Source organism: Pseudopipra pipra, chromosome 22, assembly GCF_036250125.1.
Source record: "Pseudopipra pipra isolate bDixPip1 chromosome 22, bDixPip1.hap1, whole genome shotgun sequence".
Taxonomy (NCBI): domain Eukaryota; kingdom Metazoa; phylum Chordata; class Aves; order Passeriformes; family Pipridae; genus Pseudopipra; species Pseudopipra pipra.
The window spans coordinates 2,567,662-2,710,337 of NC_087570.1; the positions used below are offsets into that span (position 1 = coordinate 2,567,662).

General features: G+C 43.4%; 4 protein-coding genes and 3 long non-coding RNA genes across 8 annotated transcripts; 4 read left to right on the plus strand and 3 right to left on the minus strand.

Annotated features, from left to right (window-relative positions):
* Nucleotides 1-27,283: 27,283 nt before the first annotated feature.
* B3GALT6 (beta-1,3-galactosyltransferase 6) lies at nucleotides 27,284-30,640 on the minus strand. The gene has a single exon (XM_064678438.1). The coding sequence runs from the start codon at nucleotides 30,429-30,431 to the stop codon at nucleotides 29,412-29,414; it is 1,020 nt and encodes a 339-aa protein (XP_064534508.1). The 5' UTR covers nucleotides 30,432-30,640; the 3' UTR covers nucleotides 27,284-29,411.
* Nucleotides 30,641-30,747: 107 nt separating this feature from the next.
* Nucleotides 30,748-42,710, plus strand: SDF4 (stromal cell derived factor 4). The gene is made up of 7 exons (XM_064678437.1): nucleotides 30,748-30,928; nucleotides 32,059-32,423; nucleotides 35,486-35,622; nucleotides 36,038-36,151; nucleotides 38,220-38,378; nucleotides 40,211-40,386; nucleotides 41,417-42,710. The coding sequence occupies exons 2-7, from the start codon at nucleotides 32,116-32,118 to the stop codon at nucleotides 41,591-41,593; spliced, it is 1,071 nt and encodes a 356-aa protein (XP_064534507.1). The 5' UTR covers nucleotides 30,748-30,928; nucleotides 32,059-32,115; the 3' UTR covers nucleotides 41,594-42,710.
* Nucleotides 42,711-44,547: 1,837 nt separating this feature from the next.
* TNFRSF4 (TNF receptor superfamily member 4) lies at nucleotides 44,548-52,993 on the plus strand. The gene is made up of 7 exons (XM_064678439.1): nucleotides 44,548-44,798; nucleotides 46,787-46,909; nucleotides 47,168-47,266; nucleotides 48,402-48,468; nucleotides 49,421-49,665; nucleotides 50,473-50,598; nucleotides 51,236-52,993. The coding sequence occupies exons 1-7, from the start codon at nucleotides 44,666-44,668 to the stop codon at nucleotides 51,304-51,306; spliced, it is 864 nt and encodes a 287-aa protein (XP_064534509.1). The 5' UTR covers nucleotides 44,548-44,665; the 3' UTR covers nucleotides 51,307-52,993.
* Nucleotides 52,994-62,173: 9,180 nt separating this feature from the next.
* TNFRSF18 (TNF receptor superfamily member 18) lies at nucleotides 62,174-72,239 on the plus strand. Of its 2 annotated transcripts, none has more exons than XM_064678466.1 (6): nucleotides 62,174-62,764; nucleotides 64,214-64,348; nucleotides 65,894-65,981; nucleotides 67,176-67,270; nucleotides 68,580-68,717; nucleotides 70,596-72,239. In XM_064678466.1, exons 1-6 carry the CDS (start codon nucleotides 62,605-62,607, stop codon nucleotides 70,742-70,744), a joined length of 765 nt encoding a protein of 254 aa, XP_064534536.1. In that variant the 5' UTR covers nucleotides 62,174-62,604; the 3' UTR covers nucleotides 70,745-72,239. The 2 variants fall into 2 exon arrangements, with proteins under 2 accessions (XP_064534536.1, XP_064534535.1); XM_064678465.1 differs by having other exon boundaries at nucleotides 62,181-62,764; nucleotides 70,574-72,239.
* An 18,482-nt stretch (nucleotides 72,240-90,721) lies between these two features.
* On the minus strand, nucleotides 90,722-91,132 carry LOC135425807 (uncharacterized). The gene is made up of 2 exons (XR_010435760.1): nucleotides 91,027-91,132; nucleotides 90,722-90,953 (listed from the first exon to the last, which is right to left on the minus strand). It is a non-coding gene; the product is annotated as an uncharacterized LOC135425807 (long non-coding RNA).
* LOC135425808 (uncharacterized) lies at nucleotides 90,815-91,338 on the plus strand. Its single transcript, XR_010435761.1, has 2 exons — nucleotides 90,815-90,910; nucleotides 91,004-91,338. It is a non-coding gene; the product is annotated as an uncharacterized LOC135425808 (long non-coding RNA).
* An 18,561-nt stretch (nucleotides 91,339-109,899) lies between these two features.
* LOC135425925 (uncharacterized) lies at nucleotides 109,900-112,737 on the minus strand. The gene is made up of 3 exons (XR_010435797.1): nucleotides 112,630-112,737; nucleotides 111,549-111,779; nucleotides 109,900-110,972 (listed from the first exon to the last, which is right to left on the minus strand). It is a non-coding gene; the product is annotated as an uncharacterized LOC135425925 (long non-coding RNA).
* Between the last annotated feature and the right edge of the window lie 29,939 nt (nucleotides 112,738-142,676).

Here is a 142,676-nt window from a genome sequence, read left to right on the forward strand (position 1 = left end):
CTGAAACCTCCTGATGAAAATGAAATGGAAATCGCCCTGGGAGAGGGGGGGGAGCATCTTCTCTGAAGGCTTTTTGGCTGGCACCCCCTCCCCTCCCTCTGTTGCACTGCCAGAGGTGTTCTGCAGGGCAGGGAGGAAATGCTGACCTCAGAAGATGATATTTCCAGTTTCAACCACAGGCAGGAGCCACTGGAAATACCATCCCTTTGAAGGTTGTGGTCTTGCTACGCAGTTTTCTGTGGATTGGATAAATCTGGGGAAGTGGATGGGCTACACTGGCAAAATCCGGGGGCCAAACAGGAGTTCTGGTCCCTCCAAACACTCAGGGATCACTTGTTGTGGTTCCCAACCTTGTCCTTACCTTTCCCTGCAGGGAATCTGGAGCTGGAATTTCAGACTTCTCCCTCTTTGATCTCGCCCAGGCCAGGATCCATTGGCCCTCTTGGCCACCTGGGCACACTCTGGCTCGTGTTCAGCTTCCTGCCCATCCCAAATCCCAGCTCCCTTCCTGCCTGGCTGCTCTCCAGCCCCTCTGGCCCAGGCTGGAGCTGCTGGGGGTTGTTGTGGCCAAAGAGCAGGACCCGGCAATTGGCCTTGTTGAATCTCATCCCGTTGGAATCAGCCCATGGATCCAACCCATCCAGGTCCCTCTGCGGAGCCCTCCTGCCTTCCAGCTGATCCACTCTCCCCCCCAGCTCGGTGTCATCTGCAAATTCGCTGATGGTAAGAGCGAGGGACAGGGGAGGGAGGGACAGGGGAGGGAGCTGCAGCCAGCCCGGCTCCTGCCCATCTGGAATCCGCGGAATTGCCCCGCGCTTAACATATTTACTCTTTCCCTGGCGTTCGTCTCAGAAGGGAAAAGAGGGGAAGGGAATGTCAGACGGCCCCGTGCGAGACATCTGAGCGGCGGATCTGCAGCCGCTGCCCCTCGCGGGGCTCAATGGGCCACATTCTTCTGCCTTTCCCCCCTCGGCTTAAACAAACAGGAGCTGGAGCCTCGGGGGATATTAGGGAGCGATAGGGATCTCCAGGGATAATGCCGGGGTTAGAGCGGGGAAGCCATTAGCTTAAAACTCCAGAAAGGATCTGATAACAGCCAGGAGGGTGCGGGGGAGAGGAAGAGTGTTGGCAGCAGTGCCAGGGAACTCTGCACAGCCCAGGGAAGGGAAGGGACGGGAAGGTTTGGGAAGGTTTGGGAAGGGAAAGGGAAAGGGAAAGCTCTCCCCAGGTGTGGGAGCTGCTGCAGGTGATGTGGGGTGTGGGAGAGGATGGAACAGCCCCACTAGATCCTCTCTGCCTGTCCAGAGCCTCCAGTCCTCCCGTTTTCCAAGCTCATTTTCCAAGCTGTCTTTAATGATGCTCAATCCATCGATGCCTGTTGTTAACATCACCTTTTATTGCTTGGAGGGGGAAACAGGAAGAGTTCAGGAGTCCTGCCCGTGGCCCGGTGAGAACGAGGTGCCATCCAAAGTCAACCCTCCCCGAGCCAAAAAAAGGTTTGAAAGGAACATTTCCCCCAGGAGCATTTGTACCCGAGTGGGAAAACACCAGAAAACCTCCTGACCCCATTTACTGCTGCTTTTTTAGTTGGGAGCTGCTTAACACAAACCCATAACAAAGCTGGAATAATCTTTGTTAGTGGGCTCATATTATTCAATAGGGTGGAATAATAATTCAGGGAAAGGAGCTGCCTTTTGTTGCCAGGTTTGCAGATTTATGTCCCATTCTTCAGCTGGCACAAAGGGGCCTCCATTCCTGCAAATCAGGAGCTGCCTGGCACTGCTCAGGGGCTGCAATTCCACACCTGGACAATTTGGCATTTGCCAAAATCAGCTCCTTGGAGAGGAGAGCCCGTAAAAACTCCATAAAATGTGTTGCTTTAAATAATCGGTTCAGTGGGATTTTTGTGTCGCTGCCCTCGTAAAGGTGAAGCCTTTCCCCTCTAAATGAGTATTCCCTAAAATTTCAGCCAGGCCTCAGAGCCTGGGCATGTTTGCTTTGGGTAGGAACTGCAGAGGGGCCAACGGGGAGTGTTTGGAAAACTGCAGTTCCTATAATTCCGGCCGCTTGTGGCTTCCATGGGCTCCAAGGAAAACAGGAGTCTGGTTGCTTTAAGCACCTTTTTAAAAGGTTTGTGCTCCTCAAAGAGCATCCCAGGTTGATGCTGTGAGGTTATGGGGCTGCCTGAGAGCTCTCTGGAGCTGGAAGAGCAAGACCTGCTCTTGGTTCAGCAGGGAGGGGGGAAGGCACAAAGCTCCTTTGGAAAATCAGGTCACTGGGGCTGCATCGAGTCAAATTTGAGGGTTTGTGTAAGACAGGGCACAGCTGAGCTGTGTCCAGGGGGTTCAGGTGCAGAAGGATGGGGAGACAAGGAGGAAAAGTGGTCAGAAGGAGCAGAGAAGCTGCAGGAGCATCTGAAATAGAGGCAGTGATATTAATATCAGTGATATTAATGTTATTATCTTTTATTGCATCACAGCCTAATGCTGGGTCATTAATTCCTGCTCCACAGTGGAGCTGGTGGGGCACTGGGCTATGGGTGGGAGAAAAGAGTGGATTTGGGATGCTCAGGCCCATGACTTGCCTGAGATTGAATGTGAAAGCTCAAGCCAAAGCCAGGCTGTACCCACTGCATTTATCAGGGACAGGGCACGTGGAATGAGTTGCTTAAGCCCTTCTTCAAAGTGGCTTCTCAAACCAGCTCTGTAAAGGTCCCAGCAACAACTCACAGTATAATGGGAGGGAAATTCAGGAGCAGAAAGTGCCCATTTCCCACCTCTCTGTTCCCTGGGAGCACCAAGAGGGCCGGGTTGGGACCAATAACCCTGCAAGAGTTGGTTGGTGCCCCTCCATCCCTGGGGCTGGGAAGGTGCTGATCTCCCTCCCTGAGGATCCTGAGGGCTCCAGGGATGAGATGGAGGAGGGAGGGAAGGGGGATCACAAGGATTTTGTGTCAAAAAAAAAAAGGAGGCTCTTTTCCAACCCAACATCATTAAGCATAAAAGCAAATCAGCGTCTGCAGAGAAGCCCTTGAGGACAGAGATGGGAACAGGGCTGGGCAAGGCAACAAATGGAGCATTTTTCATCACAATCTCATAATTACTGTCTTGTTCCCTCTGCAACACCCACTGGGGACTCTTCTAGGACACAGCACAGGAGCCAGAACCTCATTTTGGTGTTGGAGCAGGGAAACAGTGGGAGGGAAGCGGATCCAAAGTAACTTTTTTTTTTTTCTTCTTTTTAATTTTGGGTTGTTTTTATTTTTTTGGCTCCAGAAGCCCAGAGCAAGGAATGTAAATTGGCTTTTCAGAAGTGTGTCGCTCTCGGGTGCCAAAGTTTCCCCTGATATCATCTCTGTCTGGCACCTCCACGGCAGGTGCTTCCCGGGAACGACCCCGAGGCAGGCGAGGAGGAACAACGGGAATGCTCGGAGGAGCCTGGGATGCAGCTCTGCCCCTTTTGGGAGAAGCACATCCCTCTCTTCCGGGGCACCTCGCTGAAATCCCGGAGAATTCCCAGCTCCCCCCAGAGGTTTCGAGGTGAAAACTTCCTCCTTGATGGGTGAAACTCCCCCTTGAAGGTGAAAATCGTCTTCCTTAATAGGAGGTGTTCCTACCCTATCTTTTGGTGTGTTTGAGGGAGCAGATGGAATTGTTTCCATGATGGGACGAGGCTCCTCCATTCCTCCCACACTTCCAGGCTTGAACTTGGGACTAATATCCCATGAAAAGGTTGCAAAAGAATTCCTTGAAGGAAGAAACAGCCTTCTGGGAATTGAAGAGGCAGATCATGAGGGTGATTCCAGGCTCTCTGGGCTGATTCCTGCTGCCAGGAGACTGTTTGGATAATTCCAGGTGACAGGAGCTGATCTGGCCATAAAGGAGGTGTCCTCTCCCATCCCTGTGGGAATGGAGTGGAGAGAAGGCAGTTTAAACAAGAGGTGTCACGGTTAAGGCCCCTTATTTAAAGAGATTCTTGTTTAAGGCATTTTATTTAAAAATACCTCGTTTAAGGCACCTTTCTCCACCCTCAGCACTCTGCAGAGTGAAGCCCTGCCCAGTTTGCTTCCCTCTTCCATCTCCAAATCTGGATTATCCCCCATTTGTGGGATAACAGACTCTTCTTGCTCCAGGTTAACAAATCCCAACAGCACTGCCTTTGGTTTGATTCCTGGCAGGAGCAGCTCTATTCCATTCCCTAAATCCTGCCTGAACAACCTGACTGTGGGATTTATCCTGGGAGTTGTGGTGCTTTCCTGACCGGGATGAAGTGGAGCTGGGTGAGGTTTTCATCCTCCTTTGAGGATCTGGAGAGTTGGGCCAGCAAGGGAAAGCTGCTGCATTTCCACCTGAACTCATCCTTCCCATCCCAATCCCAGTGGAAATCCCTTCCCCCTTCCCCACCATCTGAATTCACGGGAAATCAGGATTATCCCACCTTCTTCCTACAGGTCCAGCCTTGGAACTGTGCTGGGAGAGGTGATGGAAGGGCTGGTGAGATCACCCCGAAGGAATGTTCCTTTTAGCCGGGAGCACTTTTCCCTTCTCCCTGTTTTTTTCTCACCAGCCACAGCCCCGGGGGGGGAGCCTTTCCTGTGGTGTGGGGCAGGAGATCAGGAGAATTAGCCCCTGGTATTAAAAAGCAGGAGCTTGGCAAGAAGGTGGGAGGATGGCAGGGCTGGAACCGAGGGATTGACAAGGAGACAGGTGAATTTTTGCACTGGGATAACGTTTGGCTGCAGGAATTTGCAGGGAAGCAGAGGGGCAGGGAAGCAGAGGGGCAGTGATCCCCGTGCTGCTGGTGGGGAGCAGAATAGAAATACCTCGCTTTAAATATCTCAGTTATCATGTTTTAGGTATAAATGCCTTTAGCCAAGCTCAGGGAAGATGTTTATGGAAGGTGCAAAGCCGGGAGTTGCAGGGATTAATTAAGGAGACAGAGGGCTCTGTGTTTAACCTGCAGCATTCCCGAGAAGGCAGGGAGAGGATTAGGGAAGGAGAGACTATTTGTTGCTTAACTTCTGCCTCTCTCTGTCTGCATCCCTCCCTTTTTCCCCCCAAGTGCTCAGCTCTTTTCCAGGGCACATCCTGCCACACGTCCCCTGGCTCGTCCTCCCTTCCCAGCCAGACAAATTATCCCTGTCAGGATCCTCCCCCGGCTGCCCGGGCGCCAGGGCTGACAGCTGGAGGGCGGGATGACAGGGAATGTGTGCCTTGTGCCGAGTGACAGCGCTGGGCCGCTGCCAGGAGGCACGACCGGGCTCTGCAGGGGCACAAACACCGCACGCATCTTGGGCAGCGGGTTGCCAGCGATGTGCCCGCTGCTCAGGAGTGCTCAGTGCCCGCTGCAGAACTGAGGCACAAGGGCTGTGAGGAGCTCCTGAGGGAGCTGGGGCTGTTCAGCCTGGAGAAAAAGAGGCTCAGGGGAGACCTTCTCGCTCTCTGCAACTCCCTGACAGGAGGGGGGAGCCAGGGGGGGATCGGGCTCTGCTCCCAGGAACCAGCAGTAGGACAAGAGGGCTCGGTCTTCAGCTGTGCCAGGGGAGGTTTAGGTTGGATATTAGGAAGAAATTCTTTCCAGAGAGAGTGATCAGCCATTGGAATGGGCTGCCCAGGGAAGTGGTGGATTCTCTATCCCTGGAGGTGTTTAAGCAGTGGCTGGATGTGGCATCAGTGCCATGGGCTGGGAACCACAGCAGGGTTGGGTCATGGTTTGGAGCACAAGGGCTGTGAGGAGCTCCTGAGGCAGCTAGGGGGGCTCAGCCTGGAGAAAAAGAGGCTCAGGGGGGACCTTCTCGCTCTCTGCAACTCCCTGACAGGAGGGGGAGCCGGGGGGGATCGGGCTCTGCTCCCAGGAACCAGCAGCAGGACAAGAGGGCTCGGTCTTCAGCTGTGCCAGGGGAGGTTTAGGTTGGATATTAGGGAGAAATTCTTTCCAGAGAGAGTGATCAACCATTGGAATGGGCTGCCCAGGGAGGTGGTGGATTCTCCATCCCTGGAGGTGTTTAACTGTGGCACCAGTGCCACGCTCTGGGTGACAAGGTGGGGTTGGGTCACGGGTTGGTCTCGGTGATCTCAGAGTTCCAACTCGATTGAGTCCCTGATTGATTCTGGAACGGCTGTGTTCCTTCTGGGAAGAGGCAGAAAATCCTCTGGAGTCCTGGCAAGTGGAATGGGCAGTTTGGAGAGCCTCAGGATTGTGATGACACAAAGCCTTTGCCCCGTGCAGAGACGCCCGGGGGGGCTGCTCTGTTATGGCTCATTGCTGGGACAGGGAGACGGGATAAAAGTACCCCAGGGATACCCCAGGGAGCTGCTGTAACAGGATATGGGATAGAACCATTGCAGGGGACTGCTGGAACAGGGATGTGGGATAGAACCATCCCAGGGGACTGCTGGAACAGGGATGTGGGATAGAACCATCCCAGGGGACTGCTGGAACAGGGATGTGGGATAGAACCATTTCAGGGACACCCCCGGGGGGCTGCTGGGACAGGGATATGGGATAGAACCATCCCAGGGACACCCTTGGGACTGCTGGAACAGGGATATGGGATAGAACCACCCCAGGGACACCCCAGGGGCTGCTCCAGGTCTCCTTGTGCTTGTCATCCAGAGGATTTTGGGCACTGCCCAGGCTCCCCAGGGTTTGGTCCCGGCCCCGAGGCTGCCAGAGCTCCAGGAGGGTTTGGACAACGCTCTGAGGGACAGGGGGGGATTGTTGGGGTGTCTGTGCAGGGCCAGGGGTTGGACTGGATGATCCTTGTGGGTCCTTTCTAGCTCGGGATATTCTGTGATTCTCATGCATTTATTTTCTCCTTTTTTTTGGTAATTTAGGCAATTCTCTCCCCTCCCCCAAAAAGATGAAAAATAATAAAGGCCTGAGCCATTTTCCTGGCAAAAACCACCCTTTCCATCACAGAAACTTCCCAGACGACCCCAAAAACTGTGCCTTGGTCACTCAGGGGTGTATTTGTCAGGGAACCAGGGACCAGAGCTGCAAGTGCAGGAATAGATATTGAATAGTTCTCTTTCTGAGGAGGATATTTCTCTTTCTGAGGAGGATATTTCTCTTTCTGAGGAGGATATTTCTCTCTCTCAGGAGGATATTTCTCTCTCTCAGGAGGTGTTTTCTGTTTCTCCAGCCTGTGTTGGTTTTCTCACTGTCACCAGCTTGGGCTGTTTTTCTCCCTTTGATCTTTGGGATCAAAGAGCCAGGAGAGGGTGGGAGGTGCTGGGGACAAGCTGGTCACGGAATATTGGATTTCTCCTCACAAAACAATCCTGGAGGGGAAAAAAAAGAGAAAAAAAAAAGGGAAAGGAAAAGTGAATAATGAAAAGAGAAGCAGAGGCAATACTATTGTTTTGTGAAGTATTATTAAAATATTATAGCATACCTATAATTTAAATTATGTAATGTGTAATTATATATATTATAAGTTAATAGAAATAAATTTCGATTGTAGAATTAAATATAGTTTATAATTATATAGAATGTATAATAGATGTAAAATATATAATGTATAAAATGTTATTTTGCAGTCTTAGATGGTTTCCACAGAAGGAAGTGGTAGAGCTGGGAAGAGCCTGGGAGTGAGGGTATTGAGGAGTGTCAGGGGGTCTGAAGCAGCTTTGTCTAGAAATGTTCTTGACTGAAGAGACAAGACTTGATTTTTAACACCCCTCAGCTCAGCCTGGCTCGGGGCCAGCAAGTTCCAGTCTAAGCCAGGGAGGAAGACATCCTTTGGGCTCTCATGTGTGGGAAGTGATCCACTGCAAGAAGCTTCTTTGGGGGCTGTGAGTGCTCAGCACCCAGTTTGGGGCTGGTTTACCTAATATTAGCCAAGTTATTTTGCAGTCTCAGATGGTTTCCACAGAACTAAGAGGGGTAGTTTGAAGTGGCAGAGCTGGGAAGAGTCTGAGAGTGAGGACTGGAGGTGCTGGAGCGGGTCCAGAGAAGAGCAACAAGGCTGGTGAAGGGACTGGAGCATAAGTCCTATGGGGAGAGGCTGAGGGAGCTGGGGTTGTTTAGCCTGGAGAAGAGGAGGCTCAGAGGTGACCTCATCACCGTCTATAACTACCTGAAGGGAAGTTCTAGCCAGGTGGGGGTTGGTCTCTTCTCTCAGGCACTCAGCAATAGGACAAGGGGACACGGGCTTAAGCTCTGCCAGGGGAAATTTAAGTTGGATATCAGGAGAAAATTCTTTACAGAGAGAGTGATCAGGCATTGGAATGGGCTGCCCAGAGAGGTGGTGGATTCACCATCCCTGGAGATTTTTAAACGCAGATTGGACGTGGCACTGAGTGCCATGATCTAGTAAATGGACTGGATTTGGACCAAGGGTTGGACTCGATGATCTCGGAGGTCTTTTCCAACCCAATCGATTCTATGATTCTATGATTCTATGACTTTAAGGGGTGTCAGGGGGTCTGGAGCAGCCTAATCTGGAAATATTCTCTGGGAAGAGTCTGAGTGAGGGTTTTGAGGGTTTTCAGGGGGTCTGGAGCATCCTAAGCTGGAAATGTTCCTGACTGAAGAGTGGATAAAAAGCTTCATTTTAAATGGTCAATACCAGGAATCAGCTCATCTGTTTTGGAAGGGGCTCACAAGGAGGATGGAGAGGAACTTGGGACAAGGGCCTGGAGTGACAGGGGGAGTGGATTCAAAGTGCCAGAGTGGAGGGATAGATTGAATGTTGGGATGTTGGGAAGGAATCCCTCCCTGGGAGGGTGGGAGACCCTGGCACAGGTGCCCAGAGAAGCTGTGGCTGCCCCAGCCCTGGGAGTGCCCAAGGCCAGGTTGGAGCAACCTGGCACAGTGGAAGGTGTCATCTGGATGAAACTAGATGATATTTAAGGTCCCTTCCAACTCAAACCCCTCAGGAAATTCAGGAATCTCCCACTTCTCCGTGTAGGAAGGGACAGACACGACTCTGGGAGACAAAGTCTGACGTTTCCCAGATTTTTGTCTGGCAGAAGAGGCTGATTATCCTGCAAATAATGCCCCTATTGTGGGTCACCCCGGAGGGCCAGGCAGTCGTGATTCATGGCTGGGGAACAACTGGAATTGGCCAAAGGGAATGAAATGGAGGGGAAAGGAAAACACATCAGACTGTCAGAGCAGCAGGATCAGGGCCAGTTCAGTCTGTGTGGTTTGGACAGCAAATTCCTAATTTGCCCTGGAATACAGAGGAGCTTGACAGGAATTCAGAGGTTTGTCACTCGAATCCCGTTTCAGGCTTCTGGAAAATGCCATAAAATGATATGAAGAGCAGGGAGAAAAATGGGGAGGATGTTTTTGCCCTGTGCCCAGGTCAGCAAGGGAAGTTTACAGTCAGGATATCCAGCAGGAGTGCTCAGCACTGCCCATGGAGTGGACTTTTCCATATGTATCTTTTAGTTTGAGCCTTTCACTAAAATGTTCTCAGGAGGGGGAAATAGAGACCCTAAATTGTGATGGATCCACACGGAATCCCAGACTGGTTTGGGTGGGAAGGGACCTTAAAATTCATCTCATTCCACCCCCTGCCAAGGGCAGGGACACCTTCCACTGTCCCAGGTTGCTCCAACCTGGCCTTGGACACTTCCAGGGATGGGGCAGCCACAGCTTCTCTGGGCAACCAGAGCCTCCCCACCCTCAAAAAATTAGGAATAACTTCCTAATATCCCATCTAAACCTACTCTCAGTGGTGAGGGGATCCCAGTCAACGCCTTGGCATGGCATGAGAGTGTTCTCCTCCACTTTCAACCCTTGGTCCCCACACCAGAAGCTCCCTGGTGGTCCTGGGAGAAGAGCAGATGATCTGTCTGCAGACACCAAACCAGCCAGGAGTGTTTGGGCCTGACATGTGAAAGGAGAAAGCACTGTGGGAACACTGCCTGGAGAGCTGGTGTGGAAGGGTGGCCAGCAAGGGAACCTTCAAGGGCCATTTAAGATTTTTTTTAAGATTTTTTAGTGGGGGGTTTTTTGGTGTTTTGTTTTGTTTTGTTTTTAAGGAGAGAAAAACCAGGAAAATCAGAATTTCACAACGTCTGTGCTGACAGGAACGAGAGAACCAGGTCAGCAAGTCCAAGCCCCTGACTGGAAATGCAGAGTTTCTGGTTTGCTGGGTAATGTGTCTGGAATTCCAGGAGGGAAAAGGCATTCACTGACCCATTCTGGGACTGCTGCTGGTCCTTGGGCCTGAGCAGGAAGGAAGTGAGAGCCCTTCTCCAGGGATCTCTCCTGGGGGCCAAGGCTGGGATCCAAACCACAACCACGTCTTCCTGATATCCCATCTAAGCCACTGCCCCTCGTCCTGTTCCTGAGGAAAAGTCCCTCTCTGGCTTCCTCTTATCTTTGGCAGGAACTGGAGATTCCCTATAAGGAAATTCCCATTTCCTGCTCCTCTTATCCCTGCTGGAGGTTGGATGTCACCTGTGTGACCCCCCCGTGCTGGGGAAGTGCAGGGACAGGAGGTGTCACTCCCGAAGAGTTTTGGCTTTAGGACATGAGCTTCCTGGGCTGGAAACACCTTCCCTCTGACTTCCCAGCATGTCCCAGTTCCCAGAAGAATTCCACCTATTGCCAAGAGGTGGAGGGTGAGGAGCAAAACACAGTGAGCTCAGCAAAAATCCTCTGATGGGGAAGAAAGTGCCAATTTTGGGCAACGACCAGCAGGGAAAGCCAAGGCTGCAGGTGAGTCTTTCAGGTGATCAGAATTGTGTGTTAAATATTAATTATTGTGTATTAATACACAAAGCTGTGTATTAAGCTGATGTTTATTAATGGCCTTGCTGGAGCCAAGTTTTTGGAGTTCCCAAGGCTGGCTCTGCCACGAAACTGTTAATTTTTGGGTGGCATCAGACAAGACATTTTCCTTCTACATTCATTTGTTTAACTGCTGGTTAAACAAGGAAGGGAAAAAAAAAAAAAAAAGCTTTATTTTTTTCCTAGAGGTGAAATCTTGGAGATAAACTGGCAAAAATTCCCAAAACCCCCCTCCCCAAACTCCCTTTTCTCTCACAGCCCCTTCTTCCTTTGGGAATCTGCTGCTGTGAGGAACCTTCGAGGCAATGGGGGGGGGGAAGAAAGCACAGCTCCTGCTCAGACTGCAAATCTTCCAGAGGATTAGGGTTTTTTACTTCAAATAGAGGAATGTAAATGTGTCTGGCTCCATAGTGGCTGGAAATTTCCCTCTGGAGCCAAAGCCGGGCCATACTTGGCGCTGCCGGGACGTTTGTTTGCCCACCCTGGTTGGAAAATGTTAAAGTGGGCTCTGTGTGCTTTTAGTGCCATAAAGAAGAGATTTTTTTGGGGGGGGATAGGGAGGAGGAACTGGGTGTAGGGCTGGCTACAGGTGATTATTCTCCCCTGCTCCCAGTTGGAAAGCTGGGAAGGCGCCGGGTTCGTTTATTTTGGGAGTTTGGGCTCATCCATCCCCCCCTTCTCTGATTTTTAGGCATCTCCCTTTCCTGGCATTTTGTCCCCTCGGAGCTTCCCAAAGGTATTTGGGGCTCTAAATCCCACTGAGGCCAGCGGGGATTTGGGATTTGAGTGCCTTTGTGGTTTCGGGTTCTCTGTAGAAACGTGGGAAGGGATCGAGCTCCTGGGCAGGCAGAGGGGAAATGTGGGCATGGGATGGAGGGGAGCATTCCTGCCTGGAAAAAACAGCATCCTGGGTGTGCTGGGAGTGGGTCCAGGGGAAGATTTGAGCACATATGAAATGCAGGGCATGGACCCTGAGGTCAGCAAACCAGCTTTTGGGAAGGGTGGTGATAACAAGGCCTGGAATCACAGGATATCCTGAGCTGGAAGGGACCAATTCCTGGCCCTGCACACCTCCAAAATCACCACTCAGGTGGCTGGACCTGCCAGGTGGGACCTGCTTTATCCTAAATGTCCCCTGGTGCTGCCATGGGGTGTGCCAGTCCCAGCTCCTCGGGCACAGCCCTGCATGGCACCACCTGTGCCACCTCTGCAGGGGTCCTGAGTCTCTTTTGGGGCTGAAATCAGTGGGAACTGCAGGGGAATTCCTTGGGGTTCAGTGCCTGGCATCCCTTTGGCACCTTGGATCTTCACATGGACCTCTTGGAGCTGGCTGGTGGCTGGAGCAGAAGGTCTGTCCCAAGGGAACCCAGCCAATACCCTGGAATGAATCCCGAGCTGTGTTTAATCATTCCCACCACCCAGCAGGCAGGACGAGCTGCCAGGACAAGGGGTTGGCACCACCACGTCCCCAAGCCAGCTCTGCCAGTTCAGCTGCCCCCTGGCACCAAACCCAGGCTGGCAGTGCCAGGGGAGAGAGGCTGGGCATCATTCCCGTCGGGAGAGAGGCCCTGCTGCCATTCCCCGTGGAATTTATAACTATAAAGTTCTATTTATGAAAAATCCAGTGTGCCCTGCCCACACGAACACACTGATGGCATGGCCTTAAAATCCTTGGGAAGGGGTTTGGGATAGGGAAGCCCAGGCTGGGCTGTTCGTGCCCAGACCACACATGTGCTGTATTTATGGAGCAAAGAAACAAACCCTAAATTGTCTCTGTTTTATAGGAACCCCCCACCTGCAGAGCAGAGCTGTGTGGTCTGGCAGTGCCTCCCTGCAGGAGCAAACACAACCTGCTCCATCACTCTGCTCAGGTTTCCCTCCCGTTGGGAATTTTGGGAGAAATCCTTGGAGTAAGTGTGCAAAAGAAGCTCTGCCTTGGGAATCAAAAGAAGCTCTGCCTTGGGAATCACAGAGTGGTGGAATGGTTTGGGTTGGAAGGGACCTTCAAAGTCAGGGAGTCCAACCCTCTGGATGGGCAAGGACACCTTCCCCTAATCCAGGTTGCTCCAAACTGGCCTTGGGAACCAGAATGGTGGAATGGTTTGGGTTGGAAGGGACCTTCAAAGCCAGGGAGTCCAACCCTCTGGATGGGCAGGGACACCTTCCCCTATCCCAGGTTGCTCCAACCTGGCCTTGGGCACTCCCAGGGATGGGGCAGCCACAGCACAACCTGTGCCAGGGTCTCCCCACCCTCCCAGCCAAGAATTCCTCCTGCAGCTGAGGGCAGGAATGTCCACCCTGGCTGATGGGTCTGGCTCAACTTCTCTGAGGGGGGGAAAAAAAAAGCCCAGCCCTGCTCCTTTTGGGTTTGACTTTTCCATGAGTGCCCTCAGGTGAGGCCTTGGGGACGAGAGTCTGTTCCAAAATCTCTTCCTCATCAATCTCTTGGCGGAGAGAGAGGCCCTGGGAGGTGAGTGACACGTCTCATTTTCAGCGTTTTTTTTTTAATTTATCTACTTGGTCCTACAGATTTAGTTTAAATTATGGCAAGAACAATAAAAATCCAGAAGCTAATTACAGCCCAGGCTAGTGCTGCTGGCCAAAGCTGTGTTACTGGTCACAGACTTCATGATATATATGGGAGGAACTAACAGCAGTTGTATTGCCAAAAATTCTCTATTTAAAAAAATTATGTATTTTGCAAATCATTTATTTTACTCTGTAAAACGCTCCCTTCTGCCTTATACCCAGATCCTTTCACCTCGTTGAGTCCCTATTTTTGTGTAGATGCAGTGCTCACTAATTACTCTTTGAGCAAATATATTTAAAAGTCTACAAGATCCATGTGGTTCATGTGGGTCCAGTGCAAAGCAGACACGCTGGGTGAGTGACGAGGGCAGGTTCTGTCTGCCCTCAATCACTTCCCCATCTCTCCACCGTCACCTCCCTCATCCCACCGGGAGATTTGGGAAGCAAACAGAGTCTGTGCCAGCACCTCACCTCCCCCCCACGGTTTTTGGGTCCCTGCCAGCACAGCTCTGGCAATTAATTGGGGTTTTTGGAAGCAGCTTGGCTGCTGCACGTGCCTCCCCTCCCAGTTTGTCCCAGCAGCATCCCTGCAAACCTGGGGGGGAATCTCTCCAGCTTCACCCCCAAGCTCAAAGGCATCAAAGCTCCTCCTCTGCCTCCTGCCAGGTCGTCTTTTCCCAGTATTAAACCAGTTTCCCCAGTTTGGTACTGGGAGGATTCATCCCTGAGCTCCAGAGGGACAGCTTGGAAAAGCCCCTTCAGATCAAGCCCAGCTTTATTTATAAAACGGGATTTTTCATAAATATTACTTTATATAGCTATAAATAAAATTTCTATTTATTTATCTAAGCGTATATTTATATATGTAAAATACATATTTATGAGCAAAACTTTATTTATATAACTTTATTTATGTAACTTTATTTATATAACTTTATTTATAAAAGCCAGCACTTTAATTAAAAAGCAGCTCTTTTGCAAGGGAGGTTTGAATGATTCCTGCCCAGCTCTTAAGCACCTGTCCAAAGCCTTTCTGGCTGTGGAAAAGGGAGTTAAATCCTTTGGGAAGGTCTGGGCATTGCCAGAAAGGAGCTGCCTGGGCCAGCACTGGCTCTTCTATAAAGAAAAGCCTTTGAGGCCCAGATCTATCTGCTTTTATCACTCTTGGATCCACCCCCTGGCACTCACTTCCAGGTGATTGATACTTCCCAAAAAAATTAATCTGAGCTCGAGAGAAGGGCAGGTCTTTTATTTATGTATTTATTTATTTATTTATTATTTTTATTTTTTTATTTTATTTTTTTATTTTTCCAGACCATTTGCAGACAAACAAATCCCAGACAGAGGAATCCCAGGACACCTCGAGCTGGAAGGGAGACCCACAAGGATCATCCAATCCAGCTCCTGGCCCTGCACAGGACACCCCAAGAAGATTGTGAAGTGTTCAGAACTTGGGGTTTGGAGCAACTCCCCCAACACCTGGAGGCTCTTTGACCTGGGCTGTGGCTGCAAAACTAAACCAGAAAGCTAAAAGGCTTCCTGCAACATATCTAATATTTCTCCTTTCATTCCAGCTGGTAAATCCCTTAGGAAAGGACATTTCCAGAGCTTCTGCTGGGAAGGTCTTACAGCAAACCCAGGGAAGCAGAAGAGGAAATTTAGGGTAGAAATCCAGAGGAAATCCTTCCCTGGGAGGGTGGGGAGGCCCTGGCACAGGTTTCCCTGAGAAGCTGTGGCTGCCCCACCCCTGGAAGTGTCCAAGGCCAGGTTGGAGAAACCTGGGATAGTGGGAGGTGTCCCTGCCTGTGGCAGGGGGTGGAACTGGAAGATCTTCAGTGTCCCTTCCAACCCAAACCATTCCATGATTCTGGCAAGTGGATCTTGGTGTACAAACCCAGGAGAAGAGTTTCCCACCTCACTGCATCCCCATGGATGGGGAGTTGCAGGGAAGGGATGAGCTCCAAGGTCGTCCTGCTGCTCCTGTGCTGGATGACAGAGGGCTCAGCAGGGCTGAACCCATTGCTTTCAAAGGCTCTGCACCCTCTTGGAATGGGAATTTTGGCCTTCAGAGAGACTAATTCCATTCAGTCCTTGTGCTCAATCCCTGTCCAGCACGAGGAGTGCACCCAAGGCACGGAATGATGTTCTGTGATGGGATAACACCCTGCTGACCTGTCCCAGGAGGGGAGCAGGTTGCTGAGCCTGCTGTGGTCACAGCCCGAGGAGACAGAGCTGGAAACAGGTAATTTTGTTAAATGGAAGAGGCCAAGGACACGTTCCCAGGGCAATCCTGAGCTGCTCTGAGTCCCTGCAGAGCCTCCAGCTGTCCCCACCTCCCCTGGCTCCTCTCCCCACGCCATGGGTGGCACGTCCAGCCCCGGCAGACTGTGCTTTCCTGTCCCTCCCGTTGTTCTTGGCAGCCTGCAGGTCCTTCAGAACCCGCTCTCTGAGGAGCTCAGAAAGATCAACACACACTGCCTGGGAGGCAGGGAGGCCGTGCAGGGTGGCAGGGTAAGAGAGGAGAGAGGGTGACCCGGGGAAAATGAAGCCTCACATCAGCCCTGCCTTGGGAAATATTTCCCCCAGAAGGGTTTGCTGAGGTTTAGAGCAGCCCAGCTGTGTGTGGGGTGGTGGAGGGAGGGATCAGCAGGGACATGGGATGGGTGGAAGGGCCCCCAGCGGGGTCATCTGCTGCCACCTCCCTGCTCCAGGGGGCTCCTGAGCATCTCAGCTGACAAATTTTATGTGGAAGATGCAACTGAAACAACACCTGAGACTCAAATCTGGTGTTTGAGCTGCAAGAAGGGGCCTGGAGTTGTCGCTGCAGCACCTGTGGAGCTGCTCAGATGAGGTGCTGCAGGTTGGAGCTGCTCTTTCCTCCCTCTTTCCAGCCTGTCTGACCCTGCCTGGAGCAGACACACAACCTGAGCCCTTGGCAGCACCAGGCCACCCATGAAATCAGCCTTTCACTGACAAATTCCCCAATATTTCATGGCATAATGAGGTTAATTGACACGGTGGCCCTGCAGCTTCACACGTAACAGCTCCCAGGTCGCTGAGCAAGCAGCAGGAATTAATTCAGGCAGTGCAAAGTGAGCTCATGTCCAGCCCGTTTCTAACACAGAATTTCTGTTCTGCACTGGCCTGACACAGAGGGCAAACCAGCCCACCTGCTTAGTGCCATTTTAGCAAAGACTTGGGAATAATCAGCCCTCAGTTTGCAAGTGAAATGTTTTCAAAAACTAAGACGAGAGGTTTGGTCCTAAAAACCAAACCCAAAAAAACCTGTGCAGCACAGTCAGAATTGTCCACAATGAATTAAAGTTGTGCTGGAGGTTAGACTGTGAGTGTTCTGCTTGGAAAAAAAGAGGTGAATGGAGACATGAAAAGGCTGTAAAATCATCTAAAGCAGAGAAAAGGAATAAACTGGACCCAGTTCCTGTGCAGAGCCCAGCACAGACCATTTCCCTGTGTTGTCATGGGGGGATAAGAAGATTTTAGAAATGGAGCCAGAGTGGGAGCAGCACATCAGCCTGGCTTGGCCCAAAGTGAATCAAGATGATCTTCATTGCAGGAAATTGGTTTTCATTCACTGCAGAATTTAATTAGCCATGGAAGGAACTCTAATTATGCTGAAGAAGAAAGTCTTGGGCTGCATGTGACTGAGGGCCAGTCCTTCCCTATTGTTTCCAAAGTAAACACTTGGAGGCCTGGGCAATTTTTAGATCATCTGGGTTACAATGAGAATGACAAAGATGGATGAAGTTGAGTCAGATTTTAAAAAAATAAAATAAAATAAAATAAAATAAAATAAAATAAAATAAAATAAAATAAAATAAAATAAAATAAAATAAAATAATAAAATAATAAAAAAATAAATAAAATAAAATAATAATAAAAAATGAAATAAAAAATGAAATAAAAAATAAAATAAAAAATGAAATAAAAAATAAAATTAAAAAATAAAATAAATAAAATAAAATTAAAATTAAAAAATAAAATTAAAAAAATAAAATAAAAAATAAAATTAAAAAAATAAAAAATAAAATAAAATAAAAATAAAAAAATAAAATAAAATTAAAAAAAATAAAAAAAATAAAAAATAAAAAATAAAATAAATAAAATAAAAAAATAAAAACTAATAAAATAAAATAATAAAATTAAAAAATAAAATAAAAAATAAAATAAAATAATAAAAAATAAAATAAATAAAATAAAAATAAAATTAAAAAATAAAATTAAAAAATAAAAAATAAAAAATAAAATAAATAAAATAAAAAATAAAAAATAAAAAAAATAAAATAAAAATAAAAAATAAAAAATAAAATAAAAGTAAAATAAAATTAAATTTAAAAAAAAAAAAGCAACAACCTCTCCCAGGAGTTTGGGGCCTTCATCTCCTGGCAGGACATGCTTGGTGGTCCCACTGCAACTTCACCATCTCTGGGAGAAACTGGGGTTGGATTGTGCACCAGGGATTTCCCTGGGATAGTTCTTTGGGAATGCAGGTCAAGCTTTCACTTCCTTTCTCCTTCTGTCTGCAAACAGCTCTTCCTTGGCTGGAAAAGGGGCCAGAGCCACGGCACAGTGGGGATGTGAGGCTGCTCCACAGGAAAATGCTTCTTGGGAGTCTTTAGAATGAGATTAGAATTTGCTTGAAAGGGAGAAATCCAAGCTTGGGTTCCTCATGTGCTTTCCTGGCCTCACAATGGACTTGTCTCGTTCCTACAACCCTTCAAAAATCAAGGCTTGGGACCTTTCAAAAATCAAGGCTTGGGATCCTTCAAAAATCAAAGCTTGGGACACTTCAAAAATCAAGGCTTGGGATCCTTCCAAAAATCAAGGCTTGGGACCCTTCAAAAATCAAGGCTTGGGACCTTTCAAAAATCAAGCCATGAGACCCCAATATTTTAGTTATTGCATTAATAATATATCAGGACATTCAAGGCTCAATTCCCTTTGCAAAGCCTCGGGGTTTCCTTCTGTAGCTGAGGCAGGAGAAACCCTCCCTGGCCTTCCAGATGTGCTTGTGAGCCTTGATTAATGTTATCAGAGCACCTGGAGATCTTGGAGAGGATAAGAAGCTTCCCAAATGCCCCACAGGGCTCTTTCCAGCTGGGTTAGGTCTCAATCCCTGGGAGAGCACACAGCTGGGATTTCCCTCGGTGACATCCTTGGATTTTTGGCTCTTGGAGTTGTGTAAGACAAACATCCTGAGGCTGGTGAGCATCTGGAGGGCTCTGATCAGTGGGAACAGCTGCTTTTGGGCTCTGGACACCAGATGGCAGAAAAAAAGGGTGGAAAACTGTCCAGGAAACCCGGGAGATCTGTGCTGGGAGGAGTTACAGCAATATTTGGGAGGAATTTGCTGCTCAGTGCAGGGCACAAGGTCCTGGGAGGGGCTTATTTCTTACATCCCCTTTCTTAGCAAATTATTTCTTATACCCCCTTTATTGGCAAATGATTTCTTATATTACCTTTGTTAGCAAATTATTTCTTATATCCCCTTTCTTAGCAAATTATTTCTTATACTCCCTTATTAACAAATTATTTCTTATGCTCCCTTATTATCAAACTTTTCCTTATATTCCCTTTATTAGCAAATTATTTTTTATATCCCCTTTGTTAGCAAATTATTTCTTATACCCCCTTTATCAGCAAATTATTTCTTACATCCCCTTTCTTGGCAAATTATTTCTTATGCTCCCTTATTATTAAACTTTTCCTTATATCCCCTTATTAGCAAATTATTTCTTACCCCCCCTTTCTTAGCAAATTGCTTCTTATCCCCCTTTCTTAGCCCATCATTTCCCCTCACAGCCCCCCCTGGGCTGGGCACTTCCAGCCTTGCCCAATCCAGTTTTTGCCCAGCCCATGGAGGGAGCAAACGCTTCTTCTTTTCCTCCTGCTTGGGAGGTTTCCCACATTTCCAGGGGCCTTTGGCACATCCCTCTCCTGGGATGTGATTCCCTGCTCCCTGAAGAAGGTCCCAGCCCTCCCTCGGTGGGTTGGGTTGGGCTGGGACGTCGCCTTTTGTTGGTTTAATTCTCTAATCACCCATTTCAGCCAGGCTGGAGCCACCACCCCGAGCAGCAGCTGGCATGAAAAACCCCACTGTGCTCCTCACACTGGGGCCTTTTGTAGCCAGGGCACGAGGGTTTCAGCACCAGGGCAATTGCCCCCGGGGATTAAATATCCCAATTAGTGCAATTCCCGGTTCTTGACAACTGTTTGCCTGCCAACATTCCCCAGGGACAAGGAACCGCCCCGGGGGGATCCGGAGGAAGAGGCAGGAGATGCTGCAGGGTCGATTATCTGCATTTCCAGGAGTCACAGCACCTCTGGAAATCCAGATTACAAACCCTGCAGCATCTCCTGAAGAGCCTTTTGCTCCCTCTGTGTTTTGCTGGGCAAAAAATTGATTTTCCAAGGCTGGCAGTGCCCAGCCCAGGGGGAGCTTGGATGAGAAATGATGTGCTGAGAAAGGGGGGATAAGAAGTAATTTACTAAGAAAGGAAATATAAGAAATACTTTGCTGAGAAAGGGGGTGTAAGAAATAATTTGCTGACAAAGGTAGTGTAAGAAATAATTTGCTGATAAAGGGGATATAAGAAATAATTTGCTAATAAAGGGGATATAAGAAATAGTTTGCTAATAAAGGTAATATAAGAAATCATTTGCTAATAAAGGGGATATAAGAAATAGTTTGCTAATAAAGGTAATATAAGAAATCATTTGCTAAAAAGGGAGTATAAGAAATAATTTGTTAAAAAAGGGGATATAAGAAATAATTTGCTAATAAAGGGGACATAAGAAATAATTTGCTAACAAAGGGCATATAAAAATAATTTGCTAATAAAGGGGACATAAGAAATCATTCATTAATAAAGGGGATTTAAGAAATAATTTGCTAATAAAGGGGATATAAGAAAAAATTTGCTAATAAGGGAGTACAAGAAATAATTTGCTAATAAATGGGATGTGTTTGTGGGCTCCAGTCCCTGCCAAAGCTGTGCCACCACGGGATAATTAAGGTTGGAAAAGCTCTCTAAGGTCACCAAGTCCAGCCAGGAACCACCTGGGCACTGCAGCTCCCCCCCTAAACCAGGTTTGTACCCACAGATTGTTCTAGATTTGCCCAAAAAAAAACAAAAAGGGGGAGAGTAAAAAAAATTCCTCCCATTCCTTCCCTCTCCCCTGGGCAGGATCCTCCAAGCTCCCACTGCCTGTGCCATGCAGGGTGACTCCCAAGGTTCAGTGGTTACTAAATGATGATTTAATCCCACTTCTATCTTTATTTTTTTGTCTTCTTTACCTCCGGTTTCTTGCCAGAGAGGGGGACAGCCCAGCTGTGGAAAGGTGTTGGATTTAAAGAGTTAAAAAATGACAGTAAAAAAGAAATAAATATCATAACTGTCTTGTAACTAAAGCTAGAGTGTTCCTGATCCAGTTGTTTATGAGGGGCTGTTCCAGCCCATTTCCCTGACAAAAGCCAAGGGAAATCAGTGGTTGAAGTCTGGGATGAAATGGGAAGCTCAGTGGGAAGGGAAGTGCTGGAATAAACACCCTGATTGCACGGCAGGGGCTGGGGGAGAAATCAGGGAATCCCACGTTGTTCTGGGGCAGGGGAAGAAAGGGAGAACACATTTGGGGTGATTCCATGGAATATCCTGAGTTGGAACCACCAGGAGCACCCAGGGCACCCCAACAATCCCACCCTGTCCCTCAGAGCGTTGTCCAAACGCTCCTGGAGCTCTGGCAGCCTTTTCCCAACATCCACAAACCTCCTGAGCAGAGATCCTGGGAGTGGAGGGGGAGTTCTCTGGGGATGGGAGCCCCATTTAGTGTCTGAACCAAGCAGGAGCAGCTCCCAGTGTTGGGGGAAGAACCGTCCTGGCCCTTCCCACCCTGCAGGGACAGACCCTTCCGAGCACTTTGTACCTGCTCAGTGATGCTGCTGAGGCTGCATTTCCCTTGGATCTGCAGAATCCTCCTCCCAGCTGCTGCAAACTCAGCCTCTGGCCATTCCCAACCCACTTCCAACCTGCTCCTGGGCCTGGGCCTGTCCTTCTGCTCGGGGTCCTTCAAACCCCACGGAGCAATCCCTCAAATCCCACGGAGCAATCCCTGCTCGGGGAGGACATGGAATGGGAATGCAGTGGGAGGGAAGGAAATGAGGGCCTTTGATCTCTCTTCTCATCTGGAAGGCATCAGAGAGCCAAATGTTTTTGGATAAACAAGCTGTCAGAGGTAGGGAGTGAGCAGATCCACATGGATTGGGTGGGATGGGATGATTCCCAAACATTCCCCTGCCTGCTGATGGAACTCCCGTGGGCCACGTGCCCGGGCTGGGGCTGATCCCTGCACGTGCCTGATCCCTGCTGTCAATCCTGGGATAATTAACCTTGGAAGAGACCTCTGGAGGTGCCTGCTCCAACCTCCTGCTCCCAGTGGGAGCACAGCAGGTTCCTCAGGGTTGGGAAACCTCCAGGGCTGGGGACTGCACAACCTCTCCAGTCAAGGTGATCCAACAACTGTTGGACTGTTCCCATGGGGAAAAAAATGCCTTTGAATCCAGTTCCAACCCCTCTCCTGTCAATGTGCCCATTGCCCCTTGTCCTCCTGCCATGGAGAGCCTGGCTCTGGCTCCTTCCCAACTTCTCCCAGCTTGGGAAATCCCCCCCAAATTTCTTATCCAGGCTTATCTGGTTTCACCCAGGTGAGGTTTGAGGTTTGGAACCACTGAATTCCCCCAGCATTTCCCACTTCCAGAGGCTCCCACAGCACTCCCTGGGCTGCCCATGGCTCTGGTGGGGCCCTGCCCCTTTTCCCAAAGGAAATGGAGCAGAGCTGCTGCTCCTCTAACGAGGAAAAAGCTCCTCTTGGCACAGCTGGAATTAAAAGCAAGGTCATTTTACCCTTCCATGTTCCTCATTTTCATCTCAGCCCTTCCTCTCTCCTCTTTAGTGACCCCAGTGCTCAGGACAACAGGGCTGGGAACCTCCTCCCTGCTGGCTGATTCCAGCCACTTGGAATATTGAAGCAGCAGGAAATCTTTGGGACCCTGCAGCTCCCCGAGTTTCGTTTGTCTCAGGTTTGGGGATTTATTTCGGGGACTCCAGCCCTGCTGTCTGAGCCTGGCTGAAAATAGCAACTGAGCCTGATCTTATCTGCAGCCACTGGAGCCCTCAATTATCTCCTCCCGGTACTCCTAAGAAATTAGATCTTGCTTATTGTTTTCTTACCCTTCTCCCTGTCCTCAGAAACCTTCCAGCTCCGGGCTTGGGCTTTGATGGAGCTTTTCAGGAGCCAGATTGGACTTTTTTTACAAATTTATTCCCTAAATCCAGCCATGGGTCCCAAAGCCTTTGAGAGCTCAGCTTGGCGGTGCTGGTGTTGTTGTCGCTGCACTGAGGGAGAGACTGAGGCGTGGAGGGGCTGTTATTTAATTTTCAGGGCTGCTCCCACTCGGTTCTGTGGGAATAATGGATGCACAGCACGTTTACGGCTCAGGGCTCATGGTTTGGGAGGTCTCCCCACAAATGAAAGAAAAAATAAAGATTATATATATATATATATATATATATATATATATATTTGGTACTGGTTTAACTTTCCCTACTAAAAATCCTTTTATTGCAGATGCAGCACTTGGATTTCAATCCCAAAAATTCCACAAATGAAAAAAAAATAAAGATTTTATATATATATATAATACATATAAATATATAAATATATATTTATATATATAAAATATTATATATATATATATATATATATATATCTATTTGGTACTGGTTTAACTTTTCCTGCTAAACATCCTTTTATTGGCAGATGCAGCACTTGGATTTCAATCCCCAAAATTCCACAAATGAAAAAAAAATAAAGATTTTATATATATATATATAAAATATATAAATATTATATATATATTTGGTACTGGTTGAACTTTTCCTACTTAAAATCCTCTTACTGGAGATGCAGCACTTGGATTTCAATCCCCAAAATTCCACAAATGAAAGAAAAAAAAAAAGATTTTATATATATATATATATATATATATATATAAATATATAAATATATATAAATATAAATATATTATTTATATATATATATATATATTATATATATATATAAATATATATTTATATATATTTATTTATAATCAGGGCTTGGGAATGGTGAGGAAAGCCAGGGCAAGGTGGGCTCCTGCATTCCTGGGATTTCAGCAAAACATGGATCAGTGTCTGGATTTTTCCACGTTTTTCCCATGTTTTTGTTGAAACTGATAATAAAAAAAAAAGAAGAGGAAGAGGGTAATAAATAAATAAATAAATAAATAAATAAATAAATAAATAAATAAATAAATAAATAAATAAATAGATAGATAAATAGATAGATAAATAAATAAATAAATAAATAGATAGATAAATAAATAAATAAATAAATAAATAAAAAATTAAATAAATAAATAAACAAACAAACAAGCAATAAAGATTGAGAAATTTAATTTAAACCGAATATTTATTCCCCATGATTATTGGTGACTCATCCCCTAACCCTGTTTTTTTCCCCGAATTCTTTAGCACTCCCCAAATTCCAGCATTTCAGGTGAATCTTTTAATTAAAGACGAGGAGTAATTAATTCCCTACACCAGGAAAAAAGCGAGTCCCTCCCTCCTGGAGTCCCTCAGTGTGGGAATAATTTTATATTTTAATAGAAATATTCCATATTTCAATATAAATATTCCATATTTTAATAGAAATATTTCATATTTTAATAGAAATATTCCATATTTTAATAGAAATATTCCATATTTCAATATAAATATTCCACATTTTAATATAAATATTTCCTATTTAATATAAATATTCCATATTTTAATATAAACATTCCATATTTTAATATAAATATCTCCTATTTTAATATAAATATTCCATATTTTAATATAAATGACTAAGTTTCATTTCTCCATGGTTTTTAATCCACCCCCAAGTTCAAGCAGGACTCGGACACAGATTTTTTTTCTTGGAATTCCGAATTCTTTGGAGCTTTCAGGGGAAGGTTTCCCTTCAGGAAAGGAAATTTCTCCCCTCAGATCACTCGAATTGTATTTTGAGCTGATGGAAAACCCCAAAAAATTAAAAGGATGGGGGGGTTGGGGTTGGTTGGTTATCAATCATTAATTCCACGCAGCAATATCGTAACAATTCCTTCCTAATTCCATTCGGGAATTGGAAAACTCTATAAAAGGCGGGCAGTGACATCTAGTGACGGAATTTTAGAGGGCACGGCAACAGGAAAATTTTATTTTATTCTATTTATTCTATTATTTTATTCTTTTTCTTTTATTCTATTTCTTTTCTTTTATTCTATTTATTCTATTTCTCTTATTTTATTCTATTTTTTAAATTTATTCTATTTATTTCCTCTATTTTATTTATTAATTTTATTTATTCCATTTATTTTAGTCGATTTATTTATTTCATTTTATTCATTTTTATTCTATTTATACTATTATTTTATTCTACTTCTTATATTTTATTCTATTTTTTAATTTATTCTATTTATCTTATTTCTTTTATTTTATTTATTCATTCTATTCATTCATTTTACTCAATTTATTTTATTTCTTCCATTTATTTTACTCGATTTATTTTTTTATTCTATTTATTCTATTATTTTATTCTATTTCTTTTATTCTATTTCTTTTATTCTATTTTTTAATTTATTCTATTTATTTTATTTCTTCCATTTATTTTACCCAATTTATTTTATTTTACTCAACTTATTTTATTTTATTCTATTTATTCTATTTCTTTTATTTTACTCGATTTTTTTAATTTCCTCAATTTATTTTATTTATTCATTCCATTTATTCAATTTATTTTAGTCAATTTATTTTACTTATTCCATTTACTCAATTTCTTTTATTCTATTTATTCTATTATTTTATTTTATTTCATTTATTCTATTTATTCTATTTTTTATTCTATTTTTTAATTTATTCTATTTCTTTTATTTCTTCAATTTATTTTATTTATTCATTCTATTCATTCCATTTATTTTTACTCAATTTATTTAATTTTATTCCATTATTTTATTTCTTTTATTCTCTTCATTCTATTTCTTATATTTTACTCTATTTTTTAATTTATTCTATTTATTTTATTTCTTCAATTTATTTTATTTATTCATTATTCATTCCATTCATTATGTGCCAGGGACAATAATTTATTGAAATTAATAACTAATAATTTATTGAAATTAATGCCATAAATTGATAATTAATTAACAATTAATTTATTGAAAGTAATATTTTATTGGAATTAATAATTTATTGAAATTAATAATTATTGAAATTAATAATTATTGACATTAATGGGATCACACACATTTTAAAGAGCTTAAACCACCTCCACTGGTGCTGTTTAAACTGCTGGAAATTATCTGAGCAGATGTTACAGTGCAAATATTTTTTATTATTTTATAATAAATATTTATAATTATAATGATATTTATCATTATTTTATTCTTTTTATTCAAACCAGAACCAAACCTGATGCCACTTATTAATGTTTAATTTTAAAACGATTTTTTTTACCTAGATGAGACAAGTTTTTGGTCTGAAAATCCCATTTTTTCTGACTTTGTCTCAGTAAAAATGTGGAATTGGGATGGGCAGGGTCAGGTGTTCGTGACATTAAAAATGCAAAGTATTGGAGGAAAAAAAGCTCAAAACCGAGCAGGAAATGTTATTTAAAGAAATAAATAAAAAGCCCAATGTATCACTAAGAAAGAGCTTTCATTTTAATGGTAAATATTCCATTTACAGTTGTTCCCAAAGTGCTTCGTGCTTTGCTCAGTGAAGAATTTAATTTCATTTAAAGGTTGAATTTCCACTCCCTCCTGTCCCACAGAAAGGTTTCTGGATGGCTGGAAATCACCTTCATAATCTGTCATTGGTCACACACAGGTTTGTTTGGGGAAAATAGAAATATATTTTAATTAATGGGGTTTTTGCTGTTGTTTTCCACACAGGTGGGATCATAAAACCACCCCAGCCTTTAAAATATTAATATATACATATATATAAAAAATCTTTATTTTTTTCTTTCATTTGTGGAATTTTTGGGGATTGAAATCCAAGTGTTGCATCTGCAATAAGAGGATTTTTAGCAGGAAAAGTTCAACCAGTACCAAATATATATAAAATATTTATATATATATATATTTATATATAAATAAATATATATTATATTTATAAATAAATATATATTTATATATTTTTATATATATATAAAATCTTTATTTTTTTCTTTCATTTGTGGAATTTTTGGGGATTGAAATCCAAGTGTTGCATCTGCAATAAGAGGATTTTAAGCAGGAAAAGTTAAACCAGTACCAAATATATATATACATATATATATACATATATATATATAAAAAAATCTTTATTTCTTTTTCTTTCATTTGTGGAATTTTTGGGATTGAAATCCAAGTGCTGCCTCTCCAATAAGAGGATTTTTAGTAGGAAAAGTTCAACCAGTACCAAATATATATATAATATTTATATATAGATATAGATATATATTTATATATAAATAAATATATATAATATTTATAAATATATATATATATAAAATCTTTATTTTTTTCTTTCATTTGTGGAATTTTGGGGATTGAAATCCAAGTGCTGCATCTCCAACAAGAGGATTTTTAGTAGGAAAAGTTCAACCAGGACCAAATATATATATAATATTTATATATATATATATAAAATCTTTATTTTTTTTTCTTTCATTTGTGGATTTTTGGGGATTGAAATCCAAGTGCTGCATCTGCAATAAGAGGATGTTTAGTAGGAAAAATTAAACCAGGACCAAATATAATCTTTTTTTTTTTTTTTTTTCATTTGTGGAATTTTTGGGATTGAAATCCAAGTGCTGCATCTTCAATAAGAGGATTTTTAGTAGGAAAAGTTAAACCAGGACCAAATACATATATATATAAAAATCTTTATTTTTTTTTCTTTCACTTGTGGAATTTTTGGGATTGAAATCCAAGTGCTGCATCTCCAACAAGAGGATTTTCAGTAGGAAAAGTTCAACCAGGACCAAGAGGTGAGAATCTCTCAAGCTGTTCCAGTCCCACCTGAAGTTTCAAATGTCATTTAAGTAGCTTATTTTTCCTGTACAGAACACATTTGGCAGGAATTATAAATAAATAACTCACATTACAGGCATTTAAGCACATATATACAGACAACACTGTGGCAAACAGACACTTAAAAAGAAAAATAAAAGTTAAAATGCAGGGAAATTCCCTCTAATCTGGTGAAATTCCTGGTTTGGAAGAGGATCCCTTGGGAAAAGCACATTGCCTGGCAGTACCTAAGCATGCATCAGGATGGCCACATGCTAAAATAAATTAAATTTTTCCTTAATTTCACTTTGTTTTTTGGAGGAAGTCAAAGATTCACCAGAATTTTCACTTCTCTTAATCCTCGATAATTTGATCAAAGTGAGAATTAAAAAAAAAACAAACAAAAAAAACCCCAATACTTGAGTCCTTTGGTATGAATTGCTAATTTTGTGGTGAAAATAAAGATATTGGCACCCTTTTTGTTGGTTTTTAATTTGTGTTTTGTCTCTTCCTGCAGAACAGAACCGGTGTGAAAGTGCAGAGTGCAACAAACAGTAAAACTGGTCCTTAAGGATGTCCCTCAGGAAAAAAAAGGACACTTCAAAGAGAAAGAAATGTAACATTTTTACAGAGAAAAGCAAAAAATTCTGCTTGCACTGAAAGAGCTGCAGCTGAGGGAGCTCACTGGGAGTTGGAAAAAAATCCCTGTGGGTGTTAGATATTATATATATAATTATATATTTTGAATTCCAGGTTCAACTAAAGGTCTGGAGAGGAATAATGCCATGGAATTGTTTGTGTGGCAGCACTGACTGGTAAAATCTGATGCTGGGCCAGGCCCAGGAATTCTCTCAGTGTAGCCACAGCTCAGGGACATAATCACATTTATGGATGTGGCACTTGAGCACTTAATTCAGACCTCCTGTACAATTATTTTGAGTTGGAGAGGAGGAGGGAATTCACCCAGGCCAGCTCTGGGCATCTAAATGTGACTTTTTACACTGAAAAGAGGGAGAAGGTTCTCAAACAGGAGTTTGCAGGGTGGAGGAACCTATTTCTCTTGAGCACATAGTTTATTTCTTTTAGCTGAGGGCAATGTTGTTTGGACTTCCACTGCTAATTTAGATGAGAACTAATGCAGAGCAATATAAATCTGAATTCTACAATGCCTTGCAGCAGTGTGAGATATTTCCTGCTGGAAGGGAAATGTTTCCTCACACACAGTGTGAGAACCAACCCCTGAAGGCTTTGCAGAACTGTCTGCCCCTCAAAAAAAAAAAAAGAAAATATATTCTCTACCTGCCCAATACCAAACTCACCCCCCTTTCTAAAAGCTCTGGAGCTGCCAGATTGAATTTAGAATAATTTATGTACATGTTGACTTTAAAACAGCAAAAAGCTTAGAGACAAGTTACACAGAAGGTCTAAGAACTCCCTTCCTTGCCAGGAACACTCTCCCTTCCCCCAGCACAGGTATCCCAGCTGGGACACCCAAACTGCTCCCTTTTCCTGCCCGTGCCAACAACCAGCCCTGTTCCCTCTGCAACAGCAGCTGATCTGCAGCTCTTTTATTCTTCCCAAAGTGACACTTCTTCCTCGCCAGGAAGCAGCAGCAGGCTCTGTTTTCACAACCTTATCAACGGCACAAAGGCCTGTTGTGATCTTTAGCAGATAAATCCTGGGAAAAATCTCCCAGCAACTTTTCTCTCCCCGTGTTTTCTCTGCTATCCATGTTTCGCCTTCAATCCTGTCACAGGAGCCTTTCCGTGCTTTCTGTCACCTATTCCTGTGTTTTCTTTTAAACATCTCTCCCTCCTGCCACGTCAGCAGCTCTGGGGGAGTTTCAGGGTTTCATTGACATAATGAGCCGTGCAAAATCTCTTTTTTTTTTTTTTTTAAGAGTAATTTGTAACCCCTGGTTACTGGGATTCTCCCCAGGTAACAGTAACCAAGCTGCGAGTCCATCAGCACCCTTCCCTCAGGCTTTTCAGGGGATGCCATCCTTCCTCTGGCAGCACTGCGAGGGGGGCACCCCCCAGTCGTACATGTAGGAAAGCCGGAGCTTCACCTCCTCCTTACAGAGCTTCCCTTCCTTAGCCAGGGTCTGGTGCTTCTCCAGCATGTCCTCGATGCTCTGCTTGTGAGTCACTATGTACTTATTGTTGCAGCCCCGCGACTTGTACTCGGTGTCGAAGCGGGGGTCGTGCACCCTCTTCACGTCGATGGGCGCCAGCCAGACCCCCAGGGACACGTCCTCGCTCTGCCACATGTTCAGGTAGTCGCTGCTGAGCCGCAGGTACCGCACCAGGTCGGCGGAGATGACATACCCGCCGCCCAGCGCGTAGGGCAGGTAATAGTCACACAGCACCCAGGCGCTCTCCTTCCACTTCCCCCCCGACTTCACCCGGCCCCGGCCCGAGAAGAAGCCCCAGTAGAGCCGCCGCGGCTCCTTGGCTTTCAGCTCCTCCACCAGCACGTCCAGGCGCACGAAGGTGTCGTCGTCAGCCTTGAGGGCGAACTGGAAGTCCAGGTGCAGGTCGAGCCACACGTAGGTGGCCAGCACCTTGGCCGTCAGGTTCTCGTAGGAGTCGCGCAGCTCCGGCAGCAGCAGCAGGTCGCGGTGCCGGCTCTGCTCCAGCTCCAGGCTCCGCAGCTCCTCCTGCCCGAGCCCGGCCGTGCCCACCACGAAGCGGCTCCACACGCGGCCGCGCTGGGAGCGCCCTCCCGCCGCCATCCAGGTGCTGCGGATGATGCTGCGCCGCTCGCTGTACTTGGGGCCGCTCATCACCACCACGGCCACCAGGGCGCTGCCCTCGGCGCGGGGGGCGGCGGGCGGGGCGCCGCCGCGGCCCGGCTGGCTGTGGGGCAGCGCGGCGGGGGGCGCGGGCAGCGGGCGCAGCCCCTCGGAGGTGCACTTGGCGAGGTAGAGCAGCACGGCGGCGCACAGGGACAGCCCGCCGAGCCCCAGCGCCGTGCGGTGCCGGCCCAGCCGCCGCAGCGCCTTCATGGCCGCCGCGGCCCCCTCACGGAGCGCGGCCACGCCCACGCGGTTTAGGCGGGAACGGGCGGGTGTGTATGTGGGGGGGTCCGTACGGCCGCCGCGAGGGGACAGGATTCTTTGCGGGATGCTCACCGCGCTGCGCCCCGCACAGGGGGATTCATGGCTGCTTCTCGCTTTCCGCCCTTTCTCACCAAGTGAGCCTTAGGAGAGGTTTCTTTCAAGAGCCGCTTTTAGGCGGTGCCGCCCCCTCTGAGGGGGGGGGGTGGCTCCTGCCCTCACCCAACATGGCGGCCGCCCTCATCGTGGCCTCACGCTGCGCGGTGACGTCGTTCCGCCATCTTCCTTCCTCCTCCTCTTCCTCCCCCTCCTCCTCTTCCCTCAGAGCGCCCGGGGGTCCGTGAGGGGCCGCGAGGGGCTGAGGGGCGGCTGGGCCCGCCCGGAGCCTCCCCGCGCCTCTCACGGCGCTCGGGGCCGCGTCCTCCTCCCTCCCGAGCGCTCCCCCGGTGAGTGCGGGCGGCCCCTCCCGCAGCCCCGCGGGGCTTGGGGCGTGTGGGGAGGTTGTGGCGGGAGGGGGTTCCGGCTCTCCCGCGGCCGCGCTGTTGGATTTGGGGCGTTTTCCCTGGATTATCCCACATATCCCACAAATCTGTGATTTCTGTGGTTCTGTGACAGGTCCGCCGCGGGGTTGCGCTTCCTGCCGCTGTTTCCTGCGTGTTTCCAGCTCCGCTTTCTCTTGGTATCAAATCGCTTTTCCCTCACTCATCCCTCTCCAAAAAGACCTTTAATCCCTTTCTAAGCAGCTGTCGTGTTGGGATCTCCGGGTTATTGCTGTGCTGCCGTGGCTATTTCTGCGTCTTGAAGGGTGTTCCCTTCCAAAGTCCTCTGCCGGCTGAAAACCAGCACCTTAATTCCATGTATTTGTTATTTAAAGGGCTCTTTTTTTACTCTCTCACAGCAAATACTTGTGTATTTGTGTGTAGGTTCTTCCTAATTTATACTTCCGTGTAGTTTTTACTACACATGGTATACATATTATACATACTGTATTATATATATTTATTTAGTGTATATATATTACATATATTTATATAGTGTATATATATTACATATATTATGATGTAGTATATTTGTGCCTCTGTGTAGTTTTTTTATACTTATGTATTTATATTCTGTGTAGTTTTTTTATACTTATATACTTATATTCTGTGTAGTTTTTTATAGTCATATATTTATGTTCTGTGTAGTTTTTTATAGTCATATATTTATGTTCTGTGTAGTTTTTTATAGTCATATATTTATATTCTGTGTAGTTTTTTTATACTTATATACTTATATTCTGTGTAGTTTTTTATAGTCATATATTTATATTCTGTGTAGTTTTTTATACTTATATACCTGTGTGTAGTTTTTTATACTTATATACCTGTGTGTAGTTTTTTATACTTATATACCTGTGTGTAGTTTTTTATACTTATATACCTGTGTGTAGTTTTTTATACTTGTATTTTTTATACTTTTATATATTTATAGTTGTGCGTAGGTTCTTCTGAATTTTAGGTGTTTATTATTTCTTATTATTTGTGTCCTCACGTTCCAGAATTTAATTTATATGTTTTCTCCTTTTTGTTTTTAGATCATTTAACCCGCAGTAATTTCGTCAGCCAGTATTTTAAATTAAAAAAAGGACAAAATGATGTCGAGACAAGCCTTCCTGTGCAGTTTGGGCTCCCTGTATTTATCCCTCCTGTTCATCTTCCTCCTCATGGATGTTTATGCCAGGCCTGCCAATAATTCGGTGCTCAAGGAGAAGGCAGCTGATGGGAAGGATGAGAACGAGATCCTGCCCCCAGACCACCTGAACGGGGTCAAAATGGAGATGGACGGGCACCTGAACAAGGAATTCCACCAGGAGGTTTTCCTGGGAAAAGAGATGGAGGAGTTTGAGGAGGATTCAGAGCCCAGAAGAAACAGGAAGAAGCTGATGGTCATTTTTTCAAAGTGAGTCGGGCGGTGCCAAGAGCAGGGAAAGAGTAAAAATTGGGGGGGTTTCCTGTGATATTGAAAAATTACAACGATGAGGGGGAAAAACCTCACCCTTTAAGTGCTGTAGTTGTGTTTGGAAGGTGTTAAAGGCTCAGGAATTCAGCAATGCACAGGACAGCCTAATGAAATAAATGTTAACAAAGGCAGTTCCTCACAATTCAGAAAAAGAGAAGGTGAAAAGATTAAAGTCTTCTTTTAGAGCTTTTTAAAGGAGTTCATCTATTTCTTTACTTGGTATAAAAATATTTACTTTAAGACCTTTCCTAAAGCACTTTTTGGGCTGGGTCAGATGTTTGGAGGTCAGTTATTGTGCTGGAGATCAAAGCCAGGGTGTGTTTTTAGACACAAGGTGGCACAATTGGCTTTATTTGCATTTTTGAATGAAGGATTAATTTCCTTAGAGCAGCTCAAGTTACACTGGTGCCCTTAATGGTGCTGATTCCACGAGTTTTATTTTAATTTAGGGTGGAATCCTTTATTATATTTGTTATTCACTCACTTCACTGGTAGGATATGTAAAAATATTAAGATTTTTTTGCTGGTTTACATTTATTGGAAACATTGTTAGTAATTTGGGAAGGACAATTTACTAACTCTTTAATTTCTGCCTGTTTGTTATGAAAGAGGTTTCTTAGGAAGCTTAAATTAATTGGATTTAAGATCAATTCCATTCAGATCCTTAAAATTACATTCCCTCAGATGATCAGATTAAAAATGTAGGGAATCATTGTGGGGGCTCTGATTGCTTTGTAAACATCCTCCTAAAGGCTAAAAGAGAAATCCTGGGAAACTTGTGTGAAAATCCAAAGTCCTGGGCTTCAAATGTTCTGGAATTGCTGTTGGAAGGCACAAAGACAACACACAGCAGGGTTTTAATCAATAAAATTTATACAATGAGATTCCTCAGTGGATAACACAGGGTAAAATAGTCAATTCAAAGCATAAATTATTAGATAATAAGATTAGTGAAAATAAAGTTGGGACATGAAAGAATTGCTCCCCAGCCTGTGATTTTTCCAGGCAGGTTCCATGTGACTGGAACAGTTGGTAATTCTGTGTTTTGCTTCCTGGTGTCCTCCCTGAAATCGTTCTTTGGATGAAACACAAACCAGCTCTGAAGTGATTTATGGGCTCAAAAAAAAAATTGGCATTTTTGGGGCTCTGGGTGGGACCTGGAAGTGGGTTCTTGACAATGGAGCTTCTGGAAGGTGGCCACAAAAATCTGCTTTTTTTCATGGCTTGTGGTTGAGAAACTGGGCTGCAAGTGGTTTATTTTTATTTTATCCCTATGTAATAGAACCCTCACTGTAGGAAAAAGTCAGTTATCCTCCAAAGTGCCCACTTGTTTCTTACTCAGAGGTGCCACCTGTGTGCTTTCAGGACCTGAATGAGCAATAAATGGGATGTTTGTTCCCTCCCTCGGCAGTTCTGGGGTGATTTAGGTGGAAAGTACAGCTTGGAAGTAGAAAGTTTGATAGCTTTGATCTAAGGAAACCAAATGTTAAATGTTGAGGGGGGAAATGCTCTGGTTTAGTCTCATTTTTATTGTACCTGGTGGGTGCAAAATCACCACCTTCTTGCTCTTGTCACCAACACTGCTATTTATATATTTAAATATAGCCCTGACAGGATATTTAAACCCCTCTCAGAACAGTTTTATTGTGTTTTATAGGACTGGGGTTGTTCTTTGGCTCAAGCTTTTAACATTTAGTTGACATTTAAGGGCAAATCACATATTTAAGAACCTGAGTTTCAGTGATAACACTTCAGTGATAGAGAGATAACAAAGCAAGAGTCGAGCTGGGGCTTTTTATTATGTTTGGGGTTTGTTTTTTCAATTGAACCAGGGTGGTTTTGGTGTGCCTTAAATAGATCCTTGCCTCTCAAATGTTGGTGGTGGCTTTTCAGTTGTAACTGTTTTGAGTAAATATTTAAAGGTGTGCTCAAAAAAAACCCCTCCAAAGTGGCAAATTAGTGAGTTTGTGTTTGTTCTTCATCTGTAGTTTTTATATTCTGAATGAAATCAGCATTAATGGAATTGGAAAGCAGTTATTGGTGGCACAGTAAGGAAAACAGGATTGTCAGCTTGGGTTTTTCCTGATTAATTTTAGTCAGAAAAAAGCACAAAGCAGAGCCAGACAACTTGGAAACCTCGTGGAGAACAAGTGTTAAATGTGTTAAGAATTAAAAACTCTCAGCTGTAACATGTTCCCAGAGCTGGAGGTGTAGCAGAGGAAACTTGCTTTAGTAGGGTTAATTCCACTTAAACTATTTTATAGTTTGTAGTATTTTTAAAGGCCAAGTTTATTCACGATGTATTTTCATTGTTTGGGATGAACATAGAGTTGATCTGGGGAGGCAGCTCAGCAATAAACCTCAGAGAGCTTGGAATATTAAAGGGAAAAAGGGCTTGGAAAGACAAATGGAGAGGGAATTCTTGGCTGAGAGAACTTTGGAGGAGAAGTGTTTGCAATTAGTGAAAGCCTGGAGCTGCTGGCAGCTGACAGCTCTGCACCAAAGGAAATGAGCCAATATTCCCTTTGTGATGAGCTGTGGTTTCCTCCCTGTGAAAAATTGCCTCAGAAACATAACTGGGAGTTGACTTGAGCAGAATGTGAGTTAACTTGACCAAAACATGAGTTAATTTAGAGGGAAGTGAAGGGTGGCTGGATGTGTTTCACTGAGGGGTAACCAAATGTTGCAGTTACTTTAATTAGGCAATAAATTGCTCACTTCCTGCTTGTTACTCCGGAGTTCCAACAATGTGCAGCTTCTCAGAGAGGGTTGTAAATGTTCTCAGCCTGCTGAATAGAGCAATTAATTTAGAATCTAAAAATAGAGTGCACCTTTCCCTCCTCAGTCCTTAAATCTTGGACAAAGTAGAGCCAGACAAGTTGGAAAGCTCGTGGAGAACAAGTGGATGTGCAGAGCCTTTAAATGTGTTCAGGATTCAAACCTCTCAGCTGTAACATGTTCCCAGGGTTGGAGGTGTAACAGAGGCTTTGCCCTTCCTCCAGGGTGGATATCAATGATGATAAAAAGATTGGAGCCAAGGAGATGCAGCGCTGGATCATGGAGAAGACGGATGAACATTTCCAGGAGGCCGTGGAGGAGAACAAAATGCACTTCCGAGCTGTGGACCCCGATGGGGACGGTAAGAGGAGCCCTTCCTGCCATCTCCTGGGCTCCAGAACTGCTCAGAGGTGCTGTGCCAACATCCCAAAGCCCTTTGGGCTGCCCACAATCCCAAGGTTTTCATTCCTGTACCAAGGAAGGGGCCGTGCCCCAGGCTCTGAGCTCACTGCTCTGCCGTGTCACTTGTGGGCAGAGGGCACTGGAACAAGAGGCTCTGTGGGGATGGGGTGACAACAGTGACATCACTGATTGTTTCCACAGAGCCCAGACAACAAGAAAAGTGAATCAGGTGAGAGTTTTCATCTTGCCATTCATAAATCTCAGTCTGCTGCTCGGGCTGGACCAGAAGGTTTGGAATGAGTTGGTTTTTTAGCCCCAAGTTGATCATTTTTAACCCTCTTGTGCCATGCCTGACATCTGTCTCCTCCTTACAGGCCACGTGTCCTGGGATGAATATAAAGTTAAATTCCTGGCAAGTAAAGGCTTCAATGAAAAAGAAATTGCTGAGAAGATCAAAAACAACGAAGAGCTGAAAATAGATGAAGAAAGTAAGTGCAGACTGGGGGGTGTTGGTTTTTCTGTTCTGTTCTTAAAACCTGAATGTCAAAACTGTTCCTAATAGGAGAGGAATGCTTTGGTTGTTCTGCTTGTACACAAATATAGGATGTGGGAGCCATAAAACAGAAATCCTACATTCTTTCCAGCTGGAACGTGCCATAAAAATGGCAAATTTTAGCAGGAATCTCCCTGCTCCCTAATTCAAGAAGTATTTAAATTTACCATTAATTAAAACACGAAGCTTTTGCCTTTCCCTGCAGGAATTAGTCACTGAAAATGGGGTTTATGTGACACTTTCCATTGATCAAAAGGCAACTGAGATGCAAATGGGAGCAGGGAAAACACCTGGGCAGTGTGGTTGGGGTGCATTTACAGGAATGCTCATCAGATAACACAGCTGCTGAGTCAGGCAAGTGGCTGCAGCAGCACTTCTCTACCTGTGCTACCCAGCCTTATTTGGGAAAATCAAATTACTGAGCTGCAGCTGCCTGGGCTGAGAGGCAAAGCTGAGGCTTGGGCTCTAAAGCAGCATAAAAGTGCTTTTTTTTGGAGGGTCTGTTCAATAAAAAACACCAGGATGTTCAGAGCTGAAGGCCTGTTCTGAGCCTCGAGCAGGAGCACGGGACAGTTTGGATGCCAGGCCAAAATTAAGGGCAGCACTTGAATTAATTGATGCAGACAACAACAATTTTAGCTGGTGATTGACAGTTTTAATTTAGTTTTAATTTCATTTAAGACTAAGGCAAAGGGAGTTGATTTAGGACTTCTCACATTTGGGGTTGACTACCTTGGAAAACCATCAATTATTCTGAGTTAACTGTGTCCTTGATAGAACTAAAACTTACCAGTTACAAACTTGATTTGTAAGATAATTAAGATTATTAAATATCTTCATATTAAGACTGAAGGATTTCTTTACTCTTCACAGGAATATTCACTGAAAACTTCACTCTAAGTTCCAACTCTCAGCTCAACAAATGTAGATGTTGGGGTGGTTTTGCCTCTTGTAACTCAGCAACCAAAAGCCTTCAGGAGTTATTGAAGCCAGTTTGTTAAAGTAAATTAAAAAATGATAATCTGAAGGTTTTTAAAGTTTTGAACTCATAAAGTTTTAAATTGTTAAAGCGTTCAGGAGTTCTTTAAGACTATTAAATGAAATAAAAAAAATTAAGTGAAAAAATTTATTAAGTGAAATTTAAAAATTTATTTTATTAAATAAAAATATTTATTAAATAAAAAATATTTATTAAATAGAAATATTTATTAAATAAAAATATTTATTAAATAGAAATATTTATTAAATAGAAATATTTATTAAATAGAAATATTTATTAAATAGAAATATTTATTAAATTGAAATATTTATTAAATTGAAATATTTATTAAATTGAAATATTTATTAAATTGAAATATTTATTAAATAAAAATATTTATTAAATAAAAATATTTATTAAATAAAAAATATTTAAAAAATATCTGAGTGATGAATAACACTCAGAGTGTTTGAAAACTTACTGAAAGCAAATACCTCAGCCTTGTGTTTCAGGGTATTTGCAGGTAGCAGGGAGTGCTACAGGCAGAGTTTTTTCCAGTGTGTCATTTAGAAAATGCCTACACGAGACAAAGAAGACTCTGGGCAGGTATTTCTCTTCCTGTGGCTCTGCTCAGGCCCAAATTCACAACGTGTGGGTTTGATTTCAAATCAGATGTGTGGTTTTAGCAGAAACCCAGGGGGTAAATTCTGCTTCTCAGTCGAGTCAGGAAAAAACTTCACTGCAGTGGTTGTGTGCACGGGGAGAGATGAAAGAGCTGGGATTGTGAAATGAAATAAATGAAAGGAGAGAGAAGTAAAAGGATTTTTTTGCTGCTGATTTCTCTGTTGATTCAAGGGAACTTCGACTTGAATTTGCTCTTTGCAGCAAAAATGTTTCCTTTGTGTTAAATGACTGAGACACGTGGGAGGTTTGGGCTCGTGGAGCATCCACTGAGTGTCAGGGCAAGGTGGATTTTAAATGAGATTGGACGTGACAACGACTTGAAATGTGGTTAAATTTGCAGCCCAGGAGGTTTTGGACAACCTGAAGGATCGGTGGTACCAGGCTGACAACCCCCCTCCTGACCTGCTGCTGAACGAGGAGGAGTTCCTGTCCTTCCTGCACCCCGAGCACAGCAGGGGGATGCTGAAGTTCATGGTGAAAGAAATCATCCGGGATCTGGGTATGGAATTTTCCAGGGGCTTCCTGGGAGCTGCTTCCCTGCACAAGTTCATTTCCCTGTCAATTAACTCACATTTCTGCTCAAGTTAAGTCACATTGTGCTCAAGTTAACTCCCATTGTGCTCAAGTTCAACTCCCATTCTGCTCAAGTTAAGTCCCATTCTGCTCAAGTTTAACTCCCATTCTGCTCAAGTTTAACTCCCATTCTGCTCAAGTTAATTAACTCCCATTCTGCTCAAGTTCAACTCCCATTCTGCTCAAGTTCAACTCCCATTCTGCTCAAGTTTAACTCCCATTCTGCTCAAGTTCAACTCCCATTCTGCTCAAGTTTAACTCCCATTCTGCTCAAGTTTAACTCCCATTCTGCTCAAGTTCAACTCCCATTCTGCTCAAGTTTAACTCCCATTCTGCTCAAGTTTAACTCCCATTCTGCTCAAGTTCAACTCCCATTCTGCTCAAGTTCAACTCCCATTCTGCTCAAGTTCAACTCCCATTCTGCTCAAGTTCAACTCCCATTCTGCTCAAGTTCAACTCCCATTCTGCTCAAGTTTAACTCCCATTCTGCTCAAGTTCAACTCCCATTCTGCTCAAGTTCAACTCCCATTCTGCTCAAGTTCAACTCCCATTCTGCTCAAGTTCAACTCCCATTCTGCTCAAGTTCAACTCCCATTCTGCTCAAGTTTAACTCCCATTCTGCTCAAGTTTAACTCCCATTCTGCTCAAGTTCAACTCCCATTCTGCTCAAGTTTAACTCCCATTCTGCTCAAGTTCAACTCCCATTCTGCTCAAGTTTAACTCCCATTCTGCTCAAGTTAATTAACTCCCATTCTGCTCAAGTTCAACTCCCATTCTGCTCAAGTTCAACTCCCATTCTGCTCAAGTTTAACTCCCATTCTGCTCAACTCCCATTCTGCTCAAGTTTAACTCCCATTCTGCTCAAGTTCACTCCCATTCTGCTCAAGTTAGTTAACCCCCATTATGTTTCTGAGGAAATTTTTCACAGGGAGGAAACCACAGCTCATCACAGATGGAATTTTGGGTGGTTCTTGCAGTGCCAGGGGTCAGGCTGGGATTCTGGCACGTCTGGTTTGCTCATCTTCTGATGTGATAAGTCAAAAAAACCCAAGCTGTTAACACAAATCCTGGAGTTGTCTCAAGGCTGAGTTGGGTCTCTGGTTGTTAAAAACCAGAATATTAGAAAGATGCTCTGAGTAGGAACCTTAAAGATGCTCTGAGTAGGAACCTTAAAGATGCTCTGAGTAGGAACCTTAAAGATGCTCTGAGTAGGAACCTTAAAGATGCTCTGAGTAGGAACCTTAAAGATGCTCTGAGTAGGAACCTTAAAGATGCTCTGAGTAGGAATCTTAAAGATGCTCTGAGTAGGAACCTTAAAGATGCTCTGAGTACTTCATACAAAGCAAAACAGCTTCTACTCCTTCAGCTTCTGCTTCTTCACTGCTTCCCACAAAGCTCTGCTGCTGCAGGGTCATTGGAGCAATAGTAGAAGAGGTTTGCTGAGCATTAAATACTATAAAAGACATTGATATGAAATGTTAAATATCATAAAACACCTTGATATGAAGGTTTCATGAGGAGGGCATGGACTGCTCTGTACTCCCCTAGTCCAGCAGCCCTGTCACATCGTGACTTCCACTCAGAAAAGGGGAAATAAATGGTTGAGTTTTCCCAGAAATTGTATTTTTTAATTCAGAAGTGTTGGTACCTGAGTGCAGTGAGGACTGCTCAGAGCAGGCAGCCTGTCCCAGGGAGATTTTATCATTTCTAATGGGCATTAAACAAACACTTCTGAGTTCTTTGGTGGTTCTTTTGCAGATCAGGATGGAGATAAGAAGCTCACCCTCTCCGAGTTCATCTCCTTGCCTGTTGGCACCGTGGAGAACCAGCAGGCTCAGGACATTGATGATGACTGGGTGAAGGACAGGAGGAAGGAGTTTGAGGAGGTCATTGATGCCAACCACGATGGCATTGTCACCATGGAAGAGCTGGAGGTGAGTTTGCTGATCATTTCAACCCCAACACTTTCAAAACACAGCGTTGAAACAGCTGCAGAGAACCCAAAATCCCAAAATATTCCAATTAATAGCACACCCCCCTGGGTTATAGTGCTCTGTGGGGCTTGCAGGGGCTGTTATGATTTTAGTTCAAGAGGAGGGGGAGTTTTCTTAACCAAACTTTGCTTTGAGGGTTTTTTTTTGTCACACCCAACACACTGGTGTGTGTTTTTTGCCCTGGATTTCCTCAGGTGAGCTGGGCACAGAGTCACTGTGACTCAGACTTTCAGTTGCAAAAGGAGTAACTGCCAACCTAGAGATTCTTTGGGGGGGGAAAAAAACCCCCAGCAAAATAAAAGAAAGCAAAAAAAAAAAAACCCAGTGCCCAACAAACACTGGGGCCCTTGGAAAGAGGGGGGTGTTTTTCTTCTTTAAAAACCCAAATGATTTTCAAGAGTGGAACAAACACAGCTTTGAAAAGAGCAGAGAGCTCTTGTCTTTAAGGCTGTTTTTCTTTTATGTACTTACACATCTGTCACATATTCTGGGGAGAAATGAATCTTGACTCTTCTAACTTTTAATTTACTGCCCCACCTGAGACCTTTGAATTTATTTTACATCAGGTGAAGGGGCAAAGTGCTTTCATTCTGAGCTTTCTGACCTCTGCAGTGTGGTTTAAAATGGCCCAAATTAAACATATCCTAAAAAAACATTGTCTCCAGAAACAGGAGAATTTAGACTTTTGAATTGGGGTGAATTCTGAATTTGAAGTTGCTGGTTTAGCCAAAATCTCAAAAATATTTTTATTGGCATAAGCTGAGAAAAATCTGGATTTCTACTGGATCAGCCAAGGGAGCAGTGAGAAGAAAAAGGGCTGGGACAAAGTTCTTGGCTCCTGGAGATCAGTGCCAGGAGCTTTTCCCAGGATTTGGGAAGGGCCGTGTCAGTGAAGTTCACACAGAGCCAAAATTCCTCATTCTGCTGTGTGGGAAAGCGAATTCCAACGCTGCTCCTCCCTGTTTTTTAGGAATACATGGATCCCATGAACGAGTACAACGCCCTCAACGAGGCCAAGCAGATGATTGCAGTGGCAGATGAGAATCAAAACCACCACCTGGAGCTGGAGGAGATCCTGAAATACAGCGAATATTTCACCGGCAGCAAACTCATGGACTACGCCCGCAATGTCCACGAGGAGTTCTGACCCTGCTCGCTCCTCCAGAGCCCTCAAGCACTTTCTGGCTTTCAAAACAAAAAAAGAGAGAGAGAGGGGGAAAAAAAGGAATAAATCCAAGCCCCCAAACCAGACAGAAAGTTCCTTTGCTGCTAATCTGTGTCCTTTGCCTCTGGTGTGTTGTCCCAGACTTCCAACCTTCCGTCCGTCCACGGGATCTTGCTGCCTTTGGGGTGAGGGGAAAGCAGGCCAGGAGGAGTGGGAAAGGTCCTGGAATACCTCAGTTCCCCCTGGATTGGGCAGGAATTCCAGCTGAAGTTGGGCAGATCGTGTTTGGGGGAGGCTTCTGAAATGTTTCACTCGTGGCCCTCGTAGCTGCTGATCCCTGGGAATCCCAGCTAACAGGGAGATGGGGGGTTTTTGGGAAGGGAGTGGCAGTTCCAAGGCATGTTCTGACCTCCTGGGAGGTGATATTCCACTGATCTCCCAGTGTTTTCTCAGCCTAGTTGGGAATTTAATCCAAGTTTTCCCCCCATCACTCAATTCTCCTTCAGGACCGTGGGGAGGAATTCATTTGAAAGCTTCCACAGAAGCTTTTTTGCATCTACCTAAAAATAAACCTGGTTGTAGCATGCCAGGCTTTGTGCTGGGGGGAGATGGGGGAGAATTCAAATTATGGCTGAAAAAAAAAATCAGATTTTTGCTCTAAAATGAAACCAAGGGGGGAAAGTTTCTATCTTGGTCAGAGAACTCCCTGCTCAGACTGGGAAAATCAGTTGTCTCTGTGCAAATTGGAGCTGAATTGGAGGTGCTGAAGGAATTCCAGGATTTGTTGTGGAACTGTGAATACTTGGGAAGCCCTTGGATCAGCCTGGCTCTGGGTAAATCTCAGAGAGCATCTTGGCTCACATCCACTCCTGCAAAAATAGAACAGTTATTTTTACTCTGGTTCCATCTTTACTGTAAAAAAAAAGAAAACCCCTCTTTCTGAAGGGTTCCTGCAAGTGAGATGTTATATTTGATTAAATTTATTCTCTTAATATAATGTAAATATAAGTGTTGCCGGTTCTGTTTCACTCTTCCTTCTCTTTATTCTTTATTTTTTTTTGTTTATTAAATGGCTTGTATAAGAGTCTTTTTATATCCATATATCTCTTTTTTCTCTTTTTTTTTCCCCATCAAATATTTTTCTCCCTTTGGAAACGGTGCTGGGTTCAGGTTTGTGGGGAAAAATGAAACCCTTGGGAAGAGAGAAATTAAAATACAATTTTAAAAATGGAAGAGAGGGATGAATTCCATTGATAACCTCTCATTAAAACGAGCTTAAAGACAGAAATTTTAGTAATATCAGTTGATAAATGTATGTCCTGAACTTTAGCTGTTAATATATGCCAAGATCATTAAAATTTGGGAATTAGGTGATGCTTAAACCACCTTAATTAACCTGACAACATGAGCAGGGAACCCCTTGGAAAAGGGATCCACCAGGTTATTTCTGGCTTGGAATTTTAAGTTCAAACTATTCCAGTTTGTCAGGAAACTTCTTTTTAAGAACTCAGGTATTTTATCTGTGTTTTTCTATCTTGTATTTGATATGAATAATTCCTGTTGGGCTCAGGATGATCCCCAAATGGGCAGAGGTTTGGCTGCTCCCTGCCTGCAGTGAGCAGGGAAAGGGGACTTTGGGAAAGAAAGATTTCAAGCTATAACTTCTTTTCCATAGAGATTGTCTTCCCAAATCCTTGGAAAACGGGAGAAGTAGTAAAACAGTTGCTGTTTTGCCTCTCCCAGAAATTTAGGAGAGAAGAGAGAAGCGGCAGCTCCGGATCAATCCCACCGTGACGTCGCCGTCCGGCCTTCCCAAACCCTGCAGGAAAATGCAATTCCAGGATTCCTGGCCTTCCAAGCAAGTCTCCTTTGCCCCTCTGGATGTGACTTGGGAAGCCTGGCTGGGGTTTTTAATCTAAATTAAGTCTAAATCAGAGATTTGCTCCCTGTGGGATGTCTTTGCTCCAGTCTCGGGAAGACCGAAAATTTCCTTCCAGCAGGAAAAGCAGGGATGGAAGAGGCTGAGCAGCCCCCTGGCATCGCAGCCGTGCCCCCACCTGACACCAACAGGCAGAAAAAGCAGGGAACACGTTAAGAATTATGAAATTTAATTGTTTGGTCTCTCAGAATTTGACTCATTTGGGCAAGGGATGAAATTTTCGGTCTTCCCGAGACTGGAGCGAAAAGCCCGAGCGAAGGATTTCATTCCTTGCCCAGGCGAGTCACATTTTGGAAAGAAAGATTTCAAGCTATAACTTCTTTTCCACAGGGATTGTCTTCCCAAATCCTTGGAAAACAGCAGAAGTAGTAAAACAGTTGCTGTTTTGCCTCTCCCAGAAATTTAGGAGAGAAGAGAGAAGCGGCAGCTCCGGATCAATCCCACCGTGACGTCGCCGTCCAGCCTTCCCAAACCCTGCAGGAAAATGCAATTCCAGAATTCCTGGGGCTCCAAGCAAGTCTCCTTTGCCCCTCTGGCTGTGACTTGGGAAGCCTGGCTGTGGTTTTTAATCTAAATTAAGCCTAAATCAGAGATTTGCTCCCTGTGGGATGTCTTCGCTCCAGTCACGGGAAGACCGAAAATTTCATTCCTTGCCCAATCGAGTCAAATTCTGAGAGACCAAACAATTAAATTTAATAATTCTTAACATGTTCCCTGCTTTTTCTGCCTGTTGGTGTCGGGTGGGGGCACAGCTGCGATGCCAGGGAGCTGCTCAGCCTCTTCCATCCCTGCTTTTCCTGCTTTTTCCTGGCATTCCCAGCCTGACCTTTGCCGCTCTTTTGGAGTCGCGGCGCGGAGAGCTAAGAATAGAAACCTCCTCAAACTGCAATTCAGCATCTTACCTTCCTGCCTGTGAAGCTTTCAGTGATGAACTTAACAAAAAAAAACCCTCCTCGGGGTGGTGTGGGAAGAAGGAAAGGGGAGGGTGGGAAGAAGGAAGGGGGCGTGGAAAACTCGCCGGGAATTTCCCAGCGCCCGAAATATCAATTTGTTCTGGTGGCCCCGGGGCTGCGAAATCGCTGCTCCCCGAGCACCCAAAGCGGGCTGGGACGGGGATGGCACATCCAGGGGGGAATTTTCCCGCTGTTTTCCTGCTCCTGCTGGTCGCTGTTCCCAATTCCCGGGGGTTGGAATGCAGGGAACACCAATATCCGTACCGGGATAAATGCTGCAGCGACTGTGCCCCGGGTAAGTCGGGTCCGGTGGGAAATCTATTTACTATATAAAATATATAAATGTATAAACCAGCTTTCTGGTTTATTTTATTTTATATAAAATATATAAATGTATAAACCAGGATATCAGGATATATTTCAATATATACAAGGATATATTTAAGGCTGGAGGAAGGATAACGTAGAGAAAATTTGGTGAGGAGCTTTTTTTCTTTCTATAGCATAAAATCAGATAAATCTTTCTGTGACATAAAAAATCTTTCAGATTTTTTTTCCTTTCTATGACATACAAAATTTAGGGATCTTCCTTTTATTCTGTAATTTCTGTGTGTCTAATGTGTCAGTCAAGTGCATTTTCACTTTGGGAGTGTTGTCAGGAAAAAAAAAGAGTGGTGGCATTTCTGTTGTCTTTTATCACATAAAGAACCTCAGAAGTCTCAGATAACAACAAAAATTATTAATTCTGTTGCTAAAGGTGGTTTTTGAAGCTTTTTCCTTTGTGGCAGAGTTTATATTACTCCTGTTACTGGTGGGTTTTTTAAGGGAAAAAAAATCAATGTTCTTGGATCATAGAGATCAGCAAAGTGTAACAAGGTGGGTTTTGGTTTTTTTAAGGAAAAATACTTTATTCCTGGATGAAGATGAGCAAAGTTACTTGACAGGGACTGTATTTGTTTCCTCCTTTCTTCTTGTAAAGATTGAACTAGTTTTTTCCCCCAATCCATGAGTCTCCAGGAGGGATTTCAGCCTTTTGTCAGGAAAAACCAGCTTGGTTTTCCCTCCTTACTTCTTATTTTCATCATTAAATCTATCCCCAAGATGGATGCAGGAGTTTTATCCTCCAGGATGCTAATTGGGCTAAAATCAGCCTTTAATCTTAAGTTTTGAGGCAGTTTGTGGCGTTATTCTCAAAATTCTTTAGAATCTGACTGTTTGTGAACTCAAGGCAGGTTTGTGGGCAGAGACAGATAAATAACACTTTATCTCTCACATTTTCTTCCCTCTTAAACTGAAAAAAACCCCTCTTATCAGGTTTTTGCATTGTTAGAAAATGTGCTGCTGTTGGGGAAACGTTTCTTCACAGTCTCTTCCTCGTCCAGATGGTAAAAATGGCATTTAGTGCACATATTATGCTCCCTAAGAATCCTAATTTTGCCACTCAGCCCTCAATAAAACAGAATTAGAGTGAGCAAGAGGCTTGATGCTCATTCACCTGCAGATGGGAAAATGGAGAAGCAAAATGAAGGAAACAACCATTTTTGTCCCTGTTTGGGGTTATTTGGGCTGAATTGCATTATTTATGTATAAATATATATATTTAACTCCTGAAGGAAGGCAGGTTCTGTTACAAAGCCGTTGTACTACACTGGAAGTCAAACTTATTGCTGTGCTGAAAACCTGCTTTTTTTCCTGCCACTCCCTGCAATCTGAGATGCCCAAACCCTGTGGAAAAGTGGTGTGGGGAAGGGATATTTGGGATCTGTTGGGAGAACCATTTGGGGAATGAAGTCTCAGCCTTTTTTCCTGCTGCTGGCTGCAAACTGAGATGCTTAAACTCTATGGAAAGGTGGTTTGGAGAAGGGATATTTGGGATCTGCTGGGAGAACAATTTGGGGAATGAAGCCTCAGCCTTTTTTTCTGGGCACTGGCTGCAAACTGAGATGCCCAAACCCTGTGGAAAGGTGGTCTGGAGAAGGGATATTTGGGATCTGCTGGGAGAATCATTGCCTCAGCTCTCAGGCCCTTTTTATCCCACTTCAGCTGCTCGTTCCCAGTGCTGTGGGTCGGAGTTTTTGGGATGCTGGGATGTCTAAACCTGCTGAGCGTTCTCAGGCAGAGCTGGAGGTGGGACCGTCACACTCAGGGTGTTGTTTTGTCCTAATGGGTGAAAATGCATTACCCTGTGAAAATGAAAAGCCTAATTCAGGGGGAAAAATGGGGGGAAAAAAGAGGATTTTGTGGTGATCCCAAGCAGTGTGTGCTCTGTGATCCCTGTTGTAGGGGAGAGGATGAGGAACCGCTGCACGGCCACGGCAGACACGGAGTGTATCCCCTGCCAGGATGAATATTTCAGCAGTGAGCACCACCACAGCTTCTGCAACAGCTGCACAGTCTGCAACACCAGTAAGGCACTGGCAGGGGGGCATTTCCTCCCACAAAGTCAGGAAGAATCAGTCTCTGTTTGCTTTCTCACTTCCCACCCAGAGTCTGGGTTGTGCCAATGTCTGATCTCTCCTGCTCGTGGTGGGGCCTGAAAACCCTGCAGGGTTCTTCTCTGTTCCCTGCAGGTGTTTCCACACAGGGTGGGGAATTAATGTGTGTTCTCTCTCAGTGTTATCTCTTGTCTTTCACTTGCTTTTTAATCCTTTTTTTTTTTTTTAGAGAGGGGGAGCGTGGAGGTGAAGAAGTGTGAGAAGACCTCGGACAGGGTGTGCGTGTGCCGGGCAGGGTTCATGCCAGCTGGGCTGCCCCTGGGGAGTGGTGAGTCAGGGATCAGAGAATCAGAGAATCGCAGAATCAGCTGGGTTGGAAGGGACCTCTGAGATCATCAAGTCCAACCCTTGTTCCAACCCCGCTGTGGTTCCCAGCCCATGGCACTGATGCCACATCCAGTCTCAGCTTAAAAACCTCCAGGGATGGAGAATCCACCCCTTCCCTGGGCAGCCCATTCCAATGGCTGAGCACCCTCTCTGCAAAGAAATTCTTCCCAATATCCCACCTAAACCTCCCCTGGCACAGCTGAAGACCCAGCCCTCTTGTCTTGCTGATGGGAAAAGAGACCAACCCCCCCTGGCTCCCTCCTCCTGTCAGGGAGTTGCAGAGAGTGAGGAGGTCTCCCCTGAGCCTCCTCTTCTCCAGGCTGAACAGCCCCAGCTCCCTCAGCCTCTCCTCACAGCACTTGTGCTCCAGTCCCTTCCCCAGCCTTGTTGCTCTTCTCTGGACCTGCTCCAGCCCCTCCATGTCCTTCCTGAGCTGAGGGCCCAGAACTGGACACAGCACTCCAGGGGTGGCCTCACCAGCGCTGAGTCCAGGGGCAGAATCACTTCCCTGGCCCTGTTGGCCACCCTGTTCCTGAGCCAGGCCAGGATCCATTGGCCTTCTTGTCCCCCTGGGCACACTCTGGCTCCTGTTCAGCTTCCTGTCCATCCAAACTCCCAGCTCTCTCCCTGCCTGGATGTGCCAGGCTCTCCCAGCTCTTGCCCCCACACCAGACTGAGGTGGTCATTTCCAGTGTAAAAAAAAAGCTATTGTCATTTGTCTCCTCTTATTTCCAGTGTAAAAGCTGCTGGAATTTCTCTCTTGGACATCTCCCCACGAGGGGAGTTGTTCAAACTTGTTGCTCTGTGATTCCTGTCAGAAACAGGAACGTTCTCCTTGGTAATATCCATCATTTCCCAGTGGCCAAAGCAGGAAATCCTGCCACTTGCAGATTAAAACCAACCACTGGCTGTGCTGTGTTACTTCTGCCCCAATATCTTGGATTTTTAGAGGCTTTTGGTGGGTCTGTTCTACAAGCCAGACCGTTCTAAATTATTATTTCATTTTTCTGTAGCTGTCACACAGTTGTGTTGCTCCCTGGGCTCACCCCCTGCCTGCTTTATTCCCTTTTTTCCAGTGTGTTCACCGTGTCCTGAGGGAACTTTCTCCCCAGGAAGGAACGAGAAGTGTCAGCCTTGGACCAAGTAGGTGTCACTGATCCAGAGGTGTCCATCTTTACATCTTGAGCAGTTGATGCCCCAAAAAATCAGGATGTGCAGAGCAAACCTGCAGTAGGGGCAGTGAAACCCGTGTTCCTGTGGCTCTCAGGAGCCTGGAGCAGCCTGTGCTGATTTGAAGCCTTTGGCCCTTTCTCTCCTCACCTCCCACAACAGAATTCTCAGCCTTTTTTTGTAAAGATTTGTAATTTTTGGTTCTATATTAAAGGTTCCCCTGGCCAGGTGCAGCTGTGCCTCAGGGCTGTCACCTGTCAGAAAATCCCAGTAGGATTGTTTTTCCACTAATAACTTTGATTGCCTCAGTTGTTCTCCACATCTCTGTGCACTCCAGGAAAAATAACCCCTGAGTTTGTGCTGCTCAGACAAGGGTTGTGGTGGATATAATTCAGAAAGCCACTGCAGCAAGTGCTTGAAAAATTCCCCTGATTTCTTCCCAGCTGCAGCAGCCTTGGGAAAACCCCCTTTGAGCAGGGACAGAGGCCCAGGATGCTTTGTTTGTGTCCAGAAGGTTCCTTGGCCAAATGCAGGGCTGTTACCTGTCAGAAAATCCCAGTGGGATTGTTTTGCCACTAATAAAACCCCTCAGTTGTTCTCCACATCTCTGTGCACTCCAGGAAAAATAACCCCCTGAGTTTGTGCTGCTCAGACCAGGATTGTGGTGGATATAACTCAGAAAGCCATTGCAGCAAATGCTTGAAAATTCCCACTGATTTTTGGTATTTTTATTTGGTATTTTTATTTGGTATTTTTATTTGGTATTTTTATTTGGTATTTTTATTTGGTATTTTTATTTGGTATTTTTATTTGGTATTTTTATTTGCTATTTTTTATTTGCTATTTTTTATTTGCTATTTTTTATTTGCTATTTTTATTTGCTATTTTTTATTTGCTATTTTTACTGAGTATTTCTTTTTCCCAGCTGCAGCAGCCTTGGGAAGAGCATCCTGAGAGCAGGGACAGAGGCCCAGGATGCTGTTTGCAGCAACCCTGTCCCCCTGCCAGAGGTCCCTGGGACTCCAACCCCTGCCTGGAGTGTCCTGAGCACTTTCCAGAGGGAAAACAGGGATAACAAGAGCTCCACTGCTGGGATCTCCTCCCCACCCAGAGCTGGGGAAGGTCCTTCCATCTGCCCCGACCCCACCGACCCCACAGACACCAGCTGGGGTAAGGAGGGCACTGGCCAAGGCTGGGCTGGGCTTGCAGGAGCTGGGCAGGGATTTGCACCCTCCAGCTGGTTTTCCAAGAGGGGAAATCCCACTGATTTTTCCTGGGAGGGGAAAGCAAACTGATTTTTCCAAGAGGGGAAATCAAACTGATTTTCCTGGACAGTGAAGATTTTTCTGGGGGGCTGAAATCAAACTGATTTTTTTCTAGAAGGGGAAATCAAACTGATTTTTCTGGGGGGTGAAGATTTTCCTGGGAGGGGAAATCCCACTGATTTTTTCTGTGGGGTGAAATCCCACTGATTTTTCCTTGGAGGGGAAATCAAACTGATTTTCCTGGGCAGTGAAGATTTTCCTGAGGGGAAATCAAACTGATTTTCCTGGGCAGTGAAGATTTTCCTGGGAGGGGAAATCCAACTGATTTTCCTGGAGGGATAAAATCAAACTGATTTTCCTGGGGGGTGAAGATCTTCCTGAGAGGGGAAATCAAACTGATTTTTCTGGGAGGAGAAATCCCACTGATTTTTTTCTGGGGGATAAAATCAAACTGATTTTTTCTGGGAGGGGAAATCAAACTTGATTTTCCTGGGAGGGGAAATCCCACTCTCTCTCAGAACCATATCTTTATTTTACACAGCTTTCCAGTGAGACCCAAGATCCCAGATTTGGGATTTTTAGGCTTTGTGGTTCAGGGGTACTTCCAGATCCCTCCTTTTGAAGCTGGAAAGCTCCAGCTGGAGCTTTTTTTTTAATCTTTGAATTTTTTGAATCTTTTTTTATTAATATCTCTTCCTGTATTGTTTCCCAGGCTCTCTCTCCCTCCTCCTGCTGTGTCTGATCCTGCTCCTGGTGAGTGGAATGTCCATCCTGCTGCTCATCATCCAAGCAGCCAGAAAAGAGACCAAGGGGAGGCCTCGTGGGAGCAACAACCAGAGTGAGCTTCTTTTTATGGCATAAAACATATGGGAAAAAAGAACAATCAGGGCCCTCCTGCTGGAAAATTGATAATTAATCCTAATGAAACCTGCAGTTCCAGAGGTTTAGCCCAGGTTTAGTCCTGCTGGCTGGAGGTCCCAGTTTTAAAGCCCAGTGTTTATTTTTATTTGGGGTTTATTTTTATTTGGGGTTTATTTTTATTTGGGGTTTATTTTTATTTGGGGTTTATTTTTATTTGGGGTTTATTTTTATTTGGGGTTTATTTCTATTTGGGGTTTATTTATTTAGTATTTGTTTTTAATATTTAATTTTTATTTTTGTTTTTGGTTTTATTTCGTTTTTATTTTTATTTCGTTTTTATTTTTATTATTTCGTTTTTATTTTTATTTCATTTTTATTTTTATTTCGTTTTTATTTTTATTTCGTTTTTATTTTTATTTCGTTTTTATTTTTATTTAGTTTTTATTTTTTATTTCGTATTTATTTTTTATCTAGTTTTTATTTATTTATTGTTTAATTTTTTAATTTAGTATTTATATTTTTTTAGTATTTATTTTTATTCAGTTTTTACTTTTATTTGGTATTTTTATTTGGTATTTTTATTGAGTATTTACTTTTATAATTCTCTCTTTCAGAGGATGGGAGCTGTCGAATTCCTATCCAGGAGGAACAGGTGGACTCCAATTCCAGCCTCATCAAGAACTGACTTCCCATTCTTTGCTGTCTCCTGCATTTCTGAGCCTGGGGGTTCTTCCAAGGGATGTACCTGTTCTGGGACTGTGTGGAGCTGTTTGACTGTGGAGCTGTTTAATTGTGGAGCTGTTTGATTGTGGAGCTGTTTGATTGTGGAGCTGTTTGATTGTGGAGCTGTTTGACTGTGGAGCTGTTTGATTGTGGAGCTGTTTAATTGTGGGACTGTTTAATTGTGGAGCTGTTTGATTGTGGAGCTGTTTAATTGTGGAGCTGTTTGACTGTGGAGCTGTTTGATTGTGGAGCTGTTTAATTGTGGAGCTGTTTAATTGTGGAGCTGTTTGATTGTGGAGCTGTTTGATTGTGGAGCTGTTTGATTGTGGAGCTGTTTGATTGTGGGACTGTTTAATTGTGGGACTGTTTAATTGTGGGACTGTTTAATTGTGGGACTGTTTAATTGTGGGACTGTTTAATTGTGGAGCTGTTTAATTGTGGGACTGTTTGATTGTGGGACTGTTTGATTGTGGGACTGTTTGATTGTGGGACTGTTTGATTGTGGGACTGTTTAATTGTGGGACTGTTTAATTGTGGGACTGTTTAATTGTGGGACTGTTTAATTGTGGGACTGTTTAATTGTGGGACTGTTTAATTGTGGGACTGTTTAATTGTGGGACTGTTTAATTGTGGGACTGTTTAATTGTGGGACTGTTTAATTGTGGGACTGTTTAATTGTGGAACTGTTTAATTGTGGAACTGTTCACTTGGGTCCCTCTGGGGCTCCTCGGTGCCCCTTTGGCCTCAGGGAGCAGCTGTTCCCGTTGGAATTTTGTGGTTCTCCCTCCCAGGCACATCCCGTGCTCACATCCTGGGCTGGGAGTGCTCCGTGCATTCCTGGGCACTGCCTTGGGATGGCAGGGAATGTTCAGGGGGCTGGAAGGGCTGATTGTTGCAAAAAACATGGCTTAGAAAAGACATCCATTCCCTGGCTGCTCCCTGGGAAGAGGCACGAGCTGATTTATTAACCCAGTGCTGAATATCTGGGCCTTTGGGGCAGCATTTGGGCAGAGATTTTGCTGCCTGAACTCTGCTCTGCCCTAAACTCTGATCCCCTCGAGCACACTGGGAGTGGAACCCCCACCCAGAACCTTCCATCCCTGCCATTAAAACCCCCACACACTATGTGTGTAACTTTACTTGTCTGATTTTTCCCACAAGTTCAGCGGCCTGGAGTGTTTTGAAAAGCATTCTGATTTATTTTTTTGGTTTTTTTAAGACAGTAAATTCGAAAATCTGGGAGGAACCTGAAGTGTTGTCGTGGGCAGCTTTTGATGTGTTTGAAATGCCTCAAGTTCAAGAGGCAGCAAACTTGAGAGTGACATAATTCAGAAGTGGTTTCCACTTCAAATGTACCTCCCCTGTAGGTAACCCCTCAGAAATGACACTTTGGATCCCACAGCACCGAAGCATATGAGAAAATATGCAGCTAAAAATGTATTCAAGAATACAAAGGGGTGTCTAAACCCATGTTTTTAAACATAAGTTTCCTTATATGTTATACATATGGGGGACTTAGCCAGGATTTTTCCTGTTTTCCAGGTGCATATATACGATGTATAGAAACATTTGTGTTGGATGGAAACATTTGTATTGTATACAAAGGGCTGAGAGGGACTTCTGCAAATAAAGGTGTGGTCGCAGCTCTGCCCGTGTGTGTGTGTGGTGTGTGGGATCGGGAGCAAAAATTCTGGAGTGTGAAATTCCTGCAGAAAGCAGGATTAACTCAGGGGAGGGGCAGGCACTGTGAGTCTAGCAAATAACATTTTGCAATGATTGCTGAAAGGCTTTTAATTGACCTCATAGTGCTGCAAGTCTCAGGACTTTTCTGGCTTGTCTTGTGAATTAATTTTAGGGGGTTTTTTAGTTCTTGTTGTTGCTTAAATTCAATTTAGTTTATAGAGATAACAAGTAATAATCAGCTTCTTTACATAAAAAGTAACATTATGCAGCAGCTGATTATTTAACTGCTTGTGTGACAGCTACTGTGGGAGGGATCTAATGGTTTGGTTAAATCATTTCATTTTGAACTGTGAATAATTTGGTGAGATAAACTATGCTTGGTTCTTAAAAGTTGTTTTAAAGGTAGAAGGCAGTGTGAGCAGCGACAGGACCCAAGGGAATGCCCTGAAGTTGTGCCAGAGCAGGGTTAGGTTGGATCTCAGGAAAAGGTTCTTCCCCCAGAGGGTTGTTGGGCACTGACCAGGCTCCCCAGGGTTTGGGCACAGCCCCAAGGCTGCCAGAGCTCCAGGAGGGTTTGGACAACGCTCTGAGGGACAGGGTGGGATTGTTGGGGTGTCTGTGCAGGGCCAGGGGTTGGACTGGATGACCTTTGTGGGTCCTTTCTAGCTCAGGACGTTCTGTGCTCACCAAATGCTCAGTCGTGGCTTTGAGTTCTGCCCCTGCCTTGCCCTTGGCTTCCTGTGGGACCTGAGAACTGTGGGTGCAGCATCTGCTCTGCAGACCCAGCCTGGAGCAGCTCTGACCACAGAGGTGATGGGGTGGCCATAGAATCATAGAATCAGCTGGGTTGGAAGGGACCTCCCAGATCATCAAGTCCAACCCTTGATCCAACCCCGCTGTGGTTCCCAGCCCATGGCACTGATGCCACATCCAGTCTCAGCTTAAAAACCTCCAGGGATGGAGAATCCACCCCTTCCCTGGGCAGCCCATTCCAATGGCTGAGCACCCTCTCTGCAAAGAAATTCTTCCTAATATCCAACCTAAACCTCCCCTGGCACAGTTTAAGACTGAGCCCTCTTGTCCTACTGCTGGTTCCTGGGAAAAGAGACCAACCCCCCCCTGGCTCCCCCCTCCTGTCAGGGAGTTGCAGAGAGTGAGGAGGTCTCCCCTGAGTCTCCTCTTCTCCAGGCTGAACAGCCCCAGCTCCCTCAGCCTCTCCTCACAGCACTTGTGCTCCAGTCCCTTCCCCAGCCTTGTTGCTCTTCTCTGGACCTGCTCCAGCCCCTCCATGTCCTTCCTGAGCTGAGGGCCCAGAACTGGACACAGCACTCCAGGGGTGGCCTCACCAGTGCTGAGTCCAGGGGAAGAATCACTTCCCTGGCCCTGTTGGCCACCCTGTTCCTGAGCCAGGCCAGGATCCATTGGCCCTCTTGTCCCCCTGGGCACACTCTGGCTCCTGTTCAGCTCCCTGTCCATCCCCACTCCCAGCTCCCTCCCTGCCTGGCTGCTCTCCAGCCCCTCTGTCCCCAGCCTGTAGCACTGCAGGGGGTTGTTGTGGCCAAAGGGCAGGACCTGGCACATGATAAGGCTCAGCCCCTCCAGAAGAGCTCTTTGAACCTCAAGGTTCACTCCTCCTGGGGGGTGGGTGGATGACTCTGAGCAGGGATTCCAGGGAACACCCGGCAGGTTCTCGGAAGAGGAGCAGCATCAGCCCGTGGGCAGCAGCAGCTCGGGGGCCACGGGGCAGGAACCACGTTTCCCTGTAAGTGAGAGAGGTGCTGAGAACTCCTGGGCCCTGTGAGGCTGCTGTGGGTTGTGATAAGGGCAGCCCACAGGAACAGATGAGCTGGTGGCGTGTCACAAGTCTTAGCCCCTCTGTCCCGTGGGCTCATCAGCTGCTTCCAGGAATCTCCCTCGTTTCCTGCCTCAGCTGAACAGGAATGAACCCGATGCTGAGTGTTCTTGTTCCTTCCTGCAGCTTCCCCAGCTGGAGATTTCCTCAAAAAACAGGGCTGGAGAAGGAACATCTCCTGGCCCTGCTGGGGGAGCTGAGGACAAGTGGCATTTGCTCAATCCTGCCCTAGAGTTGGATCCCACCCCTGTGCTGGGTGATCCCATCCCTGTGCTGGGTGATCCCACCCCTGTGCTGGATAATCCCATCCCTGTGCTGGGTGATCCCATCCCTGTGCTGGATAATCCCACTCCTACACTGGGTGATCCCATCCCTGTGCTGGGTGATCCCATCCCTGTGCTGGGTGATCCCATCCCTGTGCTGGGTGATCCCATCCCTGTGCTGGGTGATCCCATCCCTGTGCTGGGTGATCCCATTTCTGTGCTGGGTGATCCCATTCCTGTGCTGGGTGATCCCATTCCTGTGCTGGGTGATCCCATTCCTACACTGGGTGATCCCATCCCTGTGCTGGGTGATCCCATTCCTACACTGGGTGATCCCATCCCTGTGCTGGGTGATCCCATTTCTGTACTGGGTGATCCCATTTCTGTGCTGGGTGATCCCATCCCTGTGCTGGGTGATCCCATTCCTACACTGGGTGATCCCATCCCTGTGCTGGATAATCCCCTTCCTACACTGGGTGATCCCATCCCCGTGCTGGGTGATCCCACCCCTGTGCTGGGTGATCCCATCCCTGTGCTGGATAATTCCATCAAAAAACTCAATATTTGATAGGATTGAAGGCGTTTACTGGGAATCCTGCCCATGGCAGGAGGTTTGGATGAGCTTTTCTTTAAGATCCTTTCCAACCCAAAGCAGTTTGTGATTTGTGATTGGATTTGCTGAGGATTTGGGTGTTGGTTGGTGAGTTGCCAGTTTAAATAAACCAGCACAAATATTTCCCTGGAAATGAAGGAATAGCAATTTTTTATTTTTAATTGCCGTTGTCACTTTTCTGTGAAAAACTCGCTTGGAATTTTTTTTTTTTTGGTCCAGTCCTCCCTAAAATGCCAGGAAGTTGCTGAACACAGGCTGAGAGTGGTGAATGATTTGGTGCTGCCTCTGCCCACGCTCGTCTTCCTACTGCCAGAAATGAAACTTTCCCTTCTCAGAGGTGCAGGCCTTGTCACCAAGTGAGTTCCTGTTTTTCAACCTTTCAGATTTCCCCTCTTTTTCAGGCACTTGAGAGACACTTCAGCTTTTATTTTTCACCCCCAGTGTGAGCAGGTAACGTGAGGCTGGGCTGCTTTGTGTCTGACTGTTGTCGGGATTGTTTTAAGAACCAACTGTAAAAATGACTAATAACTGTATTTCTGGGGGAGAATAATGCCCTTTTTTCCGTGGATAATTCCATTTCCTTTCAGCTGCACCGGCCATGAGTTACAGCCCCTTCCACTGTTCGTGAGGAGCTGCAGAGGTTTGGGTTGCTCCCAAAACCCGGGAGGAAAACCAAACAAAACCCCAAGTCGTCTTGTCTTTCTATCCACAGTATTTTTCTCTCTGCCTGGAGTTTTATCAAGCATATTTGTTTAAAATTCAGGGATTTTCCTTTTTCTTTTTCATTATTGCTGTGCTGCCTTCAGTTTTGGAGAAGGATTGGGGCAAGAAGAGAAACAGCAGTCATTCAGTTTTAGAGGAGGATTGGGGCGAGAACAGATAGCAGTCATTCAGTTTTGGAGAAGGACTGGGGTAAGAACAGACAGTATTTGAGAGCCACCCTGGAAAAAATGAGCTGGGTTTTGCTGTCTGTGAACCCTCCTCTCAGACCTGGCTGTTCCAGACGTATTTCGTGTTACAGGAGTGATCATAATTATTTTTAACAAGACCCAAAACTCCCCCCCCCCCCCGATCTGTCACTTTATGCTTTTCATGTTCACTTCCTCCTTTGCCTTTTTTCTTCTTCGTGGGTTTCTCCCCAGCCTGTGACGAGTTTCTGTTGCTGTGGCTACCCCAGATCCTTTATCTCCTGCTTTTTTTCTCTTCACATCCTCCCCTGCTTCGGAGGAGCCTCGCAGTGACTCAGGTTTGCCATCAGAAAGGTCAGGGACAGACACTCAGCCAGCTGCTGAAGATGGGAAGGGAACACAAAGCCTGGTTGGGGGGTTTTGCCTCTGTCTGGGTTGGTTTCCCTCTGGGAATTCAGTTTTTTTACTCCCTGGGCTCACTTTTGAAGCCCAGAGAGGTGACTCCTTGCACAAGTGACCTTCCTTGGGAAGGATCTGGAGGTCCTTGTAAAGCCCTGAGGGTTTGGGGTGAGGGTTTAACTCATTTTATGGGTTCTGCCACGTTGTTTGTCTCTCCTGGGCCAGGTGAGATCCTCTCTGAGAGACAAAGGGAGCAGGAATGAGGCACTGCAAGACCTCAAGGTCTGGCAGCCCCAGTCCTGTCACTGCAAATGCTCCAGGTTGGCAAAAAAGCAGAACTTCTAGGAAAAAGGGAAAACCAAAAAAAGGAAGGAACACAGCAATTTGAAGGAACACAGCAGTTTTATCTCCTGGCTTCAGGCAGCAGATAAATTATTTGCCCTCCAGCTTTTTTTCCACCCCAGTCTTTGGGCAGCACTGGGTGAGCTGTCACTGCTGGGGGGTGTCCTAGGGGTGTCCTAGGGGTGTCCTGCTGTCCCTGTGCCACCCTCACCGTGCCCCCACTGCAGGGCTGAGCTGCACCCTGGACTCTGCCCGTGTCCCTCCAGGCTCTCTGCAGCCCAGCAGAGCTGCTGCTCCCCCCCAGGCTCACAGAATTCATTCCCTGAGGTGGGAAAGCACCTCCAGGATTGTTGATCCCAAACTTTGACCCGTCCCCGCCTCATCCCCCTGCCCAGAGCACTGAGTGCCACCTCCAGCCCTTCCTTGGACACCTCCAGGGCTGGGGACTCCAAACCTCCCTGGGCAGCCCATGGCAATGTTTAACAACCCTTTCCATGAGGAAATTCCTCCTGATGTCCAACCTGACCCTCTCCTGGCACAGCTGGAGGCCATTCCCTCTCCTCCTGTCCCTTGTTCCCTGGGAGCAGAGCCTGATCCCCTCCAGCTCATCCCTCCTGTCAGGGAGTTGTGGAGAGCAACAAGATCCTTCCTGAGCCTCCTTTTCTCCAGGCTGAGCCTCCCCAGCTCCCTCCACTGCTCCTCCCAGGACTCATTTTCCAGCCTCTTCCCCAATTCCACTGCTTTAAACTCCCTGCTGTGCCAAACCCCTTCATCTCCTGAGTGACATCTCTTGGTGCTGTCCCAGCAAAGGGCTTTTTCCTCAAACCCTGACAGACAATTGTTCCCCAGGAGCACAAACCAGTTCCCCCCTCTCAACAGGATGTGAATCCTGCAGGTTCTCGTGGAGTTTTTCCACGGTGGCACGAAAAGAATTGATGAGCTGGAGCTTACAAGGCAAATTTGGGCCCAACAAAGCTCGTTAGTCATTCAGCAATTACGCAGCTTTCACGTGAACAGCCTCTTACAGGAGAACTGGAGGCTTTCTTTGGTCACCCCTTATGGGTAATCAGCAAAAACTCAGTGTCAGGAAACCAAATATTCTCTCTGGTGACAAAGTTCCCTCACTGCTGACGTGAGGGCCAAGCAGTAAAGCTGCTGGAGTGCCAAGAACTAATTTTGGGGTTGAGGGGTGGTTCAGGCTATTTTTTATTTTGGTTTTATTTTGGTTGGTTTTGGTTTTTTCCCCCCCCAAAAAAGATTAATCATTTGGGCAGGTCAGCAGTGGCCAAAAAAGGAACCTGGTTCTTCCTTCAGGTCTCATCCCTGAGCACTCCTTGTGTTCTGGGTGCAGGGAGAAGGGATGAGGGGGTCTGGAAGGGCATTTTCCCTGTTCCAGCACAAGGTGCATCGATGTCTGAGCCTCAGTTTGCCCTGAGGAAGGCCTGGGATGGACAGGAGGGGCTGGAACAGAGACCTTTCCCCTGGGGAGGTCGGGGTAGGAAGTGGAGCCCTGATTTTGGGGTCTGAGCGAGGAAGGGGCCGACAGCTGAAATGTCACCTTCCAGCAGAGACAGGTAAGGCTGAAAAACCCCAAAGATTTTAAAGCCAGATAGTCAAGTTACCTCTGAAAGGTCACTGCTGACTCTAGAGCTTTAGACTTGGCTTGAACAACTGTTGTCTGTGATCTGACTGGAAATGTTCCACCATCTCACAGTGTCATTGCGACTGTAATGCTTGAACAAGAATGAAAAACACGTACAGGGCAATTTTGGGGGGGAAAAAAGAACCTAAAAAAAACCCCCAAACCCACCCAACGGTCCAAAAGAGAGAGAAAAATAAATAAATGATCTGATAAACACCAGGTGGCAGGTACCAGCTGGGCCAACTGCCTGCACCCCCTTGGGTACCACTTGTGGGCTCAGTGGGGCCCTCAGAGGTCCCTTCTCTGTTCTCTGTGTGACACTGAGCTAAAAAATTCCAATTAATTGGCTGTTTAGGTCGTGCTGGTGGTTGTTGTTCGGTGCTGAGCTCCAGGGGAATGAGCCCTGGCACCACCATCCTGCCCTTGTCTCTCCTGTCTCTTTTAATTTAAAATTAAATCCCTTCATTTTAAACAGATATGCTTGATAAAACTCTAGGCAGAGAGAAAATACTGTGGATAGAAAGAAAGGCTGGGAGAGCTGGAATTGTTCAGCCTGGAGAAGAGGAGCTTTGGGGGGACCTGACTGTGACCCCCAGTGCCTGAAGGGAGCTGACAGGACAGACAGACTGTTTCCAAGAGCCTGGAGTGGCAGGACAAGGGGGAATGGCTTCAAACTGACACAGAGGAGGTTTAGAATCATAGATTGGATATTAGGAAGAAATTCTTGGCTGTGAGGGTGGGGAGGGGCTGGCAGGGAATTCCCAGAGAAGCTGTGGCTGCCCCACTCCTGGAAGTGTCCAAGGCCAGATTGGAGCAACCTGGGACAGTGGAAGGTGTCCCTGCCCAAGGCAGGGGGTGGAATGGGATGAGCTTTAAGGTCCCTTCCCACCCAAACCATGCTGTGTGTCTGTGCTCTACTGATGAAGATGAAGGTGGTGAGGCATCAAGAGAAAAGGTGTGGAGAGACTTGACCTTCTGCTGCTCCCATTTTCCCCCCCAAAATCCCCCATCCCACAGGAGCAACTGTTGTTCCCGTGGGTTATTCCAAAGGGTGCTGCTGCACAGGGCACCTCCAAACCTTCCCCTGGCTGCCCAAGCAGGGTGGTTATGCTGTTTGGGAAGAGGGATCCTGATTTAGGGGGCTGACCCACGACGTGGGGTTTCCCAGCCGGGCACCAGTGGCATCATGTCCCTGTTCCCTGGCACGGGACAGGCTGTGCCCAGCCAGCAGCAGGGCTGTGTGGGAAGAGCAGGGGATCTCCTGGGTGGCAGAAGCACCAGGTAGGAGGCTTCTGGTTTCTGAAACATGAGAGTTGTCCTTCTCAGGGCATCGTGTGGGAAAATGTGAGGGCAGAGCCCCGTGTCCCCTGCCAGCCTCAGATGGGAAGGTTTCTCTCAGCACATCAAAGGGCACAGGCAGCTCTGCAGCAGCAGTTTTAGAGCTGGAAGGGGGTGTTTGCATGTCAAATCTACCTGAGGGTTTGCAGCCCACGGCAGGAACACCAGGAAGCCATTCAGGGATCCACCACCATCCGGGTGGGTCCCTGGATGGGCCAAAGAGCAAGCAAAGGGTGTGTTGAGTGACTTATTCTTTGACTGGTTTATTCTTTGGTTTATTCTTTGACTGGTTTATTCCTTGACTGGTTTATTCCTTGACTGGTTTATTCTTTGACTGATTTATTCTTTGGCTGATTTATTCTTTGACTGATTTATTCTTTGACTGCTTTATCCTTTGAGATCCAGGAGTGAATCTTCAGGCAGAAAGTGCAGAGCACTCTGAAGGAAGAGCAGTGGTGCCTTGGGGGAAGTTAATTCAGGCTTCACTGGGTGTCTGTTTAACTCAGGAATTAGCAGGACAAGTGTCAGAAACTGCAGACTTGGCATTTTCCAGAGCTGCTCCTCCCAGCTCTGACTCTCCCGAGCCTTGAATCCACTACAAGGTGATTCTGCACCAGAATCCCTCTGCTCAGTTGGGAATGTGGTTGGATTTTAGTCTTCACTGTGCACATGTAAAAGCAGCCCCAAGCCACAGGATTAAGAGCAAACCTGGGGAACAGGAGAGGTAGGAGGGGATGGGGGGAAGCAAACTGGGCACAGTTCCAGCAGAGATGGAAGTCTGTGTGTGTGTGTTTGTGTCAGACCAGACTTTTGGGAACCGAAACCCAGCAGCAGGTGATGCTCCCAGGCAACAAGGCTGGGCCTGGGTACAGTTCTGCTGAACAAGTGCCTTTTGCACCCCAATCCCAGAGGGAATAAATGGTCTCTGAAGAGCCCAGGGCAGCTCTTTCCAGCCTGGGTGCCAGGGCTGAGCTTGCAGGATTCGTTCTCTTGGTTTTGTGGCATCCACGTGGATCCACATCAGCTCTGGAAAATAACTGGAGTCTCCTGATCCAAAGGGAAGAACAGTGAGCAGAATGAGAAGGACTGAGTGGATGATGAATTTCCTGGACGTTGAAATCTGATGGGTAAACCCTTGAAGGTTTCTAGGAACTTCAAGTTGAAGCTTGTTCTGTTGGAGAGAGTCCAGAGGAGGCACCAAGATGATCTGAGGGATGGAGGAAAGGCTGGGAGAGCTGGGATTGTTCAGCCTGGAGAAGAGAAGCTTTGGGGTGACCTGATTGTTGCCTTGCAGGGCCTGAAGGAGTGACAGGAAAGATGGAGAGAGACTGTTTCCAAGGGCCTGGAGTGGCAGGACAAGGGGGAATGACTTCAAACTGACACAGAGGGGGTTTAGATCACCCTGCCCTTGTCTCTTCTGTCTCTTTTAATTTAAAATTAAAGCCCTTCATTTTAAACAGATATGCTTGACAAAACTCCAGGCAGAGAGAGAAAAAATACTGTGGATAGAAAGAAAGGCTGGGAGAGCTGGGATTGTTCAGCCTGGAGAAGAGGAGCTTTGGGGGGACCTGACTGTGACCCCCAGTGCCTGAAGGGAGCTGACAGGACAGACAGACTGTTTCCAAGGGCCTGGAGTGGCAGGACAAGGGGGAATGGCTTCAAACTGACACAGAGGAGGTTTAGAATCATAGGTTGGTTATTAGGAAGAAATTCTTGGCTGTGAGGGTGGGGAGGGGCTGGCAGGGAATTCCCAGAGAAGCTGTGGCTGCCCCACACCTGGAAGTGTCCAAGGCCAGGTTGGATGGGACTTGGAGCAACCTGCTCTGGTGGAAGGTGTCCCTGCCCTTGGCAGGGGGTGGGACTAGATGAGCTTTAAGGTCCCTTCCCACCCAAACATTCCATGATTCCATGAATCAAACAGCCTGGCTGCGCTGAGTCCACCCAACCACTTAATTTGCTTTAATTCCCAGTTGTCCATCCCCCTGCAAACCCCTTGGAGGATCGGGCTGCACCTCACCCTCACCCTGCTGTTCTCTCCCCGCAGTCACTGCTGTCAGATTTGGTGACGTGCCCGAAATCACTTCCCCGCCCCTCCAAAAGCAGGAAGAGCGAGGCCACAAAAAGCCCAGCACCTGCCCCAGAGCCAGGGGAAGGAGCCCTGGGGCAGGACAGCCCTGCCACAGCCCACCCTGCCCTGCTTTTGGATTGTCTGCTCCAGACATGACCCTCAAATCTGGGCCCCTCAGGGCTCGGGCTCTGCTGCTGCTGTGCCTGGAGCTCTGGGCACAGCAAAGCCTGGCACTGCAGTGCCAGCCTGGGGAGAGGAAAATCACCAGCAAAGATGCAGAGAAATGCTGCCCCAAATGCATCCCGATGGAAGGTAAGGGAATCTTTGTGTCTGCCAGGGGAGGTTTGTTTGGCCGAGCGTGTCTCGAGGAGCTGGAGGTGCAGAGAGAGGTGGGAAGAGTTTCCTCTGAGCCCTAAATTCAGGAGGTGCCTTGGATCCTCCAAGGGGAAGTGGAGGGGCAGCTCTGCTGAGCAGAGACAGGACTCAGGGAACAGCTGGAGCTGTGCCAGGGGAGGTTTAGGTTGGATCTCAGGAAAAGGTCCTTCCCCCAGAGGGTGGTTGGCACTGACCAGGCTCCCCAGGGCAGTGGGCACTCACCTGTGCCCATCCCAGAATGCACACACAAGGTGATCACCAGTTCTAGCCCTTGTTCCTGTCTGATCTCAGGGTGGTGGTGAGGTGGGGTTGGATTTAGGTTGGATATTAAGAAGAAACCCTTCCCTGGGAGGGTGGGCAGGCCCTGGCACAGGTTTGCCCAGAGAAGCTGTGGCTGCCCCATCCCTGGAAGTGTCCAAGGCCAGGTTGGAGCAACCTGGGACAGTGGAAGGTGTCCCTGCCCGTGGCAGGGGGTGGAACAAGATGATTTTTACAATCCCTCCCGACCCAACCCATCGTGTGGTCCATGATTGTAACTCCCCTGTCATTTTAAGTCAAACTGAGGCAGCAGAGGTGGGAGGGGGCAGCTGCAGGACTGCCCAGGGCACAGCCTGTGTCTGGGAGGCTGCAGGACAGAGCAGAGGATTCTCATTCCCCCTTCCATGGTCCCAGGACCAACCATTCTGTCTTTAGTGCAGCCAGAGCTGAGCAGGGGGGGATTTTCAGCCAGAAGCCTCCCCAGGCTGTTGGCACTCGCTCCACACCTCCTGGAGCTCTGAAGGTCAGGGAGAGGAGGGCAGCTGGCACAGGAGGGTGTGGGCATTCCCCTGGTGATCCTGTACATTCCACCCCCAATCTCAGGAGATGATCTTTGCCGCTCTCTGTGGGTTTTTAATCACACCACTGACCCAGCCAGCATTTCCATGCAGGTTTTTTTTTCCTTTAGCAGTTACTCAGCTTCAGGATTGAGCAGATCTTTCCTTCCTAACCTTTTCTTCTTAACCTTTTCTTCTTCATCTTTTCCCTGCTGCCTCAGGGGCTTGGTGCTGTTCACTGATGGGCTCAGGAGACACGAGCAACCCTTTGCTGTCATGAACCCTCAGAACTAGAGGGGATGTTTTCTCAGGGCAAGCAAAGTTCGTGACAAAACTCCTCTGGAGGGATGGAGGGTGGGAAAGGTGCTGGTTTAATGGCTTGGGTTTAGACCCAGCTTTGCCAACAGGTGTAAAAATGTGAGTGGTGCTGCTTTGGGGCACTCCAAACGTCCCCCAGCGTGACGGCAGTGACATCTTCTGGCATCCAGCTCTTCCAGGAAGGGATTATTCCCAGCGAGGGGGATTTGTGGGCTCTGTGGAAAGGCAAATTTCAACTCTTTCTTTCTGGCAGGAGGCAACAACCTGTGCCAGGGCATCGAGGACCACAACTGCAAATGCCCCCAGGGCCACAGCTGTGGGGACAACACCTGTCTGTACTGCAGGAAGCTGCCAGAGTGTGCTGAGGGCCACGAGCTCACCAGGATTGGTAACAAACCAACACCAAACTCACTCCAAGGGTCTGCTCAAGCCTTGGAGTGTCACTGCCCTGCCCACTTCCTTATGTAGAATATATCTATAATGTGCTAGAATATATAGATAATATGCTAGAATATATATATTACATGCTTTGTTATGTTTTTAATATAATTAATATAATTAATATAATATATTAAATATAATAAATATTATATATAATATATAAATATATATTATATAAATATATATAATAAATATATATTATATATAATATTTATTATATATAAAATAATATATAATATATAATATGTATTATATATAATATATAAATAATATGCTAGAATATATATATAATATGCTAGAATATATATATTATATGCCTTGTTATGCTTTTACTATAATTAATATAATATATAATATATAATAAATATTATATATAATGTACAAATATATATATTATACAAATATATATTATATAAAATATATATTATAAATATATATAATATATAATATATATTATATATTATATATAAAATAATATATAATATATAATATTCTGTATATAAATATATATGTAAAAATATATAATATATATAAAATATATATAAATATATAAAATATATATAAATATATTATAAATTTTATTTATAGATTTATTGACATATATTTATTTATATATTTATATATTATAATATAATATATAAAATACAATATATAATAAAAATATATATTATACATATAAAATATGTATATTATGATAATAAAATATAAAATTATATAAAATATAATATATAATAATTTTTTATATATTATACAGTATATAATATCATATATAATATTATATATAATATCATATATAATATTATATATAATATTATATATAATATCATATATGATATGTAGTTATAAATAATTTTTATAGATATAAAAAATATAATATAATGTATCATGAATAAAATATAATACATATTTATATCTAGATAATATTCCTTAATATGCTTATTAAGCTCCCTTGCTTTTGGGGAGGCTCAGGGAGAAACGTGGCCTCTGTGCCAAACCCCCTCCCTTCCCTGTTTTGTACCCAACTTTCCCCTTCCTGACTGGGAGCCTTTCCCTGGGCTGCTCACACTTCCAGGGGTATTTCCCTCCTGGAACAGCCCATTGGAGCCCGGTTTAGTCCCTGTGGGCTCTGAGCTGCCCTCCTGTGCTGGCAGAGCAACCCCTGCCCCTGTGCCCTCCTGTGCTGGCAGAGCAGCCCCTGCCCCTGTGCCCTCCTGTGCTGGCAGAGCAGCCCCTGCCCCTGTGCCCTCCTGTGCTGGCAGAGCAGCCCCTGCCCCTGTGCCCTCCTGTGCTGGCAGAGCAGCCCCTGCCCCTGTGCCCTCCTGTGCTGGCAGCTCAACCCCTGCCCCTGTGCCCTCCTGTGCTGGCAGAGCAGCCCCTGCCCCTGTGCCCTCCCCAGGGGCTGCTCCATCCCCGCAGGGAATTCCCGCTGCTCCGATCCCCCCTTTCCGCGCAGGATCCGAGCACCGACCCTTCCCCTTCTCTCTTCCTGCAGGACACACAGATTTCACATTCCGGTGTAAACCCTGCGAGACGGGAACTTATTCCAGCGTGAAGAATGGCTGGTGCAGGAACTGGACTGAGTATGGATTTACTGACATTGCCCTGCTCGGGAAATAGGCAGTAGAATGAGAATGGGAATCATCATTACTAGATAATATTATACAGTAATTAATATGAATTATTATTTAGATCATTATATTATTAATATTATCTTATTATTTAAATATAATCTTAACTGTATTAATATTAAATTACTATATAATATTATATATAATATATATAATATATATATTATATATATAATTATATCTAATATATAATGTATATATATTATATATATAATATTTTATATATAATATATATTAATATATATAATAATACATTATAATATATATAATATATATAATATATATAATATAATATATATTACTATATAATGTATAATATTATATAGTAATTTAATATTAATTATTATTTAGATTATTATTATATTTTTAGATTATTATTTAAATATAATCTTAATACTATTTATATTAAATTAATAATCTGAAATAGTTATTATTACTTAATAATGCTAATTATTATTAATGACTATGCATTAATGTTTTAATAATTATCTAATTATTAAAATAATATTAAAATATAAATTTAATTAATATCTAAACAATATTAGTATTGTTAATATATTAAAAGTAACATTAAATAATATTTAAATAATATTAATATTATCAATATATTTAAATTAATATTAATTAACATTTAAATACTCAAAAATATTTTTAATTATTATTAATTATTAATTAACATTTAAAGAGCAATTAAAATATTTAATGCTGACGTTGCAAAACAAAACCCAATCAAAGACAAGATCACCAATGAGATGAACTGATGAGCTTTTTAAATGAATCCAGCTGTGTCTCTTTAGGCTTTTTAGTCAGTCTCAAAGCAGAACTTAAGACAAACTGCTGGGTTTTCAACTTGCTTCCAAGTCAAGCTCAGACTGATGGAAAAATTATTCCAGACAGGGACATTATTCCAAACTGGAAACAAAGAGAGTAAAGAAAATGGGAATATAAAGCAGTTGTGACGTGGGGGAACAGCCACAACTTGACCTGCACTGCTGAAAAAGGGGATTAAGGGAAACCAGCTGTGGGAGGAGGGAGGGGAAGGAAAAAGGGGAGCCAAGAGAGGAAGGAGGGGAAAACAGGGAGAAGGGCAAACAGGGAGAAGGGCAAACAGGGCTATTCCAAACGTGCCTCTTGTTCTTCTTGCAGCTGTGAGAGCTCGGGGTTTGTGACCCTCAGCCGAGGCAACAGCACCCACAACTCCAAGTGTGGCGTCCCTGCTTCTCCCAAGGATGTGGAGCAAGGTACCTGCTCCCAGAGATTTGCTCCTTTGGGAATTCCCCTGGGGCTCTTTCTCCCCCCACCTTCTCCCAGAGATCTGCTCCTTTGGGAATTCCCCTGGGGCTCTTTCTCCCCCGGAGCGTGCTGCCATGGAAGCTTTGGGAATTCCAGCCGTGTTCCCTGCGAGTTTAACCGTGGAATTGTTGACCTGGGCAAAGATCCAAAGCTCTGCCAGTGCCCCAGGTAGAGGAGAGCCCAGTTATCCTTGGGCAGAGCACATTTATTTGAGTTTTCCACCGGAATGCTCTGTCTGTTTTGCCGGGGTTTCTCGGGAAAACAATGGCTTGGCTCCCTAACAAGTGTTGCCTGAGCCCAGGGCGCCCAGATCTGGAATTCCACGGCTCAAATGACAGGGTTTGGGGGGCCTGAGGCCCCCAAGCTCCTCTGCTCCTGCCCTTTCCCACCCCCCTGGCCCTCCAGGGAATTGCTGCCTCTCGGATCCGGGCCCGTTATCCAAAAACCTTCTCAGTTCTGCTGAGACAAACTGCAAAAATGATGCTGCTTTCAGCTCCTGGGAGGCAAACACAGGGCTGAAAATCTGGCTTGTTGAGGTGCTGGGCAGGAAACATTGAACCCCAACCCTTCCAAAAAACCAGAGGAGACAGAACAAGTGGGAGAGACCTTGAACAAGGAAGAGATGGGGAGGGGGGGTTTGCAGGAATGGTTCTCACAGGCAGTGATCCCTGGGGGTCCCTCCCAACTCAGCATATTCTGCCTTCTATTTCTAATTTCTATTTCTTATTTCTTATTTCTAATTTCTATTTCTATTTCTATTTTTGTTTCTGTTTCTATTTCTGTTTGCATTTCTATTTCTGTTTCTATTTCTGTTTATATTTCTCTTTCTGTTTATATTTCTATTTCTGTTTCTATTTCTATTTCTGTTTATATTTCTATTTCTATTTCCATTTCTATTTCCATTTCGTTATCTATTTCCCTTCCCCTTTCCTTTCCCCTTTCCCTTCCCCTTTCCCTTCCCCTTCCCCTTTTCTTTTCCCTTCCCCTTTCCCTTTCCTTTTTTTTTTACTTCCTTTTCTTTTTTCACTCCCTTTCCTGATTTCTTTCCCTTTTCCCCCTTTTATTCCTCCCTTTCTCCCTTCCTTTATTATCCCACAACCCCACCACACCCTTGACTTGGAACTCGCCCTCTTTCCTCAGGAACTCATTTTCCCCCAAAAAACTAAATGAACACCTAAACTTCCTTAAAATATCTCTCCTTTAACAACAGCCTGGGCACATAATTCCTTAATTCTGATTAAATCTCTTTAATTGCAGCTCTCCTGCCCTCCAGCTCCCTGTCCACCACCATCCTGGCCATCCTGACGGCCGTGGCCGTGTTCGTGCTCATCCTGCTCACCTTCCTCCTGCACTTCTGCATCTGGACCCTGAAGGACAAATATTTCGCAGCTGAGGGTAAGGACACCCTCGGGGGCTCTCCAGGAGGCTGAGTGGGATCAATGAAGCTGGAATAAATGGAATTCATATGGATTTACCAAGCGGGTTTGGGGGCGGGTCGCTGAGTGTCACTCAGGTCACACCACAGGGTGGGAAAGGGATCATCCCGTCCAACCCCACTGACAGAGGGCAGGGTGAGATGGGATTTTGGGACAAGAATCCTTCCCTGGGAGGGTGATGAAGCCCTGGAATGGATTGCCCAGAGGATTTCCCATCCCTGGAAGTGTCCAAGGCCAGCTTGGAGCAACCTGCTCTAAGGGAAGGCGTGGAGCAGGTTTAACATCCCTTCCAACCCAACCCGTGCCACGATCCCACCAGTTCCATCCTTCCCTGTTTTTGGGAAGGTCTTTGGGACCCCCGAGGTGTGTGGAGACTGAGTATGGATTTATTGACATTTCCCTGCTTTGAAAATAGGCATTAGAATAATAATAGTATAATAATAATAATCATTACTATGTAATATTATATAGTAATTAATATTCATTATTATTTAAACATCAACTTAATATTGTTGATATTAAACTAATAATTTAAATTTATTATTCATTAATATGATTAATATTCAATTAATTAAATTAAATCCTGAGCGGGTTTGGGGGTGGGTTGCTGAGTGTCACTCAAGTCACACCACAGGGTGGGAAGGGGATCATCCCTTCCAACCCCACTGACAGAGGGCAGGGTGAGATGGGATATCAGGAAATAAATCCTTCCCTGGGAGGGTGGTGATGTCCTGGAATGGATTCCCCATCCCTGGAAGTGTCCAAGGCCAGCTTGGAGCAACCTGCTCTAAGGGAAGGCACAGAGTGGGTTTAAAATCCCGTCCAACCCCACTGACAGAGGGCAGGGTGAGATGGGATATTGGGACAAGAATCCTTCCCTGGGAGGGTGGTGATGTCCTGAAATGGATTCCCCATCCCTGGAAGTGTCCAAGGCCAGCTTGGAGCAACCTGCTCTAAGGGAAGGCGTGGAGCAGGTTTAACATCCCTTCCAACCCAACCCGTGCCACGATCCCACCAGTTCCATCCTTCCCTCTTTTTGGGAAGGTCTTTGGGACCCCCGAGGTGTGTGGAGACTGAGTATGGATTTATTGATATTTCCCTGCTTTGAAAATAGGCATTAGAATAATAATAGTATAATAATAATAATCATTACTATGTAATATTATATAGTAATTAATATTCATTATTATTTAAACATCAACTTAATATTGTTGATATTAAACTAATAATTTAAATTTATTATTCATTAATATGATTAATATTCAATTAATTAAATTAAATACTGAGCGGGTTAGGGGGTGGGTTGCTGAGTGTCACTCAGGTCACACCACAGGGTGGGAAGGGGATCATCCCGTCCAACCCCACTGACAGAGGGCAGGGTGAGATGGGATATTGGGGGAAAAAAATCCTTCCCTGGGAGGGTGGTGATGTCCTGGAATGGATTCCCCATCCCTGGAAGTGTCCAAGGCCAGCTTGGAGCAACCTGCTCTAAGGGAAGGCACAGAGTGGGTTTAAAATCCCTTCCAACCCCACTGACAGAGGGCAGGGTGAGATGGGATATTGGGGGAAAAAAATCCTTCCCTTGGAGGGTGATGAGACCCTGGAATGGATTCCCCACCCCTGGAAGTGTCCAAGGCCAGCTTGGAGCAACCTGTTCTAAGGGAAGGCGTGGGGCGGGTTTAAAATCCCTTCCAACCCAACCCTTGCCACGATCCCACCAGTTCCATCCTTCCCTCTTTTTGGGAAGGTCTTGGGGCCCCCCGAGGTGTGTGGAGACCCTCGTGGGTGCAGTTGCTGTCCTTGTTCTCACTGCAGACGTGGACCATCACTTCCCTAGGCCGCCGGCGGCTCCGCAGCTCCCGGAGACCTCCAGCATCCAGTTCCCCGAGGAAGAGCACGGAGGAAAGACGGCCGAGGAAAAGCTTTCCATGCTGTCCCTCAAAGTCTCCAACGAGCTCTCCAACAGATAAACTGCCCTGGAGCTGAGCTTTCCCAAAGCAACAGGAGGAAGGGGATGGGCTGTGAAGCATCAGGAGACCTGCGGCGAGGAGGAGGAGGAAGAGCGGCTTTTTGGGGCATTTTGGGGCTTTGCTCTCAACAAACCTGGCTTTGGGAAATGAAAATCCTGCTGATTCAGGCTGGCATTCATTCCTGAGGGTGCTCTCCCAGCTTTTCCCTTTTCCAGAGTGATGCCCCCAGGAAGGGAATAGGGCACAGGGAGAAGGAATATTCTTATTCCCTCATTTATCCCCGAGCTGCTTTTCCCTCCTGAAAACCACCCTCCTGGTGTCCCTCTGCCCCCATTCCAGCCTCTCCTCTGCCATCCCAGCACAAGGTGCTGCTCAGGCCCAGTTCTCAGGGCACAGAGGTTCCCTTGGGAAGCCACAGAATTTGCAGGGAAACCAGGGATAAAAAAAAAAGGGAGTAATTCTTGTTGTCCTGTCCCTCAGCAATCCCTGTACCTGGAATATTGGCTCCCAAAAGGGACACTTCCCAACACCTCAAATGAGGACCAACCTGCCCATTGGCTTGAATGAGTTTATAGAGCAGGAAAAGACAGTGGAAAACAGGGAAAAGCCCAGCACTGATGGGTTTTTTCCCCCTTGCCCCTGAAGAAAAAGAACAAAAGCTTTTTTTTTTTAATGTTAGATTAGTGCTCCTCCAGTTTCCTGGAGCTGGAAATGAATTATTCTGCCCGAATTTCGAGGGGCAGCTGGACTTGGCTGCTTTCTGACACTGGTTTCAAACAAGGCTCTACCCTTTGGCTTCAAATAGTTGAGTCTTTTTTAAATACAATTATTTTTTGTGCTGTGTGACTGCATTCAAAGCTCCTTTTGCCTTCTGGTGGAAGCTGCTTGGGGTTGGACACTCCTGACAGAATCAGCTCGAGGCAAAAACGACTCTTTTGAGTTTCAAAAGGGACTTTTCACTCGCCAAAATAACTTTTCAGCCTCCACGGGGGGGGGGGGGGGGGGTATAAATCCTTCCCAGCATCAGCTCCCTCCTTAGAGATCCCAGAAACAGGATTTAATTCTGAATTAAACCCTGCCAGATAAGGGAGTTGGTGTTAATCACCCCAGAGGGGATTATTCCAGGTAGGAATGACAGGCAGAGAACCCTAAAACCTGGGCCAGGTTGTTATCCCAGCCAGCTCAGAGGGACTGGATCACTCTTGGATCCATGGAATTATGGACCAGTTTGGGTTGGAAGGGAAAAATCATCTCATGCCACTGAGGTGACTCAGGGAATCCAGCCCACAACTCATTTAGGGCAGAGAGGAAGAGCTAATTAGTTAAAATTCACCTTGTCCATCATGATCCAGAGGAATTCCCGCCTCTCCAACATTCCTGCACTGCCACATCTCCCTGGATTCTTTAGGAATCCCATCCTGCCTCCCAGCTCCTCCAGACACTCTCAGCTGGCCTTTCCTGACCCTTCCCCCGAGGAGGTCTTGGAAATCCTGAATAAAAGATTCATTTTATCCCTCATGGGCATGGTTTTATTGCTGAATATCCCCTTATTGCTGAATATTCCATTGCTGAATATTCCCTTATTGCTGAATATTCCCTTATTGCTGGAATATATTTTATTTTATTTTATTTTATTTTATTTTATTTTATTTTATTTTATTTTATTTTATTTTATTTTATTTTATTTTATTTTATTTTATTTTATTTTATTTTATTTTATTTTATTTTATTTTATTTTATTTTATTTTATTTTATTTTATTTTATTTTATTTTATTTTATTTTATTTTATTTTATTTTATTTTATTTATTTTATTTTTTTATTTTATTTTATTTTATTTTATTTTATTTTATTTTATTTTATTTTATTTTATTTTATTTTATTTTATTTTATTTTATTTTATTTTATTTTATTTTATTTTATTTTATTCCTGGAAAATTGTATTTTATTTTATTCCTGGAAAATTGTATTTTATTTTATTCCTGACAAATTTCATTTTATTTTATTCCTGACAAATTTCATTTTATTTTATTCCTGACAAATTTCATTTTATTTTAATCCTGACAAATTTAATTTGATTTTATTCCTGACAAATTTCATTTTATTTCACTCCCGACAAATTTCATTTTATTTTATTCCCGACAAATTTCTATTTTATCCCTGACAAATTTTATTTTATTTTATTCCTGACAAATTTCATTTTTTTTATTTAGTTTTCAACCCAATTCTTTTGTCACTGAATTTTCAACCAAATTCTTTTTTTATTGAATTTTCAATCAAGTTCTTTTGTCACTGAAGTTTCAACCCAATCCTTCTGTCATTGAATTGACACTGAATCTTTTTTTTACTGAATTTGCAACCGAATTCTTTTGTCGTTAAATTTGACACTGAATTCTCTTGTCACTGAATTTTCAACTGAATTCCTTTGTTATTGAATTTTCATCTAAGTTCTTTTGTCACTGAATTTTCAACCCAACTCTTCTTTTAATTGAATTTTCAACCACATTCTTTTGTTATTGAATTTCCAACCGAATTCTTTTGTTGTTGAACTTGACACTGAATCTTTTTTTATCGAATTTTCAACCGAATTCTTTTGTCACTGAATTTGACACTGAATCTTTTTTTTATTTAATTTTCAACCGAATTCTTTTGTCGTTGAATTTGACACTGAATTCTTTTATCACTGAATTTTCAACCCAATTCTTTTTTTTAATTGAATTTGCAACCAAATCCTTCTGTCACTGAATTTGATACCGAATCCTTTTGTCATTGAATTTTTCAATCCAATCCTTTTCTCACTGAATTTTCAACTAAATTTTTTTTTATTGAATTTTCAACCCAATTCTTTTTTTATTGAATTTTCAACCCAATTCTTCTGTCGTTGAATTTTCAACCAAATTCTTTTTTTAATCGAATTTTCAACCAAATCCCTTTGTCATTGAATTTGCAACCAAATTGGTTTTTTACTGAATTTGCAACCCAATCCTTTTGTCACTGAATTTGACACTGAATCTTTTTTTTTTTATCGAATTTGCAACCGAATTCTTTTGTCACTGAATTCTTTTGTCACTGAATTTTCACCCCAACCCGTTTGTCACCGAACGTGCCTCTCAGCACTTGCACTTCTTTCCCTTCCTGCCTCCCCCTCTCTCATTTCCTGACCCTTCCCTCCCCCAGCTTTTTAGCAGGAAACTGCGGCCGACAAAGTGTTTCCTGCAGAGAAACAGCAACTTTTTGGGTTCAGAAACCCTCCAAGGGCGTGAGGAATAAATTCTGAGTGCCCTGGGGAAGCCTGGCTGAGGTTCACGAGGCTTTTTGGGGGCATTGAGGGGTCAGTGAAGATGGAAACAGGCTGAGCTGGGCCTGATTATTCCAGGGAAATTCAGATTTTTCCCGCCCTACCTGGAAGAGCAGTTCCACTTTCTGCTTGCCCAACCACCTGGCTCCTTGATGGGAAAACCAAGCCCTTTTCCTGGCTGCTCAAAACTCCAATTCCGAGGGAAAAGGAAAGCTCCTGGCTCAGAGCTGAGAGCTTGGAAAGAGAGTTTCAGTTTCCCTCAGAAAGAACAATATTTATTGTGCCCTTGCCCTGATGTTTGACTCGGATGGTGGCTGAATTTTTAGCTCAGATCACAGAGTTTAGGGGGGTTTGTGGTGGTTGGAGAGCCCCAAAAATCCGATTTCCAAGGCCAAGCCCCCCTCCCACAACTCACCCCAGCAGGAGAGGGGTTTTCCAGGCACAACACAAGACTCAATATGGGGGAAAAGGGAATTATATTTCAGTTATTCCCCAAATCATCTCACCTCTAGGCCCTCTGGCTCCTGGGGGGGGCAATTTCAAACCAAGACAAGTTTTAAAGTCCTGGTTTAAACTGCAGGTCGATCTGGGCTGGAGGGTAAAATAAAAAGGGTTCTCTCTCAAATTATTGACATTCAGAGAAATGCCTAAAAAACTTTTGGTTTTCTCAAATCTCTTTTCAAAGGAGAAAACAAAATCTCCCTGAAAAACACCCCGAAGGTTTTAGAGGCGAAGCAAAAGTTAGAAACGGAGGGAATTAAGAAATTCGACATTTCATTCAACTTAATTGCCTAAACAATTGTTTAACGTGTTAAAGAGTTAAAGAGTTTAACGTTTTGAAGAGTTAAAGAGTTTGACGTTTTAAAGAGTTAAAAGGTGATCTGGAGAATCCCCGAGGCTGGAAAAGCCCTCCAAGATCGAGTCCAGCCATTAATCTCACCACCCAAGTGGCACATCCAGATGTTTTTGGAAGCCCCTCCGTGTCCAACACATCGATTTTTTCCCCCTTTTTTTCCCCTTGGAGACCTTGGAGAGGAAAACCCGCTTTGCAGGCGCCAACAGAGGGCACCGACGTTCCACACGTTTTTCTCGGCGAGCTCCTTCTTCTCCCTAAAATGTTCTTTTTTTCCTCCTCAAAGCTCGCCCCCGAACCTTCGGTGCGCAGGAAATGCAGGACTGAGCCAGGGCTTTGTTCTGCTGCTGAGGGAAAGGGAAAAAAAAGAGGAACAACCCACCTTTAGTTCATTTAATTGTCTTTTAGTTCATGGAATTGGGTGAGTCTTTGCTGGAGCTCACGGAGAGGGGAACTAAACATCCCACTGGGGTCACAGGGAAGGGGTAACTTGTATTAAAAGTAACTTGAATTAAAAGTAACTTGAATTAAAAGTAACTTGAATTAAAAGTAACTTGAATTAAAAGTAACTTGAATTAAAAGTAACTTGAATTAAAAGTAACTTGAATTAAAAGTAACTTGAATTAAAAGTAACTTGAATTAAAAGTAACTTGAATTAAAAGTAACTTGAATTAAACCCCATTCAAGTTACTGTGTAATAGTTAGAAAAAATGGCCCAACTTTTTCTTAAACTCTGCAGCCCAAATGTTTCCTGTGTTCCAGTGGCCAGTTTTCTACAATCCAGGTAAGTGTGCACCTCTTCCAGTTTATTGTGGTCTCATTTTGTGTAGCTTCACATTTCCACTATAAATATACTTTTTTTTTGTCTCCTAGGCTGTTGATCAGCTTCCACACTCTTACAAGTTGATGAGGATTTTGGGGGAGTTTGTTTTTGGCTTCTTTGGTTGGTTTGGTTCGGTGTTTTTTTCTCACCATTCCTGTCAAAAAGCAGATTTGGGGGCTGCTTGTGGAATTTGGGGTCTCCACATGGGAAATGCAGGTGGCTGGAAGGGCTGAGGTTTTTAACCAGCCTAGACTGAATGGGAATGTGGGAATGTGGACATTCCAGCTTCCAAATGGCTCTGTGACCACCAAGTGCCTGGAGATCCTCCCCATCCCTGTCAAAAAGCAGATTTGGGGTCTGCTTATGGAATTTGGGGTCTGCTTATGGAATTTGGGGTCTGCTTATGGAATTTGGGGTCTCCATATGGGAAATGCAGGGGGCTGGAAGGGCTGAGGTTTTTAACCAGCCAAGCAGGAGTTGCCAGGATGGGGTGACACTGGAACTTCTCTTCCACTTAAAAGTTTACCCAGGCAGGGCTTTTGCACGCCAAGGTTGGGAAGGACAATTCCCGGTGAAACCTGAGCAGCCCCAGCTCCCGAAGGACAATTCCCGGTGAAACCTGAGCAGCCCCAGCTCCCGAAGGACAATTCCCGGTGAAACCTGAGCAGCCCCAGCTCCCGAAGGACAATTCCCGGTGAAACCTGAGCAGCCCCAGCTCCCGAAGGACAATTCCCGGTGAAACCTGAGCAGCCCCAGCTCCCGTGGCTGTGCCACCGACTCTCCCCCGGTGCCCTCCCGCACAAAGGGACCCATTGTTGGGTGCCCTGCCCGCTCCTGCTGCGCTAATTCCACCCTTTCACGGGCTTGGCTCTTCCCACTGCCTTTTGCCGGGATGTGTCTGAGCTCCTTTTCACCACCAGAATCCGCCGGGTGGTTTTTTGGGGAGGGCTGGGCTCTCGCAGCACCTCAATCACTGCATTTAAACGTTTCCCTTTCCTCAGGTAACCCCTTGCCCGGGGTCGATTCACCCTTTGCAAGCTCGAGGTGTAATTTGAGCAGGTTTTTGAGGCTCTGTGGGAAGAGCTGCTGCTAAATGGTCAACCTGGAGATGCTGCTTCTGACACCGGGTGGATAATTATTGATAACTCAGGGTAGTGAAGGCAAGTTCTTCGTTGCCGTGGATGGATATTTAACTGGTGGAAATCAGTGTATTCCCTGTGGTGTCAGAGGCATCACACACTGGTTTAAAGCCAGGGATCATCTGGGATGTGGATCTGGAGCCCCCCTGCTCTGGAGCCAGGCTGGGAGAGCTGGGGGGGTTCGCCTGGAGAAGAGAAGCTCCAGGGACACCTTAGAGCCCCTTTCCAGTGCCTAAAGGGGCTCCAGGAGAGCTGGAGAGGGACTTTGGGACAAGAGATGGAGGGACAGGACACAGGGAATGGCTTCCCAGTGCCAGAGGGCAGGTTTGGATTGGATATCAGGCAAAAATTCTCCTCTGTGAGAGTTTTGGCGAGTTCCAGCAACTCGCAGCAGGTGCTGCTGTTTCCCTCAGTTTGGAGTGGAAATGCACGACAAGAGAGGCCAAAAAGTTGGCTGGAAAGTTTCTCATCCTCTGAGAAACCCGGAGAACTCAATCAGGTTCTAAGCTTTCTCTAAACCAAAGCATGTCTTCACGATTTCTTTTGTGTTCAGCTCCGAAGCTCAGCATTCCCAAAATTCCCCCGAGGGAGCTGCGCCCTCTGCCCCCACCATTCTCACCCCAGTGAGTCGTGGAGAGAACTGATGCATCTTTGGGCTCAGGCTGAGGGAATGAAGCCTCAGGGATTCAGGTAATTCCTCCACTTTGCTTCTTGAGGAAGATGGGGAGGAATCAAAGCAATCGAGTCTTGTCTCTCCCCCCTGACAGGAGAAGATCTAAAGCCCTGCCACGATTTGCACGTGGCAAAATCAGACAGAAAGTGGACAGTGAGACCAATTAGACAGGAAAGGGATCACTGGCAGTGGGGTCCCTTCTCAGAGCTCCCTAACGTGGATTTTGTTTTTTAATGCAGGAGCAGAGCCTTGGGCTGGGACTGTGAAGCCCATAATTGCATTTTTATCACCAGCATTGATGTCCCCACTCCTTCCCTCAGCTGTTTGTCTGTTTTATTAGAATTAAACCCTGGCTCTTCCCTCCTGGGGGAGGCACCTGCAGGTAAAGGGTTGCCACGGGGCCACCAATCCCTCCCTGCTCGCTGGGGCTGTTTTTCCTTGGGGAATTCAGGGAGCTGAAGGGTTTTCTCCCTATCCCTGCCTCCCTAATTAGGCCCAGAGCAGTAAACACGGTGCAACCCAGCCTTTGGGGAGCCTTTGGTGTTCCTGACCCCCTCATTAACGTGGCTGGTGAAGTTTCCACCCTCCAAACTGTCTCATCTTTCCCCGGGCAGGGAGTTCTGGGGAACAGAGCCCGGGGAGAATCAGGTTTCTGGCAGGGAGGAATAACTGGGAAGCAGCTGGCACGGCACACATCCCACCCCCTGGCTTCATCCAGGCAGCTGGAATCGGGAAGAACCCCAGGATCAGGTTGTTTCCCCCCTCCCAGCAGGAACTGCTCTGCTAATAAACACCTGCCCTTTGTTTCACAGCACCGGTGCCAGGGGATCCTGAATTCCCGGCTGGAAAACTCTCCCACTGAGCAAACAAACCATCCCAGGGAAAGCAGAGGCACCCTGACAATCCCAGCCATAACCTGCACTTCCACAGGCCCTGTAAAACTCCAACTGAACAGATTTTCTGATACATAAATTGATATTCCAGGGTGTGTTTTGCCAGTGCTCGGAGCAGAGGGTGGCAGTGGGAGGAGAGAAGGGTTTGAAAAGCAAACTGGTCCTTCTTTCTGGTTCTTTTAATTCCCTTTCATCAGGGACAATTCCAGCTAAAGGAGAGCCTTGTTGGGAGTAAATCTCAGGGAGAGCTGAGCAAGGAAAGCTCAAGTTTTGATCTATTTTTATTATTTATTTATTAGAGTATTTATTAAATTATATTAATTATTTATTTATTATTTATTTATTTTTATTTCTTTGTTATATTTATTATGAAATTATTTCTTTTTTGGCCTCTCCAAAGTCTTTCTTGCTCCCACCTCTGCCAACCACACCCTCACCTTCTTCTGGACTGGGAGTTTTCCTGATCCATCAAAGCTCCCAACCTGCTCATCCCACACCTAAAAGCTCTTTGTCCCTTTTCCAACCCTTCTTCAGGTGTTCCCAACACTCTCTGGCAGCAGAGGGAGCTCGTGGGAGAGGCTGGAGAAACCACAGCAGCTCCTTTCCAGAGGAATAGGAACCGTGTGATCCGGGGAGCGGGAGGTAATTAAAGATTTACTAATATTTACCGGGGAATATACGAAGTTTATGTCAGAACACAAAGAGCCCTTCATGCAGCAGCGCTGCTTTTATTGCCAGGGTGATGTAACCTGGGAATTGTTTCCCTTTATCATCAAAGCTGGGTGTCTGCCCAGCTAACAAGGATATGCTGTTAAAGCAATCGATGCCAACAGCAGTTTTCAGAGGGATAAGGAGCCTCCTTCCTCAGAGCAGGGGCCATTCCTCACTGATGGGAATCCAGATCCAAGGCAGGTCCAACCACTTCTTCCCTGGCACTGCTGCTTGTCCGTGGCAAAACCCACCTTTTGGTCTAAATAATGACTGATTCTGCCAATCTAAACCAATCCATTCTTGCTCCTGAATCTGCAGGATAGAAAAATCTCTACATGTGAGAATTTAAGGTTACACAAATCAGCCTTTTTACCTTCACATTTTTGCCTGAGGCTCCACAAGTATCACAATCCTTTAACACACCCAGTTTGGTAACAAAGCAGCAGCTGCCTGAAAAAAAAAATATAAACAAAACCAAAACCAGGCTCTCATTGTTTCAACCCCTTTTCACTGCACTCACAAAATGAATGGGCTGATAAAAAGAAAAATGTGAGGGAGGGAAGGCTCCTGTAGAAACAGGGATCTGTCATCAGCATCAAATGGTTCATTTAACCAAAAACTGGCAGGGGATAGAACTCAGGGTTGAAGAAGCCTCCAAACACAGCCTTGTTGCTTTTCCATGCTTATCCCAGCGTTCTCAGAGTCCTGGAAACGCCTGTAGGGCCTTAAGAGGTTTGGAATGAAGAGGGGAGTGGAGATCCTTCCAGGTTGCTCAAGGTTGGACAACTGGCCTTGGACACTTCCAGGGATGCTGAGACCTGCTGGGGGAGGAGGGAGCTGCTTCCTGGGAATATGGAGAATCAGAGAATAACAGAATCAGCTGGGCTGGAAGGGACCTCTGAGATCATCAAGTCCAACCCTTGATCCAACCCCGCTGTGGTTCCCAGCCCAGGGCACTGATGCCACATCCAGTCTCAGCTTAAAAACCTCCAGGGATGGAGAATCCACCCCTTCCCTGGGCAGCCCATTCCAATGGCTGAGCACCCTCTCTGCAAAGAAATTCTTCCCAATATCCAACCTAAACCTCCCCTGGCACAGCTGCAGACCCAGCCCTCTGTCTTGCTGATGGAAAAGAGACCAACCCCCCCCGGCTCCCCCCTCCTGTCAGGGAGTTGCAGAGAGTGAGGAGGTCTCCCCTGAGCCTCCTCTTCTCCAGGCTGAACAGCCCAGCTCCCTCAGCCTCTCCTCACAGCACTTGTGCTCAGTCCCTTCCCCAGCCTTGTTGCTCTTCTCTGGACTGCTCCAGCCCCTCCATGTCCTTCCTGAGCTGAGGGCCAGAACTGGACCCAGCACTCCAGGGTGGCCTCACCAGCGCTGAGTCCAGGGGCAGAATCCCTTCCTGCCCTGTTGGCCACCTGTTCCTGAGCCCCCAGGGAGGCTGAAAATCCAGCAGCAAACCTGCTTCCCCACGGGGTGACTCCCCCACCTCCCCCCGAGCCAAAGGGCTGAGAGAAGTCCCCGGGAGGTGGAATTTGGCTGCGATTCCCCCTGCGGAGCGAACCCCCTGTGACCCCCAGGAACATTCCCAGTGCTTTCTCCGCTGGCTCCAGCATTCCCAGATTCTCCCAGGAGCCCTGTCCTCGGCTCACCTTCCCCTGCCGCCCTCCCCTGCCCTCCCCGGGCACACGGGCAGTGTCGCAACCCCTGGCACCGCCAAGTCCTGGCGGCTCCACCCTCGGGAAACGTTGCCCAACTGTTGGAGCGATTGTTTTGCTGGTTTCAATCTGTAATTCCGTAATCTGTAATTCCGTAATTCCGTGACTCTGGAGTTTCTTTGGCTGGGAGGAGACAGGGAGGGAAGGAGCATCCACCAGCCCTCCTCTGCTCCCCTCAGCTGCCCCGTCACACAAAACCTGCACCAACCTGGGAGGCTTTGAAACTCCAAACTCTTTAAAGCAAGAAATTACAAAGTGACTGTTTAGTTTTTATTTAGTTAGTTATTTATGATTTATTATTCATTATACTTATATATGTAATAGAATAAATAATAAAGATAATAATAAAATAAATAAATAATAATAAATAATAAACAATATTACATTTATTTTTTTATTAGATTATTATTATTTATTATTTTAATTTTTATTTCTTTATTATATTTATTATAAATTGTTGATCCATTTTTATTATTTATTTATTAGATTATTTATTACATTCTATTTATTATTTTTTATTTATTTATTTTTCTGTCTATTATATTTATTATCAAATTATTTATATATTTTTATTATTTATTTATTAGATATTTATTATCTTTATTATGTATTATATTATATTTATTATTTATTAGATTATTTATTACATCATATTTATTATTTATTTATTATTTATTTTTATTTCTTTATTATAGTTATTATCAAATTGTTTATCTATTTTTATTATTTCTTTATTAGATTATTTATTATCTTTATTATTTATTATATTATATTATTATTTATTATCTTTATTATTTATTATATTATAATTATTATTTATTTATTCAATAATTTATTTATTTATGTCTATTATCTTTATTATTTATTATTTATTATATTTATTATTTATTTATTAGATATTTATTACATTATTTTATTATTCCTTTATTTATTATTTCTTTTTATTCTTTATTATATTTATTATTAAATTATTTATCTATTTTTATTTTTTATTCATTATATTATTTATTATATTTATTATTTATTATGTTATATTTGTTTTTATTTATTAGAGCATTTATTACACTATATTATTTATTTATTTATTTATTATATTTATTATTAAATTATTTATATTTTTATTATTTGTTTATTTATTAGATTATTTATCTTTTATTATTTATTTATATTATTTATTTATTGTATTATTTATTACATTATATTTATTATTTATTTTTATTTATTTTTATTTCTTTATTATATTTATTATCACATTGTTTATATTTTATTATTTCTTTATTAGATTATTTATTATCTTTATTATTTATTTATATCTTTTATTTATTAGATTATTTATTATCTTTATTATGTTTTTCTGTCCCAGAGTTCCTGGGGCTGGATTTACTCCACAAGCAAGGATTTGAGTCATTTTTGGGACAATCTCTTGTTTCAGGGGAGAAAGTTGGGAAGTTTTGGATGGGAAAGGCCACGTGAAATACAAGGGTACCAAACCTGTCCCTTGACTAAAACAGAGCAAGAAATAAATATATATATATATATCTATATGTGTGTGTGTGTTTCCACTACAGAAGATGCAATAATAAGGTTATAACTCTTGAAATCTGAGCTGTGTAAGACAGAAAAATAGGCAAAATTCAAATATTAAACAGAAGGAAATTTATTTTAAAAAAAGGTAAAAATAAAAAAAAGAAAAATAGCAAAATCAAATATTAAACTGCAGAAAATTTATTTAAAAAAAATAAAAATAAAAACAGAAAAATAGGTAAAATTCAAATATTAAACAAAAGAAAATTTATTTAAAAAAATAAAAACAGAAAAATAGGCAAAATTCAAATATTAAACTGCAGAAAATTTATTTTAAAAAAATAAAAAAAAAACCAGAAAAATAGGCAAAATTCAAATATTAAACTGCAGAAAATTTATTTAAAAAAATAAAAATAAAATAAAAATATAAATAAAACCAGAAAAATAGGCAAAATTCAAATATTAAACAGAAGAAAATTTATTTTAAAAATAAAAATATAAAAACAGAAAACAAGACAAAATTCAAATATTAAACTGCTGAAAATTTATTTTAAAAATAAATAAAAACAATAACAGAAAAATAGGCAAAATTCAAATATTAAACTGCTGAAAATTTATTTTTAAAAATAAAAATAAAAATAAAAATGAGCAAAATTCAAATATTAAACTGCAGAAAATTTATTTAAAAAATAAAAATAAAAACAGAAAAATAGGCAAAATTCAAATATTAAAATTTATTTTAAAAAATTTATTTTAAAAAAATAAAAAAATAAAAATAAAAAACAAAATAGGCAAAATTCAAATATTAAACTGCAGAAAATTTATTTAAAAAAATAAAAATAAAAATAAAATAGGCAAAATTCAAATATTAAACTGCAGAAAATTATTTAAAAATATAAATAAAAACAGAAAAATAGGCAAAATTCAAATATTAAACAGAAGGAAATATATTTTTTAAAAAAAATAAAAATAAAAACAGAAAAAACGGCAAAATTCAAATATTAAACTGCAGAAAATTTATTTTAAAAAATTAAAAATAAAAATGAAAAACAGAAAAATTGGCAAAATTCAAATATTAAACAGAAGGAAATGTATTTTTAAAAAAATAAAAATAAAAATAAAACCAGAAAAATAGGCAAAATTCAAATATTAAACCACAGGAAATACATTTAAAATAAATAAAATTTAAAAAAATGTGGTTTTTCCACCCATTTCTTTGTCCCTTGGGAGTTCCTGCAGTGAACCTGTTGCTTCCCAGCATCAAACAGGGCCAAATTTTCCTGCCTGTTGTCACCATGTCCTGCAGGACCCAGAGCTATTGTCATTTTTTTTTTTAACTCTTTATTTGTCAGAGCCAGGAACTCAGGAGCTGTTTTGGGAACTCCCTTGGGAGCGGCTCCAGGACTCAGTTTCATTTATTTATTTATTTATCTATTTTATTTTATTTTATTTTATTTTATTTTATTTTATTTTATTTTATTTTATTTTATTTTATTTTATTTTATTTATTTTTATTTTATTTTATTTCTATTTTTATTTTATATTCTATTTATAATATATTTTATTTATTTTATTTTATTTTATTTCTATTTTTATTTTATATTCTATTTATAATATATTTTATTTATTTTATTTTATTTTATTTCTATTTTTATTTTATATTCTATTTATAATATATTTTATTCTTTATTATGGAGTCATCATCTCCAGCTTCCAGTTCCTTGCAACCCAACTTCCCCCCCCCCTAAATACCAACAAAACGGGATGTAGCCACAGACCTGCCTGAAACTTCTAATTTAAAATCTAATTTAATTAAAAAAAATAAAAATAAAGAGAGGAAGAACCAAAAAAAGAGTTAAATTCAGGCTGTGTCTGAGCCCTCACCCTCCAACCAAACCCTTCCTATGTATTTATCATTTTAAATACATTTAAATACATTTATCAGCAGTTCCCCTGTTCCCAATCGGCTCTAAAATGGCCCTGATTTTTTATTTTAGGGAGAAAAAGGCCAAAGGGGAAAGAGTTGGGGCTGTGACCCCACCCTGGCTCGGGTCTGGGGCTTCCCTTTGTCCCCCTGGGGCTCCAAAATTCCCTCTGATTCCGAGGATGGGCTGGGACAGGGAATAACGAGCTGGGCAGGCCCCAAATGGCTGCACAGAATTAAATATTTAACATTAAACATTAAATAAGGGGGTTGGGGTGGATGAGGAATGAATAAGGATGGGAAAAAATTCCTTTTGGAAACTTTAAACACAATATTTGTCGCTATTTTTTGAGGGTTTTGTCATCAAATCGGGTCAAAACAAAATATGAATAAATAAAACAAGTTGCTTCCAAAATGTTGCTTCAAAATAAATTCAACTCAGAGACGGGATAAGTTTCAACTCTTTTATTAAAAATAAACTAAAATGCTTCAAATGAACCCCATGAGCTCTAAGGCAGCCAAACAGCACATGAAATAGCTGTAAAATAAAAAAATATTGATTTATTTATAATTTTTATTATTTATTATATTTATTATATTTATTTATATTATTATTATTTATTATATTATATTTATTATTTATTTATTTATTATTTATTTATTCGATCATTTATTATGTTATATTTATTTTTATTTATTATTTATTTATTATTTCTTTTTATTCTTTATTATATTTATTATTAAATTATTTATCTATTTTTATTATTTATTCATTATATTATTTATTATATTTATTTTTTATTATGTTATATTTATTATTTATTATATTATATTTTTTTATTTATTACACTATATTTATTATTTATTTGTTTATTATATTTATTATTTAATTATTTGTATATTTATTTATTTATTAGATTATTTATCTTTTATTATTTATTTATATTATTTATTTATTAGATTATTTATTACATTATATTTATTATTTATTTTTATTTATTTTTATTATATTTATTATCACATTGTTTATATTTTTATTATTTCTTTATTAGATTATTTATTATCTTTATTATGTTCTTCTGTCCCAGAGTTCCTGGGGCTGGATTTGCTCCACAAGCAAGATTTGCAACCCAACTTCCCCCCATCCCTAAATACCAACAAAACAGGATGTAGCCACAGGACCTGCCTGAAACTTCTAATTTAAAATCTAATTTAATAAAAAAAAAAATAAAGAGAGAAAGAACCAAAAAAAGAGTTAAATTCAGGCTGTGTCTGAGCCCTCACCCTCCAACCAACCCCTCCTAATGTATTTATCATTTTAAATACATTTAAATACATTTATCAGCAGTTCCCCTGTTCCCAAACGGCTCTAAAATGGCCCTGATTTTTATTTTAGGGAGAAAAAGGCCAAAGGGGAAAGAGTTGGGGCTGTGACCCCACCCTGGCTCCTTTTTTGGGCTTCCCTTTGTCCCCCTGGGGCTCCAAAATTCCCTCTGATTCCCAGGATGGGCTGGGACAGGGAATAACGAGCTGGGCAGGCCCCAAATGGCTGCACAGAATTAAATATTTAACATTAAACATTAAATAAGGGGGTTGGGGTGGATGAGGAACGAATAAAGACAGAAAAAATTCCTTTTGGAAACTTTAAACACAACATTTGTCGCTATTTTTTGAGGGTTTTGTCATCAAATCGGGTCAAAACGAAATGTGAATAAATAAAACAAGTTGCTTGCAAAATGTTGCTTTGAAATAAATTCAACTCAGAGACGGGATAAGTTTCAACTCTTTTATTAAAAATGAACTAAAATGCCCCAAATGAACCCCATGAGCTCTAAGGCAGCCAAACAGCACATGAAATAGCTGTAAAATATCAAAATATTGATTTATTTATAATATTTATTATTTATTATATTTATTATATTTATTTATATTATTATTATTTATTATATTATATTTATTATTTATTTATTTATTATTTATTTATTAGATCATTTATTATGTTATATTTATTTTTATTTATTATTTTTTATGATTTCTTTTTATTCTTTATTATATTTATTATTAAATTATTTATCTATTTTTATTATTTATTCATTATATTCTTTATTATATTTATTATTTATTATGTTATATTTATTTTTATTTATTAGATTATTTATTACACTATATTTATTATTTATTTATTATATTTATTATTTAATTATTTGTAATTTTTATTTATTCATTTATTAAATTATTTATCTTTTATTATTTATTTATATTATTTATTTATTAGGTTATTTATTACATTATATTTATTATTTATTTTTATTTATTTTTATTATATTTATTATCACATTGTTTATATTTTTATTATTTCTTTATTAGATTATTTATTATCTTTATTATGTTCTTCTGTTCCAGAGTTCCTTGGGCTGGATTTGCTCCACAAGCAAGATTTGCAACCCAACTTCCCCCCATCCCTAAATACCAACAAAACGGGATGTAGCCACAGGACCTGCCTGAAACTTCTAATTTAAAATCTAATTTAATTAAAAAAAATAAAAATAAAGAGAGAAAGAACCAAAAAAAGAGTTAAATTCAGGCTGTGTCTGAGCCCTCACCCTCCAACCAACCCTTCCTAATGTATTTATCATTTTAAATACATTTAAATACATTTATCAGCAGTTCCCCTGTTCCCAAACGGCTCTAAAATGGCCCTGATTTTTATTTTAGGGAGAAAAAGGCCAAAGGGGAAAGAGTTGGGGCTGTGACCCCACCCTGGCTCGGGTTTGGGGCTTCCCTTTGTCCCCCTGGGGCTCCAAAATTCCCTCTGATTCCCAGGATGGGCTGGGCCAGGGAATAACGAGCTGGGCAGGCCCCAAATGGCTGCACAGAATTAAATATTTAACATTAAACATTAAATAAGGGGGTTGGGGTGGATGAGGAACGAATAAAGACAGAAAAAATTCCTTTTGGAAACTTTAAACACAATATTTGTCGCTATTTTTTGAGGGTTTTGTCATCAAATTGGGTCAAAACAAAATATGAATAAATAAAACAATTTGCTTGCAAAATGTTGCTTCGAAATAAATTCAACTCAGAGACAGGACAAGTTTCAACTCTTTTATTAAAAATAAACTAAAATGCCCCAAATGAACCCCATCAGCTCTAAGGCAGCCAAACAGCACATGAAATAGCTGTAAAATACGAAAATATTGATTTATTTATAATATATATTATTTATTATATTTATTATATTTATTTATATTATTATTTATTATATTATATTTATTATTTATTATAATTATTATTAATTTATTCAATCATTTATTATGTTATATTTATTTTTTTATTATTTTTTATTATTTCTTTTTATTCTTTATTATATTTATTATTAAATTATTTATCTATTTTTATTATTTATTCATTATATTATTTATTATATTTATTATTTATTATGTTATATTTATTATTTATTATATTATATTTTTTTATTTATTACACTATATTTATTATTTATTTGTTTATTATATTTATTATTTAATTATTTGTATATTTATTTATTTATTAGATTATTTATCTTTTATTATTTATTTATATTATTTCTTTATTAGATTACTTATTACATTATATTTATTATTTATTTTTATTTATTTTTATTTCTTTATTATATTTATTATCACATTGTTTGTATTTTTATTATTTCTTTATTAGATTATTTATTATCTTTATTATGTTCTTCTGTCCCAGAGTTCCTGGGGCTGGATTTGCTCCACAAGCAAGATTTGCAACCCAACTTCCCCCCATCCCTAAATACCAACAAAACGGGATGTAGCCACAGGACCTGCCTGAAACTTCTAATTTAAAATCTAATTTAATTTAAAAAAAAAATAAAGAGAGAAAGAACCAAAAAAAGAGTTAAATTCAGGCTGTGTCTGAGCCCTCACCCTCCAACCAACCCTTCCTAATGTATTTATCATTTTAAATACATTTAAATACATTTATCAGCAGTTCCCCTGTTCCCAAACGGCTCTAAAATGGCCCTGATTTTTATTTTAGGGAGAAAAAGGCCAAAGGGGAAAGAGTTGGGGCTGTGACCCCACCCTGGCTCCTTTTTTGGGCTTCCCTTTGTCCCCCTGGGGCTCCAAAATTCCCTCTGATTCCGAGGATGGGCTGGGACAGGGAATAACGAGCTGGGCAGGCCCCAAATGGCTGCACAGAATTAAATATTTAACATTAAACATTAAATAAGGGGGTTGGGGTGGATGAGGAACGAATAAAGACAGAAAAAATTCCTTTTGGAAACTTTAAACACAACATTTGTTGCTATTTTTTGAGGGTTTTGTCATCAAATTGGGTCAAAACAAAATATGAGTAAATAAAACAAGTTGCTTACAAAATGTTGCTTCGAAATAAATTCAACTCAGAGACGGGATAAGTTTCAACTCTTTTATTAAAAATGAACTAAAATGCCCCAAATGAACCCCATCAGCTCTAAGGCAGCCAAACAGCACATGAAATAGCTGTAAAATAAAAAAATATTGATTTATTTATAATATTTATTATTTATTATATTTATTATATTTATTTATATTATTATTTATTATATTATATTTATTATTTATTTATTTATTATTTATTTATTCGATCATTTATGTTATATTTATTTTTATTTATTATTTTTTATTATTTCTTTTTATTCTTTATTATATTTATTATTAAATTATTTATCTATTTTTATTATTTATTCATTATATTATTTATTATGTTTATTATTTATTATGTTATATTTATTTTTATTTATTAGATTATTTCTTACACTATATTTATTATTTATTTATTATATTTATTATTTAATTATTTGTATATTTATTTATTTATTAGATTGTTTATCTTTTATTATTTATTTATATTATTTATTTATTAGATTATTTATTACATTATATTTATTATTGATTTTTATTTATTTTTATTTCTTTATTATATTTATTATCACATTGTTTATATTTTTATTATTTCTTTATTAGATTATTTATTATCATTATTATGTTCTTCTGTCCCAGAGTTCCTGGGGCTGGATTTGCTCCACAAGCAAGATTTGCAACCCAACTTCCCCCCATCCCTAAATACCAACAAAACGGGATGTAGCCCCAGGACCTGCCTGAAACTTCTAATTTAAAATCTAATTTAATAAAAAAAAAAAAATTAAAGAAAGAACCAAAAAAAGAGTTAAATTCAGGCTGTGTCTGAGCCCTCACCCTCCAACCAACCCTTCCTAATGTATTTATCATTTTAAATACATTTAAATACATTTATCAGCAGTTCCCCTGTTCCCAAACGGCTCTAAAATGGCCCTGATTTTTATTTTAGGGAGAAAAAGGCCAAAGGGGAAAGAGTTGGGGCTGTGACCCCACCCTGGCTCCTTTTTTGGGCTTCCCTTTGTCCCCCTGGGGCTCCAAAATTCCCTCTGATTCCGAGGATGGGCTGGGACAGGGAATAACGAGCTGGGCAGGCCCCAAATGGCTGCACAGAATTAAATATTTAACATTAAACATTAAATAAGGGGGTTGGGGTGGATGAGGAATGAATAAGGAGGGGAAAAAATTCCTTTTGGAAACTTTAAACACAATATTTGTCGCTATTTTTTGAGGGTTTTGTCATCAAATTGGGTCAAAACAAAATATTAATAAATAAAACAATTTGCTTACAAAATGTTGCTTCAAAATAAATTCAACTCAGAGACGGGATAAGTTTCAACTCTTTTATTAAAAATAAACTAAAATGCCCCAAATGAACCCCATCAGCTCTAAGGCAGCCAAACAGCACATGAAATAGCTGTAAAATACAAAAATATTGATTTATTTATAATATTTATTATTTATTATATTTATTATATTTATTTATATTATTATTTATTATATTATATTTATTATTTATTATAATTATTATTAATTTATTCAATCATTTATTATGTTATAATTATTTTTATTTATTATTTATTTATTATTTCTTTTTATTCTTTATTATATTTATTATTAAATTATTTATCTATTTTTATTATTTATTCATTATATTATTTATTATATTTATTATTTATTATGTTATATTTATTTTTATTTATTACACTATATTTATTATTTATTTGTTTATTATATTTATTATTTAATTATTTGTATATTTATTTATTTGATTATTTATCTTTTATTATTTATTTATAATATTTATTTATTAGATTACTTATTACATTATATTTATTATTTATTTTTATTTATTTTTATTTCTTTATTATATTTATTATCATATTGTTTATATTTTTATTATTTATTTATTAGATTATTTATTATCTTTATTATGTTTTTCTGTCCCAGAGTTCCTGGGGCTGGATTTGCTCCACAAGCAAGATTTGCAACCCAACTTCCCCCCACCCCTGTACAGGGCATCCCAGGGGGGTTTTAATAAAAGACATTTTAATAAAAGGCATTTCTAGTTCTTGTTTTCACTTCTGTTAAAGATCAGCAGCAAAGAGGGGCTGAAAGGTCACATTTGTTTCGTTCCAGGGAACAGCAAAACCCCCCAAAAAATCCCTTGAATGTTGTGTGGGGGCAGAAATAGAAATAGAAAAGCTCCACCAAGGGAAGGGCCAACAGGGTTTGGGATGGACTGCTCCAAACTGGGTCAGGTTTAGGATGGACTGCTCCAAACTGGGTCAGGTTTAGGATGGACTGCTCCAAACTGGGTCAGGTTTAGGATGGACTGCTCCAAACTGGGTCAGGTTTAGGACGGACTGCTCAGATTTAGGATGGACTGCTCAGCTGATTCAGATTTAGGATGAACCAACTCAGATTTAGGATGAATTGATTCAGATTTAGGATGAACTGCTCAGATTTAGGATGAACTGCTCAGATTTAGGATGGACTGCTCAGATTTAGGATGCGCTGCTCAGCTGATTCAGATTTAGGATGTTTTCCTCAGAGCTCCTGGGTTGTGATCTTTGCACCCCCCAAATTCCAGGCAAGTGTGCCAACAGGAGCCCAGAGTTCCCGACCTGCATCCCAGGAGCCCCATTCCTCAGGGAAGCAAGAGCAGGAACCCCCTCCTGACCCCCCAACAGCAGCTGGACACCCCAGCTCAGCCTCCCCTGGCTTTTCTCAGCTCTCTTCCTACTTCTTTGGGAATTCTGGAATATCTTTGGCTGTTCACAACACACACACCCCCCCCCAGCACACCTGGAGCTTCCAGCAGCATCCCAAAGGGCTCAGTCCCCGGGAATTCTTGGGATAAGGGCGGATTTGGCTCCGTTTCCGTCGGGTTTGCCCTGGGATTGACGGCATTACCAGACAGTATTAGACACAAATAGCCAGATCTAACTTTGCCTGGTAAGACAGCAATCAGCAGGCATGGGAAAAGCCAGGACTTTCTCCGGATCCGGGGTGGGAAAAGGGCAGGGAAAGGCTCAGGGGCCTCTCCCTGAGCCCCAGCAGTGAGCAGTAAATATTTAACTCGCCCTCCTTGCTGGTTCCGAGGCAGCTCAGGGATGAAAACACCACTGTTTCCAGCTCACTGGGATATGGATTTTAAAATATTGGGAAGGACTCACCTCCAGCTCCATCCAGGGCGTCCCCTCCTCTCCCTTGGATGCTGCTCCCACAATTCCTGGATGCACATTAAAGACTCTCCTTCATCCATTTAAAACTCCCCTCTGTGAGGCAACTTTTTTAGAATTAAGCCTGAGCCAGCCCAGCCCTCAGACAGCTCCTCAACCACCCCAAGGACCAGCACTGCCCCTGGAATGGCCCTGCTGGGAAATGGGCTGGAAGAAGATAAAAATCAGGAGGAGAAGGGGAGGGAAAGGTCCTGAGGCAGGAGGGAATTTTTTTGGGTTGCCCCCTGGCCCTCCTGACTAAACTCTGCGTCTCTGAGACAAGGTGGGATGGATGTTTTCCCAAGCACACATCACAGAGGGGAGGGTGGTGGTGGTGGGGGGGATTTCCCTGATTTCCCACTTCAGTTTTTGCAGGGCCACATTCCCATGCCTGCCATGGATGATTCGAATTACCACCTTTATTTTTCCTTTCTTTTTTTTCTTTCCTTTCTTTTTTTCTTTCCTTTCTTTTTTCTTTCCTTCTTTTTTCTTTCTTTTTTTCTTCCCTTTCTTTTTTTTTTTTTTTATAGTTTTTTAATTACTATTTACTTTTTCCCTCCCCAATTTACAATTTACTATTTATTTACTCAACTCCACGCCAGGTTAGGCCCCCCATGCCTTATTTAAAGAAGAGATGGAGGGGGGGAGGGAGGGAGGTGTGTGCTCCAATTCCTCTCATTTAAACGCTTGTTAAAAGCCAATTTGCAGAGTCACTCGAATTTCACACCATTTCCTCAATCCCTCCCGAGCCAGTTACTCATTAACACAGTAACTAATCACCCAAGAACTCTCCTCTGCTTCTTCCCTCTCTCCTGTTTGCCTGAGAATTTACAACCTGCAAGGGCAAACACAGAGCTCAGCCTGGCCCAGGGACTCAGAAAGTGGATTTTGAGCAGGCACAGTCACAGCCTCCCAAGTTCTTCCCCTTGTAATCAAAATTAAAGTTTAAATTAGATGCCAGTTAGTTCATTATTTTTTTTTCCTGCTGTTTCTGTATTACCCACTAGTTTTGGCAAGGAATTCTGCCCCCAGTTTACTCCCATCCCTGGAGGTGTCCAAGGAAGGACGGGGCAAAGTTTGGAATCAATAATCCTGGAGGTCTTTTCCAACCGAAATGATTCTGGGATTCCACGTGTGAGGTGGAATCTGACGAGTTCTGCCAGGGATTCCCACCCTCCACAGTATGGGAATAATAAATCCAGCTGGCTGCAAAGCACTGATTTGGATGAGGGTGACAAGGATCCTGAACATCTCCAGGCAGTTAAATCTGTCTAGAGGAGAGATTATTTAGTCTTGCACCTTATTTACTCCCCAGATTTGGGCAGGAAATAGGCCTTGTTTTACCCCAGGAGCTGCTCCCAGAATCAGGACTTGGATGCAGCAGGAATGTTCCCTCCAGCAGTGCTCCCCATGGAGCTGCACTGCCTGGATCCAAGAGGATGGAATGGAGCCTGACAGAGTCCAAGAAGGGTTTGGACAACACAGGGTGTGACTCTTGGGGATGGAGGAGTTGGGCTCCATGGTCCTTGTGGGTCTCTTCCAGCTCAGAATATTCCGTGATTCCATGAAATAGGTGATAAAAGTAAGCAGAGGTGTCCTCTGTCACCCAGGCAATTTAATTGGACCCCAAACCACTAGAGAGAGGAACTTATTTATTTAGGCAACTTATTTAATTGGACCTTCATGCCACTGGAGAGAGGAACTTATTTATTTAGGGACTTCCAGCTTCTAATCCCAGCTTTATCCATCCCCACCCCCCGTGTCCTGCTCAGCTGGAATCTGGAAGGGATCCTTGGAGGGAGCAGCTCTCAAGGTCCCTCCTCCTGGGTGGGGAGAGCAGGGTGAGCCCCCAGGAGCTGCTCCTGGCCTGGGATAAATCCCTGTGTTCCCTAAGGAGCCACTGGATGAACCCTCAGGGGGTTGGAAGGTTGGGAGTTCAGGGGCCGTTCAGCCGTGGAGGGATAATTGAGCTGGGAGGGGGAAGAGTGACCTTTCCAACCCTGCCCCACCTCTGCCAGCCAGGCATGGCAGTGCCACTGGGAAATCCTGGCATCCCATGCCCTGCAAATGCCAGCTCCAAGCACACACTTCAGGGAGAAGGAAGCACGCCCCCTAAAAACGTGGATTTTTGCCCATTAAAGCTGGCACAGCAGGGTGGTTTCCAGCGACTCCTTCATAATTATTTACATTTATAGCCATTTTTTTATGTCTAAAATTACCTCTGAACACCCTGGGCATCCTTACCCTCTTTGCCAACGCTCCACCTGGGCCTGGCTGGTGGCACAGGGTGTCCTCCCGAGGCTGGTGGTGTTTGGTTCACCCTTTAAACATCGTTACCAGACAGTGTTAGAGTCGAGCCCAAAAATCCAGCACTGTCTAGTAAGATGCCCACAGAGGACCACGGTCTGTCCAGGAATCCGCTTTCTTCGGGGGTCAGAATTCCAGAAAAACCACGGGACGGGCTCCAGAAAGGCCACTGGGAGCACAAATAACGAAGATATTGGATATTAAAGGATGGGTTTTGGGAATTATGGTGCGTTTCAAGAGAGCAGGAGAGGCCAAAAAGCTGATTTAAGGCAGATCTAAAATAGAAAGGTGAGGTTAGGGTTGGTTTCAGATTTCTTGGGGTTTTATTTTGGGGTTTCTTTGCTCCCTCCTCCCTCTTGCTTGGCCAAAAACACCGATTCAGGGTCTCCTCGATCAAAAAGATGAGATGAAAAGTGGTTTATGAAGAAAATAGTGCTGGGAAGGGCACAAAAAAAGGGGACAAAGGTGGCCTGGATTTAACCCAGGGAGTTGTTTTTACAACAAGCACTTGACTGGGTCGGGTTTAAGAGACAAATTGGGGGTTAAATTAAAGGGACTGGGTTTGAAATTAAAGCCTGAGGTGCACAGGTAATAATCGAGCAGAGGGAATGTTAATTAATGATAATTAATGATAAAGGTGATAAGGCACATCTGCTTTGGGTTTTGTAGGAGAAGGGGAAGTTTGAAAGCAGCAGAGAAGGGAAAAAATTCAGAATTGTGCTACCCCAGGGCTCTGCATATCCCTTATTATTATTATTATTTGTCTGATCTCCTGGATTAGGAAAGGCCTCTCACTGGGTTTATTTATTACATCCATAAGGATGTAGTATTTCACATTATATATATATATATAAAATAAAAATATATATATTTATATATATAAAATATACATATATATTTATATGTATATATGTAAAATATACATATATATTTATAGGTATATATATAAAATATACATTTGGGTTTATACATGTTTCTATACAGGTCAAAGTATATATATATATAAATACAAAGTATAGGGAGAAATATTAAAATAATAAAATATAAAATAAAAATAATAACGTATTTTTAGATCTATAAATAAAAATATATTTGGGTTTATACGTGTTTTTATACAGGTCAAACCATCTATATATCTATATAGAGAGATAGATAAAAATATAAAATATAGGGAGAAATATAAAAATAATAAAATACAAAATAAAAATAATATCATATTTTTAAATCTATAAATAAAAAGACATTTGGTTTTACATTTGGGTTTATACAGGGTTTTATACAGGTCAAACCAACCTGTGTAAAAAGAAATATATTTTTATTAATCTTTATATATATACACATATATATAAATAACTATATATAATTATAAATATAATCTAGAATTCATTATATATAATTATATCTATGTACAAATAGGGAGAAATATTCAAATACTAAAATGTAACTATGCACACAGACACACAAATTTGGGGTTATAGAGGTCAAACCAACCTGTATAAAAAACAAATGTATTTGTACTAATCTTAATATATAACTATATATAATTATGTATATAATGAATTCTAGATTATATTTAATTATATCTATGTACAAATAGAGAGAAATATTAAAATAAAAAATATAAAATATAACTATGCACACAAACACACACCAAGTGACAAATGGAATTAAATCCGTATAAAAGTACAAAAAGTGAAATTAAATCCGTATAAAAACTGAAATTAAATCCGTATAAAAATATAAAATGTGAAATTAAATCCGTATAAAAATACAAAATGTGAAATTAAATCTGTATAAAAAGTGAAATTAAATCCGTATAAAAAATATAAAATGTGAAATTAAATCTGTATAAAAAATATAAAATGTGAAATTAAATCCGTATAAAAATACAAAATGTGAAATTAAACCTGAATTAAAAAAAAACAAACAGGGAGGCGACAGAAAAGTCTCAGATTTTTTTTAAAAATTTAAATTTTTTTTTAAATAAATGGCTTTGCTCTCAAAATATTGGCCCGGGGAGGAGCAGCCCTGGAGGGCTGAAAAAAAGGAAAATTCCACTTTCAGTTTTGGCAGCTCTTGGGTTGAGGTGGAAAAGAACATTTGGATTCCTGGAGAAAAAACAACGAATGAGAAAAATTCACTCCATGAAACGTTTGCAAACATTTTTAAGCATCTCAAGTGTTTCAAAAGAAATCAAAACCCACGTTTGGGGCAGAATCCCTGCGATTATTTCGCTGCTGCAACATTAAACATGGAAATATTTCATTTATTTGAGCGTTTCTCAGGCTTTTTTTTCCATGGTTTCCTATTCCTGACATCATTTTATCACTCCCTAATTGCTGTGAGGTGAGATCCACCCTTTATTTAGCACTTAATTTAAATTTATTCCCGCTTGGGGGAAGATTTGTGAGGCCCAGCAGGGATTTTTTCTTTGGTGGCCAAAGAAATTGGCTTTTTTTTTTTGGTGTTTTTTTTTTGGCTCCCCCAAATTTGCTGTCGGGTTTTCCCACGTTGTGCACGAGACACCATCATCATCATTACCAGGCAGTATTAGAAAAGCAGAAAACATCCAATGCTGCCCAGTAAGATGGTGATGGAATCTCAAAAGTCCAGCTACAAAAACCTGAGTGCTCGGAGGAGAAATAAAAGAGGGGTGGAAAAGGGAAATATCACCTGGGGGATATTTGGGATTTTGGCATTTTTTGGGGGAGGATTTCAGCATTTTTGGGGGAGAAATTCAGTATTTTTGTGCTTTCAGCTGCTGGTCATTTTGGGACAGGCAGAAGCAACAACGTCCTGAAAAGTCATCCCAGAAATATTTGGATATATAAATAATCCTGCTTCTTCCCCACCTCCTCCCCACTTCAGCACTTCCCAAGAAATTCTATTTATACTCACACCTTCCAGCACCTCCAGCCACTTCAACCTTATCTAGGCTTCAAGAAGGCAATTTGCTGATTTTTTTCAGCCATGATTTAATCAGATTTATGGGTGGGGAGCCCCAAGATCTCGCAGAGCACAAGAAATCACGAGGATTTAAACTCTAAGAAGCTTTGGAGCCTCTCACGCTTCACTCAGGATTTCACAAACCAGGAGTTGGACTCGATGGGCCTTGTGGGTCCCCCCAACCTGTGAATTTATGACTGATTTTTGCCTCAGACACATTAAAAAAAAAACCCAAATACTTCTGAGCAACTCTGGAGCAACTAAAGAAACGACTGCAATGTTGTCACCCCAAAGAAAATCAGCGGTGACATTTCATACCCTTGAAAAAAATAAGATTTTTAACCTGCCAAACCCCTTCCAGGGCATCCCAAAAACCCCTGGAAATCCCTGTTTTCCAGCCACTGCTGCCAAAATAAACTTCCCCAGCCCAGTGGCCTCGGGGTGGGGTTTATCATCCTCTACTCTTTTTGCTGCCAGAGGATTGATCAGTGATAAACACACCAATAAATCCATCTCTGACAACACCCAGGGATGAAAAAGGGGCAGTTAAAAGTAGAGGAGGAGAGATTTTTGCCTTTGGTTTTAGGGAACTCCGGGTCAGAGAGGCTGAATTCCTGAATAATGGGAGCTTAGTGGTCGGATTTGGATAAGGAGAGGAGTAAAAACCCCCTCCCTGCTTGCACCAAGCCTGCAAAAAGCTCAGAAACGTTGGAACAGGAGTGAGTTCAGCACAAAAAGAGTTAAAATGCGGTGAAAATGGTTCAAATGAAGTGAAAATAGCTACAAAAAAATGTGGTGAAGTGGTGAAAATCACCCCCAGTTTAAGGTGATGGGCTTGGGTCACAAAACTCTTTTCCCACCTCGAGGATTCTGTGATTCCCAATCATTCCAGTTTAGGGAAATTCCAACCAAATCCTGATGTGAAAAAGTTCCATGACAAGAGCTCTTCCCTGAGGCCACCACAGCCACCTTTTCATGTGTGTTATGCTGTGTTTTAATGTCCTTTAATGCACATCCTGCCCTTCCTACAGCACTGGGACACAAATACTTTTGATTTTTGAGTCCCCCTCGCTCCGTTTCACTGACATTCTGCAAGGCTACTGCAAAAAAACCACCCCCAAAACCCTGCAGGTGGGTTCTTTTTGCATTTTTGGGGGTTTTTTTGGTCTTTTTATGACAACTGAAGCTCATCAGTCCCACTAGAGGAGTGAACACACAGCCCCACTCCAGAGTTACACCAGGAAGTGTCTTTCCTGCAGCAACAACATGGAATAAAGCCAAAAAGAAGGAGAATTAGACAATAGCTCTTTGTCTGAAGTACCTTTAGATGTGACAACTGTAGCTGAAATAAAAGTAGGTAGAGCAGAGACTTTCTAAACACTAAAACCCCAGGCTGAGCTAAACTCAGTTTTAATCAGAGCAACCTGTTATCTAATTAATATAGAGAAGAAGAATAATGTGCTGGAATGACTGCAGTTCACAAACCCCCCGTGATGCCCAACTGTAATTAGAGCAAAATCCTTCAGTTGGTAATAACTCAGGAAATATCAACCCACTGACTGTAACAATTCAGGGAATAAACCAAGATTCTGACTGAAGTCATAAAATTACTAAGCACTATGAGATGTCCCATCACTTCAGGGTGAAATGTGGGATCAGATATTTGAATTTATCAGTGGAATTCTGCCTTCAAACGTGTGTAATCCCATGTTTGCAGCAATTGGGGTGGACACAGCAGCCAGTGCCGAGGTGGACAAGGGAATGTTTCCCCCCTGAGGCAGAAAATACCCAAGATGTCACAATTATAGAGGACAGAGAGGGGGTTCTGGAGGTTGTCCCTCTTTTACCTGATTTTAATCAACATTTAATGCAAGAGCAACCTGGGGAAGCTGCCAGGAAGCCACTTCTTCACTTTAAAACACTGAAATATTTCCCTTTAGCCCCTTTCCTGCCCCTCCTTGCCAGGACATTCCTGGATGTCCCAGACTGTCAGACCTGCTGGGAGATGAGACCTTGTACAACCTGCTTTTCCAAATCCAGCTGGAAGGATTTCCTGAGCTCCCAGATCCCCCTGATGACCTTTGTCAGCCCAACCCAACCCAACCTGGGGGATTTAGTGTCTCTGGTGACATCTCAGAGATGCCACAAGGGCAATTCAAGGCAATCACCAACTTAATTCCTGCTGGTTTAACACCAGGAGAAGGCGTTGGCACGATCCTGATCCCATATTCCAGCCTGATCCAAAGGATTTCCAACTGTGGCCCAGCTGGAAGGTGACATCTCCTGCTTTTATGGGCAATAAAATGCAATTTAAACTATCAAATCTCTGCCCTAAGGCCTCCAAGAGCAATCCTGCCCCTCCTGGTTCTCACTGAATCTTTCCCTAAACTGGGTTTTTTTAATTATTAAAATGATTATTGGAACCTTTCAACACTTTCAGAGCTGCTGCACTCACCCAGTCACCTGTTCAAGGCAAAAAAACATGTATATAAATGCCACAAAGCAACACTTAAAAGGTACAGAAGTCAAATTGTGCCAAAGTGATTCATCAGGACATCTCTTTGTGTGTCCAGAATTTACAGAGCAGTGTTGGAACCACCTCCTGCTCACCAGAGGTGGAGAACACCTAAAATAAAAAGCCACATTTCAACAGGTTCTTTCTGCCAGAGGGGAATTTGTAAGGGAGAGAAAATTAGGAATTGTTTAGGGCATTTTCCTATCAAAAAAACCTCTTTTCACTCTCCTGACTTTTGACAGGTTTTGTGATAGAGAAAATCCCAGGAGGTCACATTAGTTCCCTTCCTTCTACTAAAGCTGCTTGGAGGGTCAAAATCTCTTCCCTGAAAGGGAGGAGATGAGATGGGATCATTGGAAAAACCCCCAGGAAGGGCCAGTGGCCCTTTTTCCATCAGTCCTGACCCTCAGCTCGGGTGTTCAGGCACTTTTCCAACACCCTGGAGACAAACACATTTATCTTAAAATAAAGCTCCTTTATATAAAAGCAACATTTCCACTGCCAGTGAAATATTCTTGCCCACCAGAGGCCTGAGAAATCAGAATTTCTGGCTCTGTAGGACAGAGCACCTGCTTTTGGTACACTCAAGTGTGGCAATAACACGGAGAAAATAACCCCTAGTTCTTGTGGCTGGAGCAGGACAAGTTTGGAGACATCAAGAAAAAAATTAAATCAGGTTTCCAAGCCAATTAATGTGTAGTTTTGATGAATAAATCCTTCCTTTCTGCTCCCTGAGATGGTGTTTTACCGTGGGCAACTGCAAACAAAAGATGAGGGGGAGGAGAGGGGGCTGGAAAATGCACCTGCTCCAAAAGGAATTGCATTGGGATCAATCAACTCCCTTCAGACACAGAGGAAGACACCAAAAAAAGCACCAGCCTGGATTAAACTCACTTCAATCTGTTCCTTGATTTTCTACAGAGAGAATTATGGGGTGGTTTGGGTCGGAAGGGACCTTAAAGGGTGTTTAATTCCACCCACACCTTCCACTAGACCAAGTGTCCAACCTGGCCTGGGACCCTTCCAGGGATCCAGGGGCTTCTCTGGGCAACCTGTGCCCCCCTCATGGCAAAAGTTTCTTCCCTCCATCTCCTCCTGACGTGGCACAAGGGGCTGAGGAGCTGGGCCCAGTTCCTTTGTGCCCCCTCTGCCCAGAAAATGCCAGTCACGGCCAGGCCAGGGGGGTCTGCCCAGGGCAGGGATTGATTCCCGGGGCAGGAATGGCTCTGGAAAGACAATCCTGGGAATGTTACACAAGCACACGACCAGAGCTGCTCAGCTCAGCCAGCCAGGCCTTCCTCCAGCTCCCAAAAATTCCTGTGGGGCCTCGCGGCAACCGTCCTCCAAATCCGCTCTTTGCAACGGCCTCCAAACCCGTTTCCAGGGAAAATGTGGGATCTTTGCACCACTACAGGGTATAAATGAGTGTTGTCAGCACCCCACAAATCATCCAAACCAGTTCAAAACACCAGTTTAAACCATCAGTGTCCCAGCACTGTATCCCAGTGCTGTGCCAGTCGCTCATCCTTGGCCTGGCATCTTTGCAACGTCCCCCAAATCCATTTCCAGGGAAAATGTGGGATCTTTGCACCACTACAGAGTAGGAAAGAGTGTTGTCAGCACCTCACAAATCACCCAAACCAGTTCAAAGCACCAGTTTAAACCACCAGTGTCCCAGCACTGTATCCCAGTGCTGTGCCAGCCGCTCATCCTCAGCCTGGCATCTTTGTAACGTCCCTCAAATCCATTTCCAATTAAAACTTGGGATCTTTGCACCACTACAGGGTAGGAAAGAGTGTTGTCAGCACCTCACAAATCACCCAAACCAGTTCAAAGCACCAGTTTAAACCATCAGTGCCCCAGCAGTGCATCCCAGTGCTGTGCCAGCCGCTGAGCCTGAGCCTGGCATCTTTGCAACGTCCCCCAAATCCGTTTCCAATTAAAACTTGGGATCTTTGCACCACTACAGGGTAGGAAATAATGTTGTCAGCACCCCATAAATCACCCAAACCAGTTCAAAACACCAGTTTAAACCATCAGTGTCCCAGCAGTGCATCCCAGTGCTGTGCCAGCCGCTCATCCTCAGCCTGGCATCTTTGTAACGTCCCCCAAATCCAATTCCAATTAAAACTTGGGATCTTTGCACCACTACAGGGTAGGAAAGAGTGTTGTCAGCACCCCACAAATCACCCAAACCAGTTCAAAACACCAGTTCAAACCAGCAGTGTCCCAGTGCTGTGCCAGCTGCTGATCCTTGGCCTGGCCTGACTTCCACGAGAGCCAAATTCAGGTTAAGTCAACCCCTCCAACCTGTATTTGGGGTTAAAACCCTCCTAAAACCCCTCCAAAAACCCCAAAACACCAAAAAGCCTATCAAAAACCCCCCAAGCCCCCAACAACAACAACAACAACAAACTAAAAAAACCCCTCCAACCCCCCAAAAAACAGCTTTTTTGCTGTTTTTTTATCCATAACCCACCCCCCCCCATGTTCCCATCCAAGTCTGGGAATGGGAACGTGCCACAATAATGACCCAGGCACATATTTCTGAGCTGTGTAATGCACTTTTTACCAAACAATCCCTGTGCCCCAGCGCCAGGTTAATCATTACTCAGCCTCACAATGCCTGGGGAATTTGCTTCTATTCCCAAAAAACTTGATATCACTTACGGTCCATTGCTGGGTGAGGAAAATGAGGCTTTTTTTTAAAAAAAAAATGGAATAAAAGTCTAAAAATAATAAATAAAATAATAAAAGTTAGAATAAAAGTTGGAATAAAAGTTGGAATAAAAATCTAACATGGAAACCACTTCCCAGCCTTTTTTTTTCCCTGTTACAAAGAAGAATTAAAGTCCTTCACGTGGCTTTCAAATAATTAATGTATTTAAATAGCAATAATTAATTAATGTATTAAAATAGCAATAATTAATTAATGTATTAAAATAGGAATAATAATCTGTTTGGTTTGTCCAAATGCTGTCAAATAATAGATCCCAGACAAGAGAAAGAGCTTCTGGATCATTTTTTTTTCTTAGCACCATAGGAGATACTTTTTATATTATAAATATGTTTTAAATATACCCCAGCAAAGAAAGAGTTTATGGAGCTTTTATCATCCTGGAACTGAAAGCAGTAAATTAATGGGTTTTATCAAGGGTTTAGGACGTGGAGCAGCTGCTGCTTTAAAAAATTCAACAGCCAGGTAGGAAAACAACTCAATAAAAAAGCAGCTTAAAGGGCTGAGGGTCATTTTAGGGGATGTTTTATTTAAAATGCCTTTTGATTTTCCTGCTTTAAGGAGGAAGGAACTTGCACAGTTCTGTTTCTTTGCTGCCAGGATTTCCCAAAGTGAGGAAAATCCAATCCCCCGGAATCCACATCCCAGAGCCACCTGCCAGCCAAGGAGGGGCTGGAAATTACAAATTATAGGAAAGAACACCCCAAAAAAACCCTTATTTTATACCCTACAAATGAATTCTGGATCCTGTCAGGGGGAAGACAAATCAGATGGAACCCCTCACTTTTAATCCACACATTCCTCAGGCAAATCCTCATTTCAATCCCAACAGTAATTCCAAATATTTTGCTTTTTTAATGCTCAGTCCCACACGATTGGTTCTATCTCGTTCAGCCCAGAAATATAATCTCAGAAATATAATCTCTCACTGGCCTAATAAATCATTTCAGCTCATTTATAGTCTTTTTTTTTTTCAGGGAGACTTGTTTAATTCTTAGCAAACACAGGAATTATTAGGATTTACCAAAAAGAAAAGGAGAAAAAATTGGACATCATAAAACAAATTAAATCAGATTTCCAAGGCAGTTAATGAGTAGGTTTGATGGATAAATCCTTCCTTCCACCTCCTTTCTGCTCCCTGTTTTAGGGGCAAAAAGGGGAAAATGTGCTTTAGTTTTAGGCAGGGTTTGAAAAAGAGGAGAGGGAAGAGGAGGAGAAGGGAAGCAGAGGAGAGGGTGGTTATGCCCTTACCGTGGGGAGACATCCAGGCACCAAATGAGAAGTGGAAAAACACCAAAATATATGGGAAAAAAGAAGGGAAAAATATGGAAAATGTGGGAAAAAAAGAAAAAGAAAAAATGTGGGAAAATAGGAAAAAATGATGAAAAATATGAACAAAGGAAATAAGGGAAATTATGGAAATTATGAAAATATGGGGGAAAGGAAATTAAGAAAATTATTAAAATGTGGAAACTGTGGAAAAAAGAAAATTAAGAAAACTATGAAAATATGGAAAAAGAAAATTAAGAAAAATATGGAAAAAGAAAATTAAGAAAATTATTAAAATATGGAAACTATGAAAAAAAGAAAATTAAGGAAATTATGAAAATATGGAAAAAGAAAATTAAGAAAAATACGAAAAAAAGAAAATTAAGAAAATTAGGAGAATTATGAAAATACGGAAAATATGAGAAAAAAGAAAAATATGAAAAATTCGAAAAAATATGGAAAATCCACCCAAACTCTCCCAGTTTCCCACCTGGTTCCCAGGGCCCTCGGTGAGGTTTCCCTGGGGCTCTTGGGTACCCGGGGGATATAAAGGCAGCCCCGTGGTCTCCAGGTTCCCACCTGGTTAATCATCACCACCATTCCCAGTGGCCGGGCCTTGGGAGAAGGGAAAAAACTCCTGGAGAGGGGTTGGAAAACAAGGAACTTCAATCAGCCCCACCCCACCCCCCTGGATTTTACCAGCACACTAATTAACTTTAGACCCCGATTAGTTTTCTTTCCCCCTCCCCTCTTCTCCTTCCTCACCTGCCTGTTGGACCCTAAAATTCCAGTTTGGGATCTCAGGAAAAAGTGGGAATGGCTGGTGAGATTTTCCCTAAAGAATTCAGCTCCAAAAAGGAGGAAGGGGGGGAAAAAAGAAAATAACTTATTTAATTAAACCTGGAGGGCTGAGCCTTAATCAAGAGTCACGGGCAGGAAAAGGAACAAAGCAGGTGAAATTTAAGCCTTTAAAGACCTCGGAGCTCCATCAGATAAAAAAGCTCGACCTGGAGGTTTGAAAAGGAAGAAAAATAAAAGCTTTAAAAGTGTCTAAGTTCTGGTTTTAAAAGCTCAACCCCCTCCCTGGTCGAGCCGTGATTGTTCCACCCCGACCTGAGATAAGCCCCTAAAACTCATTTATTTCGCTTTATTTTTAGGCAGAGATGTTAAAAAAAAACCCACCCGACCCCCAAATTCAAGTGAAAATTGCCTGGGATCACTTTTCCTAAAAAAAATGGTAAAAATGTTCTAATTAAGTTGTTTTGCAAACCAAAGCTCCCACGGAGGACCAGCTGATCACATGTATATTTTATGCCCAGTTTGCATTTTTTTGCCATTCTGAACCTCGTTTAGATTTTTCCCTTCTTATTAAAAATGTAGAGAATTATCACTTTCAGCCTTTCTCCCTGTTTTTATCTTATTTAGACCAAAGGCACAAAGAAAACTCTATTTCCTGCCCAAATAAACCATCACGAAGGGGAAGCCTGAGGAGAACATTCAAAATTTTATGACTATCACATTGAAATGATTTTTAAAATCTACCATTAATTGGTATAACTTGAATATTTTCACGTGCATTGATTCAGCTTGAATTAAAAGGGCTGTTTCTTATTTTTCTGAATTAAACACTGCTCAATTTTTTATAGATACATATATTTTTTTTAATTTATTTTTTTCTTTATTTATTATTATATTCAAAGGTTGGGCCTGATGATCTTGGAGGACTTTTCCAACCTTAATAAATCTCGGATTCTCTCAATAAATGTGTCACCAGGTCACTTCAGGCTCCTCAAACTCATTCACTGCACGGCCCAATATTTAATATATTTAATATTCATGTTCAACAGGGCCCAGCACTGCCCAGTATAACCAGTATAAGAATTTAGCCCCTGGCTCCATCCCTGCATCCATCCAGAATTAAAATCACCTCCAGCTCTCAGGGAATCCTGGAAGGTGCCACATTTATAAGTTTGGGAATTTTAGCTTTCCTGGAGTGTTTTAAACCGAGTTGTGCTCACAGTTACCACTGCAAGGTAATTCCTGGGAGAAGTTCCTGTGTGGAATGGGAGGAGGAGGCAGAACTCCAGCTTTAATTAATCATTTCCAAAACCCTGATTTTTCTACATTTCTATATATTTCTATATTTCTATTTATTTCTCTAATTTTCTATAATTCTGGAACATTTTGGTGGCCTGAATTTAGTCGCCCGTTTACCCGAGAGCGTCTTAACAGCCCAAATTCTTCTTCAGTAATAATCTAGAATATATCAGTAATAATCTAAAATACTTAGAGTTAATAATAGCTAATAATATCTTGAACAACAGCCAATAACATATTTCAACTGGTGAATTTTGAGAGGGATTTAGGCACCCACAAAGCAAAGCTGCTTCCAAAAGTCTCGTCATGTAACACCTCGAGCTCTGGGAAGGCACTTCAGCCCCTTTGCAAGCTGAAATGAGCTCAAATTAAAGTTAACAAACCAACTAAAGACTTTCCTGAATTTTCAGATTCACTCCTGAATTTTCAAATTTCAAAACTCAACGTTTAGTCCCGCTGATTAAACCTTTTATTATTTTGGGGTTTGTGGACAGCAGCCCGTGATTTCCTTATATTACTGCTGCTTGAATCAAGAGTGAGACTGATCTTTTTGTTACAGAGGAGTGGAGGATAAAGCCAAATAATATTTAAATCACTTTTTTCATCCAAGAAAAGCAAAGTCAGCTGAATTTAAAGAGGAAAAATATCAGAAAAAAAACCTACATCACGAATTAAGCTCACAAAGGGGGGAATAAACTGGTGTTATTTCATGGATTCCTGGCAAAATTCTTCAGAAGAGAGTTATTAAAAGCCTTAAAACGAAATAAATCAAAGAGCCTTTGGACTGGGACGAGCTTTGCCTCCGAAAAGTTGGAATCCCCCGAAACTCTTCTGGGCCCAAACGCGGAATAATTTCGCTCTTTGCGCCTCGCAAAGAACTTTCTGGAAGGTTGTTTTACTCGAGGGGTGGAGGGAAGGAGCGAGCAAACATTTTCTGCTGACTCCCTCAGTGTCCACAAAGCCCGATTCCTCTTCCTGGATCCGGGCAGGAGGAATTCTCCAAGGAACCTCCTCGCTTACGAAACGCCCAAATTATCCCGCCGGCGTCGCCGAAGGAATTAGAAAACAGGCAAAGGGGCTTTTTTAGGGACTCTTTTAGGTGCCTCATCCTCCAGGCCAGCAGCAGCTTGGCCTCTAACCCACCATCAGAAGTTCCAACTTGGAAAAATGAAGCAAAACCTCTTGGTTTGGTCTCCTCTCCTCCGGCCTCGGCACCCAACTCGCCGGCGCAAGTAAAGGCCGGTTGGGGCCGGGAGTGGAACCAGCACCCAAGTGAAGGCAAGGCTTAATTAGGCTCCAGCACTGGGGTGAAGGCAAGGCTTAATTAGGCTCGTTTGGTCATGTCCCAAAAAAAAAAAAAAGAAGAGGGAAAAAGCAAAAGCCTCAGGTGAGAAAAGAATAAACAAAACCAACCCAAAATGGCTCCTCCTGCCGCGAGCACGAAGCGACGGCTCCGGCGGGGCGAGAGCTTCCCTTCACCTCCCCAACTTCCAAATCTGTCTCCTTCACTGGCAGCACCCTCATCTGAGCCACCAATTTGGCCTCCAAAGCAGCAGGGGGAAAAAAAAAAATGAAAGCAGAGCGTTGGGTGTTTTGCAGTTGGAATAAAAGACATCGAAACGCTGGTTAATTAAAAAACTAATTGAAGCACGGCAATGGTTACTCAGAGCCTGAAAAGGAGCCCACAGCAAACTTGCATTTACAATCCTCACTGGCAGCACCAAAGCTGGTAAACCCTCTTTTAAATACAAATATTCCCTTTGGAGAGAGGCCTCTTAAATTCGACGCTCATTTTACATTCGTTTTCTTTGAATTTAGGGGAGCTTTTACCAAAGACTCTCCCCCCCCTTTTTTTTTTTTCCTCCAAGCTCTCCATGACATCTGGGTGAAACCAGCTTTCCCCCCCCTCCACGACTCCCTCCTATTCAACTCCTTGGTTCTGCTTTTACCTGCCCTGACTGGTTTGGCCAGTTGTAAAATGAACAGTTTGAATTCATGTGCTGAGCCTCCCCTCCCCCCCTAACTGAGCAGACAAAACCTGATATGTCGAACAAAACCCTCTTTAATCCACCTGGGGGGAAAGAGGGAGGAAGAGAAAAGAGGACAGAGCCCTGCAGAAAGTTGAGTGGAGAGGAGGAGATCCATGGGCAGTTAGGAAAGGCATTAAAGAAGTCGTTCTCAAATCCCTTTTCCCCCCCCCCCCCCCGCAGTACCTGGACACTGTGGCTTACCAGGACCAAGAACACACACCCACCAAGCAACTTCAGTGCTGGAAGCACAACCACCTTCTCCCAAACCAAGTGGGGAAGAAAAAAAAGGACGGACCGAGCGGCAACACAAGACTTTTCATCTTCTGGAAGAGAGAGAGAGACGAGCCCGGCGGCGAAAGGCTTTGGCCGCGAGAGTCACGGCGAACGAGCGGAGAGCGAAAAAACAGAACTGTACCTGGAAAAACAACACACTGCCCCACGGTGCTAATGGCTGAGACAAAGCTGGGTTTGAAAAGCAAAATAAATAAATAAATAAATAAATAAATAAATTAAAACAAATAGAAGCAAAGCGAAGGAAGGGCTCGGCCGAGCGCGGTTCCCTTCGCAGGCAGCGCCGGTGGTGCTTGTTTAAGCTGGAATTGAGAAGAGACGGGGCGAGTGTCTAAGGCTCGTCTTACATGGAGCCCTTCACCCCTCCCTGCGCAGGTGCATTCCTGCCCCAGCCAATCCCGGGGCCCTCCTGGCTCCCAACAGGTGTGTCCTGGCCTTGGGGAGCGGCTCCAGAGAAACCGCCTTGTGCTGCGGCTTCGCTGAGCCGGGCTCGGCCTCCGGCCCCGGCTTAACAAAGGCTGGGTTAGGCACTGAGAGCGGGCTCAGGTGTGGGACTGAGCTCTAACTGCGTGTCATGGAATGGGTTGGGTTGGAAGGGACCTTAAAGGACATTTAATTCCACCCCCTGCCACAGGCAGGGACACCTGCCACTACACCGAGTTGCTCCAGCCTGGCCTTGGACACTTCCAGGGATGGAGCAGCCACAGCACCACCTGTGCCAGTGTTTTAAATCACAGTCCCCAGCGTGTTTGAAATCATCTCAGGTCTCTCCCATTGCTCCCTGGCTTTCCAACAACAACAGCAGATCGTGGCTGTACCAGGGATCATTTCTGCCCTCATGGATTGTCCTGTTGGATCAGGAGATGCTGCCCTTGGCTCCAGGTTTGCTGCTGGTTTTGTGGTCCCAAATGCAAACCCCCTGCACCCAGAGCAGGACCTTAAAGTTCATCTCATTCCCCCTCCAACCCCCTGCCACAGGCAGGGACACCTTCCACCAGCCCAGGTTGCTCCAGCCCGGCCCTGGACACTTCCAGGGATGGAGCAGCCACAGCACAACCTGTGCCAGGGCCTCCCCATCATGTTTTAAATCACTTCAGGTCTCTCCCATTGCTCCCTGGCTTTCCAACAACAACAGCAGGTCGTGGCTGCACCAGGGATCATTTCTGCCCTCATGGATTGTCCTCTTGGATCAGAAGATGCTGCCCTTGGCTCCATCATTGCTGCTGATTTTGTGGCCCCAAATGCAAACCCCCTGCACCCAAAGCAGGACCTTAAAGTTCATCTAATTCCAACCCCCTGCCATGGGCAGGGACACCTTCCACCCTCCCAGGTTGCTCCAGCCTGGCCCTGGACACTTCCAGGGATGGGGCAGCCACAGCACAACCTGTGCCAGGGCCTGCCCACCCTCCCAGGGAAGGATTTGTTCACAACATCTGGTCTAAATCTACTCTCAGCTTAAAGCCATTCCCCTTGTCCTTGGGAAAAGGGCCTCTCCAGCCTTCTTTAGGCACTCAAAGTGGCTCCAAGGTCTCCCCAGAGCCTTTTCTTGTCCACACCCAGCTCCACACCCTTGACATTTGCCCAAGGGCAGAGGCCTCTGGGCAACCAAGAGTTCAGGCTGACGGGGTGTTCTTCACACCCCCTTTAAAATCCACCCCCACACACTGTCCTGCTGCAAACCAAATTCCACTTTCCTGTTTCCAGACCAATTTGCTGAACTGACCCGTTAAAAGCCGACTGGTTGCTCAGTCAACCAGAATGTGACTCAGAGAATCAGAGATCAGATTATTTGAGTGGAACTCTCCAAGGTCATCCACCCCTTGCAGGGACATCCCAGGTGGGCACCACGAGTGAGTGATTGCAGGTCCCTCAGCCCAGATCTTTGGGGCATTTGCTGCCAGAAATTCCATTTTTGATGTGGACCCAGGCAAAGACACAACTTGGGTCTGAAATATTGAAGTTCAATATTTCAGACAGAAGTGATGCTCAGTTCCACCTCTGTTCAGTGACAGAACATTTTGAACAAAAGAATTTAAAAATAATTAAAACCCTGGCTTCCTAAATGTTGTTGGATATTTAGAGTCATCCCCTTTCAAGGGAGTTTTCAGAACATCCTCATCAGTGTCACGAAAGTAGAAAAACAAGTGAAATGTTTTCTCCTTGTTATGAAGGAAACACACTCATATTTCCCATGAAAGATGTAGCTCATGAAACAACAAATTATCCTCCTAATTAGCCCAACTGGCAAAAGAATTCCCCTGAAACACAACTTGTCCTCAGAACTAACTCAAGGGAGGCCTTGGAAACCTTGAGTTGTGTCAGACTGACTTCTCCTGCCAGGGTATCCCAGTTTTTTGGAGGTCAGTTCTAGGACCAGCTGTGCTTCTGAGCAGCTGCCTCTTCCATCCCAGCTCGATTTTCCTGCAGCTGGAGCTCCAAGACACAACAATTTTTGCCTGGGACAAGCCCAAGCCCCGGTATTTTGGAGGAGAAATGAGTGGATTTGCATTTGTGTGCCTGTGCTGGGTTAATTCCTGGAGCCATTTGGTTGCACAGGCAGGAGATTTCCATAGGAAATCCCTGGTTGATGACAGTCCCAAACCCTTCTCTCCCCATCAACCCCATCCCTGTGTGGCTGCTGAACCTTGTCCCAAGCCCATCTTTTGCACATTTTTAGGTGCAGGTCAAAGACTTACCTGGGGTCTGTATCGAGAGAATTAGAATAATTTTGTCTGCAAAGCTCTTTGATGTCTCTAAAGCTCCCACTTAAAACTTCATGCTTGGTTTATGTGGCTTCCCTCTCATCCTTCCTTGGGAAAAGTCTCAGTGCCTGGATGTTTTCCAGTCCATGTGCCTTCCAAAGGTGGGGATGCAGCCTGGAAACATGGACAAAGAAGAAATAAATTGTTTTATATCTGAGGGGTTGAATGGGGAGATGGAGAGAGCTGGAGGGATCTGCTTGAAGTCACATATTTAGATTACAAATAATATCCTGGCTGATCTCAGGAGTGCCCAGGTTTTCAATAAATGATTTACAGAGCAAGAACATTAAGCAGCAGCAGCATTTCGTGGGGTGCATAACCCAGCAGATGACTAAGCCATCCAAGTCCTACTTGTGCCTTATCAGCATTTGGTCAGTTGAGTTTTCTCTTTTAATTAAGAAATAGGAAACCAAATCTTTCTCTGGTGTTTGCAGAGATGAGAATTCTCGAGGGCTTTATGATCTTGGAGCATCAACCTCGAGATTCCAGGCCTGGCACTGATGTATTTGTGCTGAAAGTGCAGGCTCTGCCCTTTAAAAAGCCCCATGAAGTCCAGCAGAGAAGACCTGATTATGTATTTTTCATCTTTGCAAAGGTTAATGTGTGACTTCTTGCACTTCCTACCAAAATGTTCATTTTTGTGGCTGTTGAACCAATTCAGCTGTATCTGGATTATCAACAAACCCTCACCTTAATAAACCTTCCTTGGGTAAATGATGAGTTAAAAGGAACCAGAATTCAAGTGGCAGTTGGGTGAAAACTGCAGGGTTTAAGTGGAGAAATCCAAATATTCGTCAGATTTGGGGTTAGAAGAACCAGAATTGTTAAATGCTGTGTCCTGGGGCACTCAGTGAGCCAGCAGTGAAAATTCCAATGGCATCCTGCAAAAATCATGGCTTGGCCATGGACTGGGATGAGGAGCTGTGGAGAAGGAGAAAAGAAAATGAAAAGACCAAATGCAGACCCACCACAGGATGTCACTGACACCAAAAGTTTGGCAGGAGACAAATGATCCAAGGAAAACACTGATGGCTGCAGGAGAGTGTCCATGGCTTTGGGCTGGATAGAGACACAGAGGATCCAACACTCCCTGCCACACAGCTTTGGACTTGATGATCTTGGAAATCTTTTCCAACCTTAATGATTCCATTTCCTACCAACAATTCCTTTCTGAGCCATTTCCAGCAGCTCATTCACCTTTTTTTTTTCTCCCATTGAGCAGCTCCTCCAAACAGGCCTCAAACCCCACTGTCTGATCCAATATCCCAATTCTTTGTTCCTAAGAAGGGCTCAGAGCAGTGCAGACCCATCCAGGTGTTTATTCCTCTCATCCCAGGGTTACATCCCCTTTGGCATCACCTCCTGCATCACCTGGAACCTCTTCCATCCTCCCACCTGTGCTCGAACCTCTTCCATCCTCCCCCCCCCCCGTGCTCTTGGCAACTCCTCGGAGCGAAAGGCCTGGGATTAACCCCCTGGACTCCTGGTTTGGGTGGCAAACCCTGCTCTCCCCAGGCTGCCAGAATGACCAAATTCCGTGCAGGTGGGGCGAGGCCTCTCGAGGAGTGGCCGCCACACGAAACCCAACCGTGTTTGTGGGAGCAAAGTTCAGCCCAAGGCACCACCTGGCAGGTGAGGGACGGGAGGCAGAGCTGGAGGAACCTCCTGTGCCCTGAGTGAAGCAAGCAGAGGAGGAGGGTGTTTCCCTGCCCAGGAAGGTGTGATAACCTGGAGGGGTGACTCTCTGTGGCTAAAAAACCACATTTTTTACCAGAGTTGCCACGAGGTCACGAGGCCTCTTCGCCGCTCGGAGGGTGACACGAGTGGTGGGCAGGTACAACCAGCTGCTCTGGGTTTATCTGATGGCAGAAAAGGAAGTTTTAGCGTCTCAGAGAACCTTCAAAATCAATCTTAATGTTTAATAACCTTCAGCCTTTCTCTCTGCAAACGGACCCACCCAATCTGCCAGACCTCAGGGGTGTTGCCACGGAGCACAAGTGAAAGGTGAGATCACACACAACAAACACACACAAACACAGCACTGAGAAGCCCCAGGAGAGCCCTCAGCATCCCATTTCTGCCCATCTCTGGAGGCTGGCAGTGTTATGTATCTCTGTTTTCAGCTGTTCCAACCAAAGCAAACAGAGGGGGGAAAAAAGAGCCCGATGGCAGAGTCCTTAAACTGGTGTAAGTCACATTTCTGAACAAAATCTCTGCCACAGGCAGGGACACCACCCAAATTTCTGAACGAAATTTGACTCACTTTTTAAATGATCTTAGACACAGCACAGGATTTTGAGCATCCAGCTTTAAACCCCCCTCCCTGGAGATCTTGCTTGCAGAGATGCTGAGCCCTCACTGAAAGCACCACATTCCCTCCTTTCCAAGAATTTCACAATCCCACATCTGAACTGAACGAAGCCTTTGCTGGGGGTCATCAGTGAGTCCCATCCATCCTCCCTCCATCCTCCTCTGGGGTAAAACCAGAGGGGGGTTTTTCAGCTCCTAAGCAGCGATCAGAAAGTTTCTGCCCTTTCCTTCTGTCCCTCCTCCCTGCCTGTGCCACAGAGCAGCATCTGGGATTGCTGAATTCCCATCTGCCTGCTTCCCACTTGGACACAGGTGAGCAAAAAGAAAAAAGGGAGGGGGAAAAAATAAAAAAAAAAGAGGAGGTGTGGTGGTGTGTGGAACAAAGCCTTTCATCCTGGTAGCAGCAAGATTTTAGATCTAAAGAGTTGGGGCTCTCAGCTGCTTTAAATTGAGGGTTCTGGCTGCCAACTGCCAGGCTGAAGGTAGGGATTAGTTTTCACCCAATCCTGGGTTGTTCAGGCAGTGCCTTCCCTGCCCTTTGTTTCCTCTTGGATCAGTTAAGTGGAAGCAGGTGTTTCCCTGCCCTGCTAATCTCCAGCACAGTCAGACAGGCCCAGCAACTGCTCCCTGTGGCCCAGACGTGGAAATGGAGCCAGGGCTGGGTGGCAGTGGAAGGACAGGGTGGCAGTGGAAGGACAGGGTGGCAGAGGCTCCATCCTGTTAAACACTTGTCCTCTGCCAGGCAACTTTGGTTCCCGTTGGTTTCTTCTTCACAGTTTATCCTCACCCAGACCTGTGTTCTTCAGATGGGGATTTCTAAAGTGAAGGGAGGTTCTCTTGGGCTGCTTTGGGAAGCTCTGGGAGCTGATCCACCCATGGGATGTGTCAGGGTCCAGTGAAATCCATGGCAGTGCTCTCGTTGCAGTCCAGCAGCACCCCCAGAACACACCAGCCCACAAAAGGACACTGTACCTGTTTCAGCAGCACACATTTGCAAATGCCACCAGCCCCAAGGTTCTGCTTTAGAGCCAGACCACCCCAAAGATCCAGTTGAATTTAATCTCCTCTAATCACAACTGCAAACACAAAACCCTTCAGCTTTGGGCAGAAACTCTGTCCTTCAGAGTTGGGCAGCCCTGAATCAGGCTGGGTTTAAATGTTTGGTGATTTACACCAGCTCCTTCCTTGTGCTCAGAGCTGCTGGAACACGAGTTGAGCAGAGCTGTGGGTAAGCTGGGTTAGTTAGGCTGGGATCAGACCACAGACTGGCCAGGTTACACACTGAGTTAGTGCTCCTTGAACCTGCCAAGAGCTGCATGGACAGACCCACAGCACCATGATCTAAATAAAGGCAAGAGCTGAGATGGGGTTTTAGTGGCTTTTCCCACCACCACAGAATGTTAGACTTGGCAGTGCTGGGTTAATTCCGACCTGAGCAATTCTGTATTACAGGTAAAGAAAGGGAAACTGAGAGAAAAGCCAGTTAATTGTGACCAGGAGGGAGAGAGGAATGGTTTATATGTTCTTTGCCTCTCAAGAGTAACCAGCAGCAGAGCTTTCCCTGCTGTCACAGCCCAAAGAACCTCTGACCATTAATCTCCTTTTCTTCTCCCCGCCCACAAATTATATTGTTTTATTGGGACAAACAGTGATCCCTTTCCCCCCAGACCTGCTTAATATGTAATCAAGAACCTCTTGGGCAACAGGATTGCACTGAGAACACCTCTGCCCACACACTCAGAGGGTTTCAGTCCTAACAGAATCATGGAATGGTTTGGGTTGGAAGAGGCATTTGAAGGTCAGGGAGTCCACGGGCAGGGACACCTTCCACTAGCCCAGGGTGCTCCAGCCTGGCCTTGGACAACTCCAGGGATGGGGCAGCCCCAGCTTCTCTGGGCAACCTGTGCTAGGAAAGGATTCCTTCCTGGATTGTGACCTGGACAGCCCCGGGCTGGCTCAGTGGAGCAGATCTGCAGCTCCCATCGCGTGACAGAGCAGATCCAGCCCTGACTCCCCCAGGGCCTGGTGCCAGGAGGGAGCAGGAAAAGGAGAGTCAGCACTCTGGTTCTGCAGAGAGCAGAGCCCGTGGCGTGGCCTCCTCTGAGTCACCTGCCCAGGTAACACCTCAGTGAGCACCTTCTTCCTCCTCCCACCCCTCCCACCGCCTGTTGGAACAGCTTTGCATGGAGCTGCTTCCCCAAACCCTGCACCAGGAAGGGGGGAAGTCCACAGAGAGGAAAAGACCTCACAGCAAAGTCACCAAACCCACCAACACCCCTTAAATTATCCCCTCTGTAAACCTCCAATCACCCAAGAGAGGCAATGGTTAAACCCAGCTCCTCCCAGCCCCATTCGAAGGTTTCTATATTAAGTCAATAAACTCACATCAAATTCAGGTCAGGAACTATTTGCTCAGGGTCGGGTGACTTCAACTCTGCTAATCAGCCAGACACACCTTCCCTTTTGAACAATCTCCCACATTAGGGCTGCACTTAAAAACAGGTTTGCTGCAGATCAAGTCAGTGAATTGCAGCGTAAACACCCACAAACCCCCGGAACAATGGGGGCAATTTTCACTCCTAAGAGCTGTGCAGACTGCAGATTACACCCAGAGTAGGGTTACACCACCCAGAGGACCCAGAACAGGTCACAAAAGGCTCCAACAGCCAGAATAGACCATTGTTGTGGCCAACAGGGCCAGGGAAGTGATTCTGCCCCTGGACTCAGCACTGGTGAGGCCACCCCTGGAGTGCTGTGTCCAGTTCTGGGCCCTCAGCTCAGGAAGGACATGGAGGGGCTGGAGCAGGTCCAGAGAAGAGCAACGAGGCTGGGGAAGGGACTGGAGCACAAGTGCTGTGAGGAGAGGCTGAGGGAGCTGGGGCTGTTCAGCCTGGAGAAGAGGAGGCTCAGGGGAGACCTCCTCACTCTCTGCAACTCCCTGACAGGAGGGGGGAGCCGGGGGGGGGTTGGTCTCTTTTCCCAGGCAACCATCAGCAAGACAAGAGGGCTGGGTCTTCAGCTGTGCCAGGGGAGGGTTAGGTTGGATATTGGGAAGAATTTCTTTGCAGAGAGGGTGCTCAGCCATTGGAATGGGCTGCCCAGGGAAGGGGTGGATTCTCCATCCCTGGAGGTTTTTAAGCTGAGACTGGATGTGGCATCAGTGCCATGGGCTGGGAACCACGGCGGGGTTGGATCAAGGGTTGGACTGGATGATCTCAGAGGTCCCTTCCAACCCAGCTGATTCTATGATTCTATGATTCTATAAAAGAGGCAGGGTTTGGGTTAGCGGGCGATAAAATCCGCCCTTCTGGAAGTTCCCTCACTTCAGGAGGTGTTTGCTGCTGAAGCCAACCCTGTCCATGCTGAGGACAGCAGGGATTTTGTCCCTGCCCTCAGGAAAGGCGTGTTCAGCCACCCAGAGTTGCCCAGCTCTGGCACAATTCCCCCCCGGCCACTTCCTTCCCCAGTAAATCGAATTTAAGGCCGTTGCTCAACACTTCCCAAGGCCTTTTCCATCCTTTCTGGGAGGTTCAAAGCTTTGCTGAGCCTTTCTCTCCCTGCACACCTGGGACCACACACACAGGAATTCCCTCTCCTCAAATTCTAAAGGTGCTCATTGTATCCCCATGGCTGGTGCTTGTGCTCCATTGTTCTCCTCAATTTTGCACCTGGAGCTTTTAAAGCTTTTAAAGCTCTTTTTATTGGGCAAAATACCCTTTGGAGGAACAAACACCTGACTGCAGCCTTTCCCACTTCCCCTCATTCCCAATTCCACCCATATGTGGGATATTCCCATATTCTAGCCCACTGATATTCCAAATTATCCGTGTTCCATCACTTGGAGCAACCTGGACTAGTGGAAGGTTGTCCCTGTCTCATTCCCCTGGAATGAGAGGAGCTTTTAAGGTCCCTTCCAGCCCAAATGGAATATCAATATCAGCAAAAAAATCGATGGGATATCAATATCAATAAAAAATCAATGGAATATCAATATCAATAAAAAATTGATGGGATATCAATATCAATAAAACATCGATTGAATATAAATATCAATAAAAATCAATGGAATACCAATATCAATAAAAAATCGATGGGATATCAATATCAATAAAAAATCAATGGAATATCAATATCAATAAAAAATCAATGGAATATCAATATCAATAAAAAATCAATGGAATACTAATATCAATAAAAAAATCGATGGAATATCAATATCAACAAAAAATCAGTGGAATATCAATATCAATAAAAAATCGATGGAATATCAATATCAATAAAAAATCGATGGAATATCAATATAAAAAAAATCAATGGAATACTAATATCAATAAAAAATCGATGGAATATCAATTAAAAAAATCAATGGAATATCAATATCAATAAAAAATTGATGGAATATCAATATCAATAAAAAATCGATAGAATATCAATATAAAAAAAAACAGTGGAATATCAATATCAAGACTGGTGTGACTTTGACCTGAACTTGTCTTTGAGGTGAAAACCAAGCCCGGGGGGGGTGGAACTCCTCCTTTTCCAGATCCATCCTCTCCAATTCCCTGACTCCCACCTGTGCTGCAAGGTGAGCCCTGCAGTGCCTCACCTGGTGGAGAGGGGAGGTCACGGCCGGGTCCTCCCTCCCTTTTCCCGGTGTTTTCCCCCGGGTTGGGATTTGGGATCGGGGCGTGGCGGGGCCACCTGCTCGGGAAACAAAAGTCGGGAGTTACTCACGCAAATCCCACGTGGGGAAGGGCAGGTACAGGAGGTGCCAAAGCCACACAGAGTATAAAATATATATATATCTAAAAAGCCAGATCTCAGCAGGTGAGGTGATGCCAGCAAATGCTGCACCCCAACTACAATTTTTTCCCCTTTTCCAGACCTGTTTTTTTACACTGGAGTTTCTTTATTCCCCTTTTCCAGACCTGCTTTGCACACTGGAGTTTATTTTATATCCCTTCCAACCCAAACCCTTTCTATGTCTCTGTGATAATCCAAATAATCAAATAGCAAAACTCAGATGTGAAAAAACTCCCCAAAATTTTGAATGGCTGGCCAATCATCCTGAAAATTCCTCTTGGACAGAAGCCTGACTGTAGCCTCTGAGTGGTGTCAGCAAGGCAGCTGTAAAATGGGAATAAAACACCACCTGATCTGGTGTCTCTGCATCTGCTGCACCCAGTTTTAAGTTGAGGGCACCACCAGGCCAAGGAGTATCAGGTCTCATCCTCAGGGAGCAGCAAAAGAAAAAAAAGGGACACAGAAATAAAAAGAAGACCCAAATCACAGCTATAAATGTGCAAGAATACAGCCAGTTTTCCAGCTCCTTAAAAAAAACTACATGAGATTTTGGGACCAACTCCTGCTTCGGCCCCAATAAATTGGGGGTGATATCAATGACATGTGGTATTTTATATATATAATATATATATATTACAACTCCAGCACCAAAACTGCAGCTCTATCGTGTCTTCTGCTCCCCAAAGAGCCAAGAAGCCAGGGAGGAAAAGGACATTTCCAAACAGATCAGCTTTGCAGGGATAATTCAAATGAGGGAATTCCAAAGGGGACAGCAAGGAAAACACAAGGAATCAACTCAACCAGGGGGTTCCAGGGCACTGGAAAGGGAAAATATCCCAAATCCTGAGGGGTTCACTCAGCACTGACCCTTCCCCACAGTCTCACTTGGGTGTTGGGTGGTAAAATTGGTCTGGGGGAGGAAAAAAACCAGGAACCAAAGTCAGAGGGTAGAAAAAATTAAGGTGGGGAAACCTCTCCAGCACCTCGTGATTTTGGGTGTTTCACAGGGAGCAGTTTGGAACAGAGAGATGCCAAACCCTCTAAATAGGAATGTCTGGATTAGCCCCAAACAAGATGATTTTAAGGTCCCTTCCAACCCTAAATATTCTGGGATTCTGGAAAATAAACCCCTTTCTGTTGGACATCACCCCCACAGCTCCATGGCAGAACTGAACCAGTCAGTCAAACAATTTTTTTGACCTTTTTTTTTCACTTATCAAATAATCTCCACTTCCATATTATAATATAATACAATATAATATTATAAAATAATAGAACATTATAATATAATATAATAAAATATAATATAATGGGACATGATGCACATGAGACTCAGCCCAGGTCAGCTCTGCTCTTTGGGGTGTGGGGGAAGATCATTTTAAGGTCCCTTCCAACCCCAAATATTCTGGGATTCTGGAAAATAAACCCCTTTATGTTGGACATCACCCCCACAGCTCAATGGTAGAACTGAACCAGTCAGTCCAAAACACCATTTTTTTCAATAATAATAATAATAATAATAATAATAATAATAATAATAATAATAATAATAATAATAATAATAATAAATGTAATAATTAGAATATATATTAATAAATATAATATATTCTATATTAAAAATAAAATGTTATATTATAATAAATATTATAATAATAATAATCTCCACTTCCCCATCACCTTGTTTTGAGGTCTAAACAACATCCCACGTGCTGCTGCTATTCCAGCTGGGATTTGCCTGCTCAGAGGGAGGTTTTTCTCAGGAGAACCACTTGGAGAAGTTGGATCACCCCTGTAGCACCTGATTTCCTTGGCAGGTGCTGCAGCAGGCACTGAGTGGGGCCTCTAAATCATTTAATATCCTCTAACATCATCCAATAATATCAACCAGTTTGGAACACAGAGATGCAAAACCCTCTAAACAAGAATATCTGGATTACCCCCAAACCAGATGATTTTAAGGTCCCTTCCAACCCAAACCATTCTGGGATTCTCTGATTCTCTTTCCTGAAGGAACAAAAAAAGGGGAAGGGATTTGATCTCCCCAACATTCACCTCCTTGTGAACCACTCACCCCAACTGCTCCCAAACCTTTCTGCTCACTCCTGCCCTTGCTTGCAAAGGGAATTCATTCCAGACCTTTTTTTTTTTATTCCAGACTTTTTTTTTTGATTCCAGACCTTTTTTTTTGATTCCAGACCTTTTTTTTGATTCCAAACCTTTTTTTTTGATTCCAGACCTTTTTTTTGATTCCAGACCTTTTTTTTGATTCCAAACCTTTTTTTTTGATTCCAGACCTTTTTTTTGATTCCAGACCTTTTTTTTGATTCCAGACCTTTTTTTTGATTCCAGACCTATTTTTTTTGATTCCAGACCTTTATTATTTCCAGACAACCCTTTCCCACATCACACCCAACCCACTGCCAGGGAAGGAACACGAGCAAACACCCACCTCGGGGTGAAGTTGGGTGGCACAGCTTTTAACTCTGCTCAGAGCTCAGCCCACGAAAGGATCAATTAAACCAAATATTCCACTGCTCTCCCTAGTCAGGGCAACTTTTTCCATCTCCACATAATGAAGGATCTGCTTCCAGATTTAAAGTTAATGGTTTTGGTCATTGCTTACAAGAATTATCATATTTCCCAGACTACCAGTGTGTCTTCTGAGGGCATTTTCCCCTCTGCCTTAATTAGATTGGAGCAGGCAGATAAACAAGGATAACAATTAGTTCCAAAACTAATCACTGTTAACACTGCAACAGTTCTGCAACTCTAGAAATTCCCTAGTTGGGAAAACAGGGATGTAAAGCAGCACCAAACAGTTTATTATATGTGGGCCAAGCTAAGAGACAGAGCCTGTTTTCATCTGATTTTTCATTAATTTCCCAAGTTAATGAAGCAGATGGTACAAGCAAATCCCACGGAATTATGCTTACAGCAAACTCTGCAAGGATCTGGTGGGGATTGGGGGGGTCAAAGCCAGAGAAATCTTGGAAAAGACTGAACAGAAAAAATATCAGGGAAGGAAAATACCTCCTTTTCCTTGCTCTGGACAGGCGAGGGCTGTGCAGCTGCTCATGGCCAGTGAGGAGAGAGGAATTCACTGAACCTGCTGATGGTTTGGGGTGATCCAGCAGATATTCACAGAATCCCTGAGGTTGGAAAAGCCTTCCCAGCCCATGGATCCACCCTGTGCCCCATCCCCACCTTGGCCCCCAGCCCAGAGCACTGAGTGCCATGTCCAGCCTTTCCTTGGACACCTCCAGGGCTGGGGACTCCAAACCTCCCTGGGCAGCCTCTGCCAATGTTTAACAACCCTTTCCATGAGGAAATTCCTCCTGATTGTCCAACCTGCCCCTCCCCTGGCACAGCTGGAGGCCATTCCCTCTCCTCCTTTGCTGGGAGCAGAGCCTGACCCCCCCCAGGTCTCCCCTCTTGTCAGGGAGTTGTGGAGAGCCACAAAGTCCTTCCAGAGCCTCCCTTTCTCCAGGCATTTTTTGGGGCAGTTCAGACCAGGAAAAACTCAACTCTGAATTTCCTGGTTGACTTTCCACCCTTGAACAAACAACCTCTCCTTCGAAAGGCGCCTCAAACCCAGCGAGTCCCGACACGTCCCCTCTCTCTCCTGGCACCCTCCAGAGGAGCCCCTCTGGAAAAGCCACTGGAGCAGCATTCCCAGCCCAGCAGCTGCCTCTGAGCACCCCCTGAGTCATCCTTCCCACCGGGGCATTGGTAGGAAAGGGTGTTGGCCGAGCCAGGAAGCTCCTGGGATGAGTCACTATGGAACACAACCCTACCTCGATAACCTGGCACGGCCCCGGCTCGGCCACCCCAGGCCAGCCCCAAACCTGCTGCTGCTCCTCCCACATCCATCCTCCTGGAAAAAAAACTCTCTGCTGGTGGCAGGAATTATCGAGCTGCTCACTGAGATTGAAATCCAAGAGATGCCTCGTTGCATGTAAAGAGCCGGTGGATCACCAGAATGAAAATAACTGCGAATAAAGAACAAGGAAAAGCAAATATTTGCCACCCAGAGGGACAAAATCGGTTTCTGGCAGTTTCACTCCAATTGTTGGGTGATTTTCAGCGCTGTTTGTAAGCATTTCCTGGGCTTACAAAGCATTACAAACACTCCTGGTACCAAATTGAGAAATAAATACCATCAACAGGTGAAGAGGTTCTGCCCTTTGCTCGCAGAGCTCTGTGCCCTGTGCTGCTGAAAGGGCTGAAAACCGGGATTTATATCAGCTGGAAGAGGCCAAAACTCCCTCTTTCTAACCTGTAGGTCATTGATGAGAATAAAATCACCCTTGGAAGTGGCAGAGGAGCTGCCCTGCAGTTTGGAGCTGCAGGAGAGAGTTTTGTTCTATTAATCATTTAGAGCACAACTAGGGCTGAATTCACTATATATATATATATATATATATATATATTTAATGGATCAAATACCCAAACTCGATAGGAGTGTTACCAGACCCCCAGATCAGCAGGTTTTTGGTGTGTCTGTCCACAGGTGATGCTGTTCCTTTGCTGGAGGAGCAGCAAAATGGGTGATATTTGTTCAAAACAAAGGGAGGCTGAGCCCAAACCAACCTGGGAATAAGTACAAGCACTGCAGCCCTGAAATTACTGCCAAAAAGTCACATAATGTTCTTTTCTAAGGAGCTCCTGGGCAAATGTAACCATTTTATGCTCCTTTTTTTTAAAATTTATTTATTTTTGGATGTATTTGAGGATGTATTTGGGTTGTTGGGGTCCATTCCAATTAAACCTGTGCTGGAGAAGCAGCAAAGTGGGTGATGTTTGTTCAAAACAGAGGCTGGGATTATCAGCTGAGTCAACCCAAATCTTCTTGGAAGAGGAGGCAAAAGGACACAGCATTCCCTGAGAGGAGCCCAAACCAACCTGGGAATAAGTACAAGCACTGCAGCCCCGAAATTACTGTCAAAAAGTCACATAATGTTCTTTTCTAAGGAGCTCCTGGGCAAATATAATAATTTTATGCTTCTTTTTTTTTTTTATTTGTTTATTTTTGGATGTATTTGAGGCCATGGGTTGTTGGGGTCCATTCCAATTAAACCTGACACGAGATTTTCGGGGGAAAATATTTCTCCTTCTCCCTTCCCAAGATGTGAATCCTTCCCACACGAGGGAAGTTCTGGCAGGGAGGTGGAAGAAGGCACAGAAAAGATGTGACACTGTTGTCTGTGCTGTCATTTATGTGTTTTAACCCCAGAACTTCAGCCTTTCAAAATGACAAAAAAGTCTCAATGACTGAATTAAAAAAAAAATGAATTTTGGAACTCCAAATTCTTTTTTTTGTTTGTTTTTTTCCTCACAGCATCCACGACTTCAGGAGCTCCATACCTTGGAAATGTCAGCCCTGAGGCCTGAAAATACCCTGGCATGTGTTTAGGAACTGGAATCAAGGGAGGTAAACCCTGAAAAGCCTTCAAATCTGCCAGCTGGGCTTTGATCCCTGCTGCAAATGGGACTCACTAAATCACTGGGGGCTCCTGAAAATTAAGAACCCAACGTGAACTTGATGGATGGGGCTGTTTTCCAGTGGCTGCTTCAAAACAGAGATGAAAAAAAAAACCAACCAAAAAAAAAAAAAAAAAGGAATTTTTGCTTTTTTTCTGCTCGTGGCAAACAGGAGGGATGAGCTCAGGGGAATAAAAAAAAAGCAAATTAACCACGGGGGCCTCCAGGCGTTGGCTGCAAACAGCTCATTCCTTTGAGATGAGGTACCTCAGGGGGGGAAACAGCAAAAACAAATGACAAATGGAAGCCCAGGGATGCAAATGATGAAACGAGGAGAATGTTGTGAAAAAAGTTACAGGGTTGTGAGGGCTGGAGGTTTGGGTTGTGCATTCCCCAGCTCCCTGTGCAGAACAAGCCTTTAGATGAGCCCAGGGCAGAAATAATTCTCTTTTTTCCCCCTTTTTTGCATCATGGATGTAAAAAATTCCCTGGCATAGGGAAGTCTCGTTTTGCTGCTGATGGAGAGTCCTTTTTCCTGCCCCATTTCCACACAGGAGCAGGTTCAGGAGCCTTTGCCCTGCCCATGAGGCACCAAATTCTGTGCTGGGAAATTCTGTGTCACAATCCCCTGTGCCTGGAGAGGGCTGACAGCTCAATTTAACCCTGAATCCTCTATAACAGCATCAATCCTTATATATTCCATATCTTCCATTAAAACTTCAGTCCATATATATTCTTAATCCTTTATCACAGCATCAATCCTTATATATTCCATATCTTCCATTAAAACTTTAGTCCATATATATTCTGCACCCTCTATAACAGCATCAATCCTTATATATTCCATATCTTCCATGAAAACTTTAGTCCATATATATTCCTGCACCCTCTATAACAGCATCAATCCTTATATATTCCATATCTTCCACTAAAACTTTAGTCCATATATATTCCTGAATCCTCTATAACAGCATCAATCCTTATATATTCCATATCTTCCATTCAAACTTTAGTCCATAGATATTCCTAAATCCTCTATAACAGCATTAATCCTTATATATTCCATATCTTCCATTAAAACTTTAGTCCATATATATTCCTGAATCCCCTATAACAGCATCAATCCTTATATATTCCATATCTTCCATTCAAACTTTAGTCCATAGATATTCCTGCACCCTCTATAACAGCATTAATCCTTATATATTCCATATCTTCCATGAAAACTTCAGTCCATATATATTCTTAATCCTCTATAACAGCATCAGTCCTTACACAGAGATACAAAACCCTCTAAACAGGAATGAGAGTGAAGGAGAAACTTCTTGTCCTCCTGGACTGATATGGGGGACAAGGGGTGGTTTTTGTAAATACATGTTTTGTCATCCCAGGAAAGATTATTTAGAATTGGTGTATATATTATTCTACAGTTTCTATTCTGTCAGGAATAAATTTTGATATTATTCCCCCATGCTAAGTCTGGGTGAAACTTCTCTCACCCTTGAGCAAATTTTGTGGGAGGTTCGAAAATCGAACCCTGAGTCAAACCACGACACTGGATTAGCCCCAAACCAGATGATTTTAAGGTCCCTTCCAACCCAAACCATTCTGGGATTCTCTGATTCTCTTTCCTGAAGGGGGGGAAAAAAAATGGGAAGGGATTTGATCTCCCCAACATTCTCTTCCTTGTGAACCACTCACCTCAAACTGCTCCCAAACCTTTCTGGTCACTCCTGCCCTTGCAGGATCTGCTTCAAATAAACAGCAAAGGCAAAAAATCCCACCTGTGTCAAAATGTATTTGAAAAGTATTTTCACTTATAAAGGAAAAAACAACGACCTGTGTCAAAATGTATTTTAAAAGTATTTTTGCTTAACACAAATGTAGCATTTTATAAATCACATTTCTAAGTCCCATTCATAAGTCAGTGTTTAGAAATGGGTTTGACAAAGCAGAAAATCCCACTGTCAGCTCACAAACAGAGGATTTTTCTCTCCCTTTAAAACGCTGGGATTGTTGTGTGGGGAATGTTAAAACAGCTTTGTAAATCCCAAAAATCCACTTGTCCCGGAGACATCACAGCTGAGGAAAACCTCACATAATTTATTGTCATCCAGACCTTTTTTTTTTGATTCCAGACCTTTTTTGAATACAGACCTTTACTGTTTCCAGCCAATCCTTTCACCCAAACCCCCTCCACAGGGTAGGAAAGGCCCAGGTCTCAGACTGGAAGGTGGGATGGGCCCTTTGCAGGAAGTATCAGGTGACAATATCTGCAAAAAAACCTGGGTCACAGCCTCAAAAAAAAGAAAAAAAAAAATCCAAAAAACCACCTTGCAGGGTGTTTGGAGAGCTCTGGGAGGCATCTCTGCCCAGCCTGACCAGTAAAGGAGTTTCTGTAGTGAGGATTTGTTCAGCCTGAGCTGGTTACGTCACCTCTGGGTGCCTCAGTAACTCATTAACTCTCAGCTTATCTCTGCACCCTCTCCGTGCCCCTGATGCCAGGCTGGGTGTTCTCCCAGCGCTCACTGGGCTGAGCAGGGTGTGCCAGGCACGGCTGCACTGGGGGAACTGGTGCTGGGCTGTGCCAGGGCTGGGGGACACCCGCCAGCCCCTCCCTGGGGCTCTGCCACCCCTCCAGAGTCACCGACTGTCCTGAGCTGGAAGGGACCCAGAGGCATCTTCAGCCCATCTCCAGGACACCCCAACCACCCCACCCTGGCCCTGAGAGCGTTGTCCAAACACTCCTGGAGCCCTGGCAGCCTTGGGGAGCCTGTTTTGCCACCTCAACTGGCACCTTCCTTCCTCCCCTGCCTGGTGACCCTTGAACAGCTCCGGCGTCTCCTGCCCCGCTCCCTCAGTGCTGCAGCACAAACGGGCAGGCAAAGGGGAAATCCAAAGCTTGGAGTGGGGATGTGGAGCCTGAACGACCCAGTCTGCCTCCCAGCCAGGCAGGAATTCACTGCTGGGAATTCACTGCCACCTCCCAGGATGGGTTGGGTTGGAAGGGACCTCCAAGATCATCTCACTCCACCACAGGGACGTTTCCCGCTAGCCCAGGTTGCTCCAAGCCCTGTCCAGCCAGGCCCTGGGATGGAAATCTGGGAATTCCACACTCATGGAGATCTGGGAAGCTTTTAAAACAGCCAGGTGTTTTTCCCCAATTCTGACACTCGAGAGGGAAACAACATAAAGGCAGAGAATGATTATTCAGCTTAATTAATAGCTCAGAACATGCTCTTCTCCTCTCTGAAGGAGAAGAGCTGTTGGAACAGGTCACAGCTCAGTGGTCCTTTCCTTGCCCTGCTGGGACTGGAATCAACACTGGGAGCTGACTGGAATTCCAGGGAGGATTTATGCAAGACTGTGAGATCCCTTTTCCATCTGTAAGGGAGCAGTGAAGGAACAGGGGAAGGCAAAGACAGGTAACAGGAAGAAATGAGCAGGAGCCATGACTGATCCAAGATGATTGAGCTGCACAGAATGCAGCTTTATATATATATAAATATATATGGTTTTGGGTTTTTGGGTCTTTTTTTAAGCACTTTGAGGATTTGCTCCATTATATTCAGACCAGCATTTGATTATTAAAACAAACATTGCAGAGCTCCTGCCCTTCGTTTGCAAACGAAATCAGAGGCACAGGAGGAAGCTGTGATTCAAAGCTCCACTATTGAAATCAGGTTTGGGGTGGGAAATGCTGATCCCTGAGCTCAGACAGGCTGGGGGTGTGTCAGAGACACCTGACAGGATATTAGTGTTTAATTATGCAAAGGGCACCTTGATTTCCAATGGAAATTAGGAGAGCCACTGATTTCTTCAATGACTTCCCGAAGCAAAGTTAAAATATCCACAGGAAGGCAAGGAAAAACGTGTGATTTATGTCCTTTCTTTGCCCCTGGGAGTCTTAAAATAGACAAAACACACCCTGGACTTTTAAGGCAAGAAGTTAAGGTGACAGGGATTTCAGAGGTTTGGGTTGTTTGGGGTTTTTTTGATCTTTCAGCTGTCCCTCAAATGGAGCAAAATTCCCTGGAAATGGAGATCATATATTTTAAAATTTCATTGGCCATGTGGATCCCAATCTTTAAAAAAAAATCTATTAAAAAAACCCCACTATTTCTCCCCTTTCCCAAAGGCTTGGGGGCTGATCCAAACATTTGGATCTGTGCTCAGGCTGCCTCTAGACAAGCTGTAGGTTGAGCTGCCCCTTCCCCACACAGCAAAACCATCTCCAAATCTTCTGTTCCAACCTTTAAAAGTCCCTCAGTGGGTGAACACATCAGGAATAATCACTCTGGCAGGAATAATCAATCACTCCATGTCTCCTGGTCCAAGTTCTGCTGGGATTGATTCCACTGCTGACTGATTCCAGTGGACTGTCCTGAACAAAACCACCCAAATATCTGCCTCCATCCCAAAAAAAAGCACCCCCAGGGAAGCAAACCTGAGGAAGCAGGTGCTGTTAAACAAACTGCACTCAGGGGATGATTTAACAACCAAAGCAGCAGAAGATTAAATTAAAAAGCTCCAACTCCCATCAGTCCTTCAGTGTCCAGAGAGTGAGTCGACCCAAAAAAAGCTGGGAAGAGGTTGGAGCCCCCAGCATGGGAAGCTGGGGTCTCCTCCATGATCCCTGTTTTCCCAGCAGCTCAGGAGTTAAGCAGGAAGGCTCCTGCTCCTTTTATTTGCCTTGGATTTGCCCCAGGTTTGAGTCATCACGTTCAAACAGAAATTAAAAAAAAAACAATCCAACCAACAACACCCCCCCCTCGATGTGCTGCATATTCCAAAAAGGGCATTCCCACCCCAGCACACTTTTCTTAGCAGGGAAAGGAGCATTTCTGAGTTAAGGTGGGTTCCTCCCTGCCTGTCTCATCCTCTGAAGGAAAAAGCAGGATGTGCTCCCAGCACTGAATAATCCTAATTTCGATGGGCTGGTGTCTGAATGAGACCCATTCTGTCACATCTGCCTCTACAGCAAGATTTGGGTTTTCTGCAGCTCCACAAAGCTGGTGCTGGAGGTGGGACTGAGGGTTTTTATAGCAGCAGACTCTGGAAGGAACGTGAGGAATGCAGGGTGTAAACACATCACATCTTCCCCCCCTCTTATTGAAAGACCTCAAATTTTCCCCCCCCCTCTTTTCCACTGAAGCTTTAGAAATTTAAATGAAACCCTGAGTGCAGCCTGTCCTCAACCAACAATTCAAAGCCAACAATTCACAGGTTTTTCCTGTTTCATCAGGGCTTGGGCAGGAACTTGAGGGAGCTTTGGAACCGGATCCACTGGCAGTTTGGGCTGAGCTGGGGGAAAAAACTGACCTCCAGCACATTAACCCCTCACTTTGCTGATTCACCCTGATTGAGGCATCACCCTGGAATTATCAATTAAATCAGCCTGGAATTATCAATTAAATTATCACCCTGGAATTATCAATTCAATCCACTGGTCGTGACTCCTCTGGCTGGATTTGTTGCCCTCATGGTGTGGAGGGGGTTTTACTGGATGAATGACAAGGAACCAAGGGCCAGGATGGGATCTAAACTCAGCTTTGGGTGATTCTGGGAACCCTTCTCACTGACATCTCCCCTCCCAGAATTATCTTATCAATAATCTGATCAATCACATCATCAATTGTCAAGGTTGGAAAGGCCCTCTCAGATCATCAGGTCCAACCATTGACCCAGCTCGGTGTTCACCCCAAAATCACATCCCCAGGGGCCACATCCCTGTGTTCCTCAGCACTTCCAGGGGTGCTGATCCCACCACTCCACCTGCAGGAACTGTTTCCACTCAGGGAAATCCTTTTCCAGCAGGAAAAGGACCCGTGACTGGCCACAAAGGATTTATTCCCTGTCTGTCCTGGGTTCCTCTCCTTGGAGCTTCCCACCCAAAAGCCTCACTGCCTTTCCCAAATCAATATTGCCAAAGGTTTGACCTTTTCCCTGGGATTTTTGGGATTCATTTCCTCATTTTTCACACTGCAATTCCAAACCTACATTCCCAGCTGAGGGGAGAGACCAAGGACTGGCTCCAGCATCCTTTGCACCCACAGCACCCACCCCAAGAGCTGCAGCAGGAGGCCAAGGAGTGAATAAATCCACCCTGATTAACCCATCTGAGAGCTTAACCCACTAAAAAGATCATTAGCACAAACATTGAAAGCGTGGAAAAAAATCAAAGGTGCACCTAATGAGTTAGAATATTAACAGAAATCCAGGGAATTGTAAGGGAGGGGGTGAAATCAAAGGTTCCATCTGAAGAACCTCATTATCATCAGGTCGGAGCCGTGTTCCTGTTGCTCTTTTGCACAGGCAGCAGCACTTGACATTAAGGAGGGAAGAAATATTAATTAACATTCCATCCTAATCAGGGCGAGAAGGTTAAACACTGTGCTGTCTTTAGACAGAAAACTGAGAATTGCCTGAAACTCCAAGGAGGGGAAGATTCCAAGTGTGTATCCTGGCAGTAGTGACTGGGAAAAGATCAGGAATGGTGTGAAAGCTGCCTTCACTTCCCTGCTTTCCATGGGCAATTGGGGGGAAACTTTAAATCCCCTGAAATATCACTGAACTGGGAGGGACTGGGAGAAGATTTGGTGGCTTCTGTTCTCATCCCAGGAAATTTTTAGCCAAGGATTCCTGAAAGCCTGAATTAAAATCCCTCCTGGAGCTGTTTATATCCCTGCCCACACCTCCCTGGCAGAGCCATCACACCCTGAGCTCTGTTTTTAGCACGAGCACCCCACTTCAGAGCTGAGATAATCTGGGGTCCCTCAGCTCCCTAAAATAACTGTTTTCATTCAGAATTCCCACCAGCACTTCCCTGTTTTCTCCCTGGGAGTTTTGCAGCACATCCTTTATCCTTCTTGCTCAATCCAGCAGATGTTCAGCACCTCCAGCAGCTTTCAGGGCCATTTGCTCAAGAGCCAAAGCCTCTTTTGCTTTAGATTAATTGATTTGGGGTTAAAACCCGTGGAAAATTGAAGTTGGGATAAAAAAAAAAGATGCTGGAGAAAGAGAACAAAAAGTTCTAAAATGATCTCTGGTGCAATTCTTTTCCCAAGCTGATCAAAGCCCACAATACCCCAGATTCTTCCCCCAAAGCCTGTAGAACTTCTCCCCATGGATGGACTAACTGGGAGCAAGGAAGAAATGGAAAATACTTTCTTTTTTTTTTTTTTTCCCCTCTTTTCAGCTCTAAAAATGAAAATTTCCCTGCTCTCCCCAGAGCCCTGAGCCCAGCCTGCCTTCTCTGTGTGCTGATGAGAGAATCCAAGCCTCCCCCACGGCCTGCAGGGAATCAATAAAGTGCTTCAAGTGCCTTGTTTCCTTCAATTTGTGCTCCTCACTGATGTGCAGAACGAGCCTTTCTGATTCAGGGCGGGCTGGGAGGGGGCAAATCAATTTTTTGGGGGGCTCTTCAACACCATCAAACCTTGCAAGAAGCCTGTGGGGTGTTTTCATCACCCAACTTCCAACAAAAGCTGCATTAAAAGCAGTCCCAGAGGCAGGAGGATGAATTCTATGATGCATTTTTTGCCCATCCCACCCCTGCTGCCCAGGTTTCCACGAGCAGCATCCCTGAATCCCCGTAAAACTTGGAAAAAAGGAGGGATTTACTGCAAGGAACTGTCCCATTCCTGCAGCAGCACAGCTCAGGGGGCTTAAAATCCAGAGCAACAGGTGCAAGAGGGAGAACTTTAAACCCCTGATGCCATCAGCATGTCCTGGAAGAAGGAAGTTATTCCCAAATGGAAGCTGGTAATTCCAGAAAAATCTATGTGCACACTTTCATACTGCCCTGTTTGATTCAGAGAAAATATACAATACATGTTATAACATATCATACACGTTATAACATATAATAATTATAAACATATATAAATAACATATAAATAAACATAATTTACATATTATTTAAATATTGATGCATTCCAGGTCTGCATTCTATGGAAGGTCTGAGTTTGGCCCTTGGCATCCCAATTTTTACCCTTTTGGTCACATCTCTCAAGGATGGAGCATCTTTATAAAGAGATGAACCCACATCTGTTCACATTCTGAGCTGGAAATTCCTCTGAAAGGCTGATGAGACTCTCAGCAGGTAACACAAGAATCAGAGAAATAGTTTATATTTAAGCAGAATTTAACCTGAAAATCTACTTTGGCAAAGATTTGGTATCTCTCAAAATATAAATATAAATATAAATATAAATATAAATATAAATATAAATATAAATATAAATATAAATATAAATATAAATATAAATATAAATATAAATATAAATATAAATATAAATATATATAAAAATATAAATATAAATATAAAAATAAATATAAAAATAAATATAAAAATAAATATAAAAATAAATATAAAAATAAATATAAATGTATATATGAATATTATATATAAATATATCATTAATATAAAACTTATAATTAATATATAACTAATGTATATATTAATATACAATTATCATTAATATATAATTAATGTATATATTAATATAAAATAAATATATACAAATAAATATATAAAACTAAATATATACAAATAAATATATATAAATAAATAATCCTTTCCCTTCCCTCTGAATTTTGGACTTTCATAGACCTAGAAGGCCTCCCAAAAAATAAGAAAACAGTACCTAATTATTATTCCCTAGTTCATTTTCAGGCAGCAGGCTGGAAACAATTCTACAGCTTAACTTTGCCATGCATTTTACATCTGCTTAAAAACTCAGAAAATTGAAGAATGTTGGGGAATCACCTGATAACAATGGGAAAACAGAATCTAATAATGCTGGGAAATCAGAATTCTTGGGAGATGCAGTCTCAGCTGTGTGTTATCTCTTCATTTTAATAAAGATTAATACAGATTAATAAAGATTAATCAAGATTTTAATAAAGATTTCCTCTGTCCAGCCTCACTTTTTTAGCTCTGGGCTCCCCAGGAAGAGCAGAAATTTGGGATGAGGCCCCTTCTGTCAAAGATTCCCTGCAAAGCTGCTCCCAGGGGGGGAAATCTCCTGCTCCCAACTTTCCAACAGCTCCGGGATCCCGCCCAGAGAGCAGGAAATGCTTTCCCAGGCTCCTTACTGGAATAATCCAGCCAGGGAAGTTCCCAGGGCCCAGGAAAAAAAACCAGCCAGGAGCTGATTACAGGTTCAAAATAAATAAATAAATAAAACAGGAAAATAAATAAATAAAACAGGAAAATAAATAAATAAATTAGAAAAATAAATAAATTAGAAAAATAAATAAATTAGAAAAATAAATAAATTAGAAAAATAAATAAATTAGAGAATAAATACACTAGAAAATAAATACACTAGAAAATAAATAAATAAATTAGGAAAATAAATAAATTAGAAGAAAAATAAATTAGAAAATAACTAAATTGGAAAATAAATAAATAAATTAGGAAAATAAATAAATTAGAAAAATAAATAAATTAGAAAATAACTAAATAAATTAGAAAAATAAATACATTTGAAAAAGAAATAAATAAATTAGAAAAATAAATATATTAGAAAGAATAAATAAATAAATTTGAAAAATAAATAAATAAATTAGAAAAATAAATAAATTAGAAAATAAATAACTAAATTAGAAAATAAATAAATTAGAAAATAAATAAATAAATAAATTCAGAAAATAAATAAATTAGAAAAACAAATAAATTAGAAAAATAAATAAATAAATTAGAAAAATAAATAAATTATAAAAATAAATAAATAAATTAGAAAAAATAAATAAATAAATTAGAAAAAATAAATAAATAAATTAGAAAGTAAGTAGTTTGTTTTGGGTTTGTTTTTTTTTTCTCCAAGGGTCATTCCCCTCCTGCCTCTCAAGGAATCCTCTCCATGGCTGAGGATTTTCAGGAAGCACCAGAAAGCCACTTGCAGGTCCCTTTTTTAGGGCACGGGGCAGCAGGAACAGCTCAGTCACTGATCAGCACCTCAAGAAGTCACAGAGCTGCCAGAATTCAGCTGGAGGGGCTCAAAATTCAAGATATTTCCCCCCTTTTTGCTCCTGAACCACTTCCAAAAGTGCATCAAAACACTCCCACTGCCCCTCTGGAAAACCCTGTCTGAGGAGAGGGGAAAGTCCAACCACTTACTTGTTCTCTCCTGTGTCTCTTGTCATCCAGAACAGCCAAAGAATCAATTTGGGAGCCTCGGGAGGCGACGGGAAAACGAGGTGGGAAGAAGAAGCCTCCGCTGGAATCTGGGAAGTGCAGATTTATTCCTGCAAGTGCTGCTCGGGGCTGTTATCTCAGCCCTGGCTAAGCCAGGGAATGCTGGTGAAAATCTTTGCCTGGTACAATCCAGAGCCTCTTGTTTCACAGGCCAGGAATTTTTCACATTGAATAATTTTTAACTTCAGCTCCTGGGGAGGAAAAACCAGGGACTCTCTCTCTCACACACACACACTGGCTGTTGAGTTACTGCTTTATTTCCTTCATTTCTTCATTTCTTTCCTTCATTTCTTCATTTCTCTCCTTCATTTCTTCATTTCTCTCCTTCATTTCTTCATTTCTCTCCTTCATTTCTTCATCTCTTTCCTTCATTTCTTGATTTCTCTCCTTCATTTCTTCATTTCTTGCCTTCATTTCTTGCCTTCATTTCTTCATTTCTTGCCTTCATTTCTTCATTTCTTCCCTTCATTTCTTCCCTTCATTTCTTCCCTTCATTTCTTGATTTCTTCCCTTCATTTCTTTCCTTCATTTCTTTCCTTCATTTCTTTCCTTCATTTCTTTCCTTCATTTCTTTCCTTCATTTCTTTCCTTCATTCCTTTCCTTCATTCCTTTCCTTCATTTCTTCATTCCTTTCCTTCATTTCTTCATTCCTTTCCTTCATTTCTTCCCTTCATTTCTTCCCTTCATTTCTTCATTTCTTTCCTTCATTTCTTTCCTTCATTTCTTCCCTTCATTTCTTTCCTTCATTTCTTCATTTCTTTCCTTCATTTCTTCATTTCTGATCACCTTCATGGTTATTTTTAGCAATTTTGATCAACTTTATTGTTATTTTTATCCATTCTGATCACTTGGGCTTTATCCATTCTGACCACCTTCATTGTTATTTTTAGCAATTTTGTTCAACTTTATTGTTATTTTTACCCATTCTGACCACTTGATTATTATTTTATCCATTCTGATCACCTCCATCATTATTTTTAGCAATTCTGATCAACTTTATCATTATTTTTATCCATTCTGATCACTTCATTGTTATTTTTAGCAATTTGATCACCTTCATTTTTATTTCTAGCAATTCTGATCAACTTTATTGTTATTTTTAGCAATTCTGATCAACTTTATTGTTACTTTTAGCAATTTTGACCAACTTTATTTTTATTTTAGCTGCTGTGATCACCCTCATTGTTACTTTTAGCAATTTGATCACCTTTGAAGCACAGTTTGAAATTCCTAAATATCCAGGAAAAACGAAATTATCCCAATGGATAAAATAACAATCAAGTGATCAAACTGGATAAAAATAACAATAAAGTTGACCAGAATTGCTAAAAATAATGACTCATTTCATCATAGGCAAGACCCAGAGCCCGGGGCTACAAAATGGGAATTTTGAGGTTTAGAAGGTGATGGAGATGATTGTGAGGTTTAGGAGGTGATGAAGATGATTTTGAGGTTTAGGAGGTGATGGAGGTGATTGTGAGGTTTAGAAGGTGATGGAGATGATTGTGAATTTTAGAAGCTGATGGAGATGATTGTGAATTTTAGAAGCTGATGGAGATGATTGAGGTTTAGAAGGTGATGGAGATGATTGTGAGGTTTAGGAGGTGATGGAGATGATTGAGGTTTAGAAGCTGATGGAGGTGATTGTGAGATTTAGAAGGTGATGGAGATGATTGAGGTTTAGAAGCTGATGGAGGTGATTGTGAGGTTTAGAAGGTGATGGAGATGATTGTGAGGTTTAGGAGGTGATGGAGATGATTGAGGTTTAGAAGCTGATGGAGGTGATTGTGAGATTTAGAAGGTGATGGAGATGATTGAGGTTTAGAAGCTGATGGAGGTGATTGTGAGGTTTAGAAGCTGATGGAGATGATTGTGAGGTTTAGAAGGCGATGAAGATGATTTTGAGGTTTAGGAGGTGATGGAGATGATTGAGGTTTAGAAGGTGATGAAGATGATTTTGAGGTTTAGGAGGTGATGGAGGTGATTGTGAGGTTTAGAAGGTGATGGAGATGATTGTGAATTTTAGAAGCTGATGGAGATGATTGAGGATTAGAAGGTGATGGAGATGATTGTGAGGTTTAGGAGGTGATGGAGATGATTTTGAGGTTTAGGAGGTGATGGAGATGATTGTGAGGTTTAGGAGGTGATGGAGATGATTGTGAGGTTTAGAAGGTGATGGAGATGATTGTGAGGTTTAGAAGGTGATGGAGATGATTTTGAGGTTTAGAAGGTGATGGAGATGATTGTGAGGTTTAGGAGGTGATGGAGATGATTGAGGTTTAGGAGGTGATGGAGATGATTGTGAGGTTTAGAAGGTGATGGAGATGATTTTGAGGTTTAGAAGATGATGGAGATGATTTTGAGGTTTAGAAGGTGATGGAGATGATTCTTCAGGTCGTTTCCAACCCAATAAAACAGGATGGAAGGACCAGACTCAACCCTCAGCTCAGGGTTGGAATCACAGGCAGCAAACCTGCTGGGTAAAGCAAAGCCAAGCCGGTTTTAATGCAGAGAGGAAGGAAAAGGGAAAAAAAGAAGATAAAAATCTTAATTTCAGTTAAAATCAGCGCTCAGAACGAACAAGAACCTGGCACAGTTCAACGACTGGTTGAGCAGAAGACAATTGGTGACGTCCCCCTTTTTTAAGTCCTCCCAAAAGCACTTTTAGCACCTCAAAAAGAAAACAAAAAAAGGATCTTTTCCCCAGCAATGGCAGGAAACCCTCGGGGCCGTGTTTGCACAATGCAGAGCAAACAGACAGCGCCGAACTTCAGCTGGGGGTGCATCAATAAAACGGGGGGGATGCATCAATAAAATGTGATTTACGGCAGCGCCACGGGAACGTTTGGTGCTTTATCGAGCTGCCAGATAAGATAGGAGGCATTGGGCAAGGGCTCATTAAAGGCCGGGCGTTAACGAACTCTGCTTTTCACATTAAGGCTCATTAACAAGGAGGGAGAGGCACAAAAACTGAGCGGCTCGGAGGGGTAGGGGAGGGTTGGGAGGGGGGGATTTACCTGCGGATGGGGATTCTCCCTCCAAAAAGTCCCCTGGTTCTGTGGCCCGGAGATATTCCAGCAGAAAAAGGCCTTCAAACATTTAATTCATTCATTCATTATTCTATAAATAACATAAATTATTATTTATTATTTCCTAGTGGCAATAATTTAATTCATTCATTAATTATTCTATAAATAACATAAATTATTCTTTATTATTTCCCAGTGGCAATAATTTATTTTAGTTATTAATTATTACATAAATAATCTAAATTACTATTTATTATTTCCTCGTGGCAATAATTGAATTTACAAGACAGGGAGCTCCGGGGTCATTCACGTACAAATATCTCAGCATGTATAAATATAAATATATATAAGTATCTCAGCGTCTCCAAACATGCATCAAAACTCTCAGATCGCCCTTTTTTGTGCCTTGCCTTCTACCCCCCTCAAGTGGCCGCAGCACCAGGAATCCAGGGATTTCCAGAGCCGGGATGCTGGAGAGGGAGGAGAAAGTGGGAAAGGAAAATAAGGGGGGGGAAAAAAAGGAGGAGGAGGAGGAGGAGGGAGACTTGTCAGAGTGGGAAATCCAAGTGTTTAAAATCCAGGTGTTTAAGGGAGAGGGAAAAGCTGGTGGAAGGAAAAGTCTGTTCTGGGATATCCTGAGCTGGGAGGGATCCATGAGGATCAAATCCAGCTCCTGGGAAGGTCTTGGTGGGAGAAACACAGGATTTGCACCAAAATAGAATAAAGGGGAGAATCACCAACAATTTGGAATGAGAGATCCAATCATCTCTTTCCCCGAATAAAGGGGAGAATCACCAACAATTTGGAATGAGAGATCCAATCATCTCTTTCCCCCCTCCCGGTGCTCAGGGAAAATAAAGCGACTCCAGACAACCCGGCTTTTAAGAGGCTTTAAAGAGCATTTTATGCCCAGAAGGAAGAGTTGTGAACGTGGAGCCATCAGCAAACATCATATATCCATTAGGGGGGAGACAAAAGGCAGCCAAAAAACAACTGTCCGAACTTTCCTGCTTTAGGTGATGTCCTTTGAGCGAGACGATGATGATGATGATGATGATGATGATGATGATGATGTGCCAAAATCCACCCCCGGATCTTTAAATCGGCAGCCGGGAGGGAAATGGGAGCGAAAAAGCAAAATAAAGGCCGGCTTTCTGCGCCGGGAAGGCTTTGGCCGAGCCGAGCAGAACGTCAACACGGTAATTAAGGCACTCGCCCTAATTGCAAGCGGTTAATTGTGTTGTTTGCTGCCTCGTTGAGCCGCTCTCCCAACTCCACATCCCGCGGAATTCCAGCTCCGGGAGCTCACCTGGGAGAGGGCTCAAAACCCATCGCTCGGACTTGGAGGGGTCCCCTCCTTCCACATCAGTTTTCCCACTTTTATCCGACTGTTCAGGGTGGGAATTCCTTAAGGAATGCTGGCCGGGGGGTTCAGGGAGCAGCAGGGAAGTGGGGTTTGCAGCTTTGGAGGGAGCAGGGCTGTGGTTTCCTTTTCCTGAGCGGTTTTATCCATTGCATGGCACTAAAATGAGAAATACTTCAGGAGAAAGTCCCCCAGGTAGTTCAGGGAACTCCATTTCTTCCAGAATCAGTTTTGATGCTTCCTGGAAGTGGAAAGAGAATTCAAAGGAGTAATACTCTTTATAAATAATGAATAATATTCTTTATAAATAATGACTTAATTAAGGCTTCCCTGCCCACTAAGTGCTGACATCCCATCCTAAATACAATATATTTATATATATGTGTGTGTGTTTTCCATATTATTGAATCCACCAAGTGTTAAATAACCAGGCTCTGCTAAACCATTCCCAAGCCTCAATCCTGACAACTGTGGATGAGTCTGGAGGTCAAAGACTTTCTTATCTGTGTCGTGCTTTGGCTTCCAAGATGCAGCTGCTTTCACCCTCTAACAAAGACGAATGAACTGTCAAATTCAGGCCAAGACCAGAATTTCTTGGTCTTGGTTTTGAGGCAGAGCAATAAATACCTTTTTCCTGCTCTCCACAGATGCCCAGGCAGTGGAGGGGTGTCCTTAATAATTTGGATTATGAATTGTGAGAGCCCACATTTATTAACTGTTTGCTATCCCCCAAAATTCCCACCTGTGAGGTGGAAAACCATCAGCATGGATTCACCACCAGGGAAAAGATCCAGAGGAGATTCTCCCACCCCCAACCAGACTTTCAGGGCTCTCCCAAAATTTAGAAGCCTCCAAACCCCCTCAGTTATTGGGATCAATAATAAAAACCAACTGTAATAAAAACTGACCGCGGAGATAAGGAAGGTTCCACCAGGAGCTGTTGAGACACTTGTCTCCTTTCTGGAATTAGACAAAGGGCTCTCTCCCTGTGGAAACAGAATTTCTTGGTCTTGGTTTTGAGGCAGAGCAATAAATACCTTTTTCCTACTCTCCACAAATGCCCAGGCAGTGGAGGGGTGTCCTTAATAATTTGGATTATGAATTGTGAGAGCCCACATTTATTAACTGTTTGATATCCCCCAAAATTCCCACCTGTGAGGTGGAAAACCATCAGCATGGATTCACCACCCGGGAAAAGATCCAGAGGAGATTCTCCCACGCCCAACCAGACTTTCAGGGCTCTCCCAAAATTTAGAAGCCTCCAAACCCCCTCAGTTATTGGGATCAATAATAAAAACCGACTTTAATAAAACCCGATCTGGAGATCAGGAAGGTTCCACTGGGAGCTGTTGAGACACTTGTCTCCTTTCTGGAATTAGATAAAGGGCTCTCTCCCTGTGGAAGCTGGAGTGGGAATGTGGATAATTCACGGAATTACACGCTCTGTTCATCTTAATCACTGCTCAGCTCAGCCCCTCCTGCAGGAATATTTACCTGCAGCCCCAGATTGGCTCTTGCTGCGTTATCTGAGGGCAGCACATGCTTTGAATTAGATTTTCCAATATTATCTCCCCCACTTGTCCCCTTTGTTATATTTTCCAATTGAGGATTTCTCATGAGGCAGAAGATTTTTTTTTTTTGACAAGGCTGCAGAAGAAAATGAAATGCAACATTAGGGCTTTTTCAACACAAAGCCCTTCTCCTCTCCTCATGACAGATAATGAGATTCTATTTACCACTCTCTCTTCATCAGAAATAAATTTGCAGCCTGAAATCGTGCTGGAGAACGAGGGGATAATCTGGGATGAAAAGTAAAGCGACCACTGTTATCTGTTATTTCATATCTGGGGTCTGCTTCTTCCAAATTATTCACGAGCGAGCCAATTAAAACGTCAGCTCTTTCTGCTGAATGGGTGATTCCTGATTAAAAATGCAATTTGGAGAGGGCTGCTTGGACTTTGTGTCCTGCCTTTGGGAGGGGCAAAGAACCAGCTCTGGAGTTCACCCGGCACATCCAAAAAAACCGGGATTCCCTCTGGTTTTTTAACAGGGGTAAAAGTCCCACTGTGGCAACCGGGCAGCGAAATTTGGGTGGCAAAGCCAGGGGAGCACAGAGGAGCCCGGGCTGGTCCAGCGCTTCCTCTGCCGGTGGAAAAATCTGATTGCTGAGACAATTCCGGGTACCACAAGGTGTCACCCACCCGCCACCGAGAGCCCTGGAAAGCGCTCTCCGAGCAGGGCACGGTTCCCACAGGGAGCAGGTTTTTAAGGAAGGCGGGTTTGGGACCTGATATGGGATCTGTGCTTCCTGACCTGGGGCCCCAAACTCGACCAAAACCCCACCAAACCCCCTCTTAAAACAACATGGAATCTTTGCAGCGTTACTGAGGGTTGGAAGGAGGAAAACCAACCTCGTGGGAACGTGGAACATGGAAAGCTGGAAAAGCTTCTACGAGAGTTCTGCACGTCCAACAAGTGTTATCGAGGCAAAGAAGCCCAACTAAGGATGCCAGGGAAGTGCTGTGTGCCTTTGATTCCTTTTCCAGGGCCTCCAGGAGCATCGGATTTGTTCCTGCAGAGGAGGATATATAGAGAGAGAGATATACAGATGTGTATATATATATATATGTATATAAAGTTTGCACTAATGGATGAAAACTGGGGAAGCTGCCTGGGTGTTCTTTGAGAGAAAAACACTTGGATAAAATGTAGAATCATGGAATGGTTTGGAAGGGACCTTAAAGCTCACCCAGTCCCACCCCCTGCCGTGGGCAGGGACGCCTCCCACTATCCCGGGCTGCTCCAAGCTGGCCTTGGACACTTCCAGGGATCCAGGGGCAGCCACAGCTTCTCTGGACAACCTGTGCCAGGGCCTGCCCACCCTCCCAGGGAGGAATTCCTTCCCAATATCCCATTTGGCAGCGGGAAACTGCTCCCCCTTATCCCGGCACTCCCAAACGCCCATTTCCAGGCAGTTCCTGCATCCCCACAAGTTTCCCAAGGAGATATTTTAAATCGGGATGGTTTGGGTGATCACCCAGGCAGGAAGCTCCGGGAAATGGAGAAAAATCTCTTCCAGCAGGGATGAATTGCCTTCCAATCCCCTGCCTGGCTTTGTCCAGCTGGGAGCAGGGACACCATTCCTGGAGAATCCCTCCTGTCACACCCCCCCCTCCTCCCTCCACGGTGTTCCAGCTCTTTAGGGACACCGGGCACCCACTCCAGCAGGAGCAGAGGGCACTAAACCCCCATCAGGGGCTGCCTCCTCCTTTCCCTGGAGGCAAAATTCCTCCTGGGAGCAGCAGCGCCCGCGGGTTTGGAGCAGCGCTGGAGCGGGAGCACAAAGGCAGCTTTGTCCGGGGGAACAGCCCGACCTTTCTTCCCGCACACAAAACCACAAGCACAGCCCTCCCGGCAGCTCCCGGGAAAAGCAGAGCCCTGGGATGCGGCGCTGGGAAGCAGAAAGCGGCTCTGTTGTGTCTGGGAGAACCAGGGGAAGGGTGGAGCAGAGGGAGCATCCCGGAGGGATCAGCCCCTTCCCTGCGCACATCCCAGAGGCACCAGCTCCCGGGAGGGAAAAGCCGCCTCGGGAGAGGCTGGAAAACCCTCTGGATTCCTCCTGATTCCCAAAGAACGCCCGGCAGGATTGACCCCTCCCCAGCAAAGCCCTTCAGCACACGATTCATCCTCCGGGAGCAGGCGCTGGAAATCCAATCAGGATGAGGATGAGCCTGAGCCTGCACAGATAAAACACCTCCTGCTCTGCAAAAAAACGGGAATTAGCTCTTTTCCGTGGCCTGCTGGAGCGCACCAGGAGCCTAAGGGGAAAAAAAACAACCACACTGCAGGAAATCCTCACCCCTTGCCCCCCTGCTTGGCCATCAGCAAGGCAGGGTCCTGCTGCAATAAATCCCCAAATCTGCTCTCAGCATCAGCCTGCAGCTTGCACTTGAAAAACAAAGAGGCACAAAACCTCTACATGCAAATAAAAATACTCAGAGGTGTAAATAACCATCTCTAGACTCCCGTTTCTTGCACATTGTCTCAGCTTTTCCAGGCAGCTCCTGTCCTCTCAGAGCCCTCCTTCCTCCCAGATGGACACAAACCCCCCCTTTGCCCCTCAGGAAAACCATTCCCAGAGCCCACGAGCTGCAGATCCGGCTGGAACGGGATTTTCCTGCACCAGGACAGGGCCTGTTCCCCTGCTGGTCGTAACCAGCTGCTTGTTTGCTTGCTTAAGGGTTATAAAACAAAAAAAAATAAGGACTTATCTCCCCGAGGCATCACTGTTAAAGAAAAATTCATTCAGGAACCAGGGCAGTTCAAAAAATTGTTCAGAATGTCAACAAGAACAAGATCTTCGGCCACTTTGCTGTAAAACTTGTTTTTGGGGGCTGATTTGGCTCCTTTAACAAGAGGAGCTGCTTAGAAATGAGCCCTGAGTGAGGGCATTTGCAATATCTGCTTTGTTTTTATCACCCCACAGCAGGGTCTGACCTCCCCAAAAAACAGAAACCTCCCCTGCAGGAAGCAGCCAGTTCCATTTTTTTGTTTTTGGTTTGTTTTTTTTCAATTTACTCCTCTAAGTTTTGTTCTGGAGAAGCAAAACCTTCACCTCCTTGTCTTT

Bases quoted from the DNA above. Each gene is read 5' to 3' on its own strand.
- B3GALT6 (XM_064678438.1), bottom strand. From the start codon at position 30,431: ATGAAGGCGCTGCGGCGGCTGGGCCGGCACCGCACGGCGCTGGGGCTC.
- SDF4 (XM_064678437.1), top strand. From the start codon at position 32,116: ATGATGTCGAGACAAGCCTTCCTGTGCAGTTTGGGCTCCCTGTATTTA. The intron at 35,623-36,037 runs GTAAGAGGAGCC...TCCTCCTTACAG, and splicing joins TGTGGACCCCGATGGGGACG to GCCACGTGTCCTGGGATGAA. The intron at 40,387-41,416 runs GTGAGTTTGCTG...CCTGTTTTTTAG, and splicing joins TCACCATGGAAGAGCTGGAG to GAATACATGGATCCCATGAA.
- TNFRSF4 (XM_064678439.1), top strand. From the start codon at position 44,666: ATGGCACATCCAGGGGGGAATTTTCCCGCTGTTTTCCTGCTCCTGCTG. The intron at 48,469-49,420 runs GTAGGTGTCACT...TCTTTTTCCCAG, and splicing joins AAGTGTCAGCCTTGGACCAA to CTGCAGCAGCCTTGGGAAGA. The intron at 49,666-50,472 runs GTAAGGAGGGCA...ATTGTTTCCCAG, and splicing joins CCCCACAGACACCAGCTGGG to GCTCTCTCTCCCTCCTCCTG.
- TNFRSF18 (XM_064678465.1), top strand. From the start codon at position 62,605: ATGACCCTCAAATCTGGGCCCCTCAGGGCTCGGGCTCTGCTGCTGCTG. The intron at 64,349-65,893 runs GTAACAAACCAA...CTCTTCCTGCAG, and splicing joins CCACGAGCTCACCAGGATTG to GACACACAGATTTCACATTC. The intron at 68,718-70,573 runs GTAAGGACACCC...TTCTCACTGCAG, and splicing joins CAAATATTTCGCAGCTGAGG to ACGTGGACCATCACTTCCCT.